This window comes from Aspergillus lucknowensis (assembly GCF_044049455.1).
Source record: "Aspergillus lucknowensis strain CBS 449.75 chromosome Unknown BJX67scaffold_43, whole genome shotgun sequence".
Taxonomy (NCBI): domain Eukaryota; kingdom Fungi; phylum Ascomycota; class Eurotiomycetes; order Eurotiales; family Aspergillaceae; genus Aspergillus; species Aspergillus lucknowensis.
The window spans coordinates 9,939-136,059 of NW_027263587.1; the positions used below are offsets into that span (position 1 = coordinate 9,939).

A 126,121-nucleotide genomic window follows, 5' to 3' on the forward strand; every position below is an offset into this window, starting at 1 on the left:
GATCGCATTCATCAAGTGCATCAACCACAATCACAAGACGCGAGCTCTGGCGTTTGGATTGGGTTAAACTGTGGAGGGGTTTGTGAATGAGCTCATCAAACTGCTCCTTGAGAGGTTTGGCAGAGATTCTCGGATTATCCCGAATCACCTGTATGATAGCAGCATGTAGTCCTGGGATTTTGGTAAATAGCTGCTGGACGATAGTGGGGAAGAACCGAACTGCATTGCCGCGGTCTCCTTCACCCCTCTTAAAGAAGAAGCTCGCCCCTAGCAACTCTTGTTTCTGCAAGGCCTTTGCTATGGTCCGCGATATAGTGGACTTGCCAGTTCCGGCCAAACCATTCAGCCAGAAAATGCATTTTCCTTGCTCTGAGACAGCCCAATTTTGAATGTCTGAGAGAAGCTCTGTTCGGGTTCCTGGGAGGCACTCCTCTTCATGTTGGTCCTTGTATGTTCCGAACTCGGCTCCTTCAGCGATTGGCAACTCTTTTAGGTGAATAGTCTGAGAAAGAGTATTAATTTCTTGCGCCGATCCGCTAGCGATCGATTGAATATTATGGATGTCCTTGGATACATTGGCTAGTTGGCTTTTGATCCCTAGCAAATCACAAGTATTTAGCATGGCCATTGAGTACGAATGTAGCTAGCACTAACCATTCAAAACTTCACTAGCTTTTGGCTCAGCCTTTACCCGCTGAGGGACGATTTGATACAAGAGGTCCTTTGCATATGCGGCTGCTGCCATCGCTGCCCAACCTTGCCATCCCTCACTTTTGTGCGAGTCGGCATAGTCACAAATACCACGGATGACCAAGCAAGGGAAATGGTTCATCAAACCTGCCGCTTCCATCTCAAAGCACAGAACATCCTGCTCTGCTGCTAGCTTATCGCGGAATATTGCATCCTTAATCACTCTATTCCCAGATGCTATTAAGCCATAGTAAATTATAGGGTCATCTTCCTCATCAGTTCGCCTTGGTCGCCGAATCAACTTTGAACTATCGCAGACCTCGCCACAGGTTCCCTCCAAATATGGATGAGCAAACTCGCTTTCAAATAAATGATCAGTCTCGAGAGGGGGTTGCGCGTAGTTTCGCTTCAGTCGTTTATTGCCATCCAGCACGGCTCGAATGCTCTCCTTCAACCGATGGCCCTCCTCCTTATATCGCGCTCGGAGCCCCGCGACAGCTGTTCGTAGGATTGGTGGCGGCTGATTCAAGAACCCTGTTTGATGGAATTCTTGCCCTTGTAACTCTTTGCCGAGGTCGTATTGGAGCAGGCCGCCTCGTCCATTCCGAGATGAGCTCACGATAATATCACCAAGCCGGATGTCATGTTTTGTGGGTACCCCGCCACCAATCCCAACCATGAGTCCGAAACGGATGTTTGGGAAGCTATGGAGCATGTCCCGAGCTACTCCAGCGGCAGATGATGTCCCGTGTTCTCCATCTGGCAAAACAGCAATAACAACTTGATGACCCCCGATTTCTCCCAGCGTGTAGTGATTGTTATCGCTTGGTGACAGCATCTCGGGGCGACTATGTTTCTTCTCAAGAAAAGCTCGGGCAGCGACATATTCTGTCTCCAAAGCACATATCCAGCCCACAGTGTACTGATCCGGATCTGACATTATCGGCGGTAGGTGATAGCGGGGGCCAGAAGGCTAATTTCATGCTGAGTAGTTCATCAGAATTTGATCTTGGTTGCGAACCAAAGTTTTAGGCGCAAATGAAATGTCAGAATGAAAGGTGAATGAACACGCTTCGCTTGGAACCTCCTAGAAAGAGGGGTAAGAGAGGAGTGAGGCTGCTTGGAGCAATGCCTATCATTGGCTTGGTTGCATTTATGCATGACTCTAATTATGCAATTTATGGAAACATAAATTTACCCTTTGAATGTATATAAAACATGAGTCATCAAGAACATAGCCGCCTTACCCATGAATCCACGTGATAAATCTGAAACAAACCCAAACTTGAACTTCCTGCGAGTCAGTCAGGGAAACTTTGACGTTGACAATGGCCCCAAGATTATCTTCCTTACAGCTTGAAATCGCTCGCGACACGATTATTCCACTGACTAATGCTGAAATCGCTAGGGTAGCTCAAACGCAGTGGGATCACCCTGGCCCACAAGAATCTCATATCTGCTCAAACATGGCCAAGGTATGTAGAAGGCGGTACATATATCACAGAAGTGGGAATTGACTTGCATGCTGCACCATGTCCCATATCATATATCTTCAAGTGTCAACCTGGCATTCCGAAAATGTCCTTCCGCACTTTGTTTCCTTCTACCGACGGTTTCAATACACCCTTAAGGAAGGACGCAAATCCCTGCTCGGGGTTGTCTGCATAGGTTTGCCAATGCCGTTTGATAAACGCTTTCAGCTCGGAGAAGATCCCCTCGATAAGGTACAAATGGGGCTTTCCGAGGAGATAGTCACAGAGGGATTTAACCATAACTGGTGTGAGAACTCTTGGACGCCCTCGTTTATTGGAGGGCGCGAGGCTCAGCCATCATCACCAGGGGAAACGTGGCTAGAGTACCATGATGATCATAGCTCTTACTTCTGTCAATCTGCCGCCCCCAAATGTAGATCATCGCACAAAGTTGTTCCGGGCAGGTCGTTCAGCACCTTGTAATAAGGCATATCGCTCGAACTGGGATTGATTAAGGATTTAAGTGATATACGCAAGAATAAATCTGTATGAAAAGAATATTACTGCCACCCTCTTTTTAATGCGGCTCGCTCAATAATATAATCACGCTAAGTTCTTGGCAATGGGGCCAACAAAGAATAGATGTGTGTGTCGAGGTCAGACCGATTTCGAGAATGAGTGTAAGAACCGCCCGTGCTATCACGCGAGAGGGCCCACATCAGCAAGGGCATCCACGCCCAGGGGGAAAGAGAATGGAAAGAGTCCCGGAACGGCAGCCACCTTCGCAAGATTGACAAAACACTACCAGCCAAATGCACGAGACGGCTATATGGATCTCTGCCTCGAAACCAAGCGTACCTACTAACGCTGTTGCGGACGGGACACAGCTGGTTGTTGACATACGCCAAAACTTTCCATTTTCGTGACGACAACTAGTGCAGCTGCGGTGAGCGAGAGAGTGTAATCCATGTCCTCCTAGACTGCCCGAGGCTTAGATACCTGCGCCGAGAGCTCCAGATCAAAGTTGGCGACTCATTTAATAGCCTGCCAACCCTACTAGGAGGACCCGGAGAAGAAGCAAAAGGTACATGAGAAACCACTTCGCGAGCCAAGATAGTAGAGGCTGTCTTAGACTTTGCTGAAGCATTACAATAGTTCCAAAGCCACGCGCCATGAGGGTAACAATCGAAAAACAACGGCTGCGAGGCCATGGCAGGCCCCGACAAGGCTCTAAATTCGTTTCAAAAGTGGTATACGGTACAAGTAAATACAGTGATATATATAGGTGTAGTAGGCTTCATATCGCTTAGCGAGGGGTCAGCGTAAATGAAACCATCCATCCATCCATCCGAGTGTAAGAACCAGAACCGCCCTCACACCTCAAAGACCGCCCCGCCCCAAGTGCCCACTCCAAACCCCCCTCGTCACCCACCAAAAACGCCCCCTCCACATACGACCCCCGCAACCTCCGAATACCACGAGGTATACCGTATCTCCTCCTCCTCTTCGGGATTGAGGTTTGAGCTAGACTCATGGAACCGGCGCTTCGGCGACGGATGTGCAACGGTCTCTTGGATGCGCGCGAGGGTCTCGGACGGCGATACCGTGACGGGGGCACTCCAGATCGCGAGCCATATTGTGCAGGCGGGACGAATCGGAGGTCTTCGTTGACAATTCGGACTCGTGGATTGCGATGCTCCAGTTTGTGGTGAGGATGCGGCGGGAGATGGATGCGTGTTGGGGTTCCCATTGCGGATCGTGGGGTATGGTATTGAAGAGTAGGGGTGGGGTGCGGGGATCGGGGTTGGGTGAGTGATGGACTTTTTTATTTCAAGGTAAAGTTCGCCTTCTCCAAGTCGGTGAGATTTCATGCTGAGATCCTGTACACCGTTAAGTTCTAGAAATCAGCGCCTCAAAGAGAAGTACGACTCGACCCCACTCGGCATCGCCGGCTCAGCTCCCCGAGTGTTGTTCATGTAGACCTCGTATTGCTTGCGAATCTCGGACTTGGAGCTGAGAAGGTTGTCTCTGTCCAATAGAAAGTGAAGTTATAAGATCTTCACATCATACGACTGAGTCATGCTTTCGGTCCCCCATTCTGATTCCAGCTCCAGGCACTAACGGACGACGCCAGCGTCAACACTCACCCACCCACCCCTCTCAACCGGAAGAACGCTACAATTTGAATTTCTAATTCCCGTGTAGAAATCATAAATAACGGTTCCTTCTTCCCCTTCTTCAGGAAGCTCCTCTTCGATATGAGTTCCGACTCGTAAATCAATAAAGGAGGAACTGCAGGCCATCCCAGAGCCCTAGAAACCAAATCTCAATGCCAGTTCCAGCATCAATATCGATATCAATATCAATGACAGTATACACCAAAGCAGTGGATCCAGACATCAACCTCCCCCCAGATAGCGTTCTACACAAACTCCAGCTGCACATAAGCCCAACGCGCCCACATCGCCCTCAGTGAACTCCGCCTTTCATATAACGAGGCCTTCATCGACGTCGAGAGCCCGCATGAGGAGTGGTATCGGCAAATAAAACCCGTACGTCTACGCCTTTATTCCCCCTTCAGAGGATAAAATATAAAATAATGGCTGGTTGAATTCCACATCGATGAGACGAGATGAAGTTTACTGAGGGCAATAGCCAGGGAAATGTTGAAGGGGAAGGGATGGTTATTCGGAGGCAGTGAGGGTGGTAAGGCATAAGAGTGCGAGTTGTGTGTAGGATGATGTGGGTGTTGGGTGGGTGTTGGGAGGAGGCTAAAGGGGTGATGAGGATGTTGTTACTGCTGAGGCAGGTGGAAGGGATAAGGAGTAAAGGCTTTTATGATCCGCGAAAGAGGAAATCCAGATTAGAGTTTTAGACGTATTGAGTCAGTCGCCTTGGACAACAGGTCCCATCAGGAGCGCTTCTACCAACGTCCCTGGGGCAATTGACCCCTTCCCTGGCTGAAGCACTAGAAGAGCATTGGCACTTGCGAGACTGCCTACTCGTGAGCTCCGCTGCCCTACGCCCTCCGCGCCCGTGCTGGTCGCGTAGAGTCGGCCATCTTTACGAGCCGTGATGATAGCCCGATGGTACTCGGTGCGTTTAGGGTCCACTGGGAATTGATGCGACAAGGCCACCGAGACGAGCGGCAGGCCCAGCGTGGGTGCCAGACCCAGAGCAACTGGCTTTTGACCCAGCCCCATGAGCTTGTGAAGGGATGGCAGGACGAAAAGGTTCAGCGTGACTAACGCCGAGGCAGGGTTCCCAGGGAGTGAGAAAATGAGTCTGGAGCTGCGCTCTTGCTGCCCTTCCGCGGATACCGGCTTGAACGGGACAGTAGCAAAAGTCGTTGGCTTGCCGGGTTTCATTGAGACGCGGCCAAAGTGGATTGTCCCCCCGAGGGAGCGCTCAATTGTTGGTTTCAGCAAGTCGAGCTCTCCCATTGAGACACCTCCTGTGGTGATAATCACGTCAACTCCGTTACTGGCATTGCCAACTCCGCGGAGTGCATCTCGGAGGCTCTGCTCGAGCTCGCCGACAGGCGTATCACGGGCGATTCCCAGATCGATTGCCGGAATCCCCCACGACTTTAGGCAGGATAAGATGGACGGTCGGTTGGAGTCCCGAATCTGCCCTCCTTGAAGCTGTCTAGGATCGTTATGCTCAATAAGCTCGTCGCCGGTACTCAAAACACCCACAGTAGGTTTCTTGAACACCTTGACGGTTCTTGTCCCTGTCGCTGCTAGGAGTCCTATCTCGCCACCAACAGGCGTAATTAGGTCACCCCGCTGGAGAATCCTTGACCCAAGTTTAACATCGCTGCCAGGTTGGCGGACATTTTCATTCGGCTTGATATCGCCGGTTAGAATTTCGACAGTTGCCTCTTCCTTACCGTCAGGCGTTGAGGATGCGAGCAAGGTATCTTCGACCATGACCACCGCATTCGCGTTGGGCGGGAGAGGTGCTCCAGTCGTTATTCGGGCAATGGTACCGGTCTCAAGCGGAGCGAGAGTGCCGCCCTCATTCGCGTGAGTAATGGAAGCCACCGGGAAAACGCCTTTGGTACTATGACCGTCTCCCGCAGAGTCTGGTGCTATCACAGCGTATCCGTCCACAATACTTGCAAGATAGGCGGGCACAGCCTCTGAGGCGTAGACATCTTCTGCAATGACGTATCCTACTAGATCAATGTCCACGGGAACCTCAACTATTTCGGGCGCCGGGGTATGTCTCGATATCAGTTTCAGCGCTTCATCGACTGAGAGCATCGGGTACGGGGACTCGCGGTATCTTCGGGTTGCTCCTGCAGCAGGGTCGTTTGACCGCCGTTCGGAAGGAGACGTGTGCGCTCTTGGGATAACATGGCCATGTCCATGGGAATGATCGTGATGGTGGTGGTGATTATGATGATGGTGCTGGCCACTGTGACTCTCTGGCTTAACTCCAGCTTCCGCCTCTAGCTTTTTCACTCCGCCAGCGTGCTGCGCTCTCGAGTCCGCGCCGGCTGCTTGGGTGCACGCATGAGGGAGTAGCTTGATTACGGCTTCAAGATTCTCTTTGGCGCCTTTCGGGGAGCCTGGTAGAGTAATTACCAGTGATTTATGTCTTGTACCCGCAACAGGTCGAGCCATCATGGCAACTACGCAAGTTAGCATTGAAAGTAGGAGACCAAGGGGGACGTACATGGTGTGATGCTCAAAGACGCAGCAATCATACCATGCCTGAGCTTGCAATCAGAATTGAGCGGATCAGAGCGTAATAATCCTTGGATATACATACACAAGCCCAGGCGCCTGGCGGTGGAGAAGAGGTGACACTGCCTCGGGGGTATTGTCCTTGACTGCGAAGCCTGTGCCACCGCTTATGACGATCAAATTGACAAGATCGGGTCCATCGGCCCAGTCACAGACCGCTCTTTGGATCTGGAGCACATCATCAGGGACTATCTTGGAGATGGGCCGGTCCCAGCTGTTGGACCCCTCAGCTGCAAAGACATCATTCAAGGTCCCGACTACTCTATCCGAGGACGAATCTTGATACGCTGTGTCTGAGACCACCAGAATAGCCGCCGTCAGACGTCCTGCCATCCTTGATTTCAAGAGCAAAGGGAAGTGGAATGGGAAGATAAGGCAACTGGAGGAGTCCAAGGAGGACCTTCGGAGTCTCTTTCTTCCGCCTCCGACCCCTCACCCCGACAGGATTTTCAATGGATCGTTGCTTCTTTCAGCCATAACTTGAATAAATAAATGACTGTGAATCATCTTATTGCAAGAAAAACTAAAATACCAAGACTTGTGTGATAAGTTAACCATGCGCAAAGAATAAAGACCTCCGAACAGTATGTCCAAAGCTCAGTAAGGATGGTATGTGCGTGCAATTTACGTCTATTTTTGCTCGTTAAGCTTTGGGATAACTTTACAAGTGTTGTACATGTCTAGATGTATTATTATCACTGCTCAGCTGAGAATGCCAACCTCTTTATCTCTAAACCAACCTGGTAAATTTCTGAATCCACCCCTGTGGCAGCATCTCAGAGACGGACGGCTCCATCATTCGAAGCCAATGCCACTGTCTGCCTGCAGCCATTAGCACTGTCTTGTCGTCCGTCATGGATAATACCTGGCGGTCAAATAGTAAAGGCTCTGCCATAGCCCTGTTTGTATGGCCCTGCAGACTCAAGAGTACCCGCGTGGAACAGATAGTCATCACCAGGGCCGACTGGGAATCCACCTGCTTGAACTTTATCTCACATACGTAAGGCAGCTTGTACCTCGATTTCAAGCGGAGCGATCCATGCAACAGTATAATAATTCGGGTCGAGTGGAGGCATTTCCCGTGAAACCACGGGAACGAAATACAAGGCAGGTGGTGAGGATGGGAAGATGGCGGCGTCCGAGTTAGACTCATGTGTCTTGCTAGTCATAGACTGCCCCATCAGTCAAAGGTACCAGATAGTGAATCCAGGGACTGGATGGAAGAGAGCTGTGAAGCCTTTTAGTAGTGCCTTGCGGTGCTGTATGGCATAGAATGCTAACATAGCTCTCAGTACTTCAGCAGCTGCAGCTCCAAATAGGATACTTCATGTCTATGTGCAAGACAAACCCGTCGAGGCTCTGTTTATAAATTCAAGAAAGAAAAAAGAAAAAAAAAAGCCAAAGGAAGAAAGGAAAGGAAATGAAATCAAAGCAGAATAATATTACTCTGGACAGGATTAATTGAAACTGACCCTGGCTTGACTAATTCTATCATGCTCTCATACTATAGCCAATGCAGAAATACCCAGGCACAAACAAGGGCTTGCCAAATATATTCTTATTCCACCTCAGAATGTGCATTAAGGACCTAATCAATACAAGAGGATGACCCCGTAGAAGGACCTTGTAGAACAACCTGTTGTAGGCATCTTTCCTTTGGTGGAAAGTGACCTAACAAGAAGCCCTTCACTTCACATTCTTTCCCTCTACCGTAACTAGACTCAGGACAATTTCATCCAACCAAGGCTGCCACTCTTCCAACTCCAAAGCTAAATCATCGTTAATCATGTTTTACTGATTGGCAGGAGCGATACTATTTCACTTACACGACTTTCTGCTGATAGTCAGGCCTCAGGTAAACTTGACCGTGACAACTCCATGGGAAGTAACCGGAACAGCAACGGTACCATTAGCGACACGGACCGCAGTTGAGGCGACTTGGTGATCATTGTCGGTCAACCAAGCGCTAGCGGATGTCTTCCCGCTGGGCACTGATATCTGAACGGTTTGTGTCATGGGACCATTGTTCGTAAGGACCGCAACGACGGAACTGTCAGGATTCAGAAATGCCCCGATGGTAACCCCGGATAGGGACCCAGCTGTAGAGACGCGGTGGGCACCCGGGCGAATGAAGCGGGACCACATAGTAAACGCATGGAATGCACCAGACCCAAATACATCACCAGTGATGCCGTCCACGTCAAGGAGATGACTATAGGACTGCTGCTGGTCGATCTCAAAGCCTTCCCAATACACGTACGCGGACAGGTCCGCTTGAACGATCCCCATCGCGATTTTGTTGGCCCAGGTCATGCCTTCGTTAATGGCGCCATTATTGTACCAGGTCGTGGTAAATGCGTAATCACCGGCGCCTGCTTCAGTGAGCCAAGTGCGTAGCGTTGTGTCCAAGGGGGAATCCGCGTCCCCGCCATAAGCGTGCGAGGTCATGATGCCTAGATAGCGCTCCATTCCAGCAGACACGAGAGCGTCCGTGTATGTGGTCTGCTTTGGCCACCCGGTCGCATCGCAACAAGTGATCTCGACGTTTAAGCCCGCCTCCTTCACCGTGTCAAATAGGATGGGAATAAATGAGATTGCGTCTGCTGCATTGTCACTGATTTGCGTTTGTGAATAATCCGTCCTAAGAGAGTTAGAAACGGCCTCGGCCAGTAAAGCGGAGGGGAAAAAAGAAAAGAAAAGAAAAGAAGCGTAGAATATGGGAAAAGAACAAGCCCTCTTGTTTTTGTGTTCCAGGGTACTGCGATATACTCACGTCCAGTCAGGCTCGTTTAGGAAGCCCAGATGAGTAATATTAAGTCCGGCTTTCTGATAGTACTTGACGTATTGAACGAGATAATTGGCGTACGCCTGTCGCCAGTCTCCAGTACTGCAGTTGTGTCCTGGGGTGCCGCAAAGGTAGCTGGGTAATGGCGCAGACTAAATTAGCATCTGTCATCTGTAGGGTAGGGTTCAAACCATACCCAGGTGTTGCTTCATTTCCACTAGTCTTCATGAATCCAGGTGCACTCCAAGCATCCGCATAAATAGTCTTCACCCCGTACCGGGCGGCCTGAGTGGTGAACCACACCTGCCCCAGGTCGCTGCCATCCCAACGGTAAGTGGGTGGATTAGAAGGTGAACCCGGGCTGTTTGGCTCGATCGTGGCGTCTGAACTAGAGGGGATGAGGTTGCGGATGATACTGAATCCTGCCCCCGCGTTGGTACTAAAGAGAAGATCAAGAGCTTGTTTCTGGACGGTTGTGTTTGCGTCCTGGAATTCCTTGGCTCGTCCGAATGCTTGAGAGACGCCAAAGCCGTCAATAAGTTGCAGCTGTGACTCTGTATTGATGCTGATGGCTGAACCCGTTACAAGCACTACGGCTTGTGTAAAGAGCATCAGAGCTCCTTGGATGGCCCTCATTTTAGATACTTCCTTGATGAAATTGACACAATGTGAACGCGCTGGTGCTTTCTTGAGAAGTTGGACAATAATAGTCCCAGGGGCAGCTGTTCAGAGCCCTTAAGTAGTTTTGTAACGCCTAAAGAAGGTACCATTTCTTCACACCTAGCCGCCTCGCTGCGTCATGTTGTATGCACTCTGAATTCTCCGATGGCTATTCCCCCGCAGGAGTATGTCATTTTATCCGTTATGAATTGCTACAAAACACATGCTGATCATTGTAATCCGTGTATTCTCGGCTAAGGTTGGAGACAAGGTAAAACCTTGGAATATATGCGAATACACTTCAAACAAGAAATATAGCGAACCAACCCCACCGGGACACCAAGTTACAAGGGACAAATGACAAGATTATTTTTCCGCAAGGCTTGTACTCTCAATTAAGCCTGAAGTTGCCGTGACATTGAGTTGTGGTCGATGGACCGAAGCACTGCGTCAGCTCCTACTGCATAGTCACCGGCCTCCACAGGTCGCCCACGTTCGCTACGGGCACATGTTGCTTCAGAAACATGTAGCAATCTGGAGAAGACCCTCGGACAAACATTGGGCATACCCGGTAAGCCTTTCGCTTCTCCTGTTCATCGGAAACTTGTATAGCATGGCATGAGCTCGGTCACACATCTTCAGCACGACAATTTATCCAGTCCGCTTTCTGCTGCTACGTCAGAATCCTAGCCTCATCTATTCTTCGTTTGTTTTTAGGATCGTGGACATGTGGAGCCGACGCCTCAAAGGCTTGGTCCAGCATGGAAGTTCGGGCTTTGAGGTCTGAAGTCAAAACAAAGTAGTAGCTTCCTGCAATAATGTAACAGAGGTCTGTGCCCCCCGGCCATTTGCCGACGGCAACGGAGATTGAATCTTTATTGGCTGACCCCAGGGCCGACTTGGTCAGCTGCGCCAGTACGATCACTGCAGTGTTTACCATGCTCCGTCGGTTTTTTGGCACCTTCGATCGTCAAATCTCCTCCACGGCATGGAGTATATCTTTGCTAATTCAGAGACGCAGCGCAACCCTCCTCCCCACACCGCAATTACCCGCACCGCCGTAATGCAGAGCGGGTCTCATCACTTCCCCACCTCAATGCTGGTCGAAGCTGTCTTCGTAACACCCAGTACAGTATACGAAGCCTGGACCGTACGATTCCCAGGCGTTGAAGAACAGGGCCCCAAATCAGACAACATGTACCCGCCATAACCTTCCTCCAGGGTGTCTGTCACACCGTCATTGTAAGTTGCGGTCACTACCAAGCCAAACTGATTGAACTCCTCCGCAGGATCACTCGCGGTGGTCCCAGGCTGAAGTCGCTGCTGTACAGATAAGGACACCAACTCTGCGCCGCGGAGAGCCGCATGCTCCGCACAGGTGAGACCGATGATAGTTCCGTGCCGGATTACCCCTCTACAACCATCATACTCCGGCTTCTCGATCCAGTTGAGGAATGTCCACTGGCCCGAACTCAGCGTTTCTGTCCAGTAAGGGTGTAATTGTTCTTCTAGCGGTTCGCCTGCCGGCGAGCCTGCCCAGATCTGGTCAGCGAAAAAGTAGTATCCTTTTCCTCGCGGATCGCCTGGGTTTGCCCGGAAGGCCAGAGGAGCCTCTGCGTAGGTCGTGTTCATGAGATTATGAGTGATACAGCCGACCACAAGTCCCCAGTCCTCCTCGGAGGCGAGTACATGCTTTGATCGTTCCTGGTAAATGTCGTCGGCCGGGCAAGGACCCGCATACCGAGTCAATCCAACACCGGTGGAAATCCGATCGCACACGAAGCGGTGATAGTAGCCTGTTTCTTCCTCCAGGACCATACAGGCATCGAGGGTGCCGTGACTCTTTCGACCACTCATGACTTTCACAGGACTGAAGGTGAGAAAGTCTCGCGTTGTCGTGTATAGTGTCTGGTTTCTGGACAGTGGGTAGCGCCGCTGTGGATCTTCGACCGCTTCTGTGAAGTAGGTGTCCGCTGGGTACATCGACGAGGTCCAGAAGACAACGTACGCGCCTATCTCAGGATCCCAGATGGCCTCTGGCGCAAAGACCATGCCAGCCTCCGGCGGGCCGACAAGGACATGGCGTTGCTCCGACCAGGTGTGCAGGTCGTCAGACTCCCACACTTCCATGTATCGACTCGCGCCGCTTTGGGCCCAGTCCCAGCCGGCCCAGCCATAGTCCGCTCCATCTACGTTGAGGTCGGTCGCGATGAGGTAAAACTTGTCCCCCTCCGGGGAGCGGACAATAGAAGGATCCCGGACAGCATGCATGCCCTTTGTGGAGGTGAGGATCGCCTGTCCCTTGTTTGCGGCCTTCCATCTCGTCGGGTCGTTGCCAATGGAATATGCGGCGTAGATCTGCTGGCCGTGACGGCAGTTGGACCGCGCGAAGTTTACCATCCCGTAACGGGACAATGGAGCCAGCTTCACCGAGGGCTGAATAGTGAGGAGAAATTCCCGGCTGATGGTGATTTTGGCAATCTCGTTCTCGGACGACTGGCTGGGCGTGCTGATCTCGATGCTCGCGGTCAAGGTAACCGTCGCAGGATTAGCCCCAGGCAAGGGCCTGTTTACTACCCCAGCTGCGATTTTGCCATTGGGTTTGTCAGACACAATGTCTGGATTGGATGAGGTCCAACTAATTTGCATGTCTTTGGAGGCCCCTTCGATGGCCGTTGGCAGGGTAATGTATCCCCGGATGTCATCCGCGTTGGCGATGTGGATGTTGGCCAGTGCCGTTTGGGCCATGACCTCGGCAGACCCATTCACTGAAGCCATTATGCACACTGTTGGATCGAGCTTGGAGTGATGCAAATCGAGGACCATAGTGGTTCAACAGCACCGAATATATACCCTGTCCTTCGCGTGTGAAAACAACAAAAGTTTACGGCTTCAGAGCAAACTACGCCGGGAAAAAGGGAAAAAGCATCGATACCAGTTCATCAGCCGTTGGCTGCTTAAGGTACTTTAACCGAAAACGTCAACCAACTCAGGTGTGAAATACAGTTACGCTAAACACAGACGCTGGCGGATACCCGAGATCGGTACTGATAGTGGAGAGAGTGGGGGATGGAGCTAGGAGCAGTTGGAGTTGTTTTAGACCGGGGCTGAAAGCCAATTTCTCGTATTACCGGGAACCTCCAGCCCCGGGCCGCCGCAGACTAAATGGCGGGAGTACTGGTCGAACATACATGACAGTACTCTCTGTAGAATGATTGTAGTCCAGCGAGACCGCATGACAAAGACAGATCCTATTCAGCCGACTCACCCCCCACTCCTGATCTGAACAATCCCTCCTCTTCCATGCTAATCACGCCACCACGTCAAGAAAAGACGGCTAGCATGTGGAAGTATCCAGTTTGTGGTCTTGGAGGTCCTCGGGTCCCACCTCATACGACTTAAAGTCCCTGGCCTTGAGCTCCTTCTTTGAGAAGAGAATGTCCAGCTCTTCAAACGTCCGGCCTTTGGTCTCTGGGAGACGGAAGAAAGTCCAGATGCCAAAGAGGATGATAATGCCGCCGGTCAGGAATCCTGTCTTGCCCTTCCAGTTGCCCTGGGAGGGATTGAGGATATACGGACTCACGAAGTAATTGATTAAGAGGGACACGTTATAGGCGTTTCTGGCGAGGGCCACGGTCTTGGAGCGCAGACGCGTGGAGGAGACCTCGCTGACGAGGATGTAGGCGGAGGGACCGACGGTGAGCTGATATCCGCAATTCCAGATGAGGAAGATCGCGGAGGATGCGTAGCCGACGGCGCTGGTTTGGGGAGCCAAAGCGACGAAGCCCAGGAGGAACATCATCAGTCCCATAAAGGCGAGGCCAGAGAGGTAGAGACGACGACGGCCGAAGTTGGCCACGAAAAAGACGGATATGATGTTAAAAAGGAGGTGGAGACAGCCCTGGCCAACACTCATCTTGTAGGCGTCCTCCGACTGGAGACCCGCCAGTTCGAAAAAGTAGGTCGAGTACGACGCAATGACAAACCCGCACCATAGCTGGGCGGACCAGGCCGCACAGGCAATCTCGGTCCGCCATCGGTTGGTGCCCCGGAAGCAGTCGAGGTAGCCCACGCCTTCATGCATGCTCTGCTCGAGCCGGTTGGTTTCGACCATCAGCGCGACAGAGCGGCGAACCTGCTCATCGGTGACGCCTCCGGTGACCAGCCGTTTGACCACTCTTTCCGCCTCCTCCCGTCTGCCGTGGCGTACCAGCCACCAGGGCGACTCCGGCGCAAAGAGGACCAGGGGAGCGATAATGGCGGGCCAGACCCACTGAATCGCAAAGGGGATACGCCACCCCCACTGGGTGGTATTGTGGTTGAGGGTGAACAGAACCGAGTAGGACAGCAGTTGGCCGATCCCCCAGCACATCACCACCCAAATCTCGACCAAGCCTCGTAACACCACCGGACAGAGCTCGGCAGCGTAAGGCGGGGCCAGCGTGGCGAAGACACCCCAGGAGATTCCGCAGAGCAGCTCTCCGACAAAGATGACCGAGAGATGTTTGGCAAAGAAGGAGATGAAGATGCAGCCGGTCAACCACGTCAACCAGAGCAGGGCCGATCGTTTATACCCCAGGCGGTCGACCGTGTAAGCTCCCAGGTAAATGCCCACGATGTTCCCGACGGGACTGGAGCAGCCCAATGCGAGCTGCCAGTGTGCATCCAGCTGGTAACCGGATTCAGCGTCGACATAACGACCGAAGCTGCTGCGGAAGGACGGGAACGCAGAGAGCGACCCGAGGAGGGCGCCATCGTACCCGTCCATGACAACCGTCAGGGAGATGGCCATGCACCACAGACAAGCTTTGTAGTGCTTCCGAAGACCCTCGCGGATGGTCAGTCGATGCTCTTCCGCCGTCGCTAGTCGTGCATCTTCCGACGGGTCGATGGCGACTTCAATGTGGTCGTCCACAGGTCGATTTGATTTCTCAGCATCCATGGGTTGCTGAAGTGACCGCTAGTCAAAACCACAGAGGGAAGAGAAGGCAATAGGGATAGAGCGTGCGCTGGAGGCAGAGGATGGAAGAGCTGGGACGTCTTTGAATTGATCAACTGGCAACGCAGCTTATATAGTTTGCATTCTACCAACATGGCCAAAAAAAAAAAAAAATAGACTTCTGGTAATCTGATACTCCCACAGTGCCCGGATAATATGGCTCAAGGGACAATACCAGTTTAACCAGCTTCGTGAGGCCATAGATTATAGTTCACGAGAAGTCTCGCTGGGATCTTCATCCCCGCACTCGCTACGCGCAACTCTCTGAGACCTGTGGTACCCGTCCTCGAACTTCGCCTCGAGTGGATTTGAACTGGGCACAGGGATGAAACACAGTCCGTAGAAGCGCAATGGTCCAATTCATCCATGGCCGGTAACCGAAGGGGGCTCGTCCTAGCTGGGAACTTTCCGTTGCCGTCTATCCCAATCCTGTGAATGCTCTTCCAATCAGAACGGGTGACGAATGATGGTATTTGATAGTCCGGTCGGCCAGGATTAGTCGACTGAACCAGAACAGCCGGTCTGTTCGGTTGCTGACGGTCTTAATCTGCCACTGGACAAGCTTTCCCCACCCCCACTCCCCCCGGCTCGGCCGTGGGTCCAATGTGGAGATTCGAACGGTCGTCAGGACAGGATGCATCGAGTACTTCCCCGCGCAGCACGCGTCCGTCTTGTCTGTCATCCGATACACGTTCCTGTGTATGGTTGACCCCGTGTTAACCACATGGAGACCTGCCAGGAGGCCCACCATGGCCAGCGGCAGGAGCAGTGGGACTATGGGATTTTTCACGAAAAGGAGGGAGGGGAAGAAACCAGCATGTCCGACCATCTGCAATGATACCGAATGCCTGGGATCGGCGGCAGTCCATTATTTTATGCAGGAAAGAATAAATATCGCGGGAATACACAGAGGAACGATCTCGTCGAAGAAAGAAGCGCTCTAGTCCACAATACCCTCGGGAAGAAAGGAAACATAATTCAGTGGCGCGAGTTCACTGCCGTCCGGTGTCCCCACAATCGTCAGCACATCGCCCGCCTCAACCTTTACGCCTTTGAAAGTAACCCGGGTCGCCGAATGTCCGTCTCGCTGGTCGGAGAAATCATGGAGCAAGTGTTCCCCTAGATCACCGGCCCAGCTTCCCACCAGCCGTTGAGTACGGTCGTCAGGGCCACTGCCAAGGAATAATTCGTAGTGCGACTGGCCTCCCAAGTGATCATAGTAGTTCACAGCAATATTGTACACCCCGGCTGGGAATGTGACAACCCAGGTCGCGGTCCCAGAGGCTTGGTTCGACTGGGTGACAATCGCGTGACCACCGAAGGCGGCTTCAAAGGGAATGACGGGGACGACTTCATACCCTTCAAGTTCCATATCTGCAGCTTTGACACGCCATGGATGGTTTCCCACGCGATTCCTCTCGTCGCGGATTCCGCATTTGGCGTGGTAGAAAGTGCAGATGGAGTCGCGCCAGACGAGCGCGTGGCTGGCCTGGTAGGAGAGGCGGAATAGAGTGTGCTGGAACCGATCCTCATCGACCAAGCCGCGCAACGCCTCCCAGCGCACAGGAAAGGTCTGCACTCGTTGGGCCCCCTCGTAATGGGCGTCATAGAAATGCTGGATCACCGTCTTACCAGACTTCAGTTGATGGGTATACGGCACGTGGTGGAACCAAAGTAGAAGGTCGTCCGGGACAGTCTCCAGGTTCTCGAAGACAGCCGCAACTTCGGGCGGATACTGGCCCGCATTGCCACTACCAGTAGCAGTGGTGCGGTCCATTCCAATCGCGTGGGCATCAGCACGTGTCCACTGGCCCCATCCATTGCCATCCATCGCAGCAGGGCTCGGTCCATAGTGGCAGGTCTTGACAATATCACACAAGGTTTGGATGCCCAAGTTGCCGGAATAGTTTTCGTACGCAGGCCACGACTCCATCGAAAGTTGGGTCACGGTGTCAATGACGGTTGGGTGGGAGCCAAAAGTGAGTCGTGTCCAATCCTGGACCACGGAGACCGCATCGCTGCATGGATCCCAGCAGTACCGTCCGTACGCGTATAGGTTCGACATGGCGAGATGGCTACCTAGCCACGTAGTGTCATTCCCCACATTAACCACAGCCGCGTAGCCACTGCGATTCCAATGGAACCGCTCCCCGGACACAATATCCCGGACGCGAGAGGGCTGTCCGTCAATGCGGAGGTCGAAATCAAGAATGGTCTTCCATAACGGGGGAAGGTACACGAGATGGCTTTGTTGGCCCAGGTATTCTTGACAGACCTGAAACTCGATAATCACCGGTGTCCTCCGCAGGTGAGCGAACAAGGGAGAGGGGGGTTCCCGGACCTGGAAATCAATCGGCCCGTACTTGATCTGAATGATCACATTATCCTCAAAGACATTGTCCAGATCGCCAAAAAACTCCACCGCAGCGTTAGCACGATCGTTTTTCCAATTGCTTTCGTCCAGGTGATGGTTGTACACAAATGCACGGTACATCACAATTCCGTCCCCATGGGGCTTGAGGGCCCGAGCAAACAGATTCGCTCCGTCCGCAAGCGTACGGCCATATGTTAGTGGACCAGGTTGGCCCTCGGAATTGGCCTTGATCAAATACCCTAGCATGTCCGGGACCTGCTGGTACAGCTGGGCAGAGATCCCATTCCAGAAGGCCACCACATCCGGATCTAGTGGATCAGACGTCGAAAGGCCACCGAGTTCGATCGGCGTATCAAAGTAGAGCGCCACTCCAATCCTCACACCCCAGGGCCGCATGACATCTGCAATCCGGCCGAGTCCCTTCAGATTCGTTGCATTCAGCAGGTTGCAATGCGAATTGACGTTGTTGACGATGATGCCATTCAGCCGAACTGAGGCCATCAGCCGGGCATACTGTGCAACCCGGGTAAGATCATCCACCACGGCGCCGTCTTTAAAGAAGATGGACGGGCCCGCATACCCCCGTTCGATGGTGCCGTCAATATTATCCCACTGGTTGACCCAGCGAATCGGGGCGCTCGGGCTGGTCGCATAGCTTCGGGGACACGGCTTATTCTGCGCCAGGAGCGTCAGGAACTCGAACGCACCGTAGAGTGCTCCTCGCTCATTCTGGCCAACAATCAACACCCGCGCCGTGCCGTTGTTGTCCTCCTGTGTACCCAGCCAGAACCCATCTTCCTTCAGCGGTGGAATATCGGGCCCGTTCTGGAGTCCGGCAGTGGTGTCCCACGGGCATACTTCGAACGTACCTACCAAGATGGCTGTGGCAGATAACTGTCCAGGGCCTGCAAGCGTATTGGTAATATCCACGTCTTGGAGCAGGATTTTTTTCAGGCCCTCTTGAAGTTCCTTCCCGGCTGTATAAATAGGGCTTTTTTCCGACTCGCTCAGAGCGACAATATGCGAGTAGCGTGGGAAAAGGGCGGCAGTTTTCGCGGGCAACGGGGCGTAGCGTAGCCAGGCATTAATGCCATTATTTGTGGAAAGCATCTTGTTCGAATTCAACGACCGTAGCGGGAACTAAGTCTAGGCACGATTTATCGTACTTCTCCTGGGAGATAGTCTTTTGGAGGACCGCCCTTGCCCTGAGTCTCTTATGAATGGCCGGTGGAGATCTTTGAGAGTTGACCTCTCCGGCTAAATAGGACGCAACGTAGGCCCAACAAGAACCAGATAGTTCTGCATTTTCAGCAATACTCCGGGGGAGAACCGATCACTACCCCCATTCTGTTCCTCCTGGTTCCAGATCAGAAGCCGATGACGGCATATGAAAGTGAACCCTAAAGCGCCAATATCCACTAATCCTAATTTGAATTAGCATAATAATGTTATGTTTTGAGGGTGTTGAGGACCATACAAAACGCCGATAGTGGTGTAATATAACAGCTACCAAAAATACATTTGGAGACTACTAGTACAATGACATCATGCGATGCTGAGACATGCGCGGCCAAGCAAGAAATACAGTGGGTGAAAACTATAGTATGCAATAGTATGTACATTCAACATCCGGAGTTAAACGAAGTAAGGTTACTCAGCATACATTTGTCAAAGAGCTCCTTATATAAATGCCTAATCGATATCTTGCAGGCCATAAGCTCCCGATGCGGGAGAACTGCCCCTCCGGGCTAGAAGGGGATGATTTGCCACAAACCGTTTTATGGGAGTTGCTGATCGTCCGTGACTCAGATCAACCGAAGTATAGTTTTTGTCGTCATCAGGAGGCTTCGTGACTGCCACGTCTGGGAAATACTGATCTTGGATTTCTTCAGCGAGGTGAACACTTTTCGCTTGAGCCTGTTCTTTCCAATTTTCCAGAGAGCGAGAGGAAGATATAGAATGGGGATGGAAAGACCCTAGCACCCTGTTTCGAAGCAGGAGGCATTCTCCCATTAAAGCGAAGGCATCATGGGTTTTCTTTTGGGAATGCCAAGTTTTGGCCAAATTGTTCATGCTGGTCAGAGTGTCAGGATGCTCAGCTCCTAGTACTGTCTTTCTTGTCTCCATGACTTGCACCTCCAGCTTCTCAGCTTTATTCCATTGTTCCTGCTTCCTGTAGGTTGATGCCAGGTTTGCCATGGTACTCAGAGTAGAGGGATGCTCTGCTCCTAGTACTGTCTTGAATGTCTCCATGACTTGCACAAACAGCTTCTCAGCTTCATTCCATTGACCATGACTCCAGTAGGTTGATGCCAGATTTGCCACGCTGGTTAGAGTGTTGGGATGCTCTGGCCCTAAGGCTTTTGAACAAAGCTCCAGTTCCTTTGCCTGTAGCTCTTCTGCCTCTTTCCATTGTCCCTGCTTCAGGTATATTAATGCCAGGTTTGCCATGCTGGTCAGAGTGTCAGGATGTTCAGCTCCTAGCACTGTCTTTCTTGTCTCCATAACTTGCACAAACAGCTTCTCAGCTTCATTCCATCGTCCCTGCCTCCCGTAGGTTGATGCCAGGTTCGCCATGGTACTAAGAGTAGAGGGATGCTCTGCTCCTAGTACTGTCTTGAATGTCTCCATGACTTGGATAGACAGCTTCTCAGCTTCATTCCATTGTCCCTGGTTCAGGTAGGTTAATGCCAGGTTCACCATGCTTCTTAGAGTATCAGGATGCTCTGCTCCTAGTACTGTCTTAGATGTCTCCATGACTTGCATCTCCAGCTTCTCAGCTTCATTCCATCGTCCTTGGATACAGTAGATGGATCCTAGGTCGGCCATAGCAGTCAGAGCCGACAGATCATGATAACTTTCTCCTCTCTTTTGTAAATTCATATTATCCTCAAATAACATGACTGCTTCATTATATCTTCCATCTGCCTGCAGACATCTTGCGATGTTTCGAATCAATTTGACGTATCTCCTTTGCTCTGTCTTGAAAGCTTCTTCATTAATCATTGAAAGAGCATGAGGCAAGTATTTTCTCCAAATCTTTTGGTTTTCATGATTATTGTTTGGGAAAACTTGACTAAAGTGGTCAGCTGCCTTTTGTATATATAGGCTGAATTGACCTTGTTTTCTCAGCCAGTTCCGCGTGGCGAGGTAGACAAGTCGATGGAGACTCAGCGTATTATCTTTCCCTTGCTCGTTGATAAAGGAGAAGGCCTTTAGAATGCCAAGTGCGTCAATTCTCTTCTTTTTGGACATGGCCTCGGGAAGCAAAGATTGTGGAATGTCACGTGGATTTATACACGCCATGAATGCAAGATATTCCACTGCGAGTGGATCTTTTTGTTGGATCTGCTGAAAAGAGATCAACCAGGTAGTAGCAACTGGGTTTATAATCTCCTTATACCGCCCCTCGCCTTCAAAGTCCTCGCTGAGTACCTCGATGACATCCAGCTCTTGCTCCTGTAGGAGTGTGGTATAATCACCAAGCTCAATGTCATTAGAGCTGATATATGCCGCTGCCTGGGTAATTGCCAACGGGAGGAACATTAGCTGTTCTAGCAGAGCAACAGCTGCCTCCTTCTTTTCCAGCAGACCTTTTCTGATCAGTCCGTTTTCGAGGATCTTTAATCCAGTCTTGGTATCTGGCTCGGAGATATTGATCACAGAGGACGAGGCCAACTTCACCGCTAGCTTTCGGTTGCGGGTGGTGAATAGGATACAACCTTGCTCGCTTTGAGGCAAGAAATCTATCAGAGATGTCGTGACAGAACCACCACCAAACCACATGTCCACATCATCCGCGTTGTCGAAGATAAGAAGCCATTTCTGGCCTCTGTTCCGACTGAGGTAGGTTTTGACGTGCTCTTTAACCTCGGTTGGCTGAACTCCTTGGATTGCAAGTGTTTCTGCGATACCAAGGTAGGCTTGTTCGACACTCGCGTAGCTGGTACATGGAATCCAGAGTATTGAGCAACTAGGGTCCCTCTCCCGTGTGCGATAAGCTAGTTCGATTGCAATTTGAGTTTTTCCCACCCCACCTAGTCCACAAATGGCGATTCTAGATTGCCCAATCTGGGTCAAATCTTCAATCTTGGCAAGCTCTTCTTCACGACCCACAAAATTCACGCTTCGAAGAAAGGGAACCATCCAGTGGCGCTTTTCAGGTGCCGCCTCCCTTACATCAATACTCTGCTCTTGAGGGACCTGCATGAGCACAGCTTTTGCATAGGCAGCGGCAACAAAAGCAGCATACGGTTGCCACTCTTTGTGCTTATGAGAGTCGCAGTAATCACATATGCCTCGTATAATAAGCGATGGCATCTCATCCATGAGCCCCGCTGCCTCCATTTCAAAACAGAGGATGTCGAGTTCCTGCGCAACAAGGTCACGTGCTCGGGCGTCTTTAATCACCTGATTTCCTGACGCGACCAAGCCATAGTGGATATGAGGCTCTTCTGTTACCCGCTCGGGGCGATCCACTAGCTGGCTTTGATCACAAGTAGCACAGTCAGGTCTGTCACGTACGTGATCATATGTTGCTTGAAATAGCTGGTCCTTTGACGGTCGGGGAAACTGTTTGCATACTTGCTCGTTTTGAAGGGTACTAGCCATGATTTTGCTGACCAAGGCGTTTCCAAGCATATGCTCGCTCTCCATCTGAGCAATCGTTTTAAGTAATAATGGAGGAGGCTTGTTGAGTGATCCTATACGATGAAATTGTCCGCTTTGAATGGTCTTGCCGTAGTCATACTGAATAACTCCGCTAGAGGTGCTAGTGGGCTTGCTAACCACGATATCACCAAGGCGGATATCAGGATTCCCCCTCGGAACCCCTCCTCCAACGCCGACCATCAGTCCAAATCGAACATTCCGGTAGGTCGACACCAAGTGTGAAACTGCAGCAGTCGCAGATATTGTCCCATAGACACCAGCAGGGAGACAGGCCACCACCACATTATGGCCGCTAATGCTTCCCAGTGTGTAGGCATTGTGGTCGGATTTTGGTTGAGTGAGTTGAGGATGAACTTGGTCCAGAAATGCTTTTGCGGCGGCCAGCTCCAATGGCAAGGCGCAGATCCAGGCGACAGTGTACGAAGCGTGCGTGAACGTCATTTGAGTGGTCAAGCGTTGAGATAGCAGCAAGTACCCGAGGCAGCCCTTGATCCGCTCCTTGAGATGAAAGACTCGCAGTTTATCCGCAAAAATAAGGATGCATAGGACCATCGAGGTTCAAAGAAAGGAGGGGCAGCGAGGCTGCGGAAGGTGAGGACAATGCACAGCCATGAGGCTGTCACAGGAGAAGACCAATCATGGCTTTGGGAAAATATATCGATGAAGACAGCACAAAATCCACACGAAACAAGCAGCTTACAAACAGATAGTTAGCAATGATGTGAAAGATGCAGGCTGATCCAAGTTTCCTGAAGTTGCTTCCATCGGGTGAAAAAATCTAGATTGGGCTTTGATTAGCTCTTTGGGAGATCGAGGTTTGCTGTTCTTGATGGCTTGGCAATGAAGTCAGGAATTCCCCCGCCTTCAAACAAAGCCTGAGGCAGCCGGGGAACGAACCACCCACGCTGTTTGACATGTTTGCTCTTTGCGCCAGATGGCGGCCTCAGGCATGAAGTCCACTAAGAGGCTGACGAGTGTGCTGTTTGATGTGTTTGCATATCTATGGACCCAAGACAACATCACTCCGAGACAAGCGTTCCATGCGTATATCACTTTCAAAATGGCACGGCACCTGAAGCCCTGGCGTCGTACAAAGATTGTTCATATGATTCGTAACGGACGATTCAGTTCATCTGAAATCGTGAAACACTCTCCCTTAAATTTCCCTGAAGGGCGAACCACTCTGGAATATCACGAATGAAACGGAGAGCTGTTCCCAATTTTATACCCTTTCCGGTGAAGAAACCAGGATCCTGAGTGCCCATTATCAGCTCGAGGTCCATGAGATTCTCCAGTGTTGCTTGGCAGGCCTTTCGGATGTTGGCTCTGTAGGCATCCTCCGTGGCCCGTGACTCCAACCACTTGCAGTATTTCCTCACAGCTCCTGGCCCTGGGACTACCAAATGGTTAATACTCGCGGAATTCTGGGGCGGCGTTGCCCCTCCCGATGATTCGCGCGCTCCCGGTTGAGGGGGCAGTACGTTTATATTAATCGGGTGGTACGACATATCCATGCCCTGGGCCTTTTTGGAGGCTGTCTTTCCTTAACTTTGTGCGATTAGATCCTTCTGGATATCTTCTGGGACGTCATCATGGCCATCCAATTTGCCACCATCCTCAACGTAATCACTTAATCTAGTTAGAAATCGGCCGGTAAGTTTGTAATGTCTCTTGTCATGAGGGTTTACCCAACACCAGTCCAAGCCAAGAGGGCATGAGCTGATCGCATCTGCTTATAAACTTGGTCACAGCGTTGAAACACGACCTCTTTTGTCACCCTTCCTAGTTGTAGGGATAGAACCGGCATCATCATCCATTCTATAGGCAAAGACTATGTCAATTGTCAGCTTCTTGCCAATCCAGAGTAGATTGCTCCATCTGGATAGCTGCATTTCCACTAGCTTCCATTTTATATTCTTAGTAGCCTCAAATTGTTCAAGATCGCTCTGGTTCCTCTCATTTACAGATGCTGTAATATCGGCGCTTTCATATCTAGCGCGCATATTCTTCTTTTTCTTGGCGTGCAGCATTTCCTCAAGAGCTACTTTCAGACAATGCTTCCAATATTCGCTAGGGGCTACGACCAGGTCTTTGGCGGTTGCACCGCCTGCCCGCTTGTTATTGATTCTAAGTATCCACTTGATTGTGTAGCAAGCATATTGCGGCGGCTGTTGGTCATATTCCTCTCTATCATCCCATTCATCAAATGGAAGAGACCCGAGCCGGTCTGATGTCTGTTGCAATGTCCGATGTGGGGAAGGGCTAAGGGAGGATACAGATAAGCCACCAAAGTTTGTGTTCCATCGGTCAGGCGTCCACGGCTCTGAGTCGTCATCATAAACAAATCGATTATTCGCCATTTGCCGGAGTTTATCAAGCAGGATACCTGTTGGAGGCGTCAGACATTAGCCACTCGGCTGCCAAGTAACACGAGGCTAGTCATGGCCACCAGCAGGGGTTGGAGATTAAGTTATGAAATCCAGGGACCAGTAGTTATTGGAGAGCGTTGATAATCATGCTTGGCTTGGAATAGACTTATGCAGGTTTTTGGATGCCATCATGCTTAGCAGTGAGCAACAGGTTGGAAGCAGAAAGGCAAGTTGTTGATAAGTTGCCAGATTAGCACACAATCGTTTGTTTATTGAGTTTGCATGGAATCTTCCAGGCTGAAAGAGCAAGAAAGTCAATATTCTTTGCCTCGCATATTACCAGCAAACCTTATAGCTTACGGGTTCGGTACATCATGGTTCTTTCTATCACCACCTGCCAGTTTTACGCTAATTCTAATTTGGCTTAAAATGAGCATGTGATTAGGGTTGGAAAACGAAAGTGTATGTCTTTGACTGGGAAGCTGAAGGCGCTTCACACGTAACGACCTCTAAAGGTGACAGGAGAATATAAAAGGCGGCGAGGAAGCCAAAACACACTAGTCCTATTTAGACACGCTAAACCTTATTTGGATGTTAGTGTCCAACCTTGAAGACCCAGCATTTTGGGGTGTCCACGTGGAAGTTCACTTGTTCGACATCCAAGTGCGATATTTAAACCAAGCTATTGGCGGCAGCTGACAATGAAAATCCCGCTCCCTGATCACGGTCTACATCAATTCCTCAAAACAGCTCTGCAGGTCCATCACCGCTTCATATCTGGTGGCTTGTCGCGTGCGGAGTCCCCAATCTACGTCATTGGGAACCCCTCCGCAGACCTCGACTCGATCATCTCCGCGCTCGTCTACTCCTATTTTGCGAACAATCGAGCCCTGCGGGACTACCAACGGCCTCATGTGCCGATAATAAACCTCGACAATGTTCTTGCCGGCTCCGAGCTGCGAAGGTTGCGGCCCGAATTCGTCAAAGCGCTCCAACTCGCAACGGAGAATGCGAGGAACACTTCGGAAGCCGAGGAGAGCTCCATGCTCAAGGAGCACTTCCTGACCGTGGCGGACTTTGCTGCCCAACTGCAACAGAGGCCTTCGAGGCGCCCAATACAAGCTGAGTCTGTTTTGGTGGACTGGAATGCATTGCCGATAAGATCTTCAGATACCCGGAGAGGGACGGGATCGTTGCCTGGTCTGTCAGCGGTCGAGTTTACTGTTGTAGGTTGTATCGACCACCATGCAAACGAAAAGTTCCTCTCCTCTATATCTGAAGCGCAACCCCTCGTCGTGGAGCCCGCCGGATCGTGTACTTCTCTTGTCGTGAGGACTCTAGAAGAGCTGAGTCTCTGGCAGAAGGCCAATACAGGGGGTTCGAAAAGTGTGTCTGCAAGCGAAAAGCAAATAGCCAAGCTTGCTATGGCTCCGATTCTCATTGACACGGCCAATCTAACGTCCAAGGACAAAGTGACAAAGTTCGATATCTCGGCTTACGATTTTCTCCTACCCAAGGCAACCACCGGCGACTCTTCGTGGGATTCTAGTAGATTTTACACGGCGATCCATGAGACGAAACAGAACAGCCTCGAGCTTCTCACTGTAGATGAAGTCCTGGACCGCGACTACAAAGAGTGGGCCGAAAAGCCTTCTCGGACGGTAGACCAGGCTCCTGTGCAAATCGGTATCTGCTCAATGGTCAAATCCATCCCATGGGTAGTCCGGAAAGCGGGAGGCTCTGCGGCGTTCCTGGACTCGTTGAAGCAATTTGCCTTGCACCGCAAGTTAGACATAGTCCTCGTTATGACGGCGTTCAGCTCAGCAAAGGAAGGACAGTTTTCTCGGGAACTGCTCGCTTACACGCTGAACGACAGAGGTGTGAATGCCTTGAAATCTTTCATCTCCCAGGCGAGCTCACAACTGGGCCTTGGGGAGTGGTTCCCACTTGATGGCGACGACCATGCCCAAGACATTAAATCTAGACTGCAGAGTTCGGAGGATGGCGCTCTGTGGACGCGGCTGTGGGTGCAGACGAATGTAGCGAAGAGCAGAAAACAGCTTGCTCCACTAGTTAGAGACGCTGCAGCTTCTCTTTGAGTGGTTTCGCCAGGCTACTCATAATCGTTTATAAAGCAGAATTACAATCTGGGCACGAATATACGTGGGTGCTCAAAGTTGGGTTTCGCCATGACTTCAACGACTCCCGCGTCCCAAGGTTGCACCGCCAGGCGGCGACTAATATCAGGATAAGGTCCGATAGGCTTTTCTGCGCAGCCAGTGAGATCAGCCAATTGATTCGAGTCTTGTGAACTCGCTTCGAATGTCCGGATGAAGCTCTGAGTTGTGTCCCACCACTCCGGGACCGTACGTCATGATGCGACTCTCCTGCCATAAATACGAACGGTAAATACGAATGATGAGTACGATCTCAAACGAAAGCACTAGGTCAACGAAGATGTCCTTTTTCACGGCCCAAAAGGAACAATTCCTCAAAAACCGGCATCCCCACACGGCAGAAGCCTGGATCCTCGGCACCGGCACTGCAGCCCTTGCTTCGGCCCTCTACCTGGTCCGACGAGCAAACATCCCTCCACGAAAAGTCCACGTTTTCGATCCCCATGGGTCTCTAGGCCAAGCGCTGCACAGCAAAGGCAATGCATCAAACGGGTATGATCAATTTGCCGGCTGTCTCCCCGTCCCTGTCGGCGAACCGCTTGAAGAACTCCTCGCGCTGGTTCCCTCCGTCAGCGACGGGAATCGATCTGTCTTCGACGAAATCAAGAATGACGAGTTTAGTCGGGTAGCGGACCGCGCGAAGGAGGCGCATACCCAGTTTCTAGTACAACGAAATGGCGTGCTACGGTGTATCCCAACAAACTGTCTGAATCTGGGTATGCGGCTGCGGCTTGCGCTGGTGCGGTTGATGCTAAAGCGCGAGAGCAGTCTACAGAGGAAGCAGATTCGGGATTATCTGCCACCGCGGTTTTTCGAGAGTTCGTTTTGGGCGATCTGGTCGGCGCAGTTTGGGTTCCAGCCGTGGCACAGTGCGAGTGAGTTCCGGAGGACGATCCGGCAGTATCTGCACGATTTTCGCGGGTTGAAGATACTCAGTTGTCTTGATATCACGGGCCATTATCAGTTCGAGGCGACGTTCCTGCCGATATACCACTTCCTCCGGAGTCTGGATGTGGATTTCCGGTTTGACGCCAAGGTCAAGGATGTAGTTACGGATTTTCTCGACGCCGGGGAGCGGGTTGTCAAGAGGATTGATTTGGTGCAGAGTGGGTTCGAGGTGTCTCAGCCGGTAGGGAAGGATGATGTCGTAATTGCGACGCTCGGCTCGACCGTTTCGGGATCGACGACAGGGACAAACGAGCAGGCACCATTCAGGACATCGATGCATGCCGACGAGGCACTCGATGAGAACTGGTCGCTATGGCTTGAGCTCGGCGCGAAGCATGACGGCTGCTTCGGCGACCCATACAACTTCTGCACATACATGTGCGAGTCCATGCTCGAGTCCTTCACCATCACCACCGAAGACCTCGCGCTCTGGGAGCGTCTATGCTCGATCTCATTCTGCCCCCCAGATGCAGGGGCGTTCATCGCACTCCAGGAAAGCCCCTGGCGACTCAACCTCTGCCTCCCCACGCAACCGGTCTTCTCCGAACAGCCGGCAAGCACGCGCGTCTTCTGGGGCTTCGCCAACTTCCCGCAAAGCAGAGGCCACTACGTGAAGAAGCCCATGATACAATGCTCCGGTGCCGAAATCACCACCGAGCTCCTCCGCCAGCTGAACCTCGACGCGCAGAACCTGGTCCAGCAGACGGTCACAGTGCCGCGCGTGATGCCGCGGATGAGCGCAATTCTGCTGGCGCGGGCAGCGAGCGATCGGCCGCGTATCATCCCGAGCAGTATCTCGAATATCGGGCTCGTTGGGCAGTTCTGCGATATGCGGCAGCACAGCTGTGTGGATATGAGCTATGGCGTGCGGACGGCGCAGAAGGCCGTGTCGCATTTCACGGGGATGGATATTGAGAAGGAGTGCAGCGAGTGGTGCAATGTGCGGTTGTTTACAGTGATGAAGATTCTATGCTGGAGGTAGCAAAGTAATAAAACCATGTTATCGTTTCCTGCCAACCCGACCTAAGCCGATCCAACTCCCTCTGCGGACCAGGTAAGTTGAACTATATATTCGACCCCCAACTCAACAACCTCCGCCTGGAAAACATTCCTACGCGTGTTTTCGCCCCCGTCGCCTGAAACACCGGTACCTCGAGGGAATAAGTCATCAGGTCGAGGGCGGCGTTCATCCGTTCGCGCTGGTGCTTCTGTGTCTCTCATCGAACCGAGTCCGCCTGTGGCTCAACGTGCCTCTGACATTCACCATCCCAGCGCAAGATGTGACATCTGACGTGGATTCGGTCGGAGCTTTGCGGCCAATGGCCCGCAGCCGTGTCGACATGTCGCAACGATTCCATGCGGCTTCTCCAAGCTTGTCGACAAGGGTCTCTCTCGAGTCCCGCTCAGGGTCCACCTTTGCTCTCGCTGTCCCATACAAGGTCAGGTCGCACGTGGGCTGTGTCAGAGACTTAAAAAGCTCGGGCCCCTGCTGTTGAGTTCGCTGATCGGTTGATGACTTGATCGCTCATCCCATCCCCCTCCCGTTTCCGGCCTCAAGCATCGCCCAAGATGGTGCTCGACGACTACACCTGCATCTTTGCCATTGGCACCCTATTTGCTATGCTTGATGCATACAACAATGGCACAAGTACATCTAACTTCCGACTCCGTCCTTCCTATACCTTATACCTCTCGTTCGAATGCGACTAGACGATGTTGCGAACTCCTGGGCGACCAGTGTGTCATCTCGCTAAGCCCGCCCAGTCCGAGAAGAACGCCACCGTCGCCGAAGCCCAGCTCGACTACAAGGAGCTCCTGGCCCGCGGACAGGAACGCTTCCACGCGAAGCTCTGCCCCGGCCGCGGCCCGCTGGGCTGGGCCATGCACACCCTGCACAACAACCCCATGGGCTCCGGCGAGATCTACGAGCTGCACAACATCAAGCTCCTGCTGATCTTGACGGCCTGCACCGCCTCGTTTGCCCATGGCGCCAACGACATCGGCAACTCCGTCGGCCCCTGGGTCATCCTCTACTCCGCCTGGCCGAACCGGGCGGCCCTCCGAGTCCGAGGCCGACGTGCCCGTCTGGCAGCTTGCCATGTTGGCTATCATACTCTCAATCGGACTGATCACCTACGGCTACAACATCATGAAGGGTGAGCCCTTGAACCCCTAAACCAAACACTTGGTGAATACTAACAGCACCAGTCATGGGCAACAAGATCGCGTACCATTCCCCCAGCCGCGACTGCTCAATGGAACTCGGCGCGGAAATCACAGTCCTCATCATCTCGCAGTACAAGCTGCCCGTGTCGACGTCCATGTGCATCACGGGCGCGATGATCGGCGTGGGCCTCTGCAACGGGACAATCAAGGCCGTCAACCCGCAGCGGGTCGGGCCGCCGCCGTTCGGGTGGATCATGATGATTCCGATTGCAGGTACGCTGGCCGGGTGTCTGATGGGGTTGTTTTTGAATGCGCCGCATTTCGCTTAGTTTAGAGCGTGGGGGATCGTGGTCGGTCAACGTAGTTACTGACTGGATCGTTTGCTCTTATTAATAAATCAGGCATCTATCTACTCGCCTTGTCTATGCGGGAGATGTTCTCTCAACACAATGTATCGATCTCATTCATCTCTTGACGTTAATATCTCGGTACCACCAATCAATCCACGCCAACACCCACGTCGTCAGTTTTTGCAGAACATCCGGTCGACGAACCCCCAGGCGTTGCTGTAGAGGAACCAAGTTAGGCCATCCCACACGAACTCCGAATAAAAGAGGTAATAATTGCAAAACCCCCATCAATAGCAACAGATACCACTTCAAGACACGCGGATCCCCAAAATACATCATCATCATATAATCGATAAGTCGGAATAAGAAACCAGAGCGGTAATAACACTGGTATGCAGATGATTTCAACACGTGAGACATTCGATGATCCACATTCTAGTGCAGTCCATGCACATTGTTCCAGTGGCCGTCACTGCAAACATAGAACTACGAAAATCCACCACTTAACATATAGGGAGGCAGATAACTGCAAGTCGAGGCTGGAAGATCGAATGATAGGCATCATTCTGAAAGCTTCCAGCCCATATATACCTCCATCTTGGTTGTCGGTACCTGAAGCTCAAGCAGTCAGTGGACTGGCTGACACTGCGCCTGGTTATCTCTTGTTGATGTTCAAGTTGTATGGTGCTATAACCGTTTCAGACGATCTAGCCGAGAAAGGTATAGCGGTATCTTATCGCCACATGACTCAGTTATCGATAACCACAGCTCGCCAAACTGTCTACCTCAGTTCGCTTTCCACGCTTTTCATGCTCTCATCGCTCTACAGACCACCGACCACAGGCGAAATGGAGAATGAGCGACCCTCGACACCTCCACCCCCGGCCGCAAGCCGGACCCCGGAAGCTGGGCCCGGGAACCGGAACCAGCTCACCCCGGAACAGCTCAAGCGAATCGTGAGTCTCGACCACAAACCGAATCCCGCGTCCGTCATGTCACGTCCGCAACTAACGCTGCCCAGGAAATAAACCGGATGAAGGCCAAAGCGATCCGCGAACAGCGCGAGGCTGAGCGTGCGGCTGCAGGACTAGGGTCAGGGTCAGGACCAGCACGCGGCGTTAAGCGTCCAGCACCCAACGACACGCCGGCCACGCTCCGCGATGCGAAGAATACCAATAACGCCACCGACCATGATCGGCCGCTAGACGCGATCAAGCCGGCGCGGAGCTTCACCAAATTCGTTGAGTATGACTTTAGCAAGATGACCGATACGAAGGGCGGGTTTCTGGCGGAGGAAGACGACCCGTTCAACAAGGCGCTGCACGTGAAAGACGGGAGAGCAGCAGAGGCGGAGGAGAAGAAACCGGCGCATATGACACAGCGGGAGTGGGAGCGGCAGCAGCTGGTGAATTCGCTGCGGCGGGACCGGGCGGGGCCCTTTGAGCCGGGGATTAGTGTGTTGGCTGAGAAGAGCGAGCAGAAGGTCTGTCGGGAATGTGACGGGTTGGAGATTGATTGGAAGTGGGAGGAGGAGTTGCGGTGTTGTGTTTGTCGTGCTTGTAAGGAGAAGTTTCCCGAGAAGTATAGTCTTCTTACCAAGACTGAGGCGAAGGAGGATTACCTCTTGACTGATCGTGAGTGATTGACGCTACTTGCTACTCACTACTACGGTGGAAGGAACATGCTGACCCGGCTGACCGGACAGCCGAACTCCGTGACGAGGAACTCTTGCCACATCTTGAACGACCGAATCCCCACAAGTCGACTTGGAATAACATGATGCTGTACCTGCGGTATCAAGTTGAAGAATATGCTTTTTCTCCGAGGAAATGGGGCTCTCCCGAGGCGCTGGATGCCGAGTTCGAGAAACGAGAGAACGAGAAAAAGCGACGGCGCGAAGCAAAGTTCAAGTCGAAACTAGATGACTTGAAGAAACGTACGCGTGTGGAAGCCTACCGGCGGAACAAACAAGGGGCCGCCGGTGGGAGTTTCGGCGATGAAATAGGGAAGAGTGGGAGGCACGTGCATCAATGGGGGAGGTCGATACTGGACCCCGAGACGGGGATAGGGACGAAGAAGTGCGTGGATTGCGGGATGGAGGTGGAGGAGCTGGAGTTCTGGTGAGTTATAGTGTCGACCACTTATGAGTTGCTCTGACTGTGGTACAGAGCGGTCATTATTCAGAAGTCTGGAAGATACGAGTCGACTTCGCATGATTTCTGGCTTATACGAAAAACCTATCATCACCATCTCTTCGGTATCTACATCTTCTGGCGCCAATTATTAGGCCATGCTTCGGCCAATAATAGGACAAGCAAACAAGCCAACCGGTCACACCACTGGTGAGCAACGAATGAATCGAAGTTGCCATCGCGGGACTCCTCTGAAATGTCGCGGTGGCACACCCCTCGAGGCAGCAGCGTACAATAAACGCCGAGCCACCCCCGCCAACGTACCTGCATCCACAGTCTTCATCTCCAAGATCCACTTAGAAGGCGATCTGCATCCGGCCCACTAGGTCAACGCCGATTACCCGCTGCCCCCGACGTGAAACAGCGTCATGTGCAACGGGTCAATATCGGCCGTCATATCACATTTCTCAGAATCGTCTAGAGAAACCTTCAGCATGAGAGCAAAGGTGACGTGATCTGCAAATAATCCGGTGGTAACACGGGGCATTTCGAAATATACCGTTCTTAGATCATTGTACTTGACTTCGATGTCTTGACCCGTACAGTAGTATAAATGCAGATGTCTGCTTCAACTGATTCGAGGAAAGCACACGTTCCAGTTAGCAACCCTGCAGAATGCCGCTTAGACTACTCTGCCTCCATGGCTGGGGGACGAATATCAAGGTGTGTACTTCGGTCCTTCGGCTTCCATTGTATCTATACGCTGTATACTTCTACTTACAGTTCGTGAGCCAACGCTAACCAAATAGTAGATCCTTCAATCACAGCTCAGTACGTTGCCGTGCCACCCCAACCTACCTTGACACTAATAAACTTTCAAGGCGGGCTTATATCCAACCTCTCAATGGACAATACCGCAACCTTCCACCTCCTAGAAGGCGACTTCGACTCCGACCCCGGCCCAGGGATAGAAGGCATCCACGACCCTCCCTACTACAGCTACCACACTTTTCCCAGGCCCCTCTCCGCGCCACCCTCCCACTGCGACGACGACGAAGTCCTAGACGCCTACGACCGCCTCTACGAAGTTCTCGCCACAGAAGGCCCCTTCGACGGCCTCCTCGGTTTCTCGCACGGCGGCACCCTCGCCGCCGGCTTCCTCATAAACCACGCAAAGCAATACCCCGGCGAAGAACCGCCCGTGCGCTGCGCAATCTTCATCAACTCGCTGCCGCCCTTCCGGATGGATTCCGAGGGCTATTGCGCGAAGGAGGGGAAGGTCAAGGGGGAGATTGTGCTTGAGGACGACCTGGCCGGGTACATTAATATTCCGACTGTAAGTATTGCGGGGGCCAAGGATCCACTGTTTGAGTATTCGCGGGCGCTGTATGAGCTGTGTGAGAGGGGGCGCAGTGCGTGGGTCGTGCATTCGCGGGGGCATGATGTGCCGATTGATAAGAAGAATGTGGCGGGGATGGCGATGGCGATTCGGAAGTTGGCCGTGCAGGTTGCGTTGAACTGGTAGGCTGTATTTGATAGATAGTTGAAGAGCGAGTCTAGACTCTTGATAGATTAAGCCAGAGAACTGATCAGCCATGCATTCCGGCGGACAACTCCCACCATCTCTTATCTCGTTGTCCGCCGGAAAACCCTCCCATCCATCTATCAACGTCAATATAAATACCCATCCGCGTGGAATATATCCCACTTTCTCTCATTTCTCCAATCATTTCCCTCTGAACCATACAATCTAATCCAACAAATTCCATATTCACCATGTCTCCACAAACACCCTTCTTCGCCCGCGCATCCACCCACCTCATGAGCACCGGCGTCCCCTACTCTCCAACCCAAATCACAAGCGCCCACGGCACAACCCTAACCTCCTCCACGGGTTCCCAAATCCTCGACTTCACCTCTGGCCAAATGTCCTCGCTCCTCGGCCACTCACACCCCGAGATCGTCGCCGTGGTCACCCACTCCATCGCAACCCTCGACCACCTCCTCAGCAACATGATCACCGAGCCCGTCGTCGCCCTCGCCGAGCGCCTAGCCCGCCACCTCCCGCCCCCGCTCACAAAGAGCTTCTTCCTAAGCACGGGCTCCGAGACCACAGAGGCCGCAATCAAAATGGCCAAGTGCTACACGGGGAAATTCGAAATCGTCGCCTTCTCCTCTAGCTACCACGGCCTTACCTCTGGTTCGGGGGCCGCGACGTACGCCGCTGGTCGACGCGGCGCGGGGCCCCAAGTCCCCGGGCACTTGGTCTTCCCGGCGCCCTATGCGTATCGGAGCCCGTTCCGGACTGCGGAGGGGGGGTATGACTGGGAGGCGGAGATGCAGTATGCGTGGGGGATGATTGATCGGCAGAGCGTGGGGTCATTGGCGGCGTTTATACTCGAGCCGATTTTGTCGACGGGTGGGGTTCTCGAGTTACCGCGGGGTTATCTGGGGAGGTTGAGCGAGGAGTGCAAGAGGCGGGGGATGTTGATGATTGTGGACGAGGCGCAGACGGGGGTCGGGAGGACGGGGGATATGTTTGCGTTTCAGCACGACGGGGACGGGATCGTCGTCCCGGATATTCTTGTGTTGTCGAAGACGTTGGGGTGTGGATTGCCGCTGGGGAGTGTGAGTACGAGTGCGGAGATTGAGCGTAGGTGTCGGGAGGCCGGGTTTCTGTGGCTGACGACACATCTGAATGACCCATTGGCCTGTGCGGTTGGGGAGAAAGTGCTGGAAATCGTGGAGAGGGATGGGATATGCCAGAGGGCGAGGGAGAGGGGGGTACAGTTACGGGATGGGCTACTGCGGTTGCAGGAGAAGTATTGGTGTATTGGGGATGTGAGGGGGAGGGGGCTTCTGCAGGGGATTGAGATTATTTCGGATCTTGAGACAAAGGCGCCGGGCGTGGAGATCGGGCACGCAGTTGGTGATAAGGCGATGGAGATGGGACTGTCGTGTAACATCGTCAATCTGCCGGGGATGGGAGGTGTCTTTCGCATTGCGCCGCCGGTGACGGTGACGGCAGAGGAGATTGAGAGGGGATTGCAGATTCTAGATGCGGCATTTGGGGAGGTTGTGGGCGCAAAGGCCAGTAAATAACTGAAGAAATATCCATTCCTAAAGTACAAGACACTATTGTACCACCTAGTTGTATCCATCATCGAGTGAAGCAATGCGAGCATGTATGCTCTACCAAAAGGGCGTACTGGACCAAATCAGACTCCATAAAGCAAGGTATCAAGCACCGACAGACCACGTGAATCATCAGATAATTATCATCAAGAGATGTGCAACAGCAGTTACTCCAGGATTAAGTTAAGAGAGCGGCCGGCTAACCCCCGACATCAGTATTAGAAGGCTCTTCCTTCGAGGATGCCGCGCCAGTGCCCGCCGATATCAGGGTTGGTGCCACTCGTCGCTTCTTCGGCAGTTGAGCCTGTTCGGTGGAGGATTCTTGACTTTCCTCCTTCTCAGACTCACTCCGCTTACCGAGGACAGTGCTACTAGCGTTGCTCGTCTCGCCCTGCAAAACAGCCGACACCGGGGTCTCAGGTGGTGTGGTGAGCGGCAGTGTCGCGGGTGGTTGGGCTGAATGCGTTGCCGTCACTAACGGCACCGACCCGAGAGTAGGCGTTGGGTTATTGACAACCTCCGCTTGCTGTGAGGCACGCTGCGTTGTGACAGATGATACGGAGTTAGATCGCGCCGGGCTTGCGGGTGGGTGTGGGGCGGAGTGTTGTGCCGGGACAGATATAGTAGAGTTCGTCGTAGTATGCTGTGCTGATGTTTGCGCTCCAGCAGACGCATCTGGCGCCGTATATGGCTGGCCCAGTTCACCTGGGGCAAAGGACAGTGTTGAGCAGAAGCCATCAGACGAACTCATGACCAACGTCAAGCCGTCGCCCGACCTACATTATTAGCACTCTCCTTTTGTAGCCCGATTCTAAAGATAACTCACCAGGTCAGGTCGGTAAATGTAGCAAAATGTAAGTTGCTAACCACGCAGAGCGGCGCTTGTTGCTGGGTGTCGTACACCAGAACGGCATCCTGCGTAGCTACAGCATATACCACCCGATACGGCAGCGAAAAAACGGGAGGTTGGAGCTGACTTGCCGAAGTAGAATCTCCTTCGGAAGGTTCGGGGGCCGCACCATTTTTGAGTGTCTCACCAGTGGTGTGCTTAGCAGAGGACTCCTTATTCGGAGCCTCGTTCGCAGTATCTACCACCACGTCTATAGACCTGGAAGCCCCTTCCCCTGGGGAGGTATCTAGAGTGATATGCCGGGATGGCTCAGGGGCCTGCCGTAATGTGTAAAAGACAGGAGAGCACTTGACCGCCACTGAAGGCTTTTTGTGGCCGGGAAGATGGGAAATCGGAGGTTTATTGAAACCCGCACGAGTATAGATATAAACAGTGTTGATGACCTCGTCTACCGTCTTTGCGGGATCTGTCGAGGAAATATGTGACGTTTTGTACTGGCCTGCCGGCGTGAATAGCAAACTTCCATCAGGGGCGAATGTGAGCCGTCGGAAGAAAGAGGTGAACGTTTCGTTGGCATATATATTCGCGTTCCTGACACCCAGCCCGCCCAGCCCTGGGGAAGTTACCTCTAGAGGCTTGACTGCAGGCAGAGGCAAGGATGGTGCTGGTGATGCGGAGCGGCGGATGTTCGGGGAGGAGCTGAAGGAAGATCGCCGACTATGCGACACTGGAGGGGGGTCCATAGGCAAGTGTGAGGTCATCGGGGTCCCGGGAGTCGAAGGTATAGGTGAAGCGATGGCCACAGAGTTACTAGTGGCCGGTTGAGATCGGATGGAGAGATCTGGGGGAGCGGGGCTGCTGTGTGAGATGCGCCTCGCGGGAAGATCCATCTTGAGGAACTTTCCATGGGAGGTCAGGGTGAATTGACCGTCTTTCGTCTTCAGGCTATAGATGTGAACGGATCGGTCGGATGATTGCGTCGCAACAAATTCATTTAGGGGGTCCCAGGCTACCCCTTGCACGTAGTGCGAGTGCTCCGCGATCTGACGTACCATTTGGCCTATTTAAGGATCCTTAGCAACCTGCCGATACATCACTACTCGGATGCGGCGGAAGTAGCCTACCAGTTTGTGCATTGTATATTCGAGCAATGTTATCCATGCTCCCAGTAATGATGAAAACTCCGTCCGGAGACCACGCAAGGTCGTATATTTCAGCACCGGAGGACCGACACATATGCTTCACACGCCATGTTTCCCTGTCGTCCGACCGATCTTCCCCAAGCCCAGGTTGAGTCTGCAGTTCTGAAGGAACCCAAAGCAGAACGTTGCCATCGTCCCCAGCCGATGCCAGCATCTCACCTACGGGAAGTTAGAATGGCATGGAGAAGGACACCCCGAGAAGCGTACCCTTCGGACTGAACCGGACAACATTGACAGCTTGCGTATGCTTCACCAGTGTGCTCAGATAGGTCACTTTTCGTTCCTGTCCAACGGTCTCTACCTTCCACAACTACAGGTTGTCGAAAGTCAGAATGGTCGAGAGGCGATACAATGTCTCATCGGGGAAGGGGAGGAGGGGAGGCAAACGCACGCGAACGTTGTTATCACTAAGGGGGGCATGGAGATTAGCCACGAACATCAAATGAGGAGCATATGATCAATAGACATACTTCCCAGCGGTAGCCAGGCGACCCTTGCCATTGGGGTCGAAATGGACTGAATAAATGGGGGCATTGTCGTTGTGCCACGCGATGAGCAACGGAGTGGCTTTCATGGTGAGGACAGGCCCCCGACGGACGGTGGGAAGGGGGGCGTGGACTTGGCAGGCCGAAGGGATGTATGACAAGCGGCGAGTAGGAGAACAGTGGTGCGTATCGAAGCGACCAAATCGTCGACTGAGGGGGAGGCTTGCGGGTGTCTGAAGCGTTGGAGCTCCAACCAGACGTCGTCGGAGAAGAGACGGGGAAGGGACCAAGAGAGACGCAGGAAAGAAAGACGCGTGAATGGGAGAAAGGGGGTGGCCCGGAACAGGAAGAACAAGAGCTGATTTACAACGCGAGTGGTGATGTCGAGACAAAGTACGGTTGATCTGATCATTCAACGACCGAGCTGCTGGTGCCAATGCTTGAGCTCGTGTCGTTTTGGGAGCCTTCGTTGGAACGCACGCGCGCGGTCTCAATTCGCCAATCATATCCGACCATGGCAGTCTGTCGCTCACCAATACGATCACTGGGTTTCCAATCACATTAAGGCTGGAGCCATCTTCCGTTCACCATCTTACGCCTGTCAACAACGACGGAATAAGACAGAAAGATACTTAATCCCGTTGGCTGAAATACTTACAACCTCAGAGAGTCATTATTGAGAACACCCAAGGGAGCCAAATGACACAGAGCACTTGCAACAAGAAACAAGGAGAACACCTCAAGAAATTCTCCAGTGCGGATTAGGATTAGCTCCCGACTTGGCAATGCATTCGGCCGAATCTGAGGGGACTGCCAGTCATGGATGGATGTTCGTTCTCTCCGCACAATCAACCACAGCAGTTGCACATACTTAGCAGACCCAACAAGCCACCATCGAGGCTAGGAAATTGGCGCTTGTTCAATTGAATAATGTCTCCCTGAAGTCTCAAAAACTGGTCGGAATAACGAATATGTGTGCTGTGTGGGAGTAGACAAGGACACTCGAAGTGGGTGAGGGCTGCCAAGCTACCCACAGTCCCTGACGGTTGGGCTCCAGTTGATTGACGTGAAGATACCTTGAGCTTTACACAGGTTCCAGAATGTCCCCCAATGTGTGAAGGTTCAAAGCGCAGAGCAGTTTGTCTTCCACTGCCCACTTTCCCATCCAAGAGCTCAAGAACGTCAAGACTCCTCCATTACACATTCCCAAACGCCCTAGCCGCGACGGGACTGGAGGGGCGTAACGAGCCTTATCTGCCTCTTGTGTTTCACATGGTGCGGAGGGGCCGTCTTCGACTGAGGTGAAGGATGGGAAACCAACTCCGACTGGGGAGTTGGAAGGGGTTTGGCATGGGGTATACTTCTTGGCTGTTGGCGACGGTGCTTTAAGGGTGTGACTTGACTCGATGTTGACGAGTCTTGAACAATATAATGCTACTAGAACGTCCTCGACTATAAAAGCACAATGATAGAGCTATTGAGTCATCCAGGTAGGACAAATCATTCAATATAGAGCTTTATTTCTCGAGCTATCTAGCTTCGCAGTCCCATGTTTCAATCGGCTGTCTAAGTCCGGCACATAGCACCAAAGTGCTGGGAGTATCTGTCGGTAACTTCCCCGTATTAATCGAGATTTTCCCAACTTTTTAGTGCCACGGTAGATCATGAGAAACCAATAAGGAGAAGCGTGCCACTCAAACAGCGTGTATGATGCCGTCTTGCCTTTTGGCTCTACTCACGCAACATGGTGGACCACCAATGCATGGCCAGCAGAGATCATGGAGCGTGCTCGAGAGATGATTGTTCACCTCAGATATCCGATCGATTCCCAACGTCCTTTATTACGCAGTTGACAAGGGGTCACAGCAAGCATGTCGCGGGGCTATAACCAAGCCAGAGTCCATAATGCCGGTAAGTTAGGCCATTTCTCTTGCCACGACGCAACAATCTCAGGAACCTTTTCATCGAAACTCCGCCGAGCTTCACCGATCCCGTTTTCCCAACCCTCTGCGCCAAGAGCCTTTTGTTCCTGAGCCGCAGTATCGTTCAGTCGCGTCGCTAAATCCAGAATGGCCTTTCCACCTACAAGGGCTTCCTCATGGTTGTCTCGGATATCAACGTTGAATACATGCACAGGCCGATTAAGTGGAGATCCTTTGTTCATAAGATCATCCACAACAGCATCCCAGCATCGCTCCTCACAGGTGATGATAACGTCTACTACACCCCCTTCAGTTCCGATGGCTCCCTTGTCACCCTTAGAGACATGGTCTATCCGCGGCAGCCCGGGCACCCAATCCTGAAAGCGCTCGGGGCCCCATTTCACGTTGCGATTGCGGTCGAGCATGTTCAGGATACCGTTATTCCGATATAGCCGCTCGTCCTTGGACAAGAGCTCGTCGTACATTTGTGAATAGGAGGTTGAGTTGAAATTATAGACATTAGGTTGCGTTATAGAGGGACCTGGTAGGCGGACTAGGGAACCCGTCCCAAAGGAAATTACAGGGAAGGCTGACGAGGCCTGAGATAAACGGAGGTGAGCCTCCATTGAACGATTCTGATTGGACGCACAAACGGTGCAGAAGCGGAGTTTGTACGAATCTGTTCGCTCTGTCGAGTTTGTGCTAGCATTCGAAGTCGGAGCTGGAGCCGAAGCGGTCTCCGGGGGAGGGGGAGGAGCTGGAGGTTGCTGAGCCGCAGTGCCCGCACCAGCTAGTCGTGGATCGTAGGCCATCTTGTTGCGATTGAGTACAAGAGGCTTAGAGAGGGACGGTCGAGTATGGTATGTAGATGACTAAGTGGAGAAAACTTCTCTCGCGCTGATCTAAGGAGGCCGAAAAGTATATTCACTCGATGGTCCCTGTAATAGCTACATATGATTAGCAAGGCTAGCGAAGCAGACAGGTAGCGGTATGCAGGTAGGCTGGTGGAAAGGTTCAGAAAGATGAAAAGCGTATGTAATGATAAGGTTGTCCGCATTGTGAGCTCAGACAGCTCCAATAATAAGGAATCATCATGGAATTGGGTCTAAAGGGGTGAAATTCAAGATCGGCCTACCTTTGAGAAGCCTATCATGATAGGAACGAGAAAGCCTACGGTGTGGAAATATGGTCAAGAAGGGCCGCAGCCCTGATGCTGGAGAGTGAAAAAGAAACTTCCGAGGTTTGTCTGTTGTTGTGGTGGTGGGAGTTTTGTGTCACGCGTGCTGAGTCATCACCATCAAGCTGCTGCAGGTGTTGACCCACGCTAGCCGCTTCGGTCTTAGCAGATTTCAGGCTCATGCTCCCAGAATGATGTCAGTCAAAACGCGGCGCACCAGTCGACGACAATCGCGAGAAACGCCGCTGAAACACTGTTGTATCAAGTAGTGGCAGCTCTCTTGCATGTGGTCTTCTACAGATGCCCACTACGCATCGTTGTTAGTCATTTTCCACCACCTCTGCATCCAAATCCACACAGTCCATATCAAGCTCCACGTACCAAAATGAAAGCGGCTTTGATCGTGGTTGATATGCAAGAGGACTTCTGTCCGCCGGTATTGTCTATTCATTCTTTTCTCGAAAGCCCGCTAACTACCTTTATGTCCATAGACAGGGTCGCTCGCAGTACGCGGCGCTCGGGATCTAGCCCCAACGATAAATTCGCTCCTGGCACATCCCGGATTTGCCGTTCGAGTCGCATCCCAAGATTATCATCCCCTAGATCATATCTCCTTTGCGACGAATCATCCCTCGCCGAACAACCGCCCCTTCGAGTGTAGTATCAAAATGGCCAATCCGGCTCCTGGAAAAGAGACTGAGACGAAGCAGCAGACTCTCTGGCCCGTCCACTGCGTCCAGCAAACCGCAGGAGCCGACATCATACCAGAGATTGACCTTAGCAAGATAGACTTGTTCGTACGAAAGGGCATGCATCCGCGTGTTGAAATGTACTCAGCGTTCGCGGATGCGTTTGGAAATCAAGATCCGGCAGTTGTGTCCGTAAATACAAACTTACGGTTGTTTTTAACCGATAGAGGTGTCACGGATGTTTTCGTTGTTGGGGTCGCGGGAGATTTCTGCGTGAAGTACACGGCTCTAGATGCCGCGAAAGCCGGGTTTCAGAGTCACGTCGTGCAAGATGCGACCGCGTGCGTGGTTCCAGGATCCGGATGGGAGGAAGCGACTCGGGAACTCACAGCAGCTGGCGTCTCGATTGTTAAATCCGACGGACCCGAAATCGCAGTTCTCGTCTGAGCTATTCTCTTGCCAGCCGACATTTTATTCGCGTTGAGGACAATTATACTACTGGATAAACTAGTTAACGTAGGCTTGATTCAGCGACAATTCCCATCCAAGAACATTCGGTGGCAGGAAGCACTCTGGAGGACAGGATCAGGCCCCGGGTCGTGCCAACGGTTTGCTAATGCGGGTGACGCCACATGGGAGACAGGGAACAAAGTTATCTGAGAAGGTTGTGTGCTCCCTTCTTTTTCCCCGTTACAGCCACTTCTCGAGCCATGACTTCCTTCAAGCATACGTGAACTCCCCAACCAGGATCTCGGGAACGTTTTGATACTGCCATTCTTGATCATGGGCGTGTCAATCCCTTCTCGAAACGTCTGGGAAGCGGGTCTGGTTTCGGCTGCGTCCTCCGCCCGTTGATCAAATAAGGTGGACACCGCAAAACGCCCAATAATCACGCCTTTGCCGTTGCACGCTGGTTCAAATCTCTCAATACAAGAAGAGTTCTGTCGCTCGAGTCGCCGTCCCTTCCTTTGTCGCCGACCGTCCCCTCGCAACCCTCACCCGGTCCCTCCGCCGACCGGGCTAGTCGCGCGATGGCCAACACAATCGGCACCGTCACAGCCGTGGATGAGAAATGGGAAGGTCCTGGACGCGTAAGCACTTCAGCTTACCAATATCCAAAGAGGAGCATTCCATACTGGAACGTCAATGTTTCCCCGACGCAATGGACGATTGATTGTCCCAGTTTCCTGCAGAATCAGCCTGAGAAAAACATCAGCATCCTCTCAACACCGGATGAACATTATCAGAGACAAGGATGGGAAGTAGTGCGACGGATAGTTGGTGCGCGGCCTTCTCCGTTCCAGCCCGTCATTCACAGTCTCCATCTCATACGTTTACCGTTCTTTAGAAACCAACCAGATCGATCAATTTCAGCGCATACCCAGCGACCTCAGAAGATACCTCGAGTACAAGGAGCAGATCGTTGCGAAATATGGATCAGTAATGCGATTTGTGGTCAAGGAACGGCTTCGTTGGGGAGATGGAACTGCGGAAGATCTGACGCCCAACGGGCGGCCGTTCGAGTATGATGGTTCGTCTTCCATTGAAACGCCGATGCCTGAGGCTTGATCTTGGATATCTTGCCAGACTGGGCTGACTGTGAATCTCCGCGGGAGCAGAGGATATTCGGATACTACACAATGACTGGCCTTACGGGCTGGCCCACGGCATTGTCCACCTGGTGGTGTGGACGAAATTCGCGCTAGAAGACGACCCGGAGACAGATGATTTGACTCCCCGCGCGAGGAAGGAGATTGACGAGTACGTGAAACAGACGTTCTGTTCGCAGATCGCGCCGCACCAGGTACGTAATGAGCTGCGCGGTTGATGTTGCACACACGACGCCGCATGAGGTGTGGTTGTACTGAAACTCCTGTCTTTCTGCTTCTAGGTTGTGTGGTTCAAGAACTGGAGGTCCCTCAAGTCAGTGCATGACGTCGAGCATTTTCACGTCATGCTGCATAATCCAGATCCTACGTTCGTCCAAGAGATCACTGGAGGAGATGTGCCCTGGACACCGAAAGGGGTGTGAGCTGCGAGTTTCTCCGCCCTGGTCCTCATTCTCGTCGAATTCCCCGCAAGAGACCCCTTCCCCCCGGAAGTACTAGCGGTCTGTATGTTATCACTTGCAGGAATAGTAAAGGCGTTGTTCGAATCAATCTGTTACAGGAATTCTGCTGCAAAACCCCCCACTCCCCGCCAAGCTATGTGGCTCACTGTGACTGACGAGAAACGGTGGAGAGCAAAAAGAAATTATTCTTGATTTGCTTGCCCGCACTGGAAGCGCCGTTAGTCTCCCGATCACCAGGTGGCGGGGGTGTGTGTGTGTGATCGTCAGGAAAACACCCATATAAAAAGCGAGGACCCAAACAGTGGAACGCAAATGACCTCAGTCTCCTCCCCTTCATCTTTTCACTCAGATAGAATCAAATAAACCCTAGAAGACCTCAGGCCCCAAGCGACACTCTATAGAAGAAGGACAGACTCCAAGCAAAGCACGCTGTAGCCATGCCCAAGCTGCCAGTCGCGCATATCCGCCGCCGCTCGTCGCTCGCCAGTGAGTTTCCGTCATCGCTCCCAACGTCATTTTCCCTCTCCTTCCCCTCCTCGTTTTCCGCAACACAGCCTCTTTTTCGCCCTCCCCCTCGTTTCTAGAACATCCCTCGTCTCTCCGTGTCGTTTCCATGCGCTTCACCTAAATTTATCGAGATTTGCTCGATTTTCTTTCCTTTCTTGTCATCATGTCCGCTGACTGGAGCTATTTCTGGGGAACCTCAGGTCCCCGTTCATCCATCGATGAGCCGAAAACCGACCCCGGTAGCGGCGAAGATGAGGTCGTCGAGCCCGATCAGGGCAATGGTATGTGCCTCTTGTCTCTCCCTTCATCGTGCAGGATCGTTTTGGACGAATTTTTGACTTTTTTATCTTCTCCTCCAGTCCTTACCCACATTATTTCCCAGCTCCGACCGGGTGCCGACCTCAGTCGGGTTGTCCTGCCGACCTTCATTCTAGAACCCCGATCTATGCTGGAGCGAATCACAAAGTACGTATCAGACTGCTCTGCGCGTTAGAGCAACCCCCAAGAGCTTTAAGAGTGTGGCTAACCAGCGTCGAGTTTCATGGCACATCCCGAAACCCTCCTTCCCATGTCCACCATCGATGACCCTCTCGAACGCTTCGTATCTGTTGTCAAGTTCTATCTCAGTGGATGGCATATTAAACCCCCGTACGCCCCCCTCCATTGAGATTGATTGGCCCCCAATACCCCAACGCGGAAGCTCTGTTCTCTGACAAATGGACTATAGGGGAGTTAAGAAGCCATTGAATCCTGTCCTCGGGGAAACCTACACTTGCTCCTGGGAATACCCTGACGGCACGCATGGATACTACATCTCAGAGCAGACCTCTCACCATCCGCCGAAATCAAGCTATTTCTTCATGGCTCCTGAGCACCATATCCGAATCGATGGGACCCTCAAGCCGCGGAGTAGGTTTCTCGGTAACTCAGCCGCAAGTATGATGGAGGGTATTGCCATTCTACGATTTCTGAACCACGGAGAAGACAAGGAACGAGGCGAACGATAGTAGGTGGAGCCATATCAGACAAGTATATCGGAAGAGGGCTAACATTTGCGCAGCATTCTGACCCAGCCAAACATGTACGCCCGGGGCATCCTTTTCGGGAAGATGAAGTATGAGCTTGGAGATCACAGTTTCGTGCGGTGCCCGGAAAATAACCTTGTTGCGGATATCGAATTCAAAACCAAAGGTTACTTCTCCGGTACCTACAATGCTATTGGCGGAACGATCAAGAATGAAAAGACCGGAGAAGTCTACTATGAGCTTTCCGGCCTCTGGAATGGCGAGATGCACATCAAGTCTGTGCATGTACGTATACTCTCATCGTACTATTGTGGCCTTCAAGACTTGTATCTAACCCTCGCAGTGTGCCGACAAGGAACTTCTCTTCAACGCCAGAAAATCCCAGCCAACCTTCCCTACGACCCGTCCTATTGAACAGCAGGGTGAACGAGAGTCGCAGCGATTGTGGCAGAGCACGGTCAAGGCCATCATTGCACGAGATCACGAGGCCGCCACAGACGAAAAGACAAGGATAGAAGACCGCCAGCGGGAGGAAGCGGCCAAACGAACTGAACAGGGAGTCGAGTGGCACCCCCGCCTTTTTCGAGCCGTGCACAGCGAGCCCGGCGGTTCAGAGGAGGGCGAAGACGGTCTCGATTGGATAATCAATGCTCACATGTACGTTTGCCTCGGCGCAGGAGGTGGTGAGGCAACGGACTAATTCATGACTTTAGTGATTCTCAGGACCCCGCAAAAGCCAAAAAGCAAATCCGATCGATCGCTCCAATCTTTGATGGAGAGACATGGGACAGCTTCGAAACCCCAGCCTATGACTCTCATTCGGCCAATGGCACAGACAAGCCGGGTAGCCAGCACGAGAATGTCAAGCCAGAGGCCAAAGCAGGAATCCAAACAGAAACCAAGTCGGAGGCCATGGAGTGGAAGGACTCAAAGACATCGGAGGTCGACAAATATGCCGATGCGCCGGACGACTCCAAGCCGTGAAGGACCCTCCGTGCTTCCACTCCACCTCTACTGCACTGCTTGAAACTGAGGGCGAAGCACTTCTTCTCCCTTCACACACTGATGGCCGTAACATAATATGCCTGCCTCCAGGCACCCACCGCCACATGCGCGTGCGCATACGTGCCCCAATAATAGAGCTGAACGGCCTTGAATCATCACATTTTCCGGCTTGGATTGAAGGAGAATGATCACTACCAGTGGATACCCAACCTGCATTTTGTCTATGCAATGAAAAGTGAGCAGCCTTTGAGAGATAAATAATATAAAAAACAACTGAGAACACGTTATAGGGATAATCTAGAGAGGTAGAAGGTATGGGTAGGTGGCGATTTCTACCAGTATCTGCTTAGTTTCGCGATTCATACATATATGTACCTTAATATCATCTCGATATACAGAGAACCATCAGTCTCCATAGGGTAATTCATATCAAGTGCACGACCTTCGAGAGCAGCTGGTAGTCGTAGGTATTCTTCATATCTATGCAATAGTATACTACGTTTGTGTGCAACCTCTTTCGCCCGAAAATGCATTCACCAAAAGGTATCGATCCCAAATCCCATAAACGCCACCTCTCCACGAACACCCAACCCTAGAAGAAGGAAAAGAAATAGAAAAAAAAAAAAATCAAGAATACAATTCCCCCTTCAGCCCGCTCCCCTTCTCTGCTTCTCTCCGTCTCGAACTCTTCCCAGTCCCACCTTCCTCCCTCTCCTCCTCCAACCGGGCGATCTCCTCCTCAATCTCCTTCTCTGTATCCTCGCGAAGCCCCAACAAATCCGGCGGAATAACGGACATCTGCACACTCGGCGCGGCCTGGATATACCGGAGGTGTTCGCGGATCGTCTGGACGATAGTGCCCAGGTAGGCGCGGGAATTCTTGTTCTCGAGCTTCCGCATTTCCGAGAGGGGCGGGAAGAGCGAGAAGTCCGGGCCGAAGTGGTTGCGGAAGGCGACGTTGGTCGGGATCGTGGGGTCGATTTTGTCCTGCGCGTCGATGAGGATGGATGTTTCGTGGGCCCAGGCGCGGGAGACGTTGCGGGGCGTGTAACCGCCGCCGCCGACGACGAGGAGCGGGAGGTTGAATGTCTTTGTGAAGGCGACGCAGGCGCCGTGCGCGGCGACGTTGAGGTTGAAGCAGCCGAGTCTGTCGCAGCCTAGAGAGTCGGCGCCGCATTGGAGGACGATTGCGGAGGGGCGGAAGGAGTCAACGCAGGCGCCGACGACGTCGTGGTAGAGCTGGACGTAGGACTGGTCGTCTATACCGTCGTGGAGGGGGACGTTCACGGCGTGGTGGGCGCCTGGGTTGAGCGGGTGTGTGGGGCCTGTGCTGTCGAGGGGTCCGGTCCCTGGGAAGAAGTTCTCTTTATCGTATTTGTGGAAGGAGACGGTTAGGACGCGGTCGGAGGACCAGAAGGCTTGCTCGACACCGTCGCCGTGGTGGACGTCGATGTCGATGTACATGACACGCGGGTGAACGCGGAGGAGCTGGAGGATGGCGAGAACTATGTCGTTAATGTAGCAGAACCCGCTTGCTTCGGCTTTTTTTGCATGGTGTAACCCGCCAGACCAGTTGATTGCTATGTCAGATTGGTTGTTGCAGAGCTTGCGGGCGGCGTCAATGGAGGCGCCGGAGTAGAGGGAGCAGTATTGGAAGAGGCCGTCGAAGATGGGGCAGTCGTCGCCGAAGTTAAAGCGGGCGATGGACTCGCTAAGATCGGCTTTCTCCATGTCGCCAGGAATGACGTTCTGGAGGAACTCGAGGTAGTCAGAGGTGTGGAAGTCGTTGAGCTCCTCCGCAGTCGCAGCGCGCGAGTGGTACAGATCCATTGCGTGGTGCATACCGTATGCGAGCACCAGCTGCTTCGTGAGAGTGAGTCGCCATGGTTTCATAGGGTGTGACTGGCCGAAGTGGTGCAGTTCTACGGCCGGGTTGGCGTGCCAGGACACTCGGTAGCCTGATGGTCGCGCGACGATGCCTTCATGCTGGTGGTGGGCGGTTTTGCGGTCGACCGAGAGCGTAGGAGTGGGGTTGTACTCTTGAACAATGGCGGATCGGGGCATGAGAGTGGTGGCTTCACGAAGCGATGGTCCTTCAAGCGGATTAAAGATAGAAAATGGAGCAGTTTCGCGGACGGAGACGGGGAAATTGTGAAGAAATGAGGCGATCCCCAAACCCAGGTTGGGCGCTTATCTAATCATCCGATGTCCCCCCTCGGCTTCTTTTCTATATTTCCCATCTATAAAGCCGTTGGAGCGGCATCCAAGAACAATACTCCGCTGCACGCAGAATTCCCAGTTGAATTGCCTGGAAAATTCGCATTTTAGATCAGAGAGGTCATTTGCCCTCTTATAGATGAATACGGGCGCTTCAAATCTTCGCCAGGCTCTTGAGCACTCTAGCTCTCTCATAGCCGCTCCTGGTGTCTACGATGGCCTCTCAGCCCGGATTGCTCTCAATGTCGGGTTTGACGCTCTCTACATGGTCTGCCCTCTCCCGCCTCCCTATCATAACGGGCGTCAAGCTAATACCTACACTAAAATAGACTGGAGCTGGTACCGCCGCCTCCGTCCATGGCCAAGCCGATCTAGGAATCTGCACGCTCAACGACATGCGAACCAACGCTGAAATGATCAGCAATCTTTCACCTTCAACTCCAGTAATCGCAGACGCGGACACTGGCTACGGCGGGCCAATCATGGTTGCCCGTACTACAGAGCAATACGCCCGTTCTGGCGTCGCAGCGTTCCACCTCGAAGACCAGGTCCAGACAAAACGATGCGGCCATCTTGGCGGGAAGATTCTCGTTGATACCGACACATACGTGACTCGGATCCGGGCAGCTGTACAAGCCCGCAAACGCATCGGCAGCGATATCGTCATCATCGCTCGTACCGACGCACTTCAAGTGAAAGGGTACAAAGATAGTCTCGCCCGACTGCAAGCGGCTCGCGACGCCGGTGCAGACGTCGGGTTCCTCGAAGGTATTTCCTCCATGGAAATGGCCCGTCAGATTGTGGCCGACCTCGCTGGCTGGCCGCTGCTTCTGAACATGGTGGAACACGGCTGTACACCGTCAATCACAGCCGCTCAAGCCCATGAGATTGGATTCCGGATTGTTATCTTCCCCTTCGCGGCTCTTGGTCCCGCCTGCACGGCTATTTGGGAGGGAATGGAGAAGCTCAAGCGTGACGGAATTCCGGGCTTAGATAAGGAACTGACGCCGCAGATGCTGTTCCGGGTGTGTGGATTGGACGAGAGTGTCAAGGTCGATGCTGCTGCGGGAGGAGCCGCTTTTATCAGCGGTGTAGATCTAAAGTAGTTGGGTATTGTCAACTCGAAGCAACTGCTGTAAGAATGAGTGCCATGAGACGACATGTTCTCTCCTCAACTTATGATGTGCCAGCTCCACTCCTTGAGGAAAAGTTTGGTGTCGGTGTCAGGTGCTGCAGAACCGCCCGCGCAACAGCATGGAAGATAACGACACTACATCACCAGGAGTAAAAACACGGAAGAGGTTTCAGTCATGGAGGGTCGAGGCCCAGGAGAGGAGAGAGAGGTGAGTCGATGGTTTGACAGATACAGATCATGTGACTGCGTCAGCGAGTCACTAGCTGGAAGGAGAAAAGTTTTCAGTGCGTCTTCTGAAGGCCTGGAACCTGAAGACAACACTCCGACATCCATGTTATTGAAAGGAATACATTCTCAGGGACCCAAAACTCGAAAAATAACTGTTGATTCGCGAAAACTCTTCCTCAGAAACGCCACAAAGCTACAGCTTGCACGTTGAGTCCCGACAGATACCCGACCCTTGGACCGCATCAAACGAGCAGATATTTCTGAATTCTTCCGCCTCTTGAAGATGAACTGAGATTGTCTCATTTTATAATCCCAAAGACATTCAACCTATCATGTTGCGGCTGAGAGAATCCGGATGACCACAATCTTCCAGCCCATGGATCATCCCGTGCAGAGCCATGGCACCAATGCCCAAGGAACCCTTGTTTATTTTCCGCCCACACAAATCTGTGCACCCGTTGACAAAGAGATTCCCTTTGACACAGCGAGGAACAAAAGCACCTTCAACACCCCCAAGTCGAACCAGAGCTAAACTACCCATCAGAAAATCAAGTCTCCTCGAAATCTGGACTGGACGAGGCCAACGCCAAGTTTCATGATCCACCTTGGCGAGATCGGTCCTCTGGCCGGGGGCGGACGGCAGTTGATCCAAAATGCAGGCTAAAATAGCGGCACAGCCATATGGCTGGCGCTTTTTCGACCCGCTGACGGGGGCCAGGCGCTTCGAGAACCCAAGGGAGAATCAGAAGAGAAGAGGAAGAAGTGACTCCAACCCGAAGTATTGGATTTTGACAGCAAGAGGTCAGGCCTCCGATTGGGGCAAAGAGTTTAATTTCAGCACACGGCCGCGAGGAGGTTTTTAGCTGTTTCTCCTGAATACTTGGGGCTTTGTGGCCGTGCCTGCGTTGTTACAGTATTTCCTTACCGCACTGTTGCCAACGTCAGCCACTCTGGATACCCACAGAGCGGAAATACAGAGCAAGCCAATGCCATCAGCAACGAGACATCGGGCAGTTCTTTCTCTGGCTTGGCTGCAGATTTCCTGAGTCTTTGGGCACAGTCAGAGTTTTCGTCTGCCTTCCATCTGGGAAAGAAGGCAAACGGGTCATCAAAGTGACGGCTCCCGTGGGTCCTGACGTGGCAACGGGTTGATGCCAACTCAATCAGTCCGAGAGGATGGATAATCAGACCTCAGACATGAACTATGGCCCGAATCGACGAAGGAGAAGACGAGGAGACAGAATGAGAATTGTCGATTTTCGCCTTCACCCATCTCGTGGAGAGTTTTCAAGCCACCAGGATGAACCAGTTCAGTTCAACACGTCGCACCCCTCGTTTGTCAAGAGATCCCTGGCTGCAGGAAGAGCAGGAAATGTGTTGGATCCTCATATAGAAGCTGTTCCTGAAGGGCCCTCATAGTGATGCTGTCAGGTACCAGCGCTGGCGGACACAAAGCCAACCCAGACGGCTTCAGACCTTGGAGCGCTGGGTCAGCTTAACGCCAGGACACACAGGAGACCCCTCACATTGGGCGGGATTGGCTGTGATTGACAGGGATACTCGAGGTCTGGACTGGGAGGAGCCGGTCGACTCGTCAGTGCGGTGGGGGCGGAAAGGTCACTCTCCACCAATGATTGTCCCAAACTCCCAGGATCCAGGAACCATAATTCACTGTGAGCCAACCAGCTTTGAATTTTATTGATTGTCCTCAGATCAGGCCCACTTTAATTTATTGAATCTGTGTTTCATGTGTCGACGAAATGACCGTTCCTGAATTCCTCCTCCAGGCTCCAACAGTGGGTATACTTGCACACAGCCAGCGCTTTTAATCGCTCGCTCCTCCCACTCCTGCCCTCCTTCACCCTTTGCCTCTCTTCTTCCGCTGTTTCTGCGTCTCTGCTGGGACTCACAATCCCCTCCTTTTGTTTCCTTCTTCCGAGAGCATCGCTGGTGCGGCTCCTCAGTCATTCCTTGGAAACACACATTCCCTTGTCCTTTGGGGCTCGGCTTACGTTTCAGATCCGGAGAATCTCTTTCATATTGAACAAACGCCATATAAATTGCACATATATAACATTCGACTCGACGCCGAGCCTTTTCCAATCGGGAAATAAAGTTATCAATATGCAGCTGAAGAACTCCACGCTCCTGCTAACCGCCTTGACGGCTGGTTCTGCTGTTGCCCGCATCCACGGCCATGAGCGCCGTCATGCGGCCCTCCACAACGTCCACGAGGAGAAGCGTGACGTCGGTGACATCGTCACCGCAACCATTGACGGCAAAGTCGTCACCTGGGTGAACCAATACGACGGTGGTGCTGCTGCCACTGCCACGAACGATGCCGCTCCCGCTACGACAAATGTTGCCGAGACTACTGCTACCTCTACGTCCACCGATAGCTCGTCCGATGACGACAACACACCCGTCTCATCGGCCCCCGGAACCTGCACCAAATGGGACGACGTCTCGGACTCGTTCTCACGCGACGGCTTCGGCGAGAAGACACTCTCCAACCTCCTCGAGTACATCTGGTACAAGGGCAACGTCGGCAACCCCTGGGGCAGCAACATCATCGAAGTCGCCGCCGATAAGGCCTGCAATTACAAGTACGTCGTGCAGCTGCAAGGCGCCGAAAGGGACCCCTGGACCGTCGTCTTCTGGAACAAGTTCGGCCCGGACGGCAAGCTCACCGGCTGGTACGGGAACTCTGCGCTCAAGCTCTCCCTCGCCCCCGGCGAGACCAAGTACGTTGCCTTTGACGAGGACACTCAGGGTGCGTGGGGTGCCGCCAAGGGCGATGAGCTGCCCGTTGACCAGTATGGTGGCTACTCGTCCACGTGGGGTGAGTTTGACTTTGGCAATCAGGGCAACAATGGCTGGTCTGGCTGGGATGTCTCTGCTATCCAGGCTCAAGCTGCTGGCTTTGACGTGCAGGGTATGAAGATCTGTGATAACAAGGGCGATGGCTGCTCGTTTATCACGAACCTCGCGACGAAGATGGTCAACGCGTACTCCAAGGCTCAGGAGGGTGTCGATGGCATTGGCGGTAACTGCGGTGCTGGGCCTGTCCGTCTGGTTGTCGATATCGACTACAATGAATAGATTGTCTCGTTGACTTTGGGCTGGCCTTCGTCGTCTCCTTCTTTCAATTATCATTCTCTCGATCCTGTTTGGTTAGGGCTACCTGGAGTTCCTGGCCAACAGCGATCCTTCTTTTTTCGGTTGTACATAGAATATACCACTGCTGCGCTTCTTCTTCTTCTTTTTATGTCACTATATACATGGTTTTGGATCAGGCAGTAACAATACATGCAGATACTTACCATTCATCTCGGAAACGGCCAATCCTCACTCAACCCGTATACTGCCTTAAGCAGGCGGTTAGCTTGCGCTCTCTATAATGTCAGGAATCTCGGTTACCCTCTACTTTATTAGACGAAGTCTGGTCTGTCCAACCCGTCAGGTGGCCAGGGAGCACGAAGTCCGAAACATAAATAATAGAAACCCCCGGAATTCCCCCCCTTCCCTCCCCCCCCCAAAAAAAACCAACCCACTCGCGAACCGGCCCCGAGCGTCGTCTCGATCACTTTGAAACATTGAGGGTATACCCACTGCTCTAATTTTATCCCACCCCGAGCCTCCCGTCCCCTCCGGTGCCCTTCCCGCCTCCATTCTCTCGCCATGAAGAGATATACATAGCTGAAGCCGCCATGTCTTACCTTACCAAGCGTGTCCGTATCCGAGACGTATACGTATGCCGCTCAATCCTTCCCGTCCAGTGGACGGTTTTCCGAGTATCTGTCAGAGTACGAGCGGGGGGTTGGGGAGTGGGGTGTTGGGGTTACGCGAGCACTGCGACGGGCGGGTGACGGGAATATGTAGCAGCAAGCCCCAAGCGTACATCGCTTGCTTGACTTTTAAGAAGATTGATGTGGTGGTAATCGAAACGAGAAGTATCCAGCTTCTAACAATTATCACGATATCGCCATGAGGGGAAGCGAAGTTTGATATTGGGGAAGTAGGATGAAATACTCACGGCCTTGACTCCTCGGATACTGTGGCGGCCACAGCATGACAATCCAGAGACGTCCGTGGTGATGGCCGTTGTTTGGTACCTCCACCGCAAGCCCTTAGGATTCTCGTCTGCTGTATGTTGCGCTGCATAGGCTATATTTGGATGGATCTGAATAGATACGTCCCTATGGATCTCGCCGTATACATAGTAGACTGAAGAGTACAATTCTGGGAATAGTTGCTCGGGGCCATATCAAGGAGGACGGCGTGGGAGTGATACATACCCCCTGGGAAGGCGCCTGGTGGGAAACGGGGGAGAACCGAGCGAGGATGGAATGCGAGACCGGATTGTTAGATCAGGCTGTATGCGAGACTGTCTGTGGAGCTGTGGCGTGCGACCCGCCCTTCGTTGTACTTGTGCTGTCGCTAGGCTGGGGATGGGATGGGCTGGTTCAAAGAGTCAACAGCATGGCCGAAGATGTTCACAAAAGAGCAGAGTTCGCTGAGCGTACGTTATATGGCGCACTCGCTAAATGCTATTTGGGTAATCCAGAAATCTATAGTACAAAGCCCGACGGGAGAGACAGAGAAGACAAGATGATAATACAACCATGAACGTCGGCCAAGGCCGCGCCCTTCGCACGGATTCAGCCCAACTTGATACCGTGGAGGAAATCGCTGGCGTTGACCGACTCAGGGATCGTCGTTTCAGATGCCTCGTGTTCGTCGTGCTTATGCTCCCCCACGTCCTGCGGAGAGAAAGCACCAACGTGGACCATGTAGCCGGCTAATGCGGTGAGACCGCCGACGACAGTTGCAATGGAGAGAAGGGTGTCTCTCCCCTGTGCTTGTGCGTAGGCTGATAATGACCGGCTTTCGAGTTCGGAGAGACCGGAGTCGGCTGACTCGGCAGTCTCACGTAATCGGTTGTTCATACGGATGTCCTTCAGGATTGGGGTTGCGTCCGCGAGGCTATTGAGTAATGTCGATCCGATGGTGGCGAGGCGGGCTCGCTCAGGAGCACGCCATGGAAGTGGGGAGTTCCCGCCGTTTGCAAAAGCATCAGAGACATTCACAGTCCCATACAACTCTCGGCGCAGGCGCTCGACAAATTGTGACAACCGTGGCGCCTTCCGCAGCATTAAATCGCGCAGCCACGCATGGGGTAGTTCTGGGACAAGAGCGAGGCTGAGATAGCCCACCGCAAGGCAGTCCAGGCTTGACGGCCCTCGTTCCGAGAGCAAATGTGTCTTATCGCCGAGTAGCTCCTCCAACGGCCCAAACAGATCTCCTGTCAGCGCGTCCAGCCGGAACTGGTGCTGTTGTGGCGTCTTGCCCAGAAGGCTGGAGACTGTGTCCCGGGGACGCCGGATGAAATTCTGGGGAATGCGCCCAGCCGTGACGGCAGTGGAATGTTCCCGTTTCTGCTGTTCCCGCACCGCTTCCAGATCCAAGGACGAGAGACCCAGCGATTCAGTCCGCGCTTTGGCCGCGGCATGCAGCTGCGGGGGGAGGACCCATTGGTTTGGCCATTGGAGGATCGAACCATATGCCGGAGATGTGCTATTGTAGTAGTTCCCGCTGGTTACATAGAGGGACAGGTCGATGAGAACTTGAGCGCGGGATTCGACGAAGGAGGAGAAACTGTTGTCCGATCGTCAGTCGTGTGACACTTTTGATCCTGTGTGAGGCCTGCATACGCGACGCTATCAGCCTTCTCCAGCGCGGTCAGATCGCCATCCAAATCCCACTCGCCATTCGAGTACTGTCGCAGGTAATCTGCGATGTTTCGGAATCGGCTCACCCAGATTGAGCCATTCTTCAGGGCAGGGAGCTCTTCTGCGGGGTCGTACAGGGATTGTTTCAGCCAGATTGCAGATTATCAAGAGAGACAGGCAAGGCGGAGCTCAACGTACGTGTTGGGGAGATGGTTGGATCGCTACTTGCGACGAGCGTCCACGAGCCCTTAGGGACAAGGAGAGAAAAATAGGCAATTGTTGCGAGACATTGTGCATCGATAGAAGGCAAAGAGAACCCGGGGCCCCAGACGTGGAGTTCTAGAACCATTTTGCTCCGTGGTCTGATCGCAGTCTTTCCCCTCACTCTGTTTTGAGGGGAAGGACAAGAAAGATGGTGGCCGAAAGGTGAGAGTGTCACGTGCAATACCTTCCTCAGGCACAAAGGCAGCCCCTTGGCAACAATCCCACCAAATTCTCAGAATCTCAGGCGCGATCGATCCTCCGTGCTCGATCAGGCATCTCGCAGGGCAAATAATGAGACAACTTCGAGAAAATAGATAGAATGCGCCGGTTCCATTGCTACCTTCTGCCGCACATGATGTCTCAGGCAGCCAAATTAAGTGTGGTGTCGAACTCCTGCATGCTCGACTGCCTCTCCCTCATGTTGATTGATTCGACCAGCTGGACCGATGGCGTTATCAAATCCCTGCTCAGCACCCCTGCTCATTCTCGCACCAGACAAACCGCGCGCCCCTCGTACCTACATCCGCCCCCTCCACGGTGAGGAAAGTCAATTTCGCAAAAATGGTCCTCGCTCAAATCTTGCAGGAAGAGTCAAAAATAGAGCCGCATCCTTCTGCCCACCGTTGGTTCCTTGTCGTATTTTACGTCAAGGCAACGGAAGAGTCATCCTCCAGCAGCTGATCTACAACCACTCAGGTCGAGACGATACGCACACGTTCCATGGTTCGGAGCGTGTCAGTCGCAACTCGCACCTTGAACTCGCAAATCCTCCGGCGTACTAGACTTACTTCGGACAAAGGTCGGCGTCGCCGGGTTGGGAGGCAGGGGCCAGGCAGCCAAGTCTCGGCTCCAAGAACCAAGTTCAAGTTCAAGATTAACTCCTTCAACTCGGACCACCGAAGCAGGCACATAGCATGACAAGAATTTCAGCGGACAGCGTACAGGAAGAGATATGTTTCCAACGGTGAAACTCTGTGGAACGGCAATTTCCGTCGTCGATGAGCCCGAAATCTTGTTCTGCTTCTTGTGCTGGGGCCGCTGTCCATGCGCGGTCAGTTGACCTGCATCGGGCTCCATTGAGAACCTGATTGGGATATTGGCCTGGAGGAAGTCCAGGCGAGGGGCCGCCTTCGTATCGTTCGCCACCAGATAGGTAGATGCTGCCAATGTTGGGTGTCACCGCCACGAGGGAAAATTGACATGCCTCGTTCGACAGGAGCATTGGTCACTGCGTTAGTCTTGATCGTCACTTTTGACACCTCGGGGGGGAGGGGGGAGTTGCGATTGTCGTCATCGCTGGGGCTGTATCAGAGGGGGGGAGGTTGACCATGATGTTGTCTCTGCCAATCCAATCGCCAAGATGCGTGAAAGACAGCCGTCGCCGGAGCCGAATAATGACTTCGACGGTTCGGCCTCTTGCCGCCCGCAGACGAAGCGACTCGCTTCCACTCATCCTGGAGTCTGGTGGGATCATGGATGTTGTACATATGCACGCGGTTATCGCCAAATTACACTCAGCGAGCGGGTTCCACTATCAGCTGCAAGGCGCAGCGAAAAGGGAAGCAGATGGTCAGATCCATCCATTATTTGACAAATTAATTCCTCGCGCCAGGTTTCTGAGCCCTTTCCCTTGGCTTTTCTGTTCTTTGTTTTCTTTTTCCTTTGACCTGTTCCTCGGAATCCCACCCCGCAAGCGAGCGATAGCGCAAACGTGGGATCGTGCTCGAATCGAAGTCATCATTGTCATTGAGGGGTCAGCGACCAGAATTGCTTTAGAACTATTTGATTCTTGCATCACATCGCATTGCATGACATCGCATACAGGATGAAGAAATTTGTTCAATCTGAAAAAATGGCCCGGGCAAAAAATAAAAAAAGAGGGCGTGGGACCATTTCCATCCTTGGTCAGAGTCTTTCGACGCGGATAAGCCCGCTCGCTGTTCAGCCCAGGAGGACGTCAGACGTCAGACTTGAGTCTGATGATCTGGTCTCCTCCCCTGTCGGGTTTCAAGACTGCCAGTTGATTATTACCTATCATCAGGCACAGCGCCCACCTGAGGGTGATCGCCGAAACAGGAAATCGGAGACCCTGGGTTTGGTCGGCCCTGAGCCGTTCCGTGGAGCATCAACCCATTATCCTTGTCGGGAGAGCGAGAGCTGAAAGAAATCGCGCTTGGCTCGTTTGGAATCCTTGTTGGACGGAGTTGGGTACACTGTAACCTCCTTACGAGCAGGCATGTTGGTTGAGAACAGTTCAGAGGACTCGGCAGGTGTAATGATCAAAATGTTCTCAATATTAGTGTCAAGATGCTGCGCGATATGCCGCTGGGTATATTACTCTATTATACATGCCGTTGTTTCAATCATGAAGATGGAACGATCGCAGACAATAAAAGGAAATAAACGAAGCGAAGTGAAAAAAAAAAGAAAAGAAAGAAAGAAAAAGAAAAGAAACGAAAAGAAAAAAAGGAAAAAGAATAGAAAGAAAGCGGTCTCAAGCTTCAAGAGATTCAGCCCGGAATGGCGATACAGAATGACTCAAAAGAAGATACGCTTTGACGTCCTGCGACCTGGAAGTTGGGACGATCGAGCCGATGGATCCTTCACAGGGAATTGGGTCCGTCGAATCAGTGTGCAGGATCGGATCCTGACGGCCACATGCAACTGAAACGGTCTGCGGCTATGTCATCGTGCTGTCATACCGCTCGCGGGGTCGATTGCTGACGGGGCTGATTGTTGAGCACGGCCAATGCAGATGGGGCGATAGTCATGCCATGTTATCGTCAAACAAAGGCCCTTGCCCCTCAGTGAAGATCAAATACCCGCGTGTACCGACAGTCAGGATTCCATGTCGTAATCCGGTAACGCCATTGCAGGATCGGAACAGGGCGCCTGCGCCTGCTCCGCCGACGGTCGAGGAGCATGGGAGGAAAAGACGGAAAGTCGAGCCGAAGAGGAAGATTAGGCGCCAGTAATCACAAATATCGTTGCTTGAGATTGAGCTGGTCTAGGCGGATCCGAAAATAGGAAGCGAAAAGCCAGGAGAGAGGCGTAGGAAAATAGTAGATGATAATAAAAGTGATGAGAAGGCCGTGGGACAGTTCCAAGAGTGAGATTCGTGATATCCATTGAGAAAATCCCCCTTGTGCGACGAGAGTCGCGCAGGTTCACCCGAGATCGTTCCACAAAGGAGACGTCGCATAATGGAATCGGTCGAGTCGGTTGGTCGTCAGTTTCGTCAGAAAGCCGCAGTCACAGCTTACTTAGGAAGAGGAGGCAGAGGCCCTTTGGGAGGAGGCCCCGGGCATGGAGGGAATTGAGAGGAACCACCGACGGAAGGCATATTGGAGGCAATATCAACTGGTGTTGATTGTTGGGAGAGAAATGGTACCGTGAAGGCGTGTCTTGGGTGAGCAGTCTCTGGTGGTATATCAGAGTATCTTCGAGAGAGAGAGGAGGAGAAATCGCAAAGGGCAGTTGAAGCTGGAAGGCCGTCAGCGATTAATATATCGTGCTCTGATCGGAGCCGAATGATTTTCTTCTTCTTTTGCGGGAAATAAATTCGAGAAAATGAAATAATATATCTCCGAACGGGATCACCCAGAAAATTCAAATCGAAAAGACTAAAATTAAACTAGTCGACTCTGAAAAACAGAAAAATAATCAGACTCGGACATCCCTGTGAGCGACGAGCTCCACCAGATCCCGGACAGAGGGAAACGGCCTCCAGGAACGACGTCAGAAGCCGCGGTCTCTGACACTAGCGTGGGTGGGTTGCCAGATGGCGTCCTGAGGCCTCTCCGCAACCGGAAATTCCAGGGAAATTTTCTAGAAGGCGCAGGGCGGAAATCACGGCTTCACCGCCGAAGGAGGGTTGTTTTTTGCCTCCCCCTTTTCCTGTCCCACTGGTCATTTCCGAGATCCAGAGAGCTCCTGCTCAATCCAAAACAAGAGGCAGAGTGAGTGCTCTCGACCCACCTTGTTTGTTGATGCCTTTGCCTTTTCTCTGGGCGTTCCTCTGGCTCCAGCCTTCGAATCGCGCAGGCGGACCAGGCAGAGCCCGCCTCTGATAACAGGCTCGTAATCATAATCCTGGCAATTTATCGACTCGCATTTCCCAGGAACCCGGCCGAATGGACATCAGCTGGACACGGTTGCGAAGCCCGGGCCCCCTGGGAACAGATTGTGCATTCCTGCCGACACGTGTTGGTTCGTCGATCCTGGGGGGCCAAGGATGAGGCAGAGCAGAGGGCAGAGAGGCAAAGGAAGTGGGTTTCCTCAGGAATCCAACCAATCTCCTCGATCCTTTCCCGCGAAGTGTCTGAGCGTCAGACCCGACTGAAACGAATCGTTCTTTGAATCATCAGGATTCACCACAAAGAGCGGGGATCTTAGCCTCAGCCAGTCTGCCAGAGTGCTGGGTCTCTGTCCAAGCCACCACAGTCTCAACAGTCGAAAGCCTCAAAGCGCCCATTCTCGGCAAGTTTCCTTGCTGATCACTCAAATCTCGGGCTTTGGAAAAGAAGGGCAGTACCGCCCTTGCAGCCATCGTCAGGGGCTGGTGCTAGGGGAATTTCGCGAGGTTCTGACAGCTCGTTGAATCGACAGGGAAAGTCGCACAAGGAACTTGGAAATGTCCGTGATCAAGCCAACAAGCCAGCATTGGACCATCTCACTTTCTTTGCCGTGAATTGCCGGGTCGTTTCAGGGGTTGTCCGATCAAAGGAACAAACCCCGAATTGGCTAATCCGCAAAGTGAAGCTGCCAACAAGAAATCACGACTACTTGTCCTTGCGGATGATCATACTCCGAGCGGGATTTGGCTCGAATCATCCTAATTCAACTCATTCGACCAGGACGAACCGTTTTGAATCCGCAACCCGGTGACTAAATTCGCGGGGAGCTCCCAATCCTGTTTCCATTTTTCAAGGGGGGACAAAGGTTTGGGTTCTCTGGCACAAGAGTAACCGTTGACCTGTCATTTCTTAACGTTTAACTTGCGGGAGGATCAAAGGGCCAAGTTCCTCGCTCGAATGATGATTCTTTCCCTCTGAGATTGCCGGGCAAGAAAGTGCGAGTGACACTCAGATGCTTTGAGATCCCCGGAAGGCCCTTATGCTTCCTGCATCAGGAAGACTCTCGGCTAGTGAGTGGAGCTCTTTCTGCAGGAAACAGTCCAACGGACTCGGCGTCTTGTCCTCTCGCGACCAGGGCAAAGACAAGGAGCCCGAGCCGGCCCAGGAATCTCCTGGATTCCTCCCCTCTCACACCTCAACGGACTCATGCAGAATCCTCCAACCCCTGTTGACGACTACTTCCTCTCGCACGGGCCAGTCGATCATCTGCAGACGAAGGCGGTTGGGGTGAGGAACGAATGAGCCCTTCTCCCCAACATTCGATGTGGATTGAGGATGCAGGAACCTGCAGTGTCTTTGATTACGAGGTCCATGCTCCAGCGTCAAAATTTGAGACTTGCAGTGTCCTTCCGTCGAACAAAAATTATGATCACCGCCTCCAGCGAAAATGAAGCGCGAGCCTTGAGCATCGGAGCATCTTTCAGCGTATCACCTCCTTCCTCCCACCTATTGGTGCTCAAACTTGGGCAGGATCGCGTCACCACTGACTCATCAGAAACAAGATCACATGAAACTCTCTCTGGAGCCTCTTTCACCGACAGCCAGTGACAACCTTCGTCTCCCGAGCGGTGTGGCAAACAAAACTCATGGGGAGGCTTGAAGTGGGCAGCCAAGCCGCCTGGAAGTGAATGAAATGAATGGCCCACTCCAAAGCCCGTTCATTCGACACTGTTGGTGAGATGGAGCCCAGCTTGGACGCTGACTGGACCGTAGAAAATTCCCCTGATTCGGAAGGGTCTTCCTAAAATCCTTCAGGAGCTTGGCAACTGCGAGGCCAGCTTCCCCCCCTCAAGATTGCTCAAACAACGAGAATTATTATTCATTTTCTTTGCTCATCGATTTCTAATCGATCTGCCAGCACGATGACACACCATAATAAATCGGAAACCTGTCTCTTGTGCCAGTGAGTGTGGGAGAGACTACGGTGTGGTGATAAACACAGCAGCTCACCATCCGGAAGCTTCGGGAAAGCCATGCGAACGGCTTCTCTTGGTGGGACACAGACAGACGGAGCAAGGCACTCCACGGTTTTCGCGAAGTCAGCCCCTTCTTGGAGATCGGGGTGTGTGGTCTTCTCGGGTCCGCAATTTCATCATCGACATGGAGGAATGAGAAGACTGAGAATGATCTTCCCTGGTTCTTCCCAGGAACCATCCCACACTTGGTCCACTGGTCTGAACGAGGCCGACCCTTGAAGGCCGTTGGGAGTTGAAACGGTCGAAATTGTGCTGACTGCCTGCTCCGGGATTCACTCATTTGCTCACTCCTTTGAAGACTCCGAAGTAGTCGCAAGTTGGTGGTCGGAATAGTGTCTCACCTGATCCCATGGGTGGTTGTTGAGCGGGAAAAAAGGCTCCTCTTGCTCCAACCGTCCGCGATTTCGATTCCATCACGGACTAGCGTTCCTTCCCAATGAGCGTTGTGGCGCTTCCCTTCCCGTGATCCACCAAGGGGACATCGATTTCAATGTTGAGCGAGACGAGAATTTAGATTGCAGAGATTTCCAATTTTCTGTGCGGCGCCGACAAAAGCACCAAGAGTCCAGGGTCGTGGGTCCGACGGCCCGGCAGCGGAGTCTCTGGCTCACACGGAGTTACCTCCTCGGACGGCCTGCGTGAATGCGTCCTTGCTTCTGCATTGTCGGAGAACGACCGATTTCTTCAGCAAGTTCCTTGAGATCCAAGATCAATTCTTCTGGAGTAACAAGTTGATGGTGGCTCTTGCTCTCTCCTCAGAGAATCGAAAGCCGACCAGATCTTGTGTCCTGTCTCAATTCCCAAGTATCGATAAGCTATGGTGGTAATGAATATCTCGAGAGTTGAGCTTTCTTCGGTTGCCCATTGCACCCTGCGGCGCCGAAGACCTCAGTCTGGTTAGGGTTACTTCCAGTTCGCGAGAAGTGGAGAATAATAATAAAAGAGACGTTCCGAAGGAAAAGAAATCGTTGACACGGAAATCATCCGCTACGCTAGGTTTCAGAGTTGAAACCCCTCGCAGTCCCTCATCTGATTCTGCATGACGTTGATTTTTCGCTGCCGATGCGTCTGTGGGAAGCTGCAGGGAAAAAAAAGAAGTACTATGACATGCATTTCGTCAAGGTCGCGATTGGTACGCGTCAAGCCACAAGCCAAACACAGTGCCGAGGGCCCTCCAAGGAACCTTAATGCCGCCATGAGCATCCAAGGACGTCTGCTGCTCCAAAGAGCCGAGGGAAATCGACCGATATTCCCGTCATGTAGCAAGAAAGCGCCAAAACAAAAGACACCGAGAGACGGCTCGCAATCTGACAACCTAATGTTTGATGTGTCGGATGTATATTTGTATGCCCTGGGTTCCCAATCCCAAGCGGAGAACCCTTTCAACTTGCGACGCGTCCTCCTTTTCGCGTTGATACCGTTTTGCCTTCAATGGTGCTGTAAACGATGGGGCCAACATCAGCGTCAAATCGATATCGATGTCCGCCGCGGCCGCAAGAGTATCGCAACACCAATCCGGAATCCTCTTAAGAGCAGGGTTTCTGGTTCTCCCGCGGCGGCTCGATACGCCAGCTGACCCACTAACTTTGTAAATAAATAGTATCCCCATGCTACCTGGAACGTTGAGCGACAGGGGTTCATTCCAGACGCATTGAGAAAGGACCCTGTTGGGGGACGGAGCTCCCGCCAAATCCTTTCCTTTTGCAAAAGCCACTTCGGAGGGGTAATCAGTCCGCGAAAATGTCGGCGCCGACGCCTTCGCAAATGATGCTTTCCGGTCTTTCCCATCCTACTCTTCGTCAACGTTGCCTTGGGCCTGGGTGGATATCCACTCCTCCATCAAAACTTGACGTTTTGGCACAGATACTACCGGCTTCTCTTTTCCCGTATCTCCTTTTCGTGTGACAAGCAAACACAGCACCCAGCCATGGATGTTGAAGCCTTCGTAATTCGTCCTGAATCGTAGTTTCTTGCCGTTCTGCTCTGTTGCTTCCGGCGACGGTCCGTCCCTCTTTCGCTTTGTGCGCTGGCCATCGGAAATACTATCCTCTCCACCCGCTGGTGGGATAGCATGTATATTCAACTCCGACTCGCTATCGCTCTCAACCAATATTCCGCTCGCGGACTGTTCACCAGCTCCCGATGCTGATTCCGTTCTCACCCGCTTCTTACCAGGCTCATCGAAATCTTTCTGTCGTGTTAGAAGCGAATGGCGGGTGCGCAATTCTCGAAGAAACAATGCGACTTCAAATTCATCTTAGGTGTAGGTTAGCGAGATACTGGCTAGCGCAGAAATGTCGTTGATTTCGACTTGGAGCCGCACCTTCCGCTATTACATCCTTGACAGGCCTTCCCTTCTTCCGAGAAATGAGCCTTTCGTTCTCCTCCCGCAACTTGGGAAGGACTAAGGGCCGAATGGCAGCGAAGATGCGAGGCAGAACAGGGTCGCGGCTCTCAAGGAGCCATCGCGTGTCTGAGGGGTCGTCTAGGTAGATCCTGCATTCGAGCACAGAGTACTTGCTGATTCGTAAGTACCGGCGGATTGGAGCCATCGCCGCGTCTCGACGGGCGGAACGCTCACACCCGTCAGCAACGAGCAGCCGTCAGGGAGACCTGGAAGAGTCCATGACGTACATGAACATTATGTGAGGCAAGCGGAGCAGCTTGGTCACGTGACGGTGCTCCTCCATCAGCCAATCACATGAGGTAGAAAGCAAAGCGGCTTTGTCAGCCCACCATGGCTCCCAAGGTCCTCACAAACTCTTTTGCGGCCCAGAAGCGCTTCGCTTGTCCTCCAAGGTCCTCACTCCCACTGCAACCTTTCTCGCCCTGCTGAAATAATCGAACCCTCATCGCCATGGTTCAGCCATCAGTGCTCTCTCTCTGCCCCGCCATCCCACCAATTCGTGTCCATCCGCCATCTTGTGCTCTTCATCATAGGTCTCCGAGTTAACAGTGCGAGCTGTTCCTTCTCAAGCGATCTGACGCTCCCCTCTCTTTCAACGTAATCTACTGCCATTGTGTTACACAATCTGCATCCCACGGCCGGCCACGAAGGTCCTCACACTAACTCCTGCTGCCAACTTGGTTTGACGCATTCATCGCCTCTGATAGGCCCAATACTCTCCGAAGCAGCTCAAGAGGGGCTCTCTGAAGCGATATCCTCCGCCTGAGACGCTGTGATTGTGCGTGGGGGGCCCATACTATAAAACCCACAAGAAACGTGGGCAAGAAAGACCGAGAAAGACCAACCAAAACCAAGAGCATCAAGCATACGAAGCATATAGACCTTCCCTCACAAGAGACTTGACCCTCGCTTCCACGTGGTTTCGATACCGGCGACATTACTGCCCGACCCTTGGCACCCTCTTCGTCGATTCAACTTGTCCTGGGCAAAGCCAATTAGCTGTGTTTGCGATTGTTTGTCTGCTTGAGTGCTCGGCACCTTGAGGCGGCCAGTGCTCTCACGCTGTGCTACCCCATCACGCTCACTCCGGGTCTAGCATGATGAATCCTATTTATGCTCTTGTTCATCGAGCAGAGGATGGCGCCATACCTGCTTGTGAGGCGGGCAACGAGTATGACGGCCGCATGGGCCTCCGCATATCCTCTATTTTTGTGATTCTCGTTGGCTCTACATTCGGCGCCCTATTCCCCATTTTTGCGCGCAGCTATCAGAATTCAAGAGTTCCTGGCTGGGCCTTCTTCATTGCCAAGTATTTTGGTTCCGGCGTGATCATCGCCACAGCCTTCATTCACTTGTTGGCACCTGCAGAAGAAGCTCTTCGAAATGAATGTCTCAGTGGACCAATCACTGAGTACTCTTGGGCTGAGGGCATCATTCTCATGACGGTCGTGGCTCTATTCTTCGTCGAGTTGATGGTTATGCGGTTTTCTCGTTTCGGCCAGAGCCACGCTCACGACTCGCCGGGGCATAGCCACCATGGTGAAATCGAGAGCAAGGCAGTACTCCCAGCGGATGTCAAGAGTCACATTCCTGGCGAAGACCACCTCGGTCACTCCAGGGAACACCGTGACCTTGAACTAGCCGAGAGAGGCTCGTCCCTTGATGAGTACATGACCCAGCTAACCTCCATCTTCATCCTGGAATTCGGCGTCATCTTCCACTCGGTCTTCATCGGCTTAACCCTCGCCGTGTCGGGAGAGGAATTCACAACCCTCTACATCGTCCTAGTCTTCCACCAAACCTTCGAAGGTCTCGGTCTAGGGTCCCGGCTCGCTACTATCCCCTGGCCCCGCTCAAAACGATGGACACCATACCTACTCGGACTGGGCTACGGAATCTCAACCCCGATCGCAATCGCCATTGGCCTAGGCGTGCGCAAGACATACCCACCCGAGGGCTTCACCACCCTCATCGTCAACGGCGTGTTCGATTCAATCTCCGCCGGAATCCTCATCTACACTGCCCTCGTGGAACTCATGGCCCACGAGTTCATGTTTAGCACGTCGACGCGCAAGGCCCCGATCAAGAATGTGCTCGCGGCGTTTGGTCTTTTGTGTCTGGGTGCCCTGTTGATGGCGCTACTCGGGAAATGGGCTTAACGAAGCTGATAATTTCTTTCTGATAACTGCTTTCTGACATGGGCTTCCATTACTCCCGCCGGCCGGAGTACAGTGCATATATACAGGGTTTTTATCTAGGCCATGGGCGGTATCTGCTTTGAATATTAGTTGATTGCTCTTGGACTGCATATTGTACTTTCTTCTATGGATATAAATCACGAATAATTCAGTTCATGGTCGCGCCATGTCGTGTCATGTAGTTGTGGCCTACGTAGTCACCGGACTCTCCAAATATTCCGTTGTGATTGGCAAATATACAAACAGAGATGCGGTGGGAATCCAGATCGAATGCAAAGTTTCAGAAGTGTCCTACACTTTGCTGAACATTGGGGAAGAAGAGCGAGCGAGGGAAGACAATGTATGCAACAAGGTATATTGCTTCAACTTTCTATGTTGTGTGGGTATCATAGTCTAGGCCTTATCTTTAGCCTTCTAAGAATATCAAGCATGTATAATATCTATCTCTTCTCGTCGCCAACATCCAAAGCAGAAAATCCCTAACGAACATCAAATGCTCCGTCAGTCCATATCATCAAGCTGATTTGCAGAAATGGCTTCGTTCTCCGAAACCAAAACACCCACCAAGCACTCGCCCAAGATCGCATCCCAGTTCACCCACGGGTGGATCTCGAGGAATAACTGCGCCGAATCTTTTCCGGCGCCGCGGAGCAGCTCGCCCTTTCCACCTGGATGGAAGGGGAGGTAGGGTGTGATGTTGTAGACCTTCCCCTGGTACGAGGTCCAGGCGTCCATGCCTTTCCGCCCGTTGTGCGCCTTGAGCATGGAAGGCGTTACTTTGATGAGTGTGGAGGGTAGGTTCTCTCCACGGAGCTTGCTGTTAGGGTTGGAGGTCAGCGCGGCCCAGTCGAGGGGTGAATAGCCTGGTCCGAGGACTGCTCTCTGGGATGCCTTCTTCGTAGGTTTTAGGGTCAGTGCAGTCGGCGATAGGGAGTTGCTTGAAGGGCGGCTGCCTGGGGGGCCGCGCTGGGACGCTGCTGCTGAAGGAGGTGTGCTGACGAGGTTACTGCTGCCTGGACTACCGCCCGGTCGAGGAGGGTAGCGCCCAGCTGGGACAGCCAGTGTATTCCGTGGTTGTGGCTGGGGTTGTCTCTGTGGTTCTGGCGGTCGTGGCCGTGAAAGAGGAGGGGGAGGGGGCATTAAGAATGCGTCATTTGCAGTGGATGGTTGTGATGTTGATCTTGGCTTGAGAGCTGTCATTGTATTCGTGGGTACGAGGGAGGGCGGTTGCGTTTCAAATCTATCTATTATCGGGCGTGTATCTGGGTGCAAATTCTGGCCGGTACCGTCGTCTGGTTTGTGGTCGTCGAGCTGGAATGACGGGACATCCAAGATCGGAGAACGTAACGCTGATGCCTTCGGGGTTGTTTGGGTCTCTTCAGCTGGCTCATCTTCTACCCCTGAGGGACGCGATCCAGTTATAGCACTGGAAGGTGTCTCTTTGTCCTCCGTGGGGCGTGGAGCCGCTTTTTCATCGAGGTTGGACTGGGTGCGGGCTTGATCGGCAGGAGGGGCCTCGGGGAACCAAGAAGCTGGAGGGTGCCGGTAAAGGAGGAAACAGGTCGTCGCCACAACTATGGCGACCCCTACCCAGCCCATGATGGGCAGAATTAGTCCGCAAGAAGTGTCTGCGTCGAAAGGAGGGAGCGCGATGCTGTATCCAAAGGCTGAAAACAAGCGACGGCTTCAATTAGCAGCAGGTGGTCTGTGCATGTGACCTGGAGATCCAGACTTGACCACTTACCAATATGATGTTTCCAACCAGCCCGAGAAGGATCCCCCATGGTCGGATTTGCCGCAGTGGTTGAAGGAAACCATTATTATTTACTGCTTCCTCTCTTCCGCTTCTTTAGTGCTATCGGGCGGCGTGCCAAAGCAGGATTGCCAGGTTGTCTCTTGGTATGTCACGTGACTTCGCGATGAACCGCGTCTCCCTTCCAGCAAAAAGACGGCGACATGGGAGCAACTGTGCACGACACGCGTCCAAAATCCTCTCATGGCTTCCCTTGACTCAATTCTAAACGGCCTCAATACTGCACAGAAAACCGCCGTAACCTCGCCTGCGTCAATCCTCCAAGTTCTTGCTCCTCCTGGCTCTGGAAAGACCAAGACGTTAACTGCGCGTGTCGCGTATCTCCTCTCCCATCATGGTCACCGCCCGCAGGACGTCATCTGCTGCACATTTACAATCAAGGCTAGCCGGGAGATGCGAGAGCGACTAGCTAAACTGATTGGTGATCAAGTGCAGTCGAGACTAATCCTAGGGACGTTTCACTCGATTTGCCGGAGATACTTGGTCGTATATGGGCATTTGATCGGCCTGCGGAAGGGATTCGGGATCGCAGATTCCGGGGATTCTCTGGCAATATTAAGAGTAAGTGACGAAGCCGTACCCTTCATATGAGTGAGTAAGTTTGTATCGCTTCGCTTACAAACCCGTCTGTAGAGGATTGTGAAGCGGTTACACCTTGGAATCCAGCCCAACACGGCGAGATCCCGAATATCTCATCAAAAAGCGCACGGTACCCCGCCGGACGAGGTTTTGGCAAAATATAATAAGGACGGCGAAATTCTTGAGAACCGCGAGTTTGCCACAATATATCGGGAATACGAAAACGAGCTGGCTACGTCTAATCTGCTTGATTACGATGATCTACTGCTGCGGTGTGCGGAGCTGCTCCAAAAACACCCAGAGTGCGTCTCCAATGTGCAAGTAGTTCTGGTCGACGAGTTCCAAGATACGAATCAGATCCAGTATGAGCTGATGAACCTCCTCGCGTCTCGGAACAGGCGGATTACAGTCGTCGGAGACCCAGATCAAAGTATCTACGGTTTCCGTTCTGCGGAAATCAAGAATCTAGTGCGCATGCAGAAACTGTATAGCAATACCGAGATTGTGCTTTTAGAGGATAACTATCGCTCATCGGGTTCTATTCTCCAATCCGCCCAGGACGTCATCGAGCAAGATTCATCCCGGCCAGCAAAGAAACTGCAACCGACACACACTTTTGGCACACTGCCGGTCTTGCGTAAACTGCCGTCGGCCGAAGCCGAAGCTCAATGGATTGTGCTCGAAATCAAGAGATGTATTGGTATGACGGGGAAGTTGTTGAAGTATTCCGATTTTGCCATCTTGCTCAGATCAGCGTCGCTGTCACGACAGATCGAATCAGCGATGGGAAAGCATGGAATTCCTTATCGAATGGTTGGAGGTCGGAGATTCTTCGACCGAGTTGAGATCAAACTGCTCCTCGATTACCTGCGAGTCATTAGCCACCCTGAAAATACCGAGGCACTCCTACGCATCGTCAACGTTCCGTCTAGGAAAATCGGCGAAGAGACAATTCGGTTGCTTTTGAGCGGAACCGAAAAGGCCAACAAACCTTTCTGGAACTACATCAAGGATGTGGCCCAAGGTCGCAGGTCGACAGAGAAAACATTGTCAAAGCCAGCCAGCCAAGGGCTCTGCACTTTGGTTAGTCTAATCGAGACTTCCAGAGAAAAGCTTCGTGAATGTATTGACCGATCCGCGCCTCGAAAACTCCTGGAAATTTTGATAAAGAAGCTCTCTTTCCGAGAATATCTCACAACGACTTACGGGACGAATGATGAGAATAGATGGTCCAATGTGGAGGAACTTCTGAGCCAGGCAGACGATGCAACCACATCAGAGGATGAAAATACGCACGACGAGAGCCTTCCCGAAATCAAAGGGGTTGTTCAGGAGAAAGCTCATCCTGGCGAGGAGGCGCTATCCCAATTCTTAGCGAACGTGGCTCTATCCACAGAAGTTCTTCCACAAGAAGGGAGCGAAGGAGAAGAACAGGCGGAAGAGAAGGTCACTCTTTCGACCATTCATGCAGCAAAGGGCCTGGAGTGGCCTGTTGTGTTTGTTCCAGCTGCATACGAGGGTATTATACCACACTCACGCGCCGAGGATTTAGACGAGGAGCGACGACTGCTTTATGTTGCTATGACCCGAGCTCAGGCCTTATTATACCTGAGCTATCCTCTTCGGCAGGCCCGAAACGGTGAGGAAACCAGTGTCACGTCGTTTCTTCCACAGGATTTGATCGGTGCTCGTCTCCGCACGGTTGGACCAAGATTGCACGAGAACATTGTTTATGCAATTGCAGACATTCTGCGACGAGAACGCCCGTCAGTTGAAGCGATGGTCGAAGGGCAATTCTCTCTTCCTTCCCAATATGACGACCACTGGACTGAGGAAGGACAAGAATTGCCCGATGCGGTCACTCGGTGGGATGGATCTCGGGCACTCGATGGCGAACCCAGCAGCAAACGCCGACGATACGATCATGAGCAGTTCTCAACAGCCACGACCGTCACCAGCATTTCCTCAACATATACCATGAACGGCTCGAGCTTTATGGCGCCGACGACCATGTCGCTTGGGTTCTCAACAGCTCGAGAATACATAGCGACCACGTCCTCAAAAAAGGAACAGGCTCCGGAGTCGGGTCTCGAGAGCAATGGCATTCCCAGCGGCCGTCAGTCCAACGCCGGCCAGAAAAGTATTTCTTCATTCTTCGGTCAGCCTTCGTCTCGGTCTAGTCAGCAGGACAACGAATCACGACCAAATAGTGTTATCCCACAAAATCGGCTACCTACAGCAGCTTATCCCAGCAGTAGCATACCGTCGCCCACTCCACGACCAAAAGAGACGGCCCCCGCGCAGTATATCCGACATCGACCTCCAACACAACACTTCCGTCCTCCCCGGCCAGTTCTCGAGCCCTCTGACCCGAATCGCTACACATGGATGGCTGCTTCCTCTAAACCCGCAGATACACCGGGTGCGCGTAGCAATCAGGGCAGTATCGACGCCCATGGAGACGAGAATCAAGAATGTATCGCGGCCAGCGAGGTTAAGCTTTGCGCAGACACAGTGGGACACATGCGGCCAGCGACCACGTACCATACAACTACCATGTCAATGCTACAGTCAGGAGCGCCAGCAGTGAGAAGAACTCTAGGGATTCGACGCAGTATGAACGGCTGGGAAGAACGAATGAAAAGGGGGAATGATAAGTGAGCTATCTAGCAAGAGGTGGTTACACCTGGTCACTTGGGCGTTTGGGCGGCTTAAGGGCAAAGTCACCTTCCATGTTGCCTCGTCTCGTCGAGTGAGGTCGTAAGGGTTCTAACGCGGCGCACACAGGCTGCGAGGCGGCCCAGCAATATTCTCAATGAATAATGATAGATATACGGGCGAACTCCGATATAGCGCCTCAGTCCTCATACAGAGACAAGTTGGTAAATAATGACTAATCTTCCAAAGCAGACTTGATGTCGCGCCTCACTCAGCATTGCCTCAGCGGTGGGTTCAACACAGCAACTGAGGGAGAGCCTTCTCCCTGACCAGCGGGCTTCGTTTGGAGGACGTGTGGAGAACAAAGATCAAGATTCAATAATGTCACCGGCTAACGTGCATACCCGGCCAGCCACCTCCAGAAGTCTGACTCCACGCAGAAGTCCGTGCATTCCTGGCCAGCCAGATGAAGCGGTGAGAGACCGACGCCTTCTTGCGTCGACCCAGAGGCCTCCCCCTGGCAAAAGCGGCAGAAAGTCGTCGCAGGGGCTGGAGAAGGAGACTACCACAGTATGGAACTCGAGACGGGGAGACACTCTCCGGGGTGGCACAGGGCCTCCATAGCCTTCCTCGTCGGCTCGATGCTGGGGAGAAAGGATGGCGATCGACAAGCCTCAGCATTGGGAAAGGATAGGCGAGCGAGCCACCTGGTTTCGGGGAATTCAAATCAGCAAAGAGAAGAACATCGCGGCTCCTCCAGCCCATCCAGCTTGCAACACGAAGGACCAGAGCAGTTTCCCTCTTCTCAGAGTGGCTGGTGCCGACGTCATGAGATTCCCATCGTCGGAATCAAACCTCAAGAACACAGCGCAGCCTCGCTCCTCCACCAGTCGTCCTGCCTCTGAGTTGTCCTCGCAGCCTCCTCTGTCCACCACCAAGCTCGCTTCCGAACCATTCCGTGGCACAGAGAATATTGCTTTTTCCTGTCTGCCGAATTCGCCCGAAAATACATCTTTCCCTTTCTTAGTCGTCTTCGTAATCAGATAACTTTTTTCTTGATGGCACCACAAAAAGTCTCAGCCATCCAGGCGATTATTGATTTTTTTCCTTAAAAGGTTAGCCTAGGATTTGGATTGCTTATGTCATCAGGGGACGGGAAAGGTGCGCTAGGCTATTCTTGGACTGGGCTTTATAAATGGATCCAGGCTAGCAAGAGTGATCAAGTGACCTCCTTGTAACGGGTTGTTAATTACTCCATTATATGACGGGGTTTGGCCAATTGGTGAGCGATCATCTGGTATTAAGTGGTAAGATACAGGGGGGTGTGCTCTGCCTGTCGCATTTGGCTTCCTCTGGAGTCCCACAGCCTTGATGACATGGAGAGAGACAGACAGAGCAAAAGAAAAAGAGTCCAGCCTCATCTTGTCCCAGCGTTCTTTGTAGCGAAACACGATGACAGGTCGAGGCTTTTGGCCTCAAGAGAGCGTTGGAAGGACCAGACCATCATCGATTCAGACCACCCGAAGAGAGTCACAGACGGCGTATCCGGTTTGTCGCCTCGCCTTTTGTTGTTTCGGCTGGGAAGGCCTCCCTGAATATCTCCCCAAGCCAGAGCGGTGGAGGGCCAGAAGAATGAGCTCGGATGAGATTGGATTGAGTTTTGCGCGTAGAAAGTGAGAGCGCTGACTCCAGTCTGGGGTTCATCCAACCAGCCGGATCTGGTATACTCTGGATGGACTGGAGACGCTGCAGAGAGGAGCGTTGACTGATCTCCTTCCACCAGAGCTGCTGCTGCTAATTTAGTTTGCTGCTCCATTCCCGCATCCGGTTTGAATCCTCATTATTATTGATTCGTCATTCCTCTTTCGCTCAGCTTGACTTGTCCATACTGTTCGCTCTGCCTTCCTTGCTTCGTCGAGAGCATACAAAAAGCCTCGCTCCCATCCTCTTCCTGCCTCGTCCCCAGCTCAGTCTGCCATCATCCACACTTCGACATCCATCCTCTTCTGCCTTCCGAAGAGACAATCTCTGTGAGATTCATCTTCCCTCTTTTCTGCACATTGAGCCTTCCTATCCGCCTCTGCATCAGCTCGACTCTCATCTGTGCCTTGCTCCGCCACGGCCTATCAACCTTCTATATATATATCGAGGACAAAATATACTCTGGGCATCCCATATTCTTCCCCATCGTTCAGTCATCCTCCATCACATTCAACATGCCACACAAGGTCAACGACTCAAATTCCACGCTGTCCAGCAATAGTGGCAGCAGCAGCAGTGGCCAGGTCGTGGTCGTCCCCAATATACGAGGTATGCACGTCCAGATCGAATCGCTGTTGGAATGGTCACTAACAGATGAGCTTCTGTACGATCAGGGTCCAATGCCGGTCCTCGAAAATCACAACCCCCCGTCATCGTCCACAATCACGGTGGTCAAATCTACGACGAAACGAGGCCCTCGGATTGGGACAGACAACGATGGAAGTAGACGGCCTCTGCATCGTCTTTTTCTCTCTGTGTCTGTCTCTCCTCTCTCTCTTTTCCTTGATTTTGTCATCCAAGCGCTGCTGGCAGCTTGAGCTGGATTGCCTTAGCTCCGGGGGCCTCCTGCATTACTCGCCCTATCCGCGCGGCTTCATACAAAAAGTGAGGCGAGGATCGACGGAGGCTAATTGGAGAGTCTGCCTGGGTCTAACCTCAACGTTTCCTTCGCTATCTCGGGTTCTCTTCGGCCAGTGAGCTGCACTTTGTTGTTTCTGGTCTTCCGTGGTCACCGCTTCGAGTCTCTCTTTGCGTCTGTCTTCATTGTCTCACCCCCCGGAGGCATTCTCATTCCCTCGCCCGAGACCCGGCTTCCAGCTCCTCCCACTTCCACCACCATTTCCCCACCTGTGCAAATATTATTCTCACAGGACACATCGCATTGCATTGTACTTTATGAACAGTCGGACTCTCTCTGTCCTTTGCTTCGTCCTTTCTCACTTTCCGCACAGCACACGTGTTCCCTCACATTCCTTCCCTCGCGTGTCTCGACTCTTGACTGCTGTTCTCAGGGATAGTGCGAGCCACAACAAGTCGACGACGCCCTTGCTTTGCTTACCTTTCCACCCCAGGTTAGCGAGCGACCTTCCCGAACTCTTTCCCCAACCTTGTATATTATACTTTTGCGTTGCTTTTTTCTGCCCCTTCTCGCTTTCCTTGTTCCGCATAGCGTGGGTGGTTATCTCATTTTTCTGGCACCGCTGGCTCGCCATCGTTTCTCATGTCATGTCATTCCTTCATTCGCTGACTTGATCACCTCATTCTCGGGAGAGCCGAGCCGACCAAGAGGGAGGGTGCCATCCGTGCTTTCCTCCCCTCCGCATGTTTCGGTGATCAAGCCAACACCAGGTGTCCTCTCTCCCTGCCTTCCCCTCTTATCTCCGTCTCGCTCTCCCCAGCCCTCCAATGGCCCTCACTTATCACCACTTCCATTCCCTCGTCCCTGCAAATGCGTGCATACCTGACATTCTCGTTCTCGCACCAGATGACCAACATACCACAGCACGGGAAGGAATGGAAACTGAGACCCATCACATCACACCACATCGTATCAGATCAGTTCTTCGCGATGCGTTGATTTTACCATCTGTGTACCATACCCCAACAGACTTCCGAGTATTTCAAGACTAGGTAGAATTTCGGATTACCAAATTAAGTTATCCTCATTACAAGATTTCGTGTACCCTCCACGATCAATATTCTCTCACTTCATGTCTGGAAATGCCTTAATCTCCTCGTCAAATATTGCACAAGAGTCGAGTGGAAGAGTGGTTCCGTCCGAGAAACAATTCCCGGCAGCTCGAAAGACGGTGAGAGATGCGCGATGGCGAACCCCGGCCCCGATGCTCCAGCTCCGCCTCTTTCGTCCACACCCCTTTTTTTGAGCGAGCACCCCATACCCCAAGACCTCCTTAATATCGATCTTATTGCCAAGGTCCATATCCCTGCAAAGTAAAGGCTCGACGACAAGAGACAGATGGGGAGAGATATTCCCCGGAACGCATCCCCCTTGGGTATCTCTCTCTCTCTCTCTCTCTCTCTGTATGTATTATATAGTTCTCCTTGTAGTATCCGTACTTGGGACAGAGCAGGACAAATATAACTTAATCTCACACTACTCGAAACCATTACGTGGGGCGAGTTCGAGTTCATTTCGGCTTGTCTGCTGTCGTCAGGTTGTTGTGAGGGGTCTTGTACCTCTTCATATTGCGATAATATGGCACCAGCTATATTCAATGCTCTAGATATCGTGAATCCCACGGCTGTGGGTTTGTCTTCGATGTCGGTATTCACCGCAAAGTATTATAAGCTCGGGTGGTGGTTTGCTTCGGATGGGTCGGGAGGTTGAGAGGGTGCGAAGGGACAAGTGACGGGAGTTGTCACTGGTGGAAGGCACCATCCGCACAGACAGGACGACTGGGTGAGTTGGCAAAAATGTATGTACTCTGTACGCAGGCCACTCTGCACATATGTCGAGTCAAGCTACCGACTTCTCCGACTTCTTTGGAGCTTGGAGCGAGCCAACACGTGCATGCCAGTGTCGAACACTTCACTCTGAGCTTCGTCCTTCAGGAGCCATCAAGTCACTTAAAAAATCTACAAGTTCTACTGAGAAAAATGTCAAAAGGAGAAATTGATTCGTCTTTTCAATGGATCGGTATACTGCCGTCCACCGGGTTCAACTATCGTCTGGACTCTCCAGGTCCCAGGGTTCGCACTCCTTTTCCTGCTTTTGATTCATCCTCCATCCTTCCGCGAGTATCCATGTGCTGGGGGGTTAAATGATTATTTTTTTTGCTCGTTTTGTGGAATTGTTGTTTTGCTGCTTTTTTTTGACGGTACCTCCTTCCACCACAAGAAGAATGCTCATGCGAGACAAGCACATGCAGGCACAAGGGTGGTGAAGCCACATTATGATCTTTATATGAGGTGTGGATTGGGATAAAAGTGGCGGAGAAAAGTGAAATCAGAGTCAGGGCCACGGCTTCCCCTGCACACATTTTGTCGGTGCCAGGGCAAACCACCCCTACCGACTCCGAATGCCTTCGAAAGAGAATAATGGATAAACTTCAGGCAGTTAGATGCAGTTTGAACTCGATATGCTCGCGCTTGCAATGCTAGATGTCAAGAATCAAATGGCAGATAGATGCAACTTGGTACACCCAAGGTATGGTATGATACGTCAGAACACAAGGAGAGGGTATGCAATTTATTTGCAAATGACAAAAAAAAAGGTGAAATAAAAATAAAGTGAAAATGCCCAGGTTGTCCGGGGGGGGGGACAGCTAGAGAACCACTCCAAGGGGTTCGATGATAAGAGCAAACCAGATCAGATAGATATGGCACAACGGTGTATAAGGTAACGAAGCGTCGTATCGTGACATCGATAAATATGTCAAAATATGGATGACAACTGATACGCTTCGATTAATTGAGCCTAATATCCAGTCGTGAAGCTCATCTGAGGCTGAAGGTACTGTTGTTGGGCGACATAGGCGGGCTCTTGTTGGAAGGGATTTGGAGCCATATATTGCACACTTGGCGAAGGTGTTGGCGATGGGGAGCAGGCGTTGGACATCTGTACCGTCTTCACAAAGCCTGCATTATTACCATTGGTGAAGCCTTCGTTCTCGGGAGTAATTGGCGGTGTGATATACCCGTGCGGCAGGTTCGACGGATGTGGGGCCTTCTGAGGAGTAGCAAGCCCGATTTCTCCCTCGTATGGCTTGGATTCGGCACTGGCAACATTGGAAGGTGGACTCGGTGGTGTATAGCTGGCGATCGAAGCTTGACGTGCGAGGAACTGCTCGAGGATCTTGGAGACCCGGGAATAGTGAGATGATGAATACTTTCTAGACAGCACCTGGGATGGCTGGTGAAGCTGCTGTGACAAGCTCACTAGCGTCATGGAGTCGTACTGCGAGGCCCATTCCGTGTGGCGAGGTTGGGGTCGGTTCAAGATGCACCGAGCCAGAGCCAGAGAGGCCCTTGCGAGATCGGACGAAGGCCGGGACACGAATTCACGGTGGAAAAGAGAAATCTCGGCGATGTATAGCGCAAGATGTTCCACCTCAGGATCATATGGAGTGTCTAAAACCGCCATTTGAAGGAAACTGTCAACGGTGGGGTGTCCGATGGTCCATCCAAGAGTCTGCAAAACGTGCCACTCCATTTGTATGAACATATCGTCATCATAAAGGGAGCAACACATCGACTTGAGTTCTCGGATGGTTGGTACGCGGTCCTTCTTGTCACCATACTTGGCCGCAATCAGCAGAGCTGCACAGCCGACCAGTTGATAGTGTCTCTTGTAAACCACACGCTTGGAGCAGTATCTATCAAGGAGGTTGGCGGTTAGAAACAGAGTTGACGGTAGCAACTGGAAGGCAGTGTGGGCTTCGATGAGGAAATCGAGTAGGTAAGGACGCATGAACCATTGGATCTCTGTTTGGATGTCAATCGATTCGACGTCAGGGAGGGTAGAAGCCTGAGTCACGCCACGATTAGCCACGACCTTGAACTAGGAGCAAGAAATGCATGGGTTACAAACATCCATGTCCAGCATGTGAGACAGAACGTCCTCACGGTATTCCTCACTAGCAATCCTTGATAGCTGATCCGCAATGGCATATTGGCGCTCGCGGGCAATCAATTTGGCATGTTCCTTGGGATCCATCCGCGGAACAGGGAAGTCATCATATGGCTCCACGAAGAACGTGTCGCAGGGCTGGTAGCTCGAGGTAGGGCGTTTGTTGTAGGCCATGATGTCGAACTGGTTGGGGGCTCGGACCGAAGATTAAAAAGGAGTGGACCTGAAAGATCACCGTGCCTATCAGGAAACGACGGAATTAAGAGAGCGACAGTCGTCAAATTAGGTACAATATTAGGGAGTGTAATTAGTTGGGAAGTATTAAGGAAGGGCCAGAAGGGAGACAATAATCTCTGAATGCTGGAGGACGGCGAGACAACGGGTCGGAGCCTTTTAGTGGCCAAAGCTAAAAGAGAGACGGGGGTTAGCGAACGAACGGAGAAAAAAATTAATAAATGCAAATATTGTAGAAGACCGACAAGTAGAAGTCAGAGAGTTGAGAGGCTGGAGAAGATGATGGCAGTATATATGGGGAACTCCTTGAGATTAAAGGGTACTAACCCAGGAAAAAGGCCTTCGGGCAGAGGGCACAATGCAACCCTTACCGTGACGGCGTGTCTGGCATCTAGGCTGGGGCAAGACGCAGGAATGATCCGTCGAGCTTGAGTCTGGAGGAGACTAGTTCGGAAGGCAAAGGACGACTGAACGTCTTCACCCTAGGAACCGGTATATGAAAAAGCGAGCCTTTCGTGAACCCCGGAATGTGGATCAGGAGTACAGGCACGAAACCCTATGAAGGGGGAGGGATCTTGTCAGGGGGAGATCAGAATGTAGTAATGTCCACAACGTACAGTTTACGGCCCGGAGTCTGGCTGAAACGTCCTGGTACAAGACGAGAGCGGTTTGTAGGATAGAAAGCTGCGGTGTATCGAAATCCACATCAAACGGATCCGGGAACGGCGAGTCCAAGAAATGGGAATTCGAATGAAAACTGTTCCTAGACGGCGGTACGATGGTTAGCAACCCATTTTCAATTTGTTCGCGAGGTGGTTCCGTGTCAATCATTCGAGACGAGCCGGGAGGAGAAAGATTGCTGGTTGCTCTTGGTATGTGATTTCCTGGATCGTCCATTTTCAGGTATGCACCTGGAGTACATTCTCGTGAACCCAACCCCTTAATCAAACGCCAGCGTGAATATGGGCTTCAGGTCCCTTAATTAACGGTGGGTTGTCCACGCATGAAGTTTGCACGGGGAGAATTCAAATGGAATCCTCATGGATTCGCATATGACCTCTCTTCCGTTCCAAACGCCATTGTGCCTCACCCCTAATGTTGGTGCCACCTTTTCCTCTTGAACCGGGTATTATCGCCGAAACAGTGCGTCATAGCGTCTTATAAGCGGTCCAAGGCAAAATACTCTTCAGGTTCCGTCTTGCAACGCTCGGAGTGTGTCGATACATACGAATGTTGAATCCGTTTGCTCGCAACCCCCTAGGAACATTGTGACCCCTGAGGTCGCTGGCTTGTTCCCATGTCGATCCAGCCAGGATAGCTTGGAGGGCAATATCACGGGTCGGTGTTGTTGTGCTCCAATTGACATCCATACGGAATGGGGTGAAAAATGAAAAAAAAGGTAGCGGCTCACCTCCCAGCAAATCACAACCGCAATATAATCATGTACACGAAAAAAAACGTTGTCCACAGGGAGCAAATGAAAAATAGAATCAAGAAGACCCTTCTCGTTGCTCTTCTAACCGGCAGAAGCTGGATCAGGGGAATCTGACCGACGATGCCACAGATCGGACCTCGACTGGGAGATAGGGGAAAGGTTCGCCGTTTGAGTTAACAAACGTCGAGGGGGGTGGAACGTCGGAGACGGACACGGCTCGACTGGAGAGCTGGTGCAACGGCTACAAGATGGGGTCGACTGACAGGACGCCGTCGACTGTATCTCTAGCTGGAGACCGAGTCTCAGTATCTCTCTCCGCAGGAATTGACGAGAAAGGGGGAGGAGAGATAGGAGGAGAGGAAGGGAAGGGGGATGAAGATAGAAGAAGGAGAAGGAGGAGAGAAGAATGAGGAGGAGTTGCTTCTCTCTCCAGGCGGGTGTAGGGGAGGAAAAGAGAAAAGAAGAAGAGAAGCAAGAAGGGACGAGAGCCAGAGATACAGGTCAAGAGAGGGTCGGCTGAAGGTTGTATGGTAAAGCGTGACGGCCGTCTCCTGTATTGGGTGGAGTGCGAAAAGCAAGTAAGGCGGGTTCGGGTACGGTATCGTGTATCAGGGCCGGGCCAATCTGTATGGTTCCCATCAAAAGAAGCTGTTTCAGCTCGTCTCAGCGACAAATCCACGATCGTGATCGTTGAAGAGTTGCCAGTCGCTTGCTCAGAGCCCCTCGGATGGCGTTTCGCAGTTGAAACAGATCAGTGTACTTGTATCTGCGATTAATCCTTCAGATCCATGTGGACGATGCTAACTACTGGTTTTTGAAGAAGCTCGAAGATGGGGCATGAAGAAAGGCCAGACACTGACCAGGACGGCTGGGTCCGACAGAAAGTTTAGGATTGACCAGCTTGGGAATCAAAATTCCTCCCCGCGCTCCTCCCTTTTCCAGAACCTCGCATGGAGCTCGTAAAAATGAGCCAAACTGCTCGACGCGGCCTGAGCCCAGACAAGACTCCCCTTACTGGAAGCGCGAAAGTTTATAACAACACCTCATAAGGAGCGAAGGATGGACTGCTAGTTGTTCAGTAATTTGAAGTACGGAGTTGGCTTCCAACGAGGGATGGAGCACCCATTTGGCCCTCCGCTCGGTGTGCTTTCGTGGGATCTGAACCCAGGCTCTTTAGATGTATGAGGGGTTCAGTGTCGTCAATCCCAGCCCTCTCGCCTTGCTCTTGGAAATAATAATGCCTTTCAATTCAAGATAACCTTTCTGACGTTGCAGACCCCCCTCTCCAGTGCGGCAAAATGACTGGTCTTCGTTTGTCCTTCGAAGCCACGCCAGCTGCCAGTGTGCAGCACCCGCGTTCTGGTGGTGGGCGCTTGAGTGGGGAGATCTCCGGCCTCTCCAGCGAGTCGTTCCTCGCCATTCTCGGACCTGGCCCCAGCCAGGAACACCTCGGCTCCTTGGCGCATGGATTTTTATTTCCCTCCCTCTCGTATTTTTGACCTCGTCCTTTGGTAAATTCTCAATCTTGGTAGAGTACTAGTGTCAGCCGCCTTTCACTCGGGAGGTCAGCACTGGAGTCTTGGAGCTGTCACTGAAATTCGGACTCCGCGTAATTTTAGGCAACACTGTGTCGGTGCCTGCGAAGGACTGAGGCGACGCTTCAGAGGAGAGAAGATGAAAACGAAATCAGAGGGCTTCTCTGTCTTTTCTTTTTCTTTTTTTCCCTCAACCTTTGAAGTTTTTCATCTCTGAGTCGACATGTTTCCAGATGTTCGTCCCCCAAGGTTGGCATACTCGCAGATTGTCATGACGAAATTCTATTCGATGACGATTCGCAATCGATTTCTTTTCAGCTGCGGATGACTGGTTGGGAAGACCAGCCCGCATTTGGCTCGCGAATCGCGACCTGACCTCTTTCTGGACGGAATGTCTGGACGAACGACACGCAGTCCGTTTGGAGCATGATGGCAAGAAGATACTCATAAATCAATTGGTGTCGCGCTGTGTTTGTTTGTTGAACGGAGTTCTCCGCAATCATGCTGCCTCTCAAATCCAAACCTCTTTACTCCTCCCCAGAGGACGTGCCTCCGAAGGGCACCCTTCTCATTGCACTGTCTTGAAACTGACTGGAGCCATTGCATATCCTGAAGAGAGCAATATCCGCAAACTATTGATGCTCAACCAATCGATTGATGATCGAGACGTTGGGCCAGAGCATAAGGTCTTGGATCCTGAAAACGGCGGATATGCCTTGCTTCAAGTTTGGCGGAGGTTGACATTCACTGTGACAAGAATCTGAGCCTTTTCGTTGTCTTGCGCTGGTCGTGATACTGCCGGACCCCCAGCAAGCACCTGGCAAGCACGCGACACGTCCATGGCCCACGATCAAGGGTTAGAAGCTTGTTTGACATGAAGGTGACACGATCTTGAAGTCGCCAACGGCCTCCCCCCTTGGCCAGGACAAGAATTCAAGGCTCCTATCTCACTTTGATATTCGCCCTTGATTCCTTGAATCTCCATATCCCAGAAATCGGGAAGAGGCTGAAGTGGCTGGCAGCGTTCTTGTCACTTCCCCACCCACATCCTGACCTTGAGGGAACCATCAACCTCAATGGAACCACCACCAGCGCCGTGGTTTGCAAAAGGTCGTATTCGGCCGCAGGTTCGGGTGGCTGCCTTGCTTGAAAGTTTGGGGGTGATCTTTCGCTATGAGAACCAATTTTCTTCGTTCCTCCAGTGCTGGAACTACTAGTCGTTGGACCAAAGCAAATAGCAATGAAGCTGTCTCTTCTCCAAGCCATCCAGGCAACTTCCCGATCATAGTGATGGGTTCTTCCACTCACCATCTTCGCTTTGGTGGCTCAAACTCGCCGATGGTTGTCATAGCAAGTTGAAGGGGGTTTACGTGGCTGACTCATCACTTCGCCGATGTTGTGTCCAGAAATGAAAGGGGGCAAGGGGTAAACAACCGAACACGGCGAGTTGACTATCTCATCAGGAGATGAACAAGGGCCAGAATGCGCAAATCCTCCATCTGCTCCAAAAATGGCGAGTTGGCGGCTCATATTACTCGCAGGCCGCAGAGCTGAAGCAGAGTCTGAGGCTGGCTCGCCATTTCGAAAACCCGTCGATTCCAGATACAACACCAGTCAGTAATTGCATGATCGCAAGCCTCATACTGCAGGGGCCGCCTATATTATCTGAATTGAGAAGAAGATCTCCTTGCGACGTTCCTGCAGTGCCATCACTCCAGCCACCGATAATTAGAAGCCGCAGTTGCCCTTACGCTGTGCTTGTGTACAACTCTGTCCTGTATGTGTACCTCCATGCGTCGTTTCATTACTTTCAGGGATATTGTACCAGGAGACAATAAATGCATAGTATCTGTATTTGGCCGACGAGAGACAAGGCCTGTGTCACTTGTCTATTACCACGACAGAGACCGAAATACCTCCAAGGACACTGCGCTTTTTGTGAATCGTTATTTCCTCGAAATTTGCTGGAGATGGTGCCACGGCGTGGTAATCGAATTGTCCCTCAGTAATTCGTATTCCCCAGTTTCAAGTTCTTACCACACTGTTTCTCCGCTGGTGTCTCATTCACGCGACCCGTGGACTGCTCCCGTTTCGTCCTCCTCCGGGACACATTGGGTCCGAAATTATCACAGACGAATAGCCCGGCACAACCCACTGCGGATCCTCTGGAAACTGTTCGGCGAACTTCCTTGACTCTCTCGACAGCTTTCTTGACTTCGCAGGAAGATTGATGAGCTCATATGCTCGGGGAGCTCGAAGAAAAGCAATTTTCATGAATCTAAGCCTGCCATCCCGGCAAAGATCGCTTTCGCCTGTACCTCGCCTCCCATGACTTCGAGTATGCCTGTAACCTACTCGTCCTTCTGCATGAGAGAAGTCGGGTGGCCGGGAAAGAACATCATGGTGCTGCTAATATTTTACGTATTTCCCATCAAGCTGGACTTCGTTGGTTGGCGAAGGGGTGAAAAAAGCTGTCGAGTGGACCAAAAGTGGAAACAACCTTGGAAGAGGAAAAGAAAGGCTGGAAAAGGAAGTTTTCTGGAAGGTCCCGTGTATGGAGCCATTGGCGGTTACCAGAATTCTGTCCATGTTGAAAAAGGCGCCTCTTCGGTCCAGTTTTGATATGTCGATTCACCCCCTTGATAACATCACATCTTCGTCGAAAAAAGAGGAAGAGAGTTGTTGCCTCCCTCGATACCACCGTGGCCCTGGCCGTGGGAAAGAGAAACTGATCCATCTCAGTGTGATAGATTTTGCATCGGTGCAACTACGACATGAAGCCGCTCGTTGTCGGTTTGCGCTTTGGACTTTACCCACCCAGAGTACGAAGCGTATTTGTTTCAACTACCCAAGACACCTCATACCAAGGAGAAGGCCATGTCCATACTTTACAGGCCAACTCCATTTTAGATCCACCACGTCTTCCTGAAGCCAGGGGGGAAAAAAATAATCTCGGTGGACGACGAAGTGGAAGGAGGCCAGACGTACGGTAGCACTTGCTCTGTATTCCATATCAAAATGTGATTTCTATCATAAACGATCCCCTGTCTCTCGCTGATTTCCCATCTTGTTGATGCCGCCGGTTGCTGAATGCTGCGCTCGTGCAGCAACTGAAATTGATATCACTTTCTCGCCCGCGCCTATCGATCTGGAGTTGCTGCGAACTTGAAGAAAAGTGCCTGCGTGACCTGACATGACATGGGGACCTTCTCCTGCAGAAGGGCAAAAAGATTTTTAGCCTCACCGGTACTGCGGAGATGCCTAAGCGCAGATGAGGGATTGCGGCACCGTTTTTCAGCGTTTCTTCGAGGTGAAGGTTCGGCAGCCTTTGGATGGTGGAGGAAAATCTGCTCTGGGAATTTTGAAGGCATTGGGAGTGCTGCTTCGTCTTACTACAACAGGTAAAAATGGGAGACAAGTGGTGGCATCCAAAAACGGACGGTGGGAGCCTTTCCATACATACATACAGATACATACAGAACGCCATCCATGATGGATATACAGGTAAAATACGCCAAAAAGGCCTAAATGAAAATAGAGCGGGCCAGCCGGAGTGTAAAAAAAGGTCTCCACCCCTCACCCCATACAAGTGCCAGTAGTGCTCGTCTCACGCGCACGCGATGGTATGTGTTCGAGGTCCAGAGACCGGGAAGTCGGGTCAGTGTGGACGCCAGACGATTCCAGCCGTGGCTCCGCAGAGATCGCATCATGAACAGAAAAGCCTTCGATCGCTGCGTTGATCAAATTGACAGATCCTGTGCCCAGAGGCCCGCGCTAGATCCATGGCGTCATTGATTGACTCGCGTCCCACGTTTCGGCGCCGTTCGGCGTGCCCCATTCCAGGCTTCCGAATCACAGATCTTCAAAATGAGATTTGCACCCGCTGCTGAGAATGCGATGTTCAAGACTCAGGAGGTCTTGAATGGGAAGCAACGTCATCCCTTTCTGCACGCATCCTCCCAATTCCCAACAAGCCAAACGCATCGGGTTTCTATACCGGCAATTGAGTTCTGCCTTGTCTGCTGAAAGGGTCGAGGGCGCTGATGGGTTCACAGAACAAGCGAGGGCCTGAAGCCTCTTCGAGTCCGCAGCCCTTGGCGCCGGCACGAAAAGTCCGAAACGCGCGTTGATTCGAGGATCGCGTTAAAATCAATCGCGCTTAATTGCAAATCTGGCGTGCTTGTTCCCAGTTTTCTTCGCGTTTCTCCAGGAGATCCTTGCCACCAGAACCCAAGGAACCCTGGCTCTCCAGCTTGGAACACGCAAGAGAATCAATCCCCGGAGAGGAAGGTCGCTGGCCCATGGAGTCGACTTGATCTCCTCGGAGGAGCTCGCCATCCAAGGCGATCGTTGGAGTATGTCCGACGATTGGGGCTGCGATTGCGAGCCTGCCAACCTTTGCAAGTTGGGATGAGACGTGAGCTGAATCGTTCCATCAGCCACCTCCTGAACCAAGGATTGATGAGGTCTGGGTCGCTCTGTCATCAAGCGCTTTCGAATCTGTCTGGTTGAATTTACCGACACATAGTTCACCGAATTATCACATGTTCTGGGCTCTGGAGATGGAGGCTTTCGACGAGCACTCGCAGCTCCGTCATGGCCCCATCAATCTATCTTGAATTGCGTGCGGCGACGTTCGAGTCGCATGATACCCAGGCCCAATTTCATGCAAAGTCAGTACTTCGCTGAACTGCTGGAGTGAGGACAGCATTCTCCCCAGGACCTTGGGAGCCTGGAATTGATCCCCATTCTCTTCTAACCCGCCCGAGCAATGCAGAGGGAGGATGTCGCGTTCTTGCCCAGGTCGGGGAAGCTGACGCCCAACTTCGACTGGGGTCTCGCCTGATCGCTGTCAAAGATCGCGGCACGCTCCTTGCGAGCGCCATCATTGATTGGACTCGGTCAAGGTGAGACGCTGAAAAAAAAAGCTATATATAGAGCATCAATTTCTCCCACACTTGCTCTCGTCTGTCAAGGCCAATGAAACTGCCACTTGGACTTGCGAGCTCCAAAGAGACGCCCATGGGTTGCCACCTTTGCAATCACTTGCAGCTGAAACAATGCTGACCCTGTCCTTGCTTATCTCCGCCCAGGCCAAAGCAGAGTCGGGATCGGGAGCAGCGGAGGCGTGTGAGGAAGCGGATATTTTAGTCCGCGATAAGGAAGGCTCACAATAATGTCCGTTCCAAGATCTCTCTCTGACCCGAGAACGGCAGCTCAGGCTGATTCCAAACTGGTTCTGATTCGCGATCGTGGCTCATCTCGAGATACCCCGCACCAAGCCAACGATCAAGCAAATTTTGGAGACACAAGTGAAATTCAGCTGAGCTTGCAGGCCTCAGTCAAAGATCAATCTGCCAGTCAGAGATCCATTGCCACTCTCACGGAAAATTACGAGTCATTGTGAGGGGCGCGCATGAATTCCTCCACCCTCTCGGTATCCGAATTTCAGCCTCTCCTCTCCTTTGACCCCAAGAATGGCCCCCCTCGGGGGAGCTCAATCCCTGCAGTCCTGTGAAACTCTCGCCCTATCAGCCCTTGTACCCTGCAGAACGGCATATTTAGCCCAAATAGCAAGTCGCGATGGCGGAATGTCGACTGACGTGGCAGGCCTTCGAGCGCTCCGAGGAACAGGGACATGCAGAAGTCAGTCATGCTTCCTGCTTGAGACGCAATGAGATTCGCTTTTCGCTGAATCGAGACCAACTCATTCCTCGATTTTCACTGGCTCAGATGCCCCCTTCTCATGGTCTCTCCTAGTTCAATTATTGTGCAGTGGATTGACCACGATTTCAAATACAGTGCTTCATCTCGGCGCTCATGGACTGTCGACCACTGTCAACCATTGGGAACAATGCAGCAATCTGAACTGGTTGGTTGTCGCTGTCTGTCCGCTGCTTTTCTTGTTTCACAGACTCCTCCAGGCCTGCCCAGATGTGTCGTCTGCCAGTGGCTGACTGGTCTAGTGCCCCATGCGAGCCAACCCTCGCGGCTCGAGGAGGATCAGCTCGCACAGAGATTGAGCTTTGAGTTTCGGCATCACTTGTGGTGTTCGATTGCTTGTGAAAATGACGACAGAGAACTGTGGAGGAAAGAGGGTTCCAAGATTCGCGATACCTTGGCTTTCAAGCACCAGTGCTCCCACAATCATGGCTTTTCCGTCGTCACCCAGAACACAGCATCATACCTCGATCAGTAAGGTGGTTGATTCTTTTGTTACCTTCTCTCGCATTTGCGCTTGATTGAGCGAGATAGTCTTCTGAAAGAGAATATGAGTTTCCCATTCATCTGTAGCCTCAAAATTTATACCCGGGAGCATCCCTTATCCGTCGAAGAGAGTCTCACCAAAGGGCATCCCAGACAATCTGTGGTGGAGGCCCATGTTAAAAGTCACGTGAGATAGAGCTGCAAGCGGAACCTGCGACGCGCTAAAATTTGTATCAAGAAAAAAAAAACTAGAACACCAAGACCAAGAATCGACCTCAATAACTCCCAATTCAACCTTACAATTTCCCATTACTTTTACCGAAATGTCTGTATAGTGGCAGGCTCCTTAGCCTGAGCCAGCGAACCTTTTCTTATCCCCATCTCACCGCATTATCTTGAGCGTCGAACTCCGCATATCCAAATTCTGTCGCCAAAACACTTCAAGATTTTGAACTTTCAAAAATGGATATCCACCGCTGCCGCTTCGTACCTTACAACCCCCAAGCGATAAATGCGCTCGCATTCTCTCACCCTCCTTCTGTCGGACTCGGCGGAAAGGGCGTCCCAACCCTCCGCCTGGCGGTCGGCCGCGCAAATGGCGACATCGAAATATGGAACCCCATGCGCGGCGCATGGTTCCAGGAAACAGTACTGCGTGGCGGAAAAGATAGAAGCATCGAAGGCCTCACATGGACACTCGATCCACCAGAGCCAGGGCCGGATGGTCAAAAACTCGCGGGACGCCTACGCTTGTTTAGCATTGGATACTCGACGACAGTGACGGAATGGGATCTCGAGCAGGGCCGGCCGAAGCGCCACTCGAGCGGGAACTATGGGGAAATGTGGTGTCTGGCTGCCCAGCCGAGGTGGCAGCCTGCGAAGGGGGAGGATAACAAGTCACTTCCGGCTGTGGAGGGCGAGTTTACGGGGCAGCATCTTGCTGCAGGGTGCGCGGATGGGTCGATTGTGCTTTTATCGACGGCAGATGATAATTTGGAGTTTTTAAAGATTCTGCGACCGTCGACGAAGAAACCTAGGGTGCTGAGTGTTACATTTCAGAATCGGAATACGATCGTTGCGGGTTATGCGGATAGCTCGATTCGCGTGTTCGATATTCGGAGTGGGCAGCTTCTGCGGACGATCAGTCTGGGGAAGGGTCCGACCGGGGGTTCGAAGGAGTTGCTGGTTTGGTCGGTGAAGTGCCTACCTGATGGGACTATTGTTTCGGGGGACTCTGCCGGTGAAGTTCGGTTTTGGGACGCAAAGAATTACTCTCTCATCCAGCGGCTGCAGGGCCACCTAGCGGATACGTTGGATATCGCGGTCAGCGCGGACGGAGACACGGTCGTCAGCGGCGGTGCAGACCAAAGGACCGTTGTCTACAGGAAGAAGCCTAGCGATAAGGGAGATAAGAGCAGCAGATGGGTCGAGATTACGCATCGGAGATACCATAGCCATGATGTGAAGACGTTCGCTGTCTACGAGACGAAGAACCTTAGTATCGTCGTTTCCGGAGGTATGATTCCCTCAGTATCTTCTACCATCGACAACGCCTAATAGGAACTAGGACCTGATGCCAGCCCTGTTGTCTTACCCCTTCGCGAGTTTGGGAAAGAACACCACAGAAACCTGCCGAGTCTTCCTCAGGTACCGCCGGTCGTCTCCTCACCTTCCCCTCGACTTGTGATGAGTTACTGGGATAGAGAGGTTAGCATATGGCGAGTGTCCCGTGGTCCTGGCTCGTTACATGAGGTCCCGGATGGACAACGGCATAGGCTAGTTGGCAAAGTCATGATCCAGGTAAGACACTTCTAGCTCCATAGCTGCCCTTAAACATGTTCTAACCAGTGTTTTCTCTTCTAGGGCGAGGAAAACATTACCTCCGCAACACTATCCAGCGACGGAAAGATCCTTGCCATAGCTACGATATCCAACATCAAAGTATTCTCCGTGAGACGACGCAAAGGCGACGAACGAGGGACACTCCGCATACACAAACTGGACACTCCAGCCACACTCTCTGAGGACGGTGCTCGGCTTGTTACGGTATCTCCTGACAGCCGATGGCTCTGTATCGTCCGCCCAAACAGTGACGTTTGCCTCGCTAGAGTCGAGCCTGCTGCTTCTTCACAGGAGAAACCCCAAGTTATGTCCCAACTGGTCAACCTTCGCAGAGCTCCTCGTCATACTCGCTTCGAAAACATCTCCCATGGCACCTTAGGCTGCTACGAACGGACAATTCGATGCGTTGTCTTTTCGCACAACAGCAAGATCCTCGCCTCGGGTGACCTATCCGGCTGCATCGACACATGGTCCCTTGAAGCGGCCACAGAAACCGTAACCAATAAGCCTAACAACGCCGCGCAGTCCGACGGTGAGTCTTCCGATGAGGACGACGACGATGAAGACTCCCCCATCTTAGAAGGTGAACGCTGGCGCCCGATTGCCAGTGACTCTCCGATTCCCCGTCTCAAGTCTAGTGTCGCCCTCTTATCCTTCCGCCCACCTAGCCCTACCCAAACATCCCACCTCCCAACAAACGGCACCTCAAACAACACCCACTCAACCACCAGTGAACACCGCCTCATGGCCGTCACAACAGAACACCGGCTCGTCGAATTTGACGCCCTAGATGGCAAACTCTCTGAATGGTCCCGGCGGAACCCCAAAGCCTTCCTTCCTATGGACTTCAAGGGCGTCAAGGACCGCGCCATGGGCTGCTTCTGGGACCTCTCAGACCCCACCCGGGAACGACTTTGGCTCTACGGCACATCCTGGCTCTGGATGTTCGATCTAAAGCAGGACTTCCCGTCCATTGAGGAACTAACAGAGGCAATAGCCCATGAAGAAACCAACGAGGCACAGAAGAAACACTCTCAGAAAAGAAAACGCGAACTCACGAAAGGAGGCGAAGACAAACTTCATCAACGGCCCGGTAAGGCCAATAAAAAGTCCAACAGCGGCGCAGGCGATAAAATCCCACTTGCCGAGTTGGGTGCCTTTTTCGACCAAAAGGCTCGCGAATTTGTTGGTCCAGACGCATCGAAGGGCAAATGGGTCTCGCTTGAGAAGGAGCGCCCCGTCGACGAAGAGGACGAGGAGGAGGAATATAACGAGAATAACGATATCCGACTCGCGCAGCTGAGGAGGGGCGAAAACAGCGCCAATGCCAACACCAACGACAAGACCGCGCCCAACGGCCTCGGAGAGACGAGCAAGCAACTCGTGAGACCCTCCGAGTCGCAGTCCCCGCGCCAATGGTGGTATACCTATAAGTATCGTGGTATCCTAGGAATCGTCCCGCTAAGTTTCTCCGCGTCAAGTCCAAACAAGGGGGACGCCGAAATCGTCAAGGACGACAGTAACAGCCCCGGTCTCGAAGTCGCCGTCATCGAGCGGCCAATGTGGGACGTCGACCTTCCAGATCGATATGTGCGCGAGTACGAATAAAACAGAAGCGGGGCATTTCGTCGCATCTTTCCGATTCGTTAATTGCATATACAACTCCCGATATTTTGTTTGGTCCGTCCCTATATTCATCCTTACCCATTCCACCTGTGTCCGGTCGAGGTATCAAGGAGTCTGTACATATTTTCTCCTTGTTTCCCACCCCCCGCCTTTTTTTTTTGTCATGTTAGGTATGCCGTCCTTCCTTCATTGGCGAACTGGATATGCTACGCTGTACTGTGCTGGGCTTTATTGCATTGTATAGATTCTTATCTCAATCTAAAAGTGAACTTGACTTACGAAGTAACCACTTGCAGCCGCCTCCGGCTGCTTTCCAAGTTACTGTCAACAATAGTTATTTGCAGAGGGTCGGAAATGGGCCGGATTGTTCCGGTTTTGAGGGACAAATGTGGTACGCAAGAGTCTGGGCATTAGGATTCCAGCTTGGACTACGGGGCGGGGGGTGTTGTTACTTCCGACCTTCAAACCCGTCCTTGGTAATCTTTGGGGGTTGCAAAGAACCTCGCTACGTATATGGAAGGAGCGGCCGAAGTGCCTTGGATACGTGATATCTAGAATGAGGAGAGATGAGCGGATACCGTGTATGGTATCCCCAATCCTATCTAAAAGAAGCAGAAACCGTACCCGCTCCAGGAACTAATGAGTTGAGATGAAAATCCGAAACAACCCTGCCGCAGGTGGCCAACTGGATAGAACACGCAAACGTATATCTGAAGCATGAAGACTGGTCCATCGAGCACGAAGGGAGAAGGGAAAAAAAATACAGAGCAGAGAAACTATGATACCAAAAGACATAATTCCTGTCCCTTCCTTCCCATGACAAATGGTGTGTGCTCTTGTTGAGTTATTAATCTCACAAAAAGCGTGTTCAAGTAAAGAAAGGCTTGGGCTCCCAAAGCCTTTGTACATGAGTATTCGCATTTACGGGGACACGGGGCATCCCATGGAATGGGTAGTTATCCAGACCCCTGCAGACCTGCCGCATCCCGTATCGGCAGACTGAAATTATAAGAAGCGATCGGCTTCTGATTGAAGAGCCCGCTCTGTCTTGTTGCAATTGAGGATCGCAGTAACTGCTACCCGTGGCGTGCACGAATTGACGGACGAAGGTGGCGCGGAGTTAGGTCTCGACGTCAGGTTAGTCCCGCCGGCCCAATCGGCCAAAAACTGACTGCACAGGTGATGGCATGGGACATTGATCGACCACAGCCGGGTCCAGATCGTTTCGATGGTGACAGAGGGTGAATGCCGAATTCTTGGCATGCAGTCACTGGAGCACGCCTAATAACTTTGGGCCGATACAACGGCGGGCTAGAGGTAGTTAGCAAGCCATGGACTTAATCGCACATTGAGTCCGAGAGACAAAAACAATGGGAAGCAAGCACAGGAGTCTGGGCAGCGTCACACGATAGGCGGTGCTTATGCTTGGCGGTGGAGAGAGCAAGTGAGAAACAACTTACAGGGCTATTGAGAATGTTGCTCCGCTCTTTTCGGCCCTTCTTAATATGATTCTTGAGTGCTGCAGAATCCAGGGGTTTCAATAACTCGAAACTACAAAGCAGTTCGCCAGAGACAGACATGACGGCACCCCAATTATCGAATTCGCCACAATACTAAAAAGTTAGTGGTTAGCATAGAAGGCTCCATGAAAGCATGGAAGTAGTGGCAGTCAGATACTAACGTTAGGGGCGGAGAACACGGTGACCAGTATTCGATCCTGGTAGAACTCGTAACCGTCTTCGACGACCATGTGAGCGCGACAGACCAGATCGAAGTCGTGACGCTGCAGAAATTTCATGATCACATTTTTATTGAAGCAATAACTCACTCCTCGTTCGTTGGGCTCCCAATCGTCTTCCATGTCAGCAGGGTCGCTCCAAAGCAAGTCATTCAGCAAGCCATAATCGGGTACATCGGTCGGGCGTGCGATTCCACGGATATCATCCATATGAGAGAGGCTTGGAGAGAGGCCACCATGGACACAGAATATCTTTCCTGCCACGGTAGCTGCAATGGGTAGGCAGTTGAAGGTATCGACGAACGTCTTCCAAATCTTGATGTTGCAGCGCCGTTTGCATTCGTCATAGAACCCATACACGCGAGTCACATTCGCGCATTCGTGGTTTCCACGCAAGAGAAAAAAATTCTCGGGGTACTTCAGTTTATAGCAGAGCAGAAGGAGAATGGTTTCCAAACTTTGTTTACCGCGGTCCACGTAGTCGCCTAGAAAGAGGTAGTTGGTTGCAGGAGGGAAACCGCACATCTCAAACATTCGAATTAGGTCCGTATACTGGCCGTGAACATCTCCAACAATCTTAACAGGAGCTGACAACTCCAGCAGCGCCGGTTGGCTGAGAAACAGCTCGCGTGCTGCAGTACAGATGGCGACAATCTCTGCGTTCTTCAAGCAAACTGTCTTAGTGACCTTCGTCGAATAACCGGCATCGAGAAGACGAGTTATCATATCATCGAGATCGATTGACTTCAAGGCACCCATTCCCATTCCTGGAGAGCCAGACGATTCGGAATGAAGCGGGGTATTCATTATAAAATCCAGAATCGGATTCGACTGATCCTCTCGCTTTATAAGAATAGATTCACCCACTTTGTGCTCTGAATTGGCCGGTGGGGCTGCGGTCGGAGGAGCATCAGATACATGGTCAACTTCACCACTCTGTTTCATGGCGTTCACATCCTGATGGCCTCGCTTCAAGCTGCTTGACATAGAGGGAGAAGGAGGTGGATCAGGAGCATCCGTTGGTGATGCAGAATCGGCCGATGCAGGTCGACTCAGATTGGTAGAGCTGCGCCGGCTTCCGACAGACTTGAGCGACGCTGCATCGGACTTGTCATCGGCCTGAGACAGCGCGGATGTAGAGGCGCGGGGGCTGTCAGTATTGCGTATCTTCGAGCGGATAGATCCCCGAAAAGATCGGAGTGATTCCTTGGTGTCGGATTTTGAGAAGGATGGATACGACTGCAGCGAATCCCCAGGGCCAGAATTACCCTTGGAATGAGATTGGCCCATTCTGCAAGGAAATATGTGTGCCAAGATCCGACCCTCACGCTCAACGAAATGGTATAGGCTCGAAATAATCGATTCTCAACCCTGTTGAGGTTTCAGAATGCTAGTGGAGTCTTGGCTGTAACCAGTCTGCAGCTATCGGCAGAAGTATATAAAGGGCAGCGGAGTCTCTGAAAGTACGTTGGAGGCTACTCGAAGGTTATGGGTACAATATTCGACAAAAAACGACAGCAAATCTTGGCGTTCGTGACGAAACACTGTCCGGAAAATGAAAGACGAAGGGACCTCGACGAGTCGGTTATGTTGCAGGCTTGATGCTGGAAGAAAGGGGAATTGAGGAGAGCGATGATAGCATCAGTTTCCGAGCCACCACGAGCTAGATCGCCGGAAAAGATAGCTCCGATTTGCCGACAAATCACTCTTCAGAGATAAATTGGTTAGCAACGAGGCTGTGAAGTGAGGTGAGCTGTGGAGCAGACAAGCAGACGAGGGAGTGGGTGAGGGATTTGAGGTAATAGTTGAGGTTGAGGTGCGAGGAGCGGAGGACGGGGAGGGAGCGATCAGAGACGAGCCGTGGAAAGAATGCGTCATTATGTGGAGGAGCAGAAAGGCCAGGAAGGGAGGGGCGGTCTTACCTGGAGCACAGAGGGAAAGAGGAAACGACAGAATTATGAGAGCTACAGGGGTGGAGGAAAGGACGATAGCGTCGGTCGAAGGATGAGGATCAGAGCGAGTTGAAGAAGGACGAAGAGCGTTTCAGACCATTCGCCCTCAGAGCCAGAAGTTGGAGCCAGCGCTCTGAATGTGATGGTCTCGATTCCTGCAAAGCCACACTGCACGGACGCGGATGTGGCAGCCCCTCGGACCATCTGTCGGCCCGGTCAGAGCTCTGCGAATAAAGATGGATGGATGCCTGGAGATCTTCAAAGCTCGATCCAAGAAAAGGAATGCTCACACGGGGGAAATATGATGAAAAGGATAGGGACTCGCTTCTGCTGCCCAGAATCTAGATCAAACTGATTTGGAAGAGCTGTCGATCAATGCCGTCAATTATTACGGAGTATGGGAGAGTGAAAAAGGGCCATGGGTTTTATAAGTCTATGGGACTGGCCAGACCTCTCCCCTTCTTTTGGCCTGTTCTCTTCTCTCTTGATTGGAACGCCTCTTAAGACACCCTCCCTAAGCTTATTAAAGCATCTGAGTCAACCAAACTTGTCCATCACTGCGGCGAGCTCCAAGCACAGACTTTCCGTCTTCTTCTCATCTTCCCCTCACTGGGTCTTGGCTTTGACTGAGTGTGCGCTCTCATAGGTTCCCGAGCACTGAACTCCAGGCGTCCAGATCCCACAATTTCGTGGGAAACAAACTCCATCGGCGACGGAGAGGATATACCAGTGGTCAGCTCCGAAGATACCCGAATTCGCATGGCCACTCCAGTGGCTGAGGTCGCACAAGCCCAGACCAAAATTTCCCGTGCTAATTTTGCTTTTTTGGCCTCTCGCGTTCTGGTCTTATCAGGTGTTGAGCCCCAAGTCACAATTAGAGAGAGCCCAAAGGCGGAGGATGACAAGCATCGACCAAGTATTGAGAACGCACTCCCATCCAGGTTCCTCCTGGGTTCTTCCTTCCCTCAACCGCAGGAAGGAAACACCGCCATTTTGTCCTCGAATTCAGCCCAGCGGAATAAGGATCATGGTTGATAATGCCAAGCCGCACTTCCTGCGCCAAGAGAAAGCCGCTCGAGCTGTTTCGTCATTTCCTCCCTAACCACGTTGCAGTTGGTCTCACTTCTCGCACATCTCGATCTTGGCAACTCACCGAAAGTAGACCAACAATTCGACAGCAGTTGCCGGAATATCCAGTTAGGGTAAGCTTGAGCCTCCTTTTTGCAGCTTCCGCAGGCATCCTCCTGCAAAAGATGGTCGCCACATCCCGCTCGAGCGCCATCAGTCTCCATGCAGTTCCCCAATTCAAGAAACATACTCCGAGTAGCTGTCCTCGCAAATTTCCCACGTGCACATTGCATATCACATCCAGAATCGGAAGCGGACCACAGAGAATTGGTGGCGGAAAAAGCAAAGAAGGCGGCAGTTTGATGATTCGAGTCATCATGGTCATTTGAGTTCGCCAAAGAAGTAAATCGTCGAACTGTAGCTGAACACCGCCACCATCACGATGCTTTGAATGCTTCCCGCACGCGACCCTGTTGTGGGGTCTCCTCCAACTCGATTCTCGTGATGTGTTGGCCGGGAACAACCACAAGACCAATGAATCGACTAGTCATATTTAGTTTTAGGTTGTGCATCTCTTCCAAGTTCTCAGTCGCCGAAGTCAAAGTTGCGTCTCGAACGGCGGCCGCTGTTGGATAACGATACTCGAATGTGTTGGCGAGGATGATATTCCGAGCCTGAACGCAATAGAACGAATCAGTCAACGCATTTCCAATCCGTGAGTTTTCTTATTTCCTTCTCAATTCGAATCATTGGCACAAGAGCTCGGAGCAAGCTTACCGCATCTGTGCATTTGAAGACGCCCACGAAAATGCGCGTGTCTGATGCGTGCACCCGTAGTGTTTGGTCAATTAACGATCCCAAATACTGAACGGCGGAGTTGTCATCCATCGTGCCACTCCCAACCAACGAATTTGGTTGAACGGGTATACTCTGAGTGGCCTCGGTCTTAGTGGGATGATGACGGGATTTGCAACAGGCGATCTGGATTGTTCCGTGCTGGCTGGCTTTGCCAGATAGCCTCCGAGAGTTACCCGTGAAGCGGAGGTGAAGCCGATTCCTTCGAACACAGGCTCTCTCTTATATGTTTTCGTGGGATCGCGGTTAGGTGACAGGGTGCTGTTAGAGCCAAAGGAGCCTTGCTGTTGAACTGTCTCAGAATTTGGAAGCTCCAAGGACGCCTCAATATTCAGGCAGGAAGATTTCGTAATCCGCATAAGCCCCTCCCCGCCATTTGGGGCAGGGGAACTTCTTTTCGTGAACGCGGCCGGCGAGCAGTCTGTTAACCATTTATTCGCGATTGCGCTCCTTTTCTCGTTTTGGCTTGGACTTGGACTCATCGACAATTGCCGGCTGTAAGCTTGTCTCGCTCAAGCATTTCAATCTAAACTTTCTTCTCCAGAGCACGATCCTGCCGCGTTAGCGAGCCGATCAGGCACACTCCTTGGATATGTCATTATATTCATTCGGGTATAATAATCAGCTATACAAGCGCCATTCCAGGAATGGCCAGTCAGAGAGAGATTTGTCCTTCAGAGGAATAATGCTATCCGGAGCCCGCTAGGTACTCAAGTCGTGCAAGAACACGCTGACCCCGTAATCATACGGGCATGATAGGACCGACGGCGCAGAGTATCAATTCTAAAGAGGAGACGCTTGGAATAAGCAAACAAGCCGCATAGCAGGGTTTATTGCAATATCATGATCGCCAGCAATCAACAGCAGCAGAGATGAAAAGCAACGCTTGATGGAAACAAGCCAAAAGCAGAGGACGAGTCGCAGAGAGATGGGACCAGGGTATAAAAGCAAGCGTGAGCCTGAGTCAGCTTTGTGCCCCGAAACGGGGCGCATTACGCCCACCCACGGGCCCCAGCCCAGGGCCCGGGGTTCTGAGCCGACTCGTAACTTCCCGGGTCGATATTCACCTCCATTTGACGAGCTGGTGTCATTGTACCGCTATTACTTGTTGTGGACGGCGAAGCAAACCCAATGTCGTGGCCTTGCAGGAATTCGGTGCTATCTAGTGTGGGACCGCTCAAGATTTGACTCATCGGGGTGGAAGGGCAATGCGGGTGGGACGGCTGCACAGGGTGAAAGAATTGAAGTAGGGATTGTTGGCGAGGTTCGACGATAGCAGTCGGCGGTTCTGGTTTCACGTCCTCATCTTGGTCTGCAGGGGGTGTGTGTATTTGCTGCGCCCGCTGTTGCGCCGTGTACAGCCAACGAAGGGTGTTTTCTGTTTCCTGTCAGCAGGTTGCGCCATTTTCGGGCATTGGAACCCTTCACTGGCAGCGAATTGGTACCATATACTGTTTGGTCATCGGGGCGATCATTTCTCAGACGCTTTCGTGTTCGGCAATGCAGGTGTCTTGGGCTGTCGTCGATGAAAGGTCTATCAATACCGCTCTTGGTCGTTTGAGGGGAAGTCATAGACGGGAATGAAGCCTTGCGCTTGAGGGACATCGTAGACCAGGCCGAGGAGGGCAGCTGAGATAATTAAGTGCTCGGTTTGATATAGTATATATGTAGAGAGAAACAACTCAGGCTCAGTAAAGAATGAAATTGAGAAGGATTTGAAGGTTAAGTGCCTGGATTTGAGAACTTAAACCCTTTGCAATGTGGTTGGAAGAATAATTCAACCTGCGCGTTGAGAAGAATCTTCACGCGTGGTTTGGCGTCGCAATACACAAAACCATGCGCTATTCCACATTTGGTTTAATTGGCCCCCAGCGAACAGCCTCCAGGCACTACAAAGTAAATGAATCGCTCAATTACCAGTTCATTATTCCTGTGCGTGAGATAGATCCCTAAATTACTATTTTGTCGCTTGAATTGAGAGTTATTTGAAGGCTGGTATGTATAGTTCGAGGTTCGTGGCTAGCCGTGCGGGGATATATATCGGCAGCTCCCTCCAAAGATTAGTTCTGGTGAAAACAAGGGAGATTTGGCGTCTGTATATAGAAAGGAGAAATGAATTTAATATCAGATATGAGCGGGTTAGGGAAATGATGTCAACTGACCCTCAGTTGGATTCTGGCTGTGTCTCTGGGATCTAGATCTTTCCCTGTTGCGTGTGATGGTGGCTTGAAGCTTCCACTAATCTTCCCCGCTTCTCACCCCTCAGCGAACAAACAACCATCAACCAACTCTTATTCTGCCAACAACTTCACTTATTTTTAATCAATAACCTCTAGTAGCTTCTAGGAATACACTAGAATGAGTTACAGGACGGCAACCCACTCTGGGTCCTGGTATTCGGACGACCGCCGCGCCCTCACTCGCCAGCTCGATGAATGGCTAGCTCAGGTACCTGACTCTATCGCAGGGTTGGGCACTCTGCCAGTACCCGGGGCACGAGCCATCATTGCTCCGTACGTTTGGAGTTTATTCCATTATTTTCTCAGCATACTGACTTGGGTGCCAAGGCATGCGGGATATAGGTATTCTGGGGCCTGTGCCGCTTATGCGTATAAGGCCCTGGACTTGTCTCAAGCGTGGGTTGCAACTCCCAAAACAAGGTCCCCCTGCGTCTAATGTCTCTCTCTCTAAAGAAAACGGATATTTGTCCTCGGACCGTCGCACCATCACTATTTCACGAGCCTTTCCCTACCGCAACTGGCGGGTTACTACACCCCTCTGTCTGACGACCCTCTCCCACTCGATACGGAGCTTGTCGCCAAACTCCGCTCCAGCTCGGCCATCAAGCCCGATGGAACAACCGTCAACTTCGAAGCCATGACCCAAACCATCGATGAAGACGAACACAGTATCGAGCTTCACCTCCCTTATATCCATCGCCTCCTGCAGCTTCAACACCCCAACAAACCGACAGCAGAGTATCCCCCGTTGGTTCCCGTGTTAGTGGGAAGCACCTCAACAACGACGGAGCGCGCCTTCGGCGCCTTGCTGGCTCCATACCTCGAAGACCCGACAAATGCGTTCGTCATTAGCTCCGACTTCTGTCACTGGGGTCAACGCTTCCGCTATACCTATTACGTCCCCGAGGCCCCTAAGCCAGGGCCAAGGCTGCCATTGTCTTCGGATTCCTTGCCCCAGCCTGGAGACAGTGACATAGAGGATAAGATCGCACTCCCCAACGGAGGCCATCAACTAAGGCGGCGCGATCGCATATATAGTGAGGAACCCGCTATCCATGAGAGCATCTCCACATTCGACATCGCAGCGATGGCGGCAATAGCCACTGGGAAGACGGAAAGCTTCACCCGCTCGCTTGAGATCACGGGAAACACAGTCTGCGGTCGTCACCCGATCGGCGTTATAATGGCAGCCATTGAAGAGACTGGGAAGCACGAAGGTGGGAAGGGGAAATTCCACTTTGTTCGGTACGAGCGCAGCGCGGACATTACGGATGTGTCCGATAGCTCTGTGAGCTACGTCTCCGCATTTGCCGTGTTGTAATGCAGTAAGATCGACACTTAGCAACTAATATCTATCACTATAATTGTAGACCAGCCTCACACTAGATTGACTACTGGTGGTAGCTCAACTAATCAGCTTAATAGGGTATTGCGACTTCTCTTTGAGCGTTCAGACTGACCAGTGTGACCCTACTTTCCAGCACCTCGACCTAATCTCAGGCTTAATGTAACCAACAACTCCGTGTACTTGAGAATGGACGATGACTTCACTTGCTTATGTCGTGCACAGAGAACACAAAGCCTAAATATCCCCAGAAGTCCTCCTTTCCCAGATTCTGTCCCACCGACGGCATCGAGTAGCCACGTACAACGGGGGAGAGAGGATTCGTGGACTCGAATCTCGCGCCTTCCGAGCCCGAAACCTCCTCCAGTAATCCAATTATGGGAATCAATCGAGACAAGGACTCGCCTATTTAATCACATGGCTGCTCTATCATACCGCGCGTTGAGGAACATCGTTACACAGTGGGGAGGTAGTGCTGAAGACCTAAGCATGTGGTAGTGGACAGAAAAGCGAAAGCGACCCATCCCTCAGATCTGAATCCTCGAAAGGGTCCATCCGGCATTCGATCTCGGTCCATCCATCCTTCCACCCCGGTACCCCGGCGACATATTCGATCCTGCTATCATCAAGGATCGATCTGATCTGTCGGCTTATGATAGCCAAGACGGACGCGGATCGTTCCACCGGAGACATGAATTAGTACGACTATATCTATTTCTCAACCGGTATTGTTGGTAGAGACAGGGATGATCCACGCAGCAACAGACATAATGAGGATGATGGTATTCTCCTGGAGTCTGGTGATGGAGCCACGTGTGTGGCTCTGATGTGTAAGCCTGGGGTTTCTTGCATGATTGACCTACAGATTGGACATTATTTTGTGAGTTGCGAGTCAGGATTTTTGAAACTGTGGTTTTGTGCAATGGAGCGCCGTTGATCTATGCGGGACCTGTTGCTAATTGGGTCTTTGCCGTGTCTGGGGTTCGTACTGAGGTACCTAGGGTTGCATCGGTTTAAGTTGGCAGTTTCATCTGTGGTGGGCGGTAGCTTGAAAAATTTGGACCATTATAGATGCATATTAGTTCACTGATACGGAAGAAGAGTATATTATTGAGATCGACGAGAGATATCTAATCCTGGGGTATACAAGTGAGTTTAACTCTGCAGTGAGATGGGGTAGTATGGGGTATGGGGAAGTGCGGAGAAAGGCTCACCATCAGTCCAATCTGCCATCGATTACAGAGGCAAGCTTCCTATCAATGAAACCGAAACCGGAAACCTGAAACATCCAGATGAAGTTCTGCTTCTGAACCCTCAGAGCTAAACCTTTTTCCCCCGCAGACGTTCATTCCCAAGTGCTGAAGCGTTAACTCTTGGTAGGCGAGTGGTGAAATCTCCTCCATTAATCCACCCAACCACCCACCAGACAAACGCAGATCACTTTCCCTCAACCCCTGTGTGATCCAATCGCTCTTTTTGCTCGCTGATGAACGGCGTCGATCTCATCTGACATTGTCGCTTGACTCCTGCAACGTTGGACGGGCATGGGGAGCCTCCTACGGTTCGGGGATGGATCGGCATGATTTCCGGGTTCGGGGTGTTGAAGGGTGTCGGGCGATGGGACGAGAATTCCGGCTATACTCGCTTTCCAGATGGTTTCGTGGACTGGGGCGGATCTTGTGATGGACGAGGGAATGCTATGAGATAATTGTTCTGATTGTTGGGGTGGCGGTTGCTGGTGATGGCGGGGTGGGATGGGGTATATAAGGGCGCAAGGGAAGGAGAACACAAGAAATAGATGAGATGAGTTGAGTTGTGTTGATTACCCTTCTGAGAAGGTAAGCAAGGACTTTGTTTCACCTGCGAATGTCAAGTTTGAGGTTCGTTGTTGATCGTTTTATGACTTGGGGGCGAGACAGAGCTCCCTAGGTTTACCGTTACCTATCCATCCCACTTGGTCGCTGTCTCCAAGATTCTGGTACGTGGACTTTTTTGCTCTCTATACCGCAATGTCTTAAAGCACAGCATATGTTAATTATGTTAATATGGGCTTTGCATCATCATAGCTGACTGTCCCAGAACATGCATCTAAGAACGCTCTCTTTGGCCCTAGCGGTAGGCGCCGCAGCATTTCCACAACTGAAGGACCCAAAGCCTCATAAAAACGTCGCTCGGGCCAATGACACTGCTACTGATAGACTCGTTTTCTGTCACTTCATGGTGAGTCTGAGCCGTAACTCTGATTATTTGGCGTGAGTACTAAAAATGTAGATTGGGATCTCAAGTAACCGCCAGAGCGCCGCCGATTACGACGATGACATGAGACGGGCAAAAGACCTAGGCATCGATGCATTCGCCCTGAATATCGGCGTTGACCCGTTCACAGATACCCAGCTGAACTACGCCTACGAGTCCGCCGCGCAGAATGATATGAAGGTCTTTATCTCCTTTGACTTCAATTGGTACCACACCGATCAAGCGGCCGCTGTAGGCTCGAAGATTGCGCAGTACGCAAATGAACCCGCGCAGCTTATTGTCGATGACAAGATCTTTGTATCCTCCTTCGCGGGGGACGGTATCGATGTCGAGCAGATTGAGTCCAGCGCTGGGACAGACATCTTCTGGGCACCCAACTACCATCCCGGGATGGGTGACTTTAATGACGTTGACAGCGCGCTGAATTGGATGGCCTGGGATAATGATGGCAACAATAAGGCGCCGAAGCCTGGGGCAAATGTCACGGTTGCAGATGGGGATCAGGCATATATTGATGCCTTGGGGGATAAGCCTTACCTTGCTCGTATGTTGAATCTTGATTTCAATGAGCTGTGGCTGACGGTGTATAGCCGCGTCGGGCTGGTTCTTCACCCACTTCGGAGGTGAAGTGTCGTACAGCAAGAACTGGGTGTTCCCAGGCGATCTACTCTGGTATAACCGCTGGCGGGAGATCCTGGAGCTTGGCCCTCGGTTTGTGGAGATCGTCACCTGGAACGATTATGGAGAGTCCCACTATATCGGGCCTCTGTCTTCGCCACACACAGACGATGGAGCATCGAAATGGGTGATGGATATGTGAGTTGTCGCATAGGTGACCCAGATGATCGTGGGGCTTACTTGTATTAGGCCACACGGTGGTTGGCTCGAGATGTCACGACCCTTCATTGCCGCCTACAAAGCCGGCGATACCTCACCCGACCAGTATATTGGTGACGAGAGATTGATCTACTGGTATCGACCCACGCCCAGAGATGTTGAGTGCGATTCGACCGATACCACAATGGGAGGCAACCCAGATAATTCGACGGGAAATTTCTTCCGCGGTCGCCCTAACGGATGGGAGACCTTGCAAGACGAGGTCTTTGTTGTCTCTCTCCTCAACTCTCCAGCCACAATCGAAGTTACGTCCGGGGACGTGGAAGAAAGTTTCGAAGCATCCACAGGAGCTAGTGCCTTCGCTGTCGGGATGGGCGTCGGGCGGCAGACGTTCTCGCTAGTGCGTGATGGGGAAACGGTTATGTCTGAGACGAGCCTGAAGGACATTGTGGACGAATGCATTTGCGGCCTCTACAACTTCAACGCTTACGTCGGAGTTGTGCCGGCGGAGTCAACCATCGACCAACTGGACGCGACCGGCCTCGCAATGCTGTCTCAAGGATTGAACGCTCCCTGCCCAACCAACACCTTGGGAGCCGGTGCTCCTAGTGCAACAGCCTAGAGAATGTATCCCGGAGACTTCTTCAAGTGGCAGGCCACGCGGCTGTCGGAAAGTTCGTTTCAGATGGCGGATGATTTCGTCCGTTTACCCGTCCTTTTCGTGACTATATTAAGTTGATGGAAAATTGACATGGGAATGTTGCCGCTCGTCCGGGTGTGGTTCCAACCTCATGCACATTCGTTTGTATACATTGTTTTGATTGTTCATATTGTTTCTGCCCGGTCAGTAGCTTTCTTTCAACTCAAATGTGCATAGTGAAAAGAATGTATCTCACATGCTTACCTTCTATCTTCGTCGCACAAGCTGCGCTCTTATCAGTTCGTCTCGGGACGGGGCGGGACGACCCCCTGGCCCCGGACTCCGGCCAGTGCGTCAGCAACCCCGGAGCAGGAGCAGAAGACGCAATCGTCGCCCTATGAAAGGATTCCGGAGAACGCGTGCGCTCCCAGGAAAGGAATGGGGAACGGGACGAAGCGAGCAGGATTGAGCCGGAGAACAGAAGGTTGTTTTTGGGGTCGGGGTTGAGCCGGCTGCCACGGCAGGCGAGGAAGACCGTATCTTATCGGTCGCTCCCACGCCCGCTTTTAAAGACAAGCAGTGGCCCCGGCCCATTTTGAGATACCCTCACCGACTCTTCTGACTGAGATTTCTTCCTTCAGTATGAGTGCTTTATCATTTCCGTCTCCCCTGACTCATATATTCCCCAGCCTTGCCCTGGAGCCCTTCCCAGACATACACTCTCGCAACCTCACAGAATAGAGGTCACGCCGCACACGTTACCCCAAATCCCCCACAGCCACATCATCTCCAGCTCCTGCGTCTTGCGTGATTCCAGACTTCTTGTCCTCAGATAGTCGGCCAGAAGCTCTTGCTCAAACATATCTGCTCTCTTCACTCTCGTCCGATTTCGATTGCTCTCCGAATCGACAAGATGATTTGTTAACGCCGCTCCTGCCCCGTTCCACCTCCACCCATACATCTCCGACCTCCCAACTCCTCGCCTCCGACGAAGTTCGATATTCACAATCTCAGCGATGGCGCGGATCAAACAGGGTGTCTTCTCCTGGGAGGATGTTTTGGCCCATCGGTACCAAAGTCTGTCTCTTTTCGCTTCCTCGTTGTGTCCAGAGTGCAAGGAAGTCGGTGGATGACATGCTAATCAGCCCAAAGACAACAAGCCCTCAGCCCTCCCACGTTCCCGGAGACAAAGTGCGGTCTCTGGACGAAGCCAGTCGCAGCCGAAACAGCCGAATACAATACTGAACTGGGATGCCCAGCTGCAGAGCTCGCTGCTCACGAAACTCTCCCCGGAACTGCGAGTGATGATCTGGGAGCAAGTCCTTGGTGGCATGCGCATACACATCATCCAACGATCTGATAGACGGATGGGCCACGTTGTTTGTCCGCTCACGGATGCTTGCGACATCTGTCGCGGCGGGTTGCCGCCTTCTGGCTGCAGTAGTAGAGAAGGAGGAGAGTCCCCCATGAGGAGCGATCTTCTCGTACTTCCGATGGCATGCAAGCAGATGTATGACCATCGTCTGATCCCTATGAAGACCGAAAACGTTGACTGAACCCAGATACTCTGAATCCATCCACCTCTTGTACACACTCAATATCTTCGAATTCAGCAACACCTGGTCCCTCACGTACCTCCGTCCCACAATACCCACAGATCTCTGGGACGCCATCCGCGAAGTTGAACTCAGCTGGGCTTTCCCCGGCCACTGGCTCCCTAGCAAGGACCCTGTGAAGTCGGTCTATTTCTCCGCCGGCCGCCAGCAGTGGATCGAGACGTGTTGCGCCATAACCCGTATGAAGGGCCTGCAGTATTTCACCCTGCAGCTCAGCGGCAGCTGGTTCTGCGAGCCTGTTGAGAAACTACCCGTGTTTTTGGAGCCGCTGCGTGAGTTGCACCTGCGACAGCTGTGGAAGTTGCATCTGCCTCGACAGCCGTACTACGTGAAGGAGATCCGGAACATCGATGGCGATTTGCGCAAGAGGGGGATCGATTGCTCGGTTCAGACTGCTGGGAAGTGAGTCAAATTGTCGGTTGGAGATTTCGGATATCGAAAATCATGGTTAATTGCCCTGAGCGAAGCATACAACGCTTGCGTTTGAAGATTGGTTGATTGTTGATTGTCTTTGATTAGCGATTGAGTTAGCTGTACTTCCTCTGAATGCATTTGGCGCTTTTGTTGTCACATCAAGGGATGGTGCCCTTTCTCATGACCTATTTCTGGTCTCTGTGTGCTGGAGTTCTCATAAAGAATTCCATGATCCTCCTTCAAGGAGACAGTTCATCGCCCATCGTCCGACGAACTGATAAACGGGGACGGCATTTCCTCTCCACTCTCGGCCAACCTCGGATCCGAAAACGCCGAAGTCGAATTGAGTCCCATTTTGAACCAACCAGCACCCTCGTGTCTCCTCTCTCAACCCCAGTCCAGTTACAAAACCTGAAATACACAGCGCGCTGCACCAAACCCGAACGAGGAGGTGCAGACCCCATCTGCTCAATAATGCAATTTAAAGTTCAGAAAGAGAGATCGGCCATCTGATCCAAACAACCCCGAAAGAAACTCGTGTCGTCTTTGTCTTTTGACTAGGCTCGCTCGCATCCTGCGCCGAGATATTTAGCACCCCCCGAACATCCGTGCACGAAATGCGGCAGAAAACTCGAACTTTGCGGCCTTGGGCTGACCGCCCTGGTCAAAGCTCACCTGACTAACTATTTTTGGGGAGCTCAACAGTCAGCCTTGCCCTGGAAAGGGTCGGCTTTGCGGGGAGGAACGAAGATCAGCGTTGATTGGCTGAAACTCAGTCGAAGCTTTGAGGTTCCTGCTTTCTGTTCTGCCTTAGACTTGGTATTCTTGCCCAAGGTCGCTCTGTTTACGCTCTTCAATGTGGTGGATGGTAGTTTTGCGACGGGAGAGAACTTGAAGGGAAAGATGCCTGATTTCCAGCACTGACCAGCAGTCGCAAGGAGAGAGACAATCGCAAACTGAGACAGTCGCGCGCGACGATCGCATATCGCAATTTAACACGATTCAGGCACCAGGGCCAAAGTCAGGATCTTTCTTCCTCTCGCGTCTCCACTTGTGGGCTTTTGTTTCAACTGACAAGGGAAAATTACAAGACCAAGAGGCTTCATGTATCAATTCAAGTTGTACAGAAGGTTCCACCGAACTCGATGTTCCCGATGGTATAAATGTGAAACAATTCAGCCCAAGTTTTCTCGGCTATCTCAAATTTCTGCAACCAGTCCTCGTTCGGTATATAACGGGTAAGAATGTAGAAACACAGTGAACCGCCGTAGTCGGTTACATGAAGGTAAGGAAATTGAAAATGTTCATCGCTTGAGCGCCCAAATTCCATGCCGAGTCCCATCATGAGATGACCGATTATATTGTGCAAGCACGTCATACGCCATGTAAACATGAGTCCGAAAGTGGAGTGTGAAGGAAATAGGATCCAGAGACTGAATAGAGGTGAAACCAATGGTATCGTCACAAATGAGAAAAGAATAGAAATAGAGACCGTCGAGAGTATGTGATAAACGTGTTCTGAAGACCTTGAATTATCGTGCCGGCCATGGCGCGAACGAGAAATAATTCGAGTCTTAGCATAAATGTGCGTCAGGGCGTTAGCCATTCCATAGTCCAATCGTTATGCTTTGGCGTTGGGAGTGGCATTTGCAGAGCGTCGGGTAGTCGATCGTATAGAATCCGATGGAAGAGTGGGGGGATGCCCATTGAGTTCCGTCCAGGGTCATACTTTTCAACACCGTACCAGCTAGACTTCTCAATCGGTCCCACGAAAGCTTCGGTAAACAAAGCTCGTGGTAGGCTGGCTGCGGGTTGGCATCGCCTGTTTCGGCTCTAGTTTGCACTCGACCACAAAACGAGCAAGAGGGTAACGGGCGTCAACAGTGTTATATCGAGTTATCGGTCTCCTTGCGATCCGTCGGGTCCGGAGTGGCCGGACCTCTGTGCGTTGTTGGCCCATGCTGTAGGATTATCCGCGGCCTGTGGCCGCTTTTGCTCGTCTGATCGAGCGGACGGAGGGCTGAGCATGAGGTTGTTCAGCTCCGCGGCGAGGGAGCAGACAGTATACATGCGCATCTCCCGCTCCTCCCGCTCTTCTTCTTTCAAGACCCGCTTAAGTTCATCCTTTGCTAGATTTTCCCGACGCATCTTCCGGATTTCTTGAATCACCCATACAAGGACCTCTTCAGAGACGCGCGATCGCGGCGCACCGTGTTTGGCAGGGTTCCGGACATATCGGCGGGTAACATCTGTAGCGCCATCGATGGAGAACGCAATGCAGTAAGACATTTTTCGACCCCATCCTTCAGCATAGAGGCGAGGTTGATCCCACGTTTCCTCACATGCATCCACATGAACCCACCGCCTCTGGTGTTCGGAATAAACCTCAGTCCACACGTAATCTTCGTAGTTCCAAACCCAGCGTACACGCCCCCCAAGGGCTCGACAGAACATGCTGAAGCAGTTTGCCCATTCCCCAACACGGCCTCGTCGGGTCTGTAACAGCTGCCAAACATCTGAATAGCGAGGAAATCGTTCATACGCGCCGCAAGTTTGTTGAGAGCATCTGTACAATTCGACCCGAGTCGCTCCACGGGCGGCCTCATCGGGTGACGGAGGGGCTTTGCCGTGAGCAATGGTAGGCATAAAGCATCGAGAACAAGGCGGATTGTTGACCCATTGGAAAAAGGACCGTTTGAACCACCTGATTATTGTTGGCTAGGTTAGCTGTATAAAATCTTTTTTCAAGGGGTGGGCGTGCGACGAACTTTAACAATGCGCGGATGACACAGTCCTGATAGCCCCATTCCGGTCGTTTCTTTAGACTCCGTGCCTGAGCTTGAAATATTTGGCTCTCTTCTTCTGCTTCGGAATATAATTTGTCGAGCGGGATCACCGAAAGGGCATCATCTAGGAGGCCAGGGTTTTCGTACTTCGTTGGAGTTACGGAGAGAACGTGGAGGAGGTTTCGGAATTTGAGGGCACTTTGGTCCTGCGGGGGATGTGGGACAATTGGGAGGCCTCTTAGCGAAGGTGAAGATGAAAGTGGTTGTGATGGCGCGGTCGACGGGAGTGGTGGTGCTTGCGTTGGATGGGACGGTTGCGACCACAGGGGCGACGGAGATGGAGATTGTGTGCGAGAGCGCGACTTGGAGAGACCCTGAAGGCGATCAAATCTCTTGTTGCGCATCAGGTGTTCGAAAGAACGTGTGATTTCAGCAGCATCGAAGGCGTCTGTTGTGGGCGCTCGTCGGCAGTGGTGGTGCCTTCCATCCGCCATGGTGCTTGGCTAGGGGTCAAGGAGACCAGTGGCTAGGTATTTGAAGTTGAATATCCACGATGAGAAGAGGTATGATCCCGAATTTGCCGTCCACGGTCGAAGTCGAATTATCAAGCGCGAGAAATCGACACGACGGAGGTGATTGAAGGTGGTGGGAGGATTTGGTGGATGTTGCTGGAGTCGGGGACAGACAGAGCGAGACTTGGGGATCCTCTTGGTCACACAGCCCAGCCTGGTGGTCACCACGCTTGGCATTAATCAGCGCACTGTGACTGGCAAACAGCGTGCTGGAATAATACCACTAGTAAAAGCACCTGCCAAAAATAAATCGAGGTACAGATGTCAATGCCTGCAATTCTAGGCGCAATCACAAAGCAATCTAAAGGCAATGAAATCGAGATTGAAATAGATGACGGAGGAGGGTGACTGCAGAGTTGGGTCAGGCCATGAGAAGAAAAAGAAGAAAGAAAAGAGTCAGAACAGGGGAAAAGAAGGACAGAGCAGAGAGCCTGACGACACAGAGAAAGAAGTGTAATTTTTCTGCTCTTTCCACGCCAGCAATGAGGGCGAAGCGTCGTCAGCCTGGGATCTTCTTGCCCAATCAGAGCGCCGCGCCACACTCGCAACCACCACAAGCCGCGTGTGTCTCGTCCCGAACGGGTTTACGCTCCCCAGGGCCAAGACTCCTCTGAACCTCCAGCGCTTCCCAGATCTTCGCCCATGAGCCACAGGTTTTGGCAATAACACTGATGTTGTTCTGATCATGATCCGCGTCTCTTCCACTCTTCGAGGAATTCAATTTGCTGCAGGCCGCAGCCCAAGTTCCAATCGCGGTTCACGATGGATCGTGATGCTGGCCGGGGCTTCGACTTCCTGTCGTTGCGTCCCCACTTAACTACAAGGGATGCGAAACTGTCGGGCCCGTTGTGTTGGACGCTTGACACAAGATTGAATCACGTCTGACAGCTGCCTCTCCACCTGGTGATGCAGATGCAGATGCGTCTTTGGAGCTTTTCCTCCTGGTGACTTGGGGCCCCTGACCATCTGGATTTCCTCAGCGCAACGCAAGCTTCCCAATACACGAGGATCGTGCTCCCACCAAAAGAGCTGCCGACTTGAGAGAAGTCACGCCCACAGAATGCATTTACCTATCTCCGACTTTTGGGCTTGGCCTGCCTTACGCGGCTCTCCGATCAACACACCGAAAAGCCAGAGTGTGACGACTGACGACCCACCCCATGGAGCGCAACGATGCACTGCAGGCACTTCAACTCCAAAAGTGCTCGTTGGATCCCCATTCAATGGACCGGGGGAAACGGTTCGGGAGAGTCAGAGACATGCGGCAGCAAACCACTAAATCTCCAAGAAGGGTAATCAACTGACTGTCAGTGGAGACTTGCTTTTCTCACTGGTCCCAGATGACGAATCCCGGCCGAGTTGGTTGTGGTGCCTATTGAGAGGGCTCACTCGGAGTCACTGCCGAGTTCTTTCCATGGCTGGTGCCATCGCAGCGGATATGTCGATAAACCTGGCGGGAAACACGAGATCCTGAGAAGGTGATATTGGCAGTCGAGATCACATCGAGGAGGTTGAAGGTGAGAAGTTGGGCTGAGAATGTCATGTGGCTGACGAGGATGATCATGGCGATCGAACCCTCCTCTGGGCTTTGGAGCAATTCCGTTCAACATGGCTTCCATACTGACAATCCAGCAGACCTTTCTGGAAAAGAGGTTTTGGGTGGCTTCAGGAGGACACGCGGCGCCTGCAATCCTGTTGATGGTATCCCCACTCTGGCAGCTGGGGCTTTCCCCTGTCAAGCGAGGAATGCCTGGAAACATTGATACACAACACACGAATTGGACCTCCAAGGTAAAGACACGCACAGGGATAAAGGGATCGCCACTGATGCGCTCATGGAACCACGGGAGCGAGTTTTTGCAGAACCCTGGATGACCTCAACATGATGTCGGGGAGATCTCAGCGTCGTGTTTCTGTCCTGTCCTGGTAATTTTGCGGGCAGGAATGATGTGGCGGAGACGCGCAAGCGTCCGTCTTGGCGCTGGACAAGATCTGGCGAGAGCTGTCGTTGAGATCCACTGCGCTAGTCCGCTTCCGGGAGATCGTCGCCCTCTCACGGACGCTCTCAAATTGGACCCTTTTCTTTCGCTTCATCCCCGTCTCTGCCCTGTCTTTGCCTCTGGCCAGACCGCGATCCATGGCAGAACCCCAGATCATGTATCTCTCAGATCGAGCTTCTTCATTCATGTGACAAAGGACACTGCAATGCAACAACTTTGAAAAGACCTCACAATCTGATGTCCTCGCTTTACCGCTTCCTCGAGCTCTCTCCCTTTCGGCAGTTGATAAGATTATCTCGTCGAAGTCAGTTCGACGATTTCGGCTGGAAGGATAAACATCTGACGTTGGTGGACTTCAGGTTAGCGGGAGCTGATTGGCGCTTTCTATTAGCCGGTTCGAGCCAAGAGTCAGCGTGTGTCCGGTCTGACGGACTTGAATCGAGACGTGTCCTCAGAGTCTCAGACAGCCCAACTTTCTTCTTCCTGTTCATGAACGGTCTCTCAACCTGAAAGTTCACCGATTGAAACAGAATATTGGAGAACCTTGCCGCTTGCGTCTCGTGTTGAACAGCGGCGTTGATCCAAGAACTTGGGTTCTCTGTCAAACGCGACGATGTTTCAGCGAATCGACCCGAACACCCACCCTGGCTGGATTTGATGCTCTCCTCCAGAGGAAACCAGGGTCTAGACTTCCCCAAAAGCCCCCGCGGCCTGTCCCCGTGCCATGTTCTCGAACGGCCTCGGCCTCGATCTCCTGCGTGTCGGGTTCCTGCACCCCGTCCTCCTTCGAGGCGGCATTCTTCTTGCCTTGGCCTCGTCCCGTGCCTCTTGGACAGTGGGCGCATCATGCGATTGAAGCTGAATAGACCTTGAGCACAGAGTCTGTCGACGCCGGCATTCCTGAGGAAATTGGAATTCCTGGCACACAAAGAGCGCCTGTTACTGCTAGTAAACTACAAAACCCAAAAGAAAACCGCCGAGGACAGCAACCTCCTCGCCTTTTGCTTCACTCCCGTCAAGCTGTCGTTCAACCCGGGTATCAACACTGCGGGGAATGGGATGTAATTTTCCCTGTTCAGGGAGCGAAATCGCAGCATTCAGCGCAGAGCGAGGGTGTCTCTGCTTCTGGAAAGAGATGCGAGGGCTCTGTTTCATGTAGACCGCTAGCATCTTTCCTTGTCGAATCCACTTCTTGGGCCTCGGGTCCTGAACGGAGAGATTGGGCAACATTTGTGATCTGGCTATTGGTGCAGGCGTCCTTGTCGTTGTCCTGTCGCTGCGATTATAGCCATAATTAAGGCTAAAGGCGTCCAATGTGGATTGACCACCTTGGCTCCACACTCTTCAATTCCATATTTATTGAGTTTACTTTCTGGCCTTCTTTCTCTGAACGATGCGGATGCAAGGCAAGATTATTGAGAGAGAGATCAGGGTCAAGATGCAAGGCGACCATTGGGACTTCGAACTTGTGCAGAGAATACTAGGATGGGCAACATGAGGGATATCCATTCGTTCGAATTCATCCTCCATATTCTAGTGCTGCGTTCATAGCTTATAGAAAAAGTGTGGAGAGAGAAGCACCTCTTTCCGTGCGTGAGAAACCTACCCTCGATAATAGAAGATTGTGGGAGATTATGAGCTTGTTGCGAAACCTATTCTTGGTGCTATCGGCCTCTCCCAAGGCGGTTCCATTCACGTCCGGGAAGCGAAGCCGGCGGGCGTTGTGGGACTTGTGGCCCATGTATACTGTGGCATCGGAGTTTCCCCAGCCCCATTTGGGCTTGCGCGACAAAGAAATGATGCCTCAGAATATAGTGTAGCTTTTCAGTGCACCTGTGAACGAGGCGACTAGACTTCCATTATTTGCTCTGTCCCCGGATGGTCACGAGACTCCATATATTGGGTGTATCTCCAAGGGCCATGGATGACCGGTTGGGTTGGTATACACCGATGTCCTGGACTGATTGAGGGATCTGAATTGAATGTACTCACAGGAGAATCATGTCGTTTCACTCTCCAAAGGCTGTTCGCTTTTGATAGGTTGTTCGTGCTTAAGGGACTCCTCGAGGAGAGTCTGTCGCCGCTCCCTATACCAGCGCTCTAGACAAGCCCGCCTTTGTGCTTGCGTCATAACCTCCACAACAAGAGCAAACTCAGTGGCATTGGAAAACCCGAACCGCCGAGCCATGCTGCAGAACTGACGCCTCATCACGTCTTCTGGCGGGTGGTACTTAAACCGGATCGGACGCCCATCCTTCAGGAAGACAGGAGAAAATGCAACCGCATGGTCATCTTGGGAGCCGGCGAAGACTTGCATATTGGCCGCATTGTCGTCCGCTAGCTCTGCGCGGCGGCTGAGTTGTTCTTCGACTTTGGAGGAGCCAATGACTTCATTGTTTAGATGAGTGTATTCGACCCCCGCGCCAACGAGAATGGCTTGGATGGGATCATGCTTGGTTGGCGTGTGAGTAGACTCTTCGTCCTCGCCTCGAATTTTGGCCGCGAGTTGGCTCATGGCCTCATCATCTGAGTTTGGGCTTTTGAAGTTGGCTCCATCCTCAAAATTTGCCACTTCCTCGTCGAACTCGACATTCATAACCTGCACACCGGCTTTACTTTCTGCGACGTTGGTCTTGTTGAAAATCTCACGCAGTACGATGCTGTCGTTCTGATACTCGAAGATATTGGCGAGCCCAAAGATCTCGCCTTTCTTGTCCTTATTCTCTTGGACACCCTTGAAGTATCGTCGCTCAGAGCTGGCGTTGTACCCTATGTTGGCCTGTTGTTGTTTATAGATCTGCCGTGCGTAGACGATTTCTTCGACGGTACCGGCCGATATGAGTCGAAATACTTCCACATCCCGCGTCTGCCCAATGCGGTACGCTCGATCCTGAGCTTGGAGGTCATATGAGGGATTCCAGTTTGGATCGACAATGACGACCTTATTCGCGGATGTGATGTTGAGCCCAACACCCCCGGATCGCGTGGAGATCAAGAACACAAACTGCCGCGGATCGGAGTTGAATTCATTGACGACCTTGGTCCGGTCCTCGTAGTTCATCGAACCATCCAAGTAGCTGACGTTGTAGCTTGTGTAGTGGAAGAGCATATGCAACATCTTCAGAAGCCGAACGCTGTGGGAGAAAACGAGGACTTTATCCCCATTCGCATGCCACCATTTCAGCAGCCTTTTGAGAACTTTCCACTTGCCGCAAAATTCGGGGTTGGCATAGTTAACAATTGAATCCCTTGTCCGGTATAGCTCCTCCCACCTGTCGGGCACGGCAATCTCGAGCATCTCCTTATCCTTTTCCTGCTTGTCGAATGGATCTGTTCCTTGTGGAATCAAAATAGCCAGGTGGTTGCTCAGCTTTTGAAGGATCTGGATGGCGGGGAACACATAGTTCTGCCAACGGACGCCCGACGGCAGATACTCGCGACAGCACCAACCGGCTTTCTTTCTGGAGCCGCAATCGCAGAACTCTGAGGAGGATTTGATATAAGTGATGATATCGCTGTTCAGAAGGTTCTCGTATGCTTCTGCTTGCGTCTCTGTGAGAGGGCAGAATACTACGCGGTCAACCTTCTTTGGGAGCTGGTCGGCGATCAGTGTCTTCATTCGACGGAGAAAGAACTGGGGTAGAAGGTTTTCGACCAGCTTTTTGGCGGTTATGCGGGCTTTTCTCAGCTCGTGTACCGTAGCATCGTGTGATTGCCCCATCTTCAAGGGTTCTGAAATGGTTCTTTTCCAAGTAGTCACGGGCCCCAGCCGTCCAGGATTCGTCCAATTCAGCAGCGCCCAAAGCTCCTCATACTTGTTTTGAATAGCTGTACCGGTCAATCCGATCCGACATAGCGCATTGATTTCGTTCATGGCTTTGGTGGTCTCGGAGTTCCTCTCCTTAATTGCATGACACTCATCGGCGATGACACAATCCCAGTCGACCATATTCACAGAGTCCTTGTTGTTCAGATATGTGCTATATGTGGTGATTAGAACTTCGACTCGCCCAGATTTCGCGGCATGGAGAGCAAGATCCTTGTTTCCTCCATGATAAGCATCAACTTCCCACCATCCCCAGCGCGAAAGTTCAGACATCCAGTTGCTGATAAGAGTACCGGGGCAGACGATAAGCGTTCGAGGGTACCACTTACTATCCTCAAATCGACGCATTTTCCTCATCCTCTTGGCATCTCTCTCATCGCCGGTTTTCCCGTATGCCGCGGTGAGGAACGCTATCACCTGCACCGTCTTTCCCAAACCCATATCGTCACCGAGAATCCCGCCCTTTTGATACACAAAAAGCTCATGCAGAAACGCAGTCCCATCTACCTGATAGGGACGAAGCCATTGTGCAATTGGAGCCGGAATGAGACCGAGTGAGTAAGGAAGCGTAATATCCTTATACTCACCGCATGGCTTGATATCCCTGAATTTCGGTTTCTCTTGCAAAAATTCCAGTCGCTCATCATCAGAAAAATCAATCTGATCGTACTCTGGGGGCAGTTTTAAGCCAGCGTCCCGAAGATGTTCCCGCCGTCTGTCAAACTGGACTCGCCTCTTCCTCAGGTATTCAGGGAGGGTATGATCCATCAGCTCATCCTCAGACGGTACATCCTCTTTGTACTCTTGAACGCGCCTCGATCGACCGGCTTTGGCCTCTTTCTTCGGTACCCGGCCGACGATATCGTCCACGGCTGCGACTTTGGTTGACTTGGCTGACGTGCTCTTGCGCACGCCCATCGAACTTCGCTTTCGCTTGCGGGATTTTCTGTTCTTGAACTCTTTGTAGACAGCTTCTCCATCATTGAAAAACTCATCGTCGCTAATGGACTCATCTGTTGTGTCTCCGGCCACCGGTGTTTTCTGGTCTATAGGAGAGGGTTCTCCAATGGAATGGGTTATTCTAGGTGTGGAGCGTCTTGGATCGTGAGAAGTCTTTTCGACCTTCGGAGTAGAATTTTCGGACTTGAAAGAAGAATCTAAAAGATGTTTCCATCACGTAAGCTAGGTCCAAAGTGAGCTGCGTCGGAAGGGCATACGGCGGTAGGGGTTAGCGGTGGCCCTCATCGGGCGCGTCACTTCGAGATCGTCATCAGAAGAGTCGACCGTCGTCGCGTCTGAGGCGTCTAAATCTAGGCCAGAGGCCATTTCCACTTAAATGACTCTGCATCGAACAGAGAACCTAGCGAATGTAGAAGATGCAGGAGACGGGGAGATGGGGATGCGGAGACGCGACAAGTCGGCCTTCCAGACCGGGAAAAGAGCTGCTGCGGGCAAATTAATTTTGTCGGCGAAAAGTTGTCTGCCAAACCTTGGTGGAAGTTTCCAAGTTCATACATCCTCCACTTCAGAGCTAAATCGTTTCAAAGCGACATAGAATCTGAGCTTCAGCAAGACTTTAATTCTATCGGCCTTTCTGGCACCCTCTTGATCCTGTAAGAGAGGATTGACGCGAGCACTGGCGACATCCAGTGCGGGGAACAACCCATCTACACGGTTGAACGGAGAACGTTGCGTACAGTGATTGAATCTGAGATTAGTGAACAGCCCTTGACCGAATCCAAACCATAATGCCTCTCGATACCTCTACCACGTACCCTCTCACGAAACTGCGCCTTGACGGTCGCCGATGGAACGAGCTTCGGTTGATCCACGCGCAAATCTCTACAAATCCGGCCAGTTCCGGGTCGTCATATTTGGCAATGGGGAATACAACTATACTATGCTCTGTTCACGGTCCCGCAGAAGGACGTCGAGGTGATGCCACCGGTGGCGCTGCAGGTTCTTCGGGCGCAGTGGTGGAGGTTGATGTCAATATCGCAGGCTTCGCGGGCATTGACCGAAAAAGACGAGCAGGCGGGAGTGATAAGTAAGGATAACACGGGCTGCATTACTTCTTGCATATGGGCTGATGGGGGTTTTTTTTTTCTGAACAGACAATCCGGGCGCGTTGCTTCGACACTACGTTCTGCTTTTCAGTCTCATCTTCACACATACCTATACCCGCACAGTACGATTAGCGTCCATGTCTCCGTCTTGTCGGCGGATGGATCTCTGCTAGCAGCAGCAGTGAATGCCTGTACACTAGCTCTTGTGGATGCAGGGATTCCAATGCCCGGTCTGTTGTGCGGCTGCACAGCAGGAATGAGCGGCAGTGCGTCTACGCCAAGAGATCCTCTCAATGACTACCTGGACCCCCTCTTGGATGTATCTCTTCCAGAGGAGCAGGAACTCCCGTTTCTAACCGTTGCGACAACGACATCGGTTCCAACCGGGGCGGATGAAGACGAAGATGATATGAAGGTTGCGATGTTGACGATGGACTCCAAAGTCCACCACACGTATATCGAGACAATGTTGGCTGTGGGAGTGGACGGATGCAAGCAGATTCGTGAGATACTCGATGGTGTGATCAAAGGCTCGAGCCAGAGGTGATGTGGCTCTCATTGCTTTTTGCCTTTTTCCTCATGTTCGACACGAAGGCAAAGGCCCGCCACCATCACCGCATCATGCCTGTGAGGCCTTTTATACCAATGGCCAGCATTGGAGTTCGGTGTTGGGTTTGTCATACTCTGAACCAAAAATAAACTCGCTCTTGAGGTCTCTCGACTTGGGCATTTTGCAGATCATTTCGAGATCTCTCGTGGTGGACGCTTTGCAAGTCACTCTTGATCCCTGGATATCGTAAACAGTAACCTCCTGCGAGTTGCACATTGTTGCTCGTCCCACAAGCTCCCGCTGAGAGGTTCTTTCGGATGCACTCAGAATTTAGCTCTGAAAATGTGCTCAATCTTGCGCACCAATACCGCAACGTCATTGGCCCGTTGCCCATGATTACTTTTGTCTCCATACAATCTTCCACCCTGGGCTCCACCATGCCGAGGAGTCACACGCCGAGGCAAGTATAGAGCGACTCCCGAACTGGTTCTGAGCCCCCACCAAGCCTCTCTCGGAGTTCTCCATTGAGTCCACTCCAGCAGACAAGAAGACAAGATACCCACTGCCCAGAGTCAAGTCAAATTAGATCATCCCACGCCGCCCGACAAGAGATCGAAACTTAATGCGCGTATTTGAGGGAGTTCTTAGGGTTTCCCTGCCGGCGGTGGCACAGTGAATGCATATGTAACCTTGTATGCGTCTATATTCATTTCCTTCACTTGATAACCCCTCGACTCTTCGGATCGGTCTCTTCTTACGGACATCTCCTTCGTCAACTGCGGAAAAACACTCTTCTTGTCACCACCCACACCGCCAGACCAAGACTTCCCAACATACAATGGACCACGACATGGGGGGAATGGATATGGGCGGCGGCGGCGACGGAGCTCAATGTGTAATCTCAGTACGCCCTCCAGCTCTACTGACACCAAATCCTAACCAAGAAAAAAAATCCGAGCTAACCTCTCCACGCAGATGCTATGGAACTGGACCACCATCGACTCCTGTACAGAGCCCCCACACGAGGTCCAGAAGAGACCAGAAGCAAAAGGCTAACGTGGGAAAAAACTCAGGCTTCCTCGCCCGCTCATGGCACATCCGATCCCGCGGCATGTTCGCAGGGTCCTGCATCGGCGTCATCCTCCTCGTCATAATCCTCGAATTCCTCCGTCGCATAGCCCGCGAATACGACGCCTTCATCGTCCACCGCGCCCAAATCAGAGCGCAAACCCAGCACCTCTCGCCATCACCTTCGTCTGCACATACTTCTACGGCAGAATCACCGCCATCCACTAATGAAGACCACGCAAAGACGACAACCCCCACTGCTGTAGCAGCAGGAGGAGGAGGGCAAGGAGGGTGGGGAGGACAAGCAGCCGGCATCCGCGTCCGCCCTAATCTGACCGAACAATTTGTCCGCGCCTTACTTCACATGCTGCAGTTTGCGGTTGCCTACTTCGTCATGCTGCTTGCGATGTACTTCAACGGGTACATCATCATCTGTATCTTCATCGGGGCGTTCCTCGGCTCGTTTATCTTTTCGTGGGAGTATCTTGGCTCCGGGGGGAAGGAGTAAGTTGTTCCTTTACCCTGTCCCTCAACTTCAACAATAGTTCCAGACGGTCGGACAGAGCCCGGTCAAAAACGGATATACTAACACGGATTCCTCTAGAAACGACGCAACGGCCGTTACGAAATGCTGTGGTTGAGTGAGTTTCTATCAAAAGTCACCAAACTCTTGCCATCATCTAATTTAAGTTTGCAAGGATATCTAACTGTCTGGCGTGCGGGCTAATGTACGATCTAAGATGATCTGGACGCCCTAGTGAAAGATTGCCTGTCTTTCTGCATTCATATAGTTTTCCCACCTATACCCGTCGAGTATAACCTCGAAAACGACTGCACGTCCCCACTCCAAAAAAAATCGATCGATAAAATAGTAAATTCCTCTATGAGAGAACTGTACACTTATTAAATATATTTTTCTCATCTTTCTCCGGACTAAGATTTTCTTGTTGGATCTTGTGTGCTGCATACAAACGAAAACGCCTTGGAGGCAGCAACACCTCTGAACAGGGGTCAGGATACTCATCGTATGTCACGCTATGTATCCGATGGTGGAAGCGAACAGTGACAACTCCCAATAAATCCCCAAGCGCAACCACGTTACTTTTCACGGTCGAGCAACCCTTGATGGGTCCGTCTTCAGCACACAACGCCAGTACTTGGCCGGCTGGCGAGAAGACTGTTGATGATACCATCAGCGTCGCCGGACACTGCTCCGCCGTGGAGCCACAGAGCTTGACGGCCCTATCATTGAAGCTCGTTGCGAGTACTCGTCGGTGGTAGGATATCAAAGCATGGCCGCTTGCCAACTCTTGTCCATCCTGCGAGAATGCTACCTAATTAATATAGTAAAAATGACCCTGAAGCGACTGTAGCACCGCATTCCGGGAAATCTCAATGCTTGAGAGTACGTGTGTCCACCTTGGTATGTCGTTCTCGAACGTTTCTAATGATCGACTTACTTGGTGCGAAGACGAGGCCAATAGCTGGGGGGCCGTATCAGCAATTGCTTGGTTCCGGAGCGTAAACTGGCAGACATCATAGAGGAATCCAGATAGCTCGGAATAATGATGTGCCTATAGGAGATAGTATGAGCGCCGTGAGAGGGACTCGACCTCGAAACAACTCTAAGCTCCCCCAGCTTGACTCACTGGTACGTCTGCTTGTAGCTTTCCGATGAATTCTATCACGTCGGTGGCTCTTCCAAGAAACACTTAGCCTCCAGCAAATGAAAGGAAATAGCATTCCGGACGTCGGACCCTAGAGTAACGCATTATGGAGATCCCTTCCATGTGAAAGGTGCCCGCTCAATAACCACCGGTGTTCTGCACCTCAATCTGTGTTCCTGGATGGCATTTGTCATGCTGGTTGTCGTAGGTATCAACGTGGCGTCTCTGATAGTCTGTATTCTGTCGAATGTAAGCTGTTAATCCATTCTGCTACGAAGAATGGCTAACTATATGATTACAATTAATTAACCCTTCGAGCCAGAGTAACTGGCGATTCGAACCACCCCAGATATCATATATATAATCATCTCCACGTCTTCATGTTTCAACGGCAATTTGGGCCCTCGAAGACCCCATCTCCAGATGTCTTTCTGCAGCGCTTTTGGATGAGTTTGCTTCTCTAGGCTGGCTATCTCTTGCTGGAATCGAACAATCTCACCCCGGAGATCTTTGCGACGCTCTTTTGGACAACACCGATAATAGCTGCCTGCTGCGAGGGGAGGCGGGTCCATGCTGCGACTCACCCCAACGACAGGATGATACCCAAAACTTTGGGGAGGGTGGGAGGGGGGAGCTCGGTATATAATGGAGGATAGGGCAAATGAAGTCTGGTCATCGAGAGGAAACTCGAAACATTTCCCGAGGAGCCCGCGAGCATCTGCGGGAGTTTCCAAGTTGGATGCGCCACTGGGTCGTGGGGACGAACCTGAGGCACGGGCCGAGCCAAAGACCTGGCCAATCACGCCCGGCGAGATGGGGACGACCAAAATACTTATATGGACAATGTTCAATAACACGAAAAGTAATAATAATGCCGGACGTAGATGTTTTTTGAGATATGGAGAGAGGAGGGCAACCCCCCCTGGCGCCCCATCACATGAGTGTACCAGAGCCCTGGAATTCGAAGCTTGACGACAGGTACAGCTACGGAACCGAATGCGAACTTTCGAAAATGTGAGCTTGTTACAATACTCTCTAGTTTACATTCGGCGGGAATCGAGCCGCACTGCATCATGACCCCGTGCTCACGGCACTTGCGGCAGCTACAGTCGGCCCCGTATCCGTACCATTGGGCGCTAAAGAATTCCTTTTCGGCAGGACCTCTCGAATTGTCATCTTTAAGGTGTTTATAGTTCACCGCTGTCGATGATTGTGGGCTTGATGGAAGAGCTGACGGCACCTGAGCTGCTGCCGACAGCTTCAATTTCCTTGACAACCTGCTGGGACTCCTTGTCGGCAACCTCGCCGAAGACGACATGCTTGCCGTCGAGCCACGAGGTCACAACGGTGGTGATGAAAAACTGGGAGCCATTGCTGTCATAGAAGTTACAAATTGATTCAGTCCGTGCAGAGCTGAGCACCGTGCGAGAACGTACGTGTTAGGGCCAGCATTGGCCATGGACAGCTTGAAAGGCTGGTCGTGCTTGAGCTTGAAGTTCTCATCGGGGAACTTGTCACCCTCGTAGATGCATTTACCGCCAGTACCCTGGGAGATGGAAGAGTCGTAAATTTAGCACAGGACAAGAGACATCGGGGTCTCTGAGGGTGGAAATGGACTGGACGTGTACTTACGTTGCCGCGAGTGAAGTCACCACCCTGAAGCATGAAGTTTGGAATGATACGGTGGAAGGACGAGCCCTTATATCCTTCACCCTTGGGCCTCTTGCACAGCTCACGGAAGTTGTGGGCAGTCTTAGGGACGACGTCGTCGAAGAGGTTGAACGTGATGCGACCCGTCTTAGCTATAACGAAGGAAGGCAACCGTTAGCAATGAACAACTAGCCATTGAGGAATGGAAGAGTGTGTTATTGTCAATTGGCCAATCCCATTACAACACCAGAGGCGGATAGGTTTCCGTCCGAAAGTCAAAGAGGGGTAGATCTACTTCGCGCCTGCGCGACAGATAAGGAGCAAGGGGAATACATACGAATGTTGCTGCCAGCGGGGGCGTACTGAACGTCGAAGAAGACCTTGGACGACATGGCGGCAGAGGACTGATGGAAAGAACGGAGAGGGAGGAAAGAGGATTGACTGCAATTGAGGGCAGAGAGGGGATGAGAAGAGAGGGACGAGCAAGGTGGGGTTATTGTCAACTTCAGGCTCCGGGAGAACATTGTTGCTGGAGGGGCACAGTCCGGGTCAATTCGGGCGCCGATGGTCTGTGCACTGAGTCAGTCCAAGCACGCCAAACACGCAGTTCGAGGTCTGGATTTCAAGGGAATGTTCAACAAGCTCATCCAGAGAAGCTTTGAGGGAAGAAAAGGAGGCCCAATAATGACCTCAATGCGTGTAATGACCCCGGCTGGAGGTTAGACCGGGAATACTTACAAGAGAAAGTCAAAAGCTGGCGGAAGGCAGAGAAACAAAGCACCGCAAAAAGTGGAAGACGCTCCCGAAGCAGGGAAATTTTCCAATGGAACCAAGAAGAGTATGGTACAGAAAGCCGGCAAATAAATATATAATAAGACGGTGATGATCGTACACTAAAAGTACAGAGAAATGAAGAAAAGAAGGTAGGATTTTCAGCGTGCCAGAAAGTAAAGGGAGGCTGAAGACGGCCTGGGAATGGTGAGCTTTTGTAGCTTCCTGGGAGCCAGACACAGCACGTGATCTTGTTCCAGAACGTGGATCAGACGCAACTTGAAGCCTTTGCATATTCCTATGACACCCAGAGGAATTGGAAGAAAAGTGTGATGATCGAGATATCTAAGTCTAGATGCAAGAAGAAAATAAAAAGTGACGAAATAAAGCCTGCCCACAGATCCTAAAGTACTTCAAACAGCGAAGAGAAATATAGAAAAGGACGCCAAAAGATGAAGTAAAAAATGTCCCTGGAATAGAAATACAGTCCAAGAAGCTCAAAAGGGTAATAAAACGAAAGAAAAGAGTCATAAATTCCACCAAGTCTAGCTCTTCGTTCCACATTGCTGTTCATTTTTCATGCATGATCAGTGCAAAAAATCGAAACCGCGAGATCGAGCAGTTGACGCTGACGCAATCGAGTCAAATTAGTGTGCTTGGAGATAGAAAAAAAAAACATAAATGGCTTATATATAACAGTTATGACATCGACAAATCGGTATTTACCGAAAGTCGTCCGCTTCAGGGTCATCATGGTCCGTCGATTCTAACCGCTGGACAAGCTCCTTGGTTTCTCGGGCGAGTTCAAAAGCAATGGGTGGTAGTTGGTTGATGAACGCCCGGGACTGTGCAGAATCGGTAGCTCCTTCGCCCTCAGCAGCTGCGCCGACGAGACGGCTTCTCTGGTATTCAAGAGTTTCAATGCTCGTACCTGCACGTTGCCGAAGGGCGGGGTTTGTGCTCGGCTTTTGGATGTAATGGTCAGTCGAGGAAGAGACATTCGTGACTATTGACGCAATAGCGGACACATGAGTCCGAATGGTCGTTATTGCTTCCTCCCCGCGGATACTGGCGACCAGAGATTGTATTGACTGTACTAAGCCGTCGGCCTGATCCTCCACGTAGAACTATAGTTGAAAAAAGTTAGCCGGAATACAGGTCGCCAATAGTGCAGGTTTGACTCACCTTTAGCTCCTGAAGTTCGTGGTCCTCCTGGTCCACGGGATGGGTATGATTCACCGGACCATTAGGAGCGTGCTCTGATTCAGGTGGAGGGCTTATGGCGCTGTAAACAGATCCGTTGTTGCTGAATCTGCTCTGGCTCGGTGCTACGCTGAAGTAGTCTGGAGATTTCATTTGCGCGAACTGCTCCTCCTCATCATCATTCAGTTCGTCAATAGGGGTGGGCCTGATCTTAACAATACGAATGATTTCAATAACAGCAGTCGATAAATGCGAAGCAGCAGCATCCAGAAGCGAGACCGGGGATAGGCCACTTGAGCTAGCGAAGTTCTTGGAAGCTGTGATGAGGTTGTTCGCAGTTGCGGACAGTTTGCGTGTAGCTTTTACGCATTCAGTCGATTCGGAACGTTGGGCAGGTTGAGCGTCTTGCAAAATGTGGCGAACAGCAATCACAACAGGCTTGATTTGCTGCATCACAAGCTGATGATCGTTAGATCGCGCAACACGAAGGAGCTCATCGATGGAGATCTGGAACTTCGTCACATGGACGTCCTTGATAAGACCATTATTTTGTAGGAATTCGTTGTTGTTGGCCACCGTACTGACGTCGGGGCGTAATTCCAAGATACCAACAGAGGATGTCCGTAGGTGCCGCAGCTGCGTCTTTGCCTTCGCATACCGACTCTTCCAGCTCTTGAGCTCCTCTTCTAATCGGTGTACTTCGCTAGATAATCGCTCTTCATACTCAAGCCTTGAGTGGCTCTGTTCTGACAGTTCTCTCATTTCCGCCAGGAAACCAGCTGCTTGTCGCCGGACTTCTTCTGTCACCTGCTGTTGGTCTCGCAATTCGGCCTGCAACTGATTGTGCTTAAACTCGAGGCTAGCGAACTGAGCCTGCAGTTCAGTACCACCGCCACCGTGGTCAGACCCTTGAATGCCTCTTTCCGCAGCCTCATGCTCCGCCTGAAGTTTCTCCAGTTCGTGCTGCAAAGAGCTGTTCAGATCTTCTGCCTTAGATATTTTGTTTTCAAGTTCAAATCTGATATTGTCCCATTCTTGCCGCTCAGCGTTGCTTATCTGGATGCCTTTGTTAGCAAAACGGAATAGCACCTGCGTTTGCGGTAGGACTGCTCACCTGCGACTTGTCCTGCTCTTCTTTGTACTTGGAAATTTCGTCATCCTTTGCCTTGAGCAAATCCTCCAATTTCTCCACTTCCTGATGCTTTTCGTCGTCCTTATTCTTCAGCAGCTCTTCAAGTTTGCTGACCTTGTCCTGGAGGGTTGAGACCTGTGATTGCGCCTCCGCCAGCAGCTTTCTCTCTCCATCACCTATCGTTGTTGCGGTCCCGCGCCTACTTCTTAGGAATGAGTCCAGAGCAAACGCATCACTCCGGGCGTCATAATCGTCTTCGGTACCAGCATCGTCATCATCTTCCACCATGGTGCTCTTATTTGGAACGATCGTGTTGCTTTGGAAGGATTTGGCGGTAGGACCATCTCCGTTCATCGATCCGCCTAGGGACATTTTTCGGGGAGGATAGGGACCCATCGGAC

The 126,121-nt window shown here is 52.0% G+C and overlaps 49 protein-coding genes across 49 annotated transcripts in view; 25 read left to right on the forward strand and 24 right to left on the reverse strand.

Annotated features, from left to right (window-relative positions):
• BJX67DRAFT_374006 (WD domain protein) overlaps positions 1-1,630 on the reverse strand; it is a gene marked incomplete at both ends in the record, with an annotated part of 4,558 nt that extends 2,928 nt beyond the window's left edge. The window contains 2 exons of the mRNA XM_071031483.1: positions 1-597; positions 655-1,630. The exon at positions 1-597 is cut by the window's left edge and continues 1,037 nt beyond it. Of these exons, the coding sequence (XP_070883114.1) occupies positions 1-597; positions 655-1,630 (1,573 nt within the window). The remainder of the gene's footprint in view (positions 598-654) is intronic.
• Positions 1,631-1,951: 321 nt separating this feature from the next.
• BJX67DRAFT_361755 (uncharacterized protein) lies at positions 1,952-2,406 on the forward strand. Its single transcript, XM_071029917.1, has one exon. The coding sequence runs from the start codon at positions 2,019-2,021 to the stop codon at positions 2,205-2,207; it is 189 nt and encodes a 62-aa protein (XP_070883115.1). The 5' UTR covers positions 1,952-2,018; the 3' UTR covers positions 2,208-2,406.
• A 2,641-nt stretch (positions 2,407-5,047) lies between these two features.
• On the reverse strand, positions 5,048-7,249 carry BJX67DRAFT_374007 (bifunctional molybdopterin adenylyltransferase MobB/molybdopterin molybdotransferase MoeA family protein; the record flags this gene model as incomplete). Its single annotated transcript, XM_071031484.1, has 3 exons — positions 5,048-6,801; positions 6,846-6,883; positions 6,942-7,249. The coding sequence occupies 3 exons, from the start codon at positions 7,247-7,249 to the stop codon at positions 5,048-5,050; spliced, it is 2,100 nt and encodes a 699-aa protein (XP_070883116.1).
• A 1,518-nt stretch (positions 7,250-8,767) lies between these two features.
• BJX67DRAFT_374008 (glycoside hydrolase superfamily) lies at positions 8,768-10,337 on the reverse strand (the record flags this gene model as incomplete). Its single annotated transcript, XM_071031485.1, has 3 exons — positions 8,768-9,557; positions 9,690-9,836; positions 9,898-10,337. The coding sequence occupies 3 exons, from the start codon at positions 10,335-10,337 to the stop codon at positions 8,768-8,770; spliced, it is 1,377 nt and encodes a 458-aa protein (XP_070883117.1).
• Positions 10,338-11,441: 1,104 nt separating this feature from the next.
• On the reverse strand, positions 11,442-13,139 carry BJX67DRAFT_383981 (uncharacterized protein; the record flags this gene model as incomplete). Its single annotated transcript, XM_071033577.1, has 1 exon — positions 11,442-13,139. The coding sequence occupies one exon, from the start codon at positions 13,137-13,139 to the stop codon at positions 11,442-11,444; it is 1,698 nt and encodes a 565-aa protein (XP_070883118.1).
• Positions 13,140-13,698: 559 nt separating this feature from the next.
• BJX67DRAFT_383982 (general substrate transporter) lies at positions 13,699-15,303 on the reverse strand (the record flags this gene model as incomplete). Its single annotated transcript, XM_071033578.1, has 1 exon — positions 13,699-15,303. The coding sequence occupies one exon, from the start codon at positions 15,301-15,303 to the stop codon at positions 13,699-13,701; it is 1,605 nt and encodes a 534-aa protein (XP_070883119.1).
• A 920-nt stretch (positions 15,304-16,223) lies between these two features.
• On the reverse strand, positions 16,224-19,012 carry BJX67DRAFT_390146 (glycoside hydrolase superfamily). Its single transcript, XM_071034596.1, has one exon. It carries the CDS (start codon positions 18,842-18,844, stop codon positions 16,301-16,303), a length of 2,544 nt encoding a protein of 847 aa, XP_070883120.1. The 5' UTR covers positions 18,845-19,012; the 3' UTR covers positions 16,224-16,300.
• A 338-nt stretch (positions 19,013-19,350) lies between these two features.
• On the reverse strand, positions 19,351-23,228 carry BJX67DRAFT_225831 (uncharacterized protein). Its single transcript, XM_071025824.1, has one exon. It carries the CDS (start codon positions 22,955-22,957, stop codon positions 19,427-19,429), a length of 3,531 nt encoding a protein of 1,176 aa, XP_070883121.1. The 5' UTR covers positions 22,958-23,228; the 3' UTR covers positions 19,351-19,426.
• A 209-nt stretch (positions 23,229-23,437) lies between these two features.
• On the reverse strand, positions 23,438-23,806 carry BJX67DRAFT_361768 (uncharacterized protein; the record flags this gene model as incomplete). Its single annotated transcript, XM_071029918.1, has 1 exon — positions 23,438-23,806. A coding segment is annotated over exon 1 (154 nt), but the record flags the coding sequence as incomplete, so codon positions are not given.
• Positions 23,807-25,432: 1,626 nt separating this feature from the next.
• Positions 25,433-27,031, forward strand: BJX67DRAFT_225842 (putative exopolyphosphatase). Its single transcript, XM_071025825.1, has one exon. The coding sequence runs from the start codon at positions 25,476-25,478 to the stop codon at positions 26,871-26,873; it is 1,398 nt and encodes a 465-aa protein (XP_070883123.1). The 5' UTR covers positions 25,433-25,475; the 3' UTR covers positions 26,874-27,031.
• A 200-nt stretch (positions 27,032-27,231) lies between these two features.
• On the forward strand, positions 27,232-28,881 carry BJX67DRAFT_374014 (oleate hydratase; the record flags this gene model as incomplete). The annotated part of the gene is made up of 1 exon (XM_071031486.1): positions 27,232-28,881. The coding sequence occupies one exon, from the start codon at positions 27,232-27,234 to the stop codon at positions 28,879-28,881; it is 1,650 nt and encodes a 549-aa protein (XP_070883124.1).
• Positions 28,882-29,868: 987 nt separating this feature from the next.
• On the forward strand, positions 29,869-30,425 carry BJX67DRAFT_361771 (inorganic phosphate transporter). Its single transcript, XM_071029919.1, has 3 exons — positions 29,869-30,012; positions 30,046-30,055; positions 30,108-30,425. The coding sequence occupies exons 1-3, from the start codon at positions 29,884-29,886 to the stop codon at positions 30,392-30,394; spliced, it is 426 nt and encodes a 141-aa protein (XP_070883125.1). The 5' UTR covers positions 29,869-29,883; the 3' UTR covers positions 30,395-30,425.
• A 791-nt stretch (positions 30,426-31,216) lies between these two features.
• rad14 (DNA repair protein RAD14) lies at positions 31,217-32,605 on the forward strand. The gene is made up of 3 exons (XM_071029920.1): positions 31,217-31,371; positions 31,437-32,049; positions 32,121-32,605. The coding sequence occupies exons 1-3, from the start codon at positions 31,225-31,227 to the stop codon at positions 32,537-32,539; spliced, it is 1,179 nt and encodes a 392-aa protein (XP_070883126.1). The 5' UTR covers positions 31,217-31,224; the 3' UTR covers positions 32,540-32,605.
• Positions 32,606-32,944: 339 nt separating this feature from the next.
• On the forward strand, positions 32,945-34,104 carry BJX67DRAFT_225860 (putative DUF341 family oxidoreductase). The gene is made up of 3 exons (XM_071025826.1): positions 32,945-33,270; positions 33,360-33,378; positions 33,429-34,104. The coding sequence occupies exons 1-3, from the start codon at positions 33,223-33,225 to the stop codon at positions 34,070-34,072; spliced, it is 711 nt and encodes a 236-aa protein (XP_070883127.1). The 5' UTR covers positions 32,945-33,222; the 3' UTR covers positions 34,073-34,104.
• Positions 34,105-34,299: 195 nt separating this feature from the next.
• Positions 34,300-35,765, forward strand: BJX67DRAFT_390150 (aspartate aminotransferase family protein). Its single transcript, XM_071034597.1, has one exon. The coding sequence runs from the start codon at positions 34,324-34,326 to the stop codon at positions 35,647-35,649; it is 1,326 nt and encodes a 441-aa protein (XP_070883128.1). The 5' UTR covers positions 34,300-34,323; the 3' UTR covers positions 35,650-35,765.
• On the reverse strand, positions 35,640-38,716 carry BJX67DRAFT_361781 (putative chromatin assembly factor 1 subunit B). Its single transcript, XM_071029921.1, has 6 exons — positions 38,205-38,716; positions 38,126-38,141; positions 37,942-38,044; positions 37,657-37,893; positions 36,509-37,592; positions 35,640-36,458 (listed from the first exon to the last, which is right to left on the reverse strand). The coding sequence occupies exons 1-6, from the start codon at positions 38,306-38,308 to the stop codon at positions 35,882-35,884; spliced, it is 2,121 nt and encodes a 706-aa protein (XP_070883129.1). The 5' UTR covers positions 38,309-38,716; the 3' UTR covers positions 35,640-35,881.
• A 974-nt stretch (positions 38,717-39,690) lies between these two features.
• On the reverse strand, positions 39,691-41,368 carry ssuA (RNA polymerase II subunit A C-terminal domain phosphatase). The gene is made up of 2 exons (XM_071029922.1): positions 41,277-41,368; positions 39,691-41,079 (listed from the first exon to the last, which is right to left on the reverse strand). Exon 2 carries the CDS (start codon positions 40,951-40,953, stop codon positions 40,102-40,104), a length of 852 nt encoding a protein of 283 aa, XP_070883130.1. The 5' UTR covers positions 40,954-41,079; positions 41,277-41,368; the 3' UTR covers positions 39,691-40,101.
• Positions 41,369-41,703: 335 nt separating this feature from the next.
• Positions 41,704-42,454, forward strand: BJX67DRAFT_374019 (nicotinamidase; the record flags this gene model as incomplete). Its single annotated transcript, XM_071031487.1, has 2 exons — positions 41,704-41,754; positions 41,810-42,454. The coding sequence occupies 2 exons, from the start codon at positions 41,704-41,706 to the stop codon at positions 42,452-42,454; spliced, it is 696 nt and encodes a 231-aa protein (XP_070883131.1).
• A 584-nt stretch (positions 42,455-43,038) lies between these two features.
• BJX67DRAFT_390160 (GIG1 family protein) lies at positions 43,039-44,617 on the forward strand (the record flags this gene model as incomplete). The annotated part of the gene is made up of 4 exons (XM_071034598.1): positions 43,039-43,288; positions 43,356-43,538; positions 43,624-43,811; positions 43,899-44,617. The coding sequence occupies 4 exons, from the start codon at positions 43,039-43,041 to the stop codon at positions 44,037-44,039; spliced, it is 762 nt and encodes a 253-aa protein (XP_070883132.1). The 3' UTR covers positions 44,040-44,617.
• Position 44,618: 1 nt separating this feature from the next.
• On the forward strand, positions 44,619-46,608 carry BJX67DRAFT_225951 (OSBP family protein). Its single transcript, XM_071025827.1, has 7 exons — positions 44,619-44,866; positions 44,945-45,050; positions 45,123-45,233; positions 45,313-45,591; positions 45,646-45,895; positions 45,954-46,267; positions 46,324-46,608. Exons 1-7 carry the CDS (start codon positions 44,749-44,751, stop codon positions 46,592-46,594), a joined length of 1,449 nt encoding a protein of 482 aa, XP_070883133.1. The 5' UTR covers positions 44,619-44,748; the 3' UTR covers positions 46,595-46,608.
• Positions 46,609-46,939: 331 nt separating this feature from the next.
• hosA (histone deacetylase HOS2) lies at positions 46,940-48,745 on the reverse strand. The gene has a single exon (XM_071025828.1). It carries the CDS (start codon positions 48,677-48,679, stop codon positions 47,243-47,245), a length of 1,437 nt encoding a protein of 478 aa, XP_070883134.1. The 5' UTR covers positions 48,680-48,745; the 3' UTR covers positions 46,940-47,242.
• A 137-nt stretch (positions 48,746-48,882) lies between these two features.
• Positions 48,883-50,145, forward strand: BJX67DRAFT_361820 (isocitrate lyase/PEP mutase family protein). The gene is made up of 2 exons (XM_071029923.1): positions 48,883-49,100; positions 49,162-50,145. Exons 1-2 carry the CDS (start codon positions 48,972-48,974, stop codon positions 49,936-49,938), a joined length of 906 nt encoding a protein of 301 aa, XP_070883135.1. The 5' UTR covers positions 48,883-48,971; the 3' UTR covers positions 49,939-50,145.
• On the forward strand, positions 50,041-50,462 carry BJX67DRAFT_226090 (uncharacterized protein). The gene has a single exon (XM_071025830.1). It carries the CDS (start codon positions 50,143-50,145, stop codon positions 50,404-50,406), a length of 264 nt encoding a protein of 87 aa, XP_070883136.1. The 5' UTR covers positions 50,041-50,142; the 3' UTR covers positions 50,407-50,462.
• Positions 50,463-51,966: 1,504 nt separating this feature from the next.
• aspf4 (allergen Asp F4) lies at positions 51,967-53,400 on the forward strand. Its single transcript, XM_071025831.1, has one exon. The coding sequence runs from the start codon at positions 52,320-52,322 to the stop codon at positions 53,295-53,297; it is 978 nt and encodes a 325-aa protein (XP_070883137.1). The 5' UTR covers positions 51,967-52,319; the 3' UTR covers positions 53,298-53,400.
• A 143-nt stretch (positions 53,401-53,543) lies between these two features.
• BJX67DRAFT_374025 (glutathione S-transferase family protein) lies at positions 53,544-56,276 on the reverse strand (the record flags this gene model as incomplete). The annotated part of the gene is made up of 4 exons (XM_071031488.1): positions 53,544-53,546; positions 54,899-55,853; positions 55,910-56,048; positions 56,126-56,276. 4 exons carry the CDS (start codon positions 56,274-56,276, stop codon positions 53,544-53,546), a joined length of 1,248 nt encoding a protein of 415 aa, XP_070883138.1.
• Positions 56,277-57,246: 970 nt separating this feature from the next.
• On the forward strand, positions 57,247-58,223 carry BJX67DRAFT_226425 (uncharacterized protein). The gene has a single exon (XM_071025837.1). The coding sequence runs from the start codon at positions 57,520-57,522 to the stop codon at positions 58,018-58,020; it is 501 nt and encodes a 166-aa protein (XP_070883139.1). The 5' UTR covers positions 57,247-57,519; the 3' UTR covers positions 58,021-58,223.
• Position 58,224: 1 nt separating this feature from the next.
• On the forward strand, positions 58,225-59,029 carry BJX67DRAFT_226120 (uncharacterized protein). The gene has a single exon (XM_071025832.1). The coding sequence runs from the start codon at positions 58,428-58,430 to the stop codon at positions 58,857-58,859; it is 432 nt and encodes a 143-aa protein (XP_070883140.1). The 5' UTR covers positions 58,225-58,427; the 3' UTR covers positions 58,860-59,029.
• A 4,956-nt stretch (positions 59,030-63,985) lies between these two features.
• On the reverse strand, positions 63,986-65,062 carry BJX67DRAFT_226152 (uncharacterized protein). The gene is made up of 2 exons (XM_071025836.1): positions 64,627-65,062; positions 63,986-64,559 (listed from the first exon to the last, which is right to left on the reverse strand). The coding sequence occupies exons 1-2, from the start codon at positions 64,853-64,855 to the stop codon at positions 64,093-64,095; spliced, it is 696 nt and encodes a 231-aa protein (XP_070883141.1). The 5' UTR covers positions 64,856-65,062; the 3' UTR covers positions 63,986-64,092.
• A 1-nt stretch (position 65,063) lies between these two features.
• On the forward strand, positions 65,064-67,139 carry zrfB (low-affinity Zn(2+) transporter ZRT2). The gene has a single exon (XM_071025835.1). The coding sequence runs from the start codon at positions 65,808-65,810 to the stop codon at positions 66,867-66,869; it is 1,062 nt and encodes a 353-aa protein (XP_070883142.1). The 5' UTR covers positions 65,064-65,807; the 3' UTR covers positions 66,870-67,139.
• On the reverse strand, positions 67,140-68,761 carry BJX67DRAFT_226150 (uncharacterized protein). The gene has a single exon (XM_071025834.1). It carries the CDS (start codon positions 68,505-68,507, stop codon positions 67,410-67,412), a length of 1,098 nt encoding a protein of 365 aa, XP_070883143.1. The 5' UTR covers positions 68,508-68,761; the 3' UTR covers positions 67,140-67,409.
• A 5,413-nt stretch (positions 68,762-74,174) lies between these two features.
• On the forward strand, positions 74,175-74,446 carry BJX67DRAFT_384004 (uncharacterized protein; the record flags this gene model as incomplete). Its single annotated transcript, XM_071033579.1, has 2 exons — positions 74,175-74,268; positions 74,334-74,446. 2 exons carry the CDS (start codon positions 74,175-74,177, stop codon positions 74,444-74,446), a joined length of 207 nt encoding a protein of 68 aa, XP_070883144.1.
• Positions 74,447-77,111: 2,665 nt separating this feature from the next.
• BJX67DRAFT_226141 (G1/S-specific cyclin) lies at positions 77,112-79,381 on the reverse strand. Its single transcript, XM_071025833.1, has 3 exons — positions 79,151-79,381; positions 78,551-78,995; positions 77,112-78,487 (listed from the first exon to the last, which is right to left on the reverse strand). The coding sequence occupies exons 2-3, from the start codon at positions 78,761-78,763 to the stop codon at positions 77,438-77,440; spliced, it is 1,263 nt and encodes a 420-aa protein (XP_070883145.1). The 5' UTR covers positions 78,764-78,995; positions 79,151-79,381; the 3' UTR covers positions 77,112-77,437.
• Positions 79,382-84,764: 5,383 nt separating this feature from the next.
• Positions 84,765-85,611, reverse strand: BJX67DRAFT_226826 (uncharacterized protein). Its single transcript, XM_071025841.1, has one exon. It carries the CDS (start codon positions 85,278-85,280, stop codon positions 84,807-84,809), a length of 474 nt encoding a protein of 157 aa, XP_070883146.1. The 5' UTR covers positions 85,281-85,611; the 3' UTR covers positions 84,765-84,806.
• Positions 85,471-86,544, forward strand: BJX67DRAFT_226752 (uncharacterized protein). The gene is made up of 2 exons (XM_071025840.1): positions 85,471-85,800; positions 85,849-86,544. Exons 1-2 carry the CDS (start codon positions 85,661-85,663, stop codon positions 86,303-86,305), a joined length of 597 nt encoding a protein of 198 aa, XP_070883147.1. The 5' UTR covers positions 85,471-85,660; the 3' UTR covers positions 86,306-86,544.
• A 1,668-nt stretch (positions 86,545-88,212) lies between these two features.
• Positions 88,213-91,743, forward strand: ura7 (small subunit rRNA maturation protein UTP4). The gene is made up of 3 exons (XM_071029924.1): positions 88,213-89,516; positions 89,568-89,800; positions 89,864-91,743. The coding sequence occupies exons 1-3, from the start codon at positions 88,463-88,465 to the stop codon at positions 91,448-91,450; spliced, it is 2,874 nt and encodes a 957-aa protein (XP_070883148.1). The 5' UTR covers positions 88,213-88,462; the 3' UTR covers positions 91,451-91,743.
• An 826-nt stretch (positions 91,744-92,569) lies between these two features.
• phzA (putative serine/threonine protein phosphatase) lies at positions 92,570-94,803 on the reverse strand. Its single transcript, XM_071025842.1, has 3 exons — positions 93,150-94,803; positions 92,929-93,081; positions 92,570-92,779 (listed from the first exon to the last, which is right to left on the reverse strand). The coding sequence occupies exons 1-3, from the start codon at positions 94,494-94,496 to the stop codon at positions 92,750-92,752; spliced, it is 1,530 nt and encodes a 509-aa protein (XP_070883149.1). The 5' UTR covers positions 94,497-94,803; the 3' UTR covers positions 92,570-92,749.
• A 1,860-nt stretch (positions 94,804-96,663) lies between these two features.
• Positions 96,664-97,114, reverse strand: BJX67DRAFT_384008 (LSM domain-containing protein; the record flags this gene model as incomplete). The annotated part of the gene is made up of 2 exons (XM_071033580.1): positions 96,664-96,900; positions 97,004-97,114. 2 exons carry the CDS (start codon positions 97,112-97,114, stop codon positions 96,664-96,666), a joined length of 348 nt encoding a protein of 115 aa, XP_070883150.1.
• A 235-nt stretch (positions 97,115-97,349) lies between these two features.
• On the reverse strand, positions 97,350-98,868 carry BJX67DRAFT_361854 (uncharacterized protein). Its single transcript, XM_071029925.1, has 2 exons — positions 98,527-98,868; positions 97,350-98,459 (listed from the first exon to the last, which is right to left on the reverse strand). The coding sequence occupies exons 1-2, from the start codon at positions 98,684-98,686 to the stop codon at positions 98,074-98,076; spliced, it is 546 nt and encodes a 181-aa protein (XP_070883151.1). The 5' UTR covers positions 98,687-98,868; the 3' UTR covers positions 97,350-98,073.
• A 474-nt stretch (positions 98,869-99,342) lies between these two features.
• Positions 99,343-100,749, forward strand: BJX67DRAFT_226962 (protein MEMO1). Its single transcript, XM_071025843.1, has 3 exons — positions 99,343-99,594; positions 99,649-99,717; positions 99,775-100,749. The coding sequence occupies exons 1-3, from the start codon at positions 99,440-99,442 to the stop codon at positions 100,640-100,642; spliced, it is 1,092 nt and encodes a 363-aa protein (XP_070883152.1). The 5' UTR covers positions 99,343-99,439; the 3' UTR covers positions 100,643-100,749.
• A 1,999-nt stretch (positions 100,750-102,748) lies between these two features.
• BJX67DRAFT_374032 (glycoside hydrolase family 71 protein) lies at positions 102,749-104,381 on the forward strand (the record flags this gene model as incomplete). The annotated part of the gene is made up of 4 exons (XM_071031489.1): positions 102,749-102,886; positions 102,938-103,466; positions 103,513-103,738; positions 103,790-104,381. The coding sequence occupies 4 exons, from the start codon at positions 102,749-102,751 to the stop codon at positions 104,379-104,381; spliced, it is 1,485 nt and encodes a 494-aa protein (XP_070883153.1).
• An 804-nt stretch (positions 104,382-105,185) lies between these two features.
• BJX67DRAFT_227010 (uncharacterized protein) lies at positions 105,186-106,982 on the forward strand. Its single transcript, XM_071025847.1, has 3 exons — positions 105,186-105,476; positions 105,552-105,909; positions 105,962-106,982. Exons 1-3 carry the CDS (start codon positions 105,416-105,418, stop codon positions 106,419-106,421), a joined length of 879 nt encoding a protein of 292 aa, XP_070883154.1. The 5' UTR covers positions 105,186-105,415; the 3' UTR covers positions 106,422-106,982.
• A 1,198-nt stretch (positions 106,983-108,180) lies between these two features.
• On the reverse strand, positions 108,181-109,946 carry png1 (peptide-N4-(N-acetyl-beta-glucosaminyl)asparagine amidase). The gene is made up of 2 exons (XM_071025846.1): positions 109,198-109,946; positions 108,181-109,133 (listed from the first exon to the last, which is right to left on the reverse strand). Exons 1-2 carry the CDS (start codon positions 109,707-109,709, stop codon positions 108,326-108,328), a joined length of 1,320 nt encoding a protein of 439 aa, XP_070883155.1. The 5' UTR covers positions 109,710-109,946; the 3' UTR covers positions 108,181-108,325.
• Positions 109,947-111,639: 1,693 nt separating this feature from the next.
• Positions 111,640-112,050, forward strand: BJX67DRAFT_227016 (uncharacterized protein). The gene has a single exon (XM_071025848.1). The coding sequence runs from the start codon at positions 111,732-111,734 to the stop codon at positions 112,005-112,007; it is 276 nt and encodes a 91-aa protein (XP_070883156.1). The 5' UTR covers positions 111,640-111,731; the 3' UTR covers positions 112,008-112,050.
• Positions 112,051-112,868, reverse strand: BJX67DRAFT_226989 (uncharacterized protein). Its single transcript, XM_071025844.1, has one exon. The coding sequence runs from the start codon at positions 112,633-112,635 to the stop codon at positions 112,093-112,095; it is 543 nt and encodes a 180-aa protein (XP_070883157.1). The 5' UTR covers positions 112,636-112,868; the 3' UTR covers positions 112,051-112,092.
• A 918-nt stretch (positions 112,869-113,786) lies between these two features.
• Positions 113,787-116,939, reverse strand: BJX67DRAFT_384015 (putative DNA excision repair protein (Rad26L); the record flags this gene model as incomplete). Its single annotated transcript, XM_071033581.1, has 2 exons — positions 113,787-116,770; positions 116,831-116,939. The coding sequence occupies 2 exons, from the start codon at positions 116,937-116,939 to the stop codon at positions 113,787-113,789; spliced, it is 3,093 nt and encodes a 1,030-aa protein (XP_070883158.1).
• A 149-nt stretch (positions 116,940-117,088) lies between these two features.
• BJX67DRAFT_361863 (exosome non-catalytic core subunit SKI6) lies at positions 117,089-118,505 on the forward strand. The gene is made up of 2 exons (XM_071029926.1): positions 117,089-117,660; positions 117,728-118,505. Exons 1-2 carry the CDS (start codon positions 117,362-117,364, stop codon positions 118,224-118,226), a joined length of 798 nt encoding a protein of 265 aa, XP_070883159.1. The 5' UTR covers positions 117,089-117,361; the 3' UTR covers positions 118,227-118,505.
• BJX67DRAFT_361866 (high-affinity Cu transporter CTR3) lies at positions 118,504-120,231 on the forward strand. Its single transcript, XM_071029927.1, has 5 exons — positions 118,504-119,133; positions 119,205-119,235; positions 119,303-119,801; positions 119,902-119,938; positions 119,996-120,231. The coding sequence occupies exons 1-4, from the start codon at positions 118,924-118,926 to the stop codon at positions 119,936-119,938; spliced, it is 777 nt and encodes a 258-aa protein (XP_070883160.1). The 5' UTR covers positions 118,504-118,923; the 3' UTR covers positions 119,996-120,231.
• A 1,554-nt stretch (positions 120,232-121,785) lies between these two features.
• On the reverse strand, positions 121,786-123,557 carry cyp4 (peptidyl-prolyl cis-trans isomerase). Its single transcript, XM_071029928.1, has 4 exons — positions 122,952-123,557; positions 122,597-122,766; positions 122,401-122,510; positions 121,786-122,338 (listed from the first exon to the last, which is right to left on the reverse strand). Exons 1-4 carry the CDS (start codon positions 123,136-123,138, stop codon positions 122,152-122,154), a joined length of 654 nt encoding a protein of 217 aa, XP_070883161.1. The 5' UTR covers positions 123,139-123,557; the 3' UTR covers positions 121,786-122,151.
• A 127-nt stretch (positions 123,558-123,684) lies between these two features.
• Positions 123,685-126,121, reverse strand: part of BJX67DRAFT_227503 (putative cell polarity protein) — a 3,610-nt gene continuing 1,173 nt past the window's right edge. The window contains exons 1-3 of the mRNA XM_071025853.1: positions 125,703-126,121; positions 124,571-125,644; positions 123,685-124,512 (exon numbers count right to left, since the gene is read on the reverse strand). The exon at positions 125,703-126,121 is cut by the window's right edge and continues 1,173 nt beyond it. Of these exons, the coding sequence (XP_070883162.1) occupies positions 124,108-124,512; positions 124,571-125,644; positions 125,703-126,121 (1,898 nt within the window). The 3' untranslated portion in view covers positions 123,685-124,107. The remainder of the gene's footprint in view (positions 124,513-124,570; positions 125,645-125,702) is intronic.

Excerpts from the sequence above, each read along its gene's own strand:
- cyp4 (XM_071029928.1), bottom strand. The coding sequence starts at position 123,138 with ATGTTCTCCCGGAGCCTGAAGTTGACAATAACCCCACCTTGCTCGTCC. Across the intron at positions 122,511-122,596 it reads GTGACTTCACTCGCGGCAAC|GGTACTGGCGGTAAATGCAT; the intron begins GTAAGTACACGT and ends TCCATCTCCCAG. Across the intron at positions 122,339-122,400 it reads GCCAATGCTGGCCCTAACAC|CAATGGCTCCCAGTTTTTCA; the intron begins GTACGTTCTCGC and ends CTTCTATGACAG.
- ssuA (XM_071029922.1), bottom strand. The coding sequence starts at position 40,953 with ATGGCCTACGATCCACGACTAGCTGGTGCGGGCACTGCGGCTCAGCAA.
- hosA (XM_071025828.1), bottom strand. The coding sequence starts at position 48,679 with ATGCCCCGATCCGCCATTGTTCAAGAGTACAACCCCACTCCTACGCTC.
- BJX67DRAFT_390146 (XM_071034596.1), bottom strand. The coding sequence starts at position 18,844 with ATGCTTTCCACAAATAATGGCATTAATGCCTGGCTACGCTACGCCCCG.
- BJX67DRAFT_226826 (XM_071025841.1), bottom strand. The coding sequence starts at position 85,280 with ATGGCGTTCTGTATGTATCTGTATGTATGTATGGAAAGGCTCCCACCG.
- BJX67DRAFT_361866 (XM_071029927.1), top strand. The coding sequence starts at position 118,924 with ATGCGTCTATATTCATTTCCTTCACTTGATAACCCCTCGACTCTTCGG. Across the intron at positions 119,236-119,302 it reads CTGGACCACCATCGACTCCT|GCTTCCTCGCCCGCTCATGG; the intron begins GTACAGAGCCCC and ends GAAAAAACTCAG. Across the intron at positions 119,802-119,901 it reads CTTGGCTCCGGGGGGAAGGA|AAACGACGCAACGGCCGTTA; the intron begins GTAAGTTGTTCC and ends GGATTCCTCTAG.
- BJX67DRAFT_226962 (XM_071025843.1), top strand. The coding sequence starts at position 99,440 with ATGAGTTACAGGACGGCAACCCACTCTGGGTCCTGGTATTCGGACGAC. Across the intron at positions 99,595-99,648 it reads GCACGAGCCATCATTGCTCC|GCATGCGGGATATAGGTATT; the intron begins GTACGTTTGGAG and ends TTGGGTGCCAAG. Across the intron at positions 99,718-99,774 it reads GCCCTGGACTTGTCTCAAGC|AAAACGGATATTTGTCCTCG; the intron begins GTGGGTTGCAAC and ends CTCTCTCTAAAG.
- phzA (XM_071025842.1), bottom strand. The coding sequence starts at position 94,496 with ATGGGCCAATCTCATTCCAAGGGTAATTCTGGCCCTGGGGATTCGCTG. Across the intron at positions 93,082-93,149 it reads CCGTGTTCTCCGCCCCTAAC|TATTGTGGCGAATTCGATAA; the intron begins GTTAGTATCTGA and ends CTAACTTTTTAG. Across the intron at positions 92,780-92,928 it reads GCAACATTCTCAATAGCCCT|CCCGCCGTTGTATCGGCCCA; the intron begins GTAAGTTGTTTC and ends AACTACCTCTAG.
- BJX67DRAFT_227010 (XM_071025847.1), top strand. The coding sequence starts at position 105,416 with ATGGCGCGGATCAAACAGGGTGTCTTCTCCTGGGAGGATGTTTTGGCC. Across the intron at positions 105,477-105,551 it reads TTTGGCCCATCGGTACCAAA|ACAACAAGCCCTCAGCCCTC; the intron begins GTCTGTCTCTTT and ends ATCAGCCCAAAG. Across the intron at positions 105,910-105,961 it reads CCGATGGCATGCAAGCAGAT|ATACTCTGAATCCATCCACC; the intron begins GTATGACCATCG and ends GACTGAACCCAG.
- png1 (XM_071025846.1), bottom strand. The coding sequence starts at position 109,709 with ATGGCGGATGGAAGGCACCACCACTGCCGACGAGCGCCCACAACAGAC. Across the intron at positions 109,134-109,197 it reads GTCATCCGCGCATTGTTAAA|GTGGTTCAAACGGTCCTTTT; the intron begins GTTCGTCGCACG and ends AACAATAATCAG.
- rad14 (XM_071029920.1), top strand. The coding sequence starts at position 31,225 with ATGCTCTCATCGCTCTACAGACCACCGACCACAGGCGAAATGGAGAAT. Across the intron at positions 31,372-31,436 it reads CGGAACAGCTCAAGCGAATC|GAAATAAACCGGATGAAGGC; the intron begins GTGAGTCTCGAC and ends AACGCTGCCCAG. Across the intron at positions 32,050-32,120 it reads GGATTACCTCTTGACTGATC|CCGAACTCCGTGACGAGGAA; the intron begins GTGAGTGATTGA and ends CTGACCGGACAG.
- BJX67DRAFT_225951 (XM_071025827.1), top strand. The coding sequence starts at position 44,749 with ATGTCCGCTGACTGGAGCTATTTCTGGGGAACCTCAGGTCCCCGTTCA. Across the intron at positions 44,867-44,944 it reads CGAGCCCGATCAGGGCAATG|TCCTTACCCACATTATTTCC; the intron begins GTATGTGCCTCT and ends CTTCTCCTCCAG. Across the intron at positions 45,896-45,953 it reads TGCACATCAAGTCTGTGCAT|TGTGCCGACAAGGAACTTCT; the intron begins GTACGTATACTC and ends TAACCCTCGCAG.
- BJX67DRAFT_226752 (XM_071025840.1), top strand. The coding sequence starts at position 85,661 with ATGAGATTTGCACCCGCTGCTGAGAATGCGATGTTCAAGACTCAGGAG. Across the intron at positions 85,801-85,848 it reads GTTTCTATACCGGCAATTGA|AACAAGCGAGGGCCTGAAGC; the intron begins GTTCTGCCTTGT and ends ATGGGTTCACAG.
- BJX67DRAFT_226120 (XM_071025832.1), top strand. The coding sequence starts at position 58,428 with ATGTTGGTTGAGAACAGTTCAGAGGACTCGGCAGGTGTAATGATCAAA.
- BJX67DRAFT_361820 (XM_071029923.1), top strand. The coding sequence starts at position 48,972 with ATGAATACGGGCGCTTCAAATCTTCGCCAGGCTCTTGAGCACTCTAGC. Across the intron at positions 49,101-49,161 it reads GGTTTGACGCTCTCTACATG|ACTGGAGCTGGTACCGCCGC; the intron begins GTCTGCCCTCTC and ends ACACTAAAATAG.
- BJX67DRAFT_226425 (XM_071025837.1), top strand. The coding sequence starts at position 57,520 with ATGATGTTGTCTCTGCCAATCCAATCGCCAAGATGCGTGAAAGACAGC.
- BJX67DRAFT_226150 (XM_071025834.1), bottom strand. The coding sequence starts at position 68,507 with ATGGGCTGGGTAGGGGTCGCCATAGTTGTGGCGACGACCTGTTTCCTC.
- BJX67DRAFT_390150 (XM_071034597.1), top strand. The coding sequence starts at position 34,324 with ATGTCTCCACAAACACCCTTCTTCGCCCGCGCATCCACCCACCTCATG.
- BJX67DRAFT_226141 (XM_071025833.1), bottom strand. The coding sequence starts at position 78,763 with ATGGCCTACAACAAACGCCCTACCTCGAGCTACCAGCCCTGCGACACG. Across the intron at positions 78,488-78,550 it reads CTCACATGCTGGACATGGAT|GCTTCTACCCTCCCTGACGT; the intron begins GTTTGTAACCCA and ends GGCGTGACTCAG.
- BJX67DRAFT_226989 (XM_071025844.1), bottom strand. The coding sequence starts at position 112,635 with ATGATGCGCCCACTGTCCAAGAGGCACGGGACGAGGCCAAGGCAAGAA.
- BJX67DRAFT_361854 (XM_071029925.1), bottom strand. The coding sequence starts at position 98,686 with ATGTCCCTCAAGCGCAAGGCTTCATTCCCGTCTATGACTTCCCCTCAA. Across the intron at positions 98,460-98,526 it reads CGATGACCAAACAGTATATG|AAAACACCCTTCGTTGGCTG; the intron begins GTACCAATTCGC and ends GACAGGAAACAG.
- ura7 (XM_071029924.1), top strand. The coding sequence starts at position 88,463 with ATGGATATCCACCGCTGCCGCTTCGTACCTTACAACCCCCAAGCGATA. Across the intron at positions 89,517-89,567 it reads TAGTATCGTCGTTTCCGGAG|GACCTGATGCCAGCCCTGTT; the intron begins GTATGATTCCCT and ends AATAGGAACTAG. Across the intron at positions 89,801-89,863 it reads TTGGCAAAGTCATGATCCAG|GGCGAGGAAAACATTACCTC; the intron begins GTAAGACACTTC and ends TTTCTCTTCTAG.
- BJX67DRAFT_361781 (XM_071029921.1), bottom strand. The coding sequence starts at position 38,308 with ATGAAAGCCACTCCGTTGCTCATCGCGTGGCACAACGACAATGCCCCC. Across the intron at positions 37,894-37,941 it reads TGTCCGGTTCAGTCCGAAGG|GTGAGATGCTGGCATCGGCT; the intron begins GTACGCTTCTCG and ends AACTTCCCGTAG. Across the intron at positions 36,459-36,508 it reads ACATTTACCGACCTGACCTG|GTCGGGCGACGGCTTGACGT; the intron begins GTGAGTTATCTT and ends CTAATAATGTAG.
- BJX67DRAFT_225860 (XM_071025826.1), top strand. The coding sequence starts at position 33,223 with ATGCCGCTTAGACTACTCTGCCTCCATGGCTGGGGGACGAATATCAAG.
- BJX67DRAFT_361771 (XM_071029919.1), top strand. The coding sequence starts at position 29,884 with ATGGCGCCAACGACATCGGCAACTCCGTCGGCCCCTGGGTCATCCTCT.
- zrfB (XM_071025835.1), top strand. The coding sequence starts at position 65,808 with ATGATGAATCCTATTTATGCTCTTGTTCATCGAGCAGAGGATGGCGCC.
- BJX67DRAFT_225842 (XM_071025825.1), top strand. The coding sequence starts at position 25,476 with ATGAAAATCCCGCTCCCTGATCACGGTCTACATCAATTCCTCAAAACA.
- BJX67DRAFT_361755 (XM_071029917.1), top strand. The coding sequence starts at position 2,019 with ATGGCCCCAAGATTATCTTCCTTACAGCTTGAAATCGCTCGCGACACG.
- BJX67DRAFT_225831 (XM_071025824.1), bottom strand. The coding sequence starts at position 22,957 with ATGGTCCTATGCATCCTTATTTTTGCGGATAAACTGCGAGTCTTTCAT.
- BJX67DRAFT_226152 (XM_071025836.1), bottom strand. The coding sequence starts at position 64,855 with ATGGCTCCAATCCGCCGGTACTTACGAATCAGCAAGTACTCTGTGCTC. Across the intron at positions 64,560-64,626 it reads CAAGGATGTAATAGCGGAAG|ATGAATTTGAAGTCGCATTG; the intron begins GTGCGGCTCCAA and ends CCTACACCTAAG.
- BJX67DRAFT_226090 (XM_071025830.1), top strand. The coding sequence starts at position 50,143 with ATGGAGGGTCGAGGCCCAGGAGAGGAGAGAGAGGTGAGTCGATGGTTT.
- BJX67DRAFT_227016 (XM_071025848.1), top strand. The coding sequence starts at position 111,732 with ATGATGTGGCGGAGACGCGCAAGCGTCCGTCTTGGCGCTGGACAAGAT.
- BJX67DRAFT_361863 (XM_071029926.1), top strand. The coding sequence starts at position 117,362 with ATGCCTCTCGATACCTCTACCACGTACCCTCTCACGAAACTGCGCCTT. Across the intron at positions 117,661-117,727 it reads CGAGCAGGCGGGAGTGATAA|ACAATCCGGGCGCGTTGCTT; the intron begins GTAAGGATAACA and ends TTTTCTGAACAG.
- aspf4 (XM_071025831.1), top strand. The coding sequence starts at position 52,320 with ATGCAGCTGAAGAACTCCACGCTCCTGCTAACCGCCTTGACGGCTGGT.